Source organism: Dasypus novemcinctus, chromosome 22 (genome assembly GCF_030445035.2).
Source record: "Dasypus novemcinctus isolate mDasNov1 chromosome 22, mDasNov1.1.hap2, whole genome shotgun sequence".
Taxonomy (NCBI): Eukaryota; Metazoa; Chordata; class Mammalia; order Cingulata; family Dasypodidae; genus Dasypus; species Dasypus novemcinctus.
This window is the reverse complement of record NC_080694.1, coordinates 66,063,515-66,207,693: the sequence shown is the minus strand read 5'-3', so window position 1 is coordinate 66,207,693 and position 144,179 is coordinate 66,063,515. Positions and strand designations below refer to the sequence as shown.

At 43.7% G+C, this 144,179-nt stretch overlaps 1 long non-coding RNA gene, 2 other non-coding genes and 2 pseudogenes across 3 annotated transcripts; 1 reads left to right on the top strand and 4 right to left on the bottom strand.

Moving 5' to 3' along the window:
• Positions 1-35,482: 35,482 nt before the first annotated feature.
• LOC101415506 (patr class I histocompatibility antigen, B-1 alpha chain-like) lies at positions 35,483-70,042 on the bottom strand (annotated as a pseudogene).
• A 15,555-nt stretch (positions 70,043-85,597) lies between these two features.
• LOC101443737 (general transcription factor II-I-like) lies at positions 85,598-101,239 on the bottom strand (annotated as a pseudogene).
• A 176-nt stretch (positions 101,240-101,415) lies between these two features.
• On the bottom strand, positions 101,416-102,086 carry LOC101423621 (uncharacterized). The gene is made up of 3 exons (XR_011647141.1): positions 102,059-102,086; positions 101,862-101,894; positions 101,416-101,528 (listed from the first exon to the last, which is right to left on the bottom strand). It is a non-coding gene; the product is annotated as an uncharacterized lncRNA (long non-coding RNA).
• Positions 102,087-106,662: 4,576 nt separating this feature from the next.
• Positions 106,663-106,735, top strand: TRNAK-CUU (transfer RNA lysine (anticodon CUU)). The gene has a single exon. It is a non-coding gene; the product is annotated as a tRNA-Lys (tRNA).
• Positions 106,736-137,697: 30,962 nt separating this feature from the next.
• On the bottom strand, positions 137,698-137,803 carry LOC111762060 (U6 spliceosomal RNA). Its single transcript, XR_002795272.1, has one exon. It is a non-coding gene; the product is annotated as a U6 spliceosomal RNA (small nuclear RNA).
• Between the last annotated feature and the right edge of the window lie 6,376 nt (positions 137,804-144,179).

Below are 144,179 nucleotides of genomic sequence, written 5' to 3'. Positions count from 1 at the left end.
TATAAGTGCCATGCTGTTTTTACCCCTGTAGCTAGATAATATGCTTTAAAGCCTGGATGTGAGTGTCCTCCAACTTTGTTCTTTTTAAAAGTATTTTTGGCTATATGGGGACACTGACTCCTTCAGATAAATTTGATAATTGGCTTTTCAAATTCTACCAAGAAGGTTTTGGAATTTTTATTAGGATTATGTTAAATCTGTAGCTCAGTTTGGGTAGAATTGACATCTTAATGATATTTAGTCTTCCAACCTATGAACATGGAAATATCCTTCCATTTCTTTATTATCATTGGTTTCTTTTAGCATTGTTTTATGGGTTTCTGAATACAGATCCTTTATGACTCAACTAAATTTATTTCTATTTGACCAGGCAGAGTCTCCATACACCTCACCCCTCATGCATCTTTCCATATTAATGTTCTCCAATTGTGTGGTAGTTTGGTGTCACTGATGAACCAGTATCTTTATAATTATATCACTAACTATATTCCATAGTTTATATTAGAGTTCAGTCTTTGTAGTGTACAGATTTGTTTGTTTTTTAATGTTTTTATTCTGGCAACATATACACAGCATAAAATTTTTTATTTTAACCACTCTCAAATCATGACATTTATTACACCACAAGGTTGTGCTGCCATCCCTTCCACCTCTTACTAAAACTCTTCCATCACCCATCACCTTAATCAATATTAAATATATTGTGATCCTCTTGGATCCCAGCTCTGTGAGCCCCTCTAACCATGCCTGTCTTTCTACCCCTCATAGGATCAGATGGATTTCAAGAAACAGCTGTTGAGAGGCTGCAGCTGGAGGCCGGGAGGCAGCAGCATCTCCTGCTGGCCAGGTCGAGGGAGCTGGATCAGGTCCTGCAGGTAGAGGTGGGGGGACAGCAGTGCCCCCTGCTGGCCAGGGCAAGGGAGCTGGAGCAGGTCCTGCAGGAGCTCAAGGACTAAGTCCAGAAGGCCCTCGAGGAAGTCACTGGCTTCATCAAGGAGCTGGAGAAATGTTGGCCCCTAGCACTTGCCAGCACTTGAGCCCCTAAAAGTGAGGGACTCCCTGCCACATGGGATAGAAGAGGGAGGCAGAACACCCTTTAGGGAGATGCTAGAGAGAGAGGAGGGGCTGGGATTATTTTCAGTTGGGGCACTGAGGAGTACCTGACTCCATTGGCCCAGAGAGGAGACGAGGATGATGAGGTGACTTCCCTGGTCACTGGGTCTTGTTAGGGAGCTGGGCTGAGTCTTGGGACTGATATGGCCCTTCTAGCTGTGGGGCCCTGGCAAGTTTCATAGCCTCTGTTCAACAGAGTATTTTTTAAATTGCTTTCTTTTTTTTTTATTTCTCTCTCCTTACCCCCACCCCCCACCCCAGTTCTCTGTTCTCTGTGTCCGTTTGCTGCCTGTTCTTTTTGTCTGCTTCTGTTATTGTCAGCAGCACGGGAATCTGTGTTTCTTTTTTTGTTGCATCATCTTGTTGTGTCAGCTCTCCATGTGTGCAGTGCCGTTCCTGGGCAGGCTGCACTTTCTTTCACACTGGGTGGCTCTCCTTATGGGGCACATTCTTTGCACATGGAGTGCCCCTACACAGGGGACACCCCTGCATGGCACGGCACTCCTTGCGTGCATCAGCACTGTGCATGGGCCAGCTCCACATGGGTCAAGGAGGACTGGGCTTTGAACCACAGACCTCCCATGTGGTAGGCAGATGCCCTATCCACTGGGCCAAGTTCGCTTCCCTCAACAGAGTATTAATTGCACTTCCTCATAGGGCTATTGCTAAGATTATGAGAACTAACCCAGATAAATGCTCAGTGTGTTGCAGAGATTATAAGAACTAATCCAGGAAAGCAGATGTGGTTTAAGTAATTGGGCTCCCGTCTACTATATTAGAGGTCCAGGGTTCAATACTCAGGGTCTCCTGGCCCATGTGGCAAGCTGGCACATGCTGAGTGCTGTCCCACACAAGGAGTGCCACCCCACACAGGAGTGCAGCCCTACCAGGAGTGCCACCCACATGGAGAGCTAATGCAGCAAGATGACACAACAATAAGAGACAGAGAGAAGGACAATAAGAGACAGCAAACTATGGAGCTGAGGTGGTCAAGAGAATGGTTGCCTCTCTCCCACTCTGGAAAGTTCCAGGATCAGTTCCCAGAGCTGCCTAATGAGAATACAAGCAGACACAGAAGAATGCACAGCAAATGGTCACAGAGAACAGACAACCAGGAGAGGTGGGAGAAATAAATAAATAAACCTTTAAATAAAAGAAAAAGAAGACCTAATCCAGGTAAATGCTCAGCATGTTGCAGAATTATAAGACCTAACCCAGGTAAATACTCAGCATGTTGCAGAGACTATAAGAACTAATTCAGGTAAATGTTCAATGTGTTGCAGAGAATATGAGATCTAATCCACATAAAAGCTCAGTGTGTTGCAGAGATTATAAGAACTAATCCAGGTAAACACTCAGCACTGTCCTGGCACCCAGAAAGACTGCGGGAGGTGGTGACTGCTGTGGTATCACCAGCGTCATCCTACACTATTAGCAGAGCTGGTTTACATCCTGAGGTCCAACTGATAACTCAAGGTCCAGTCCCTGATCTCCACACACTTACCTCCTGGAGGCAGAACACTTCCCAGCATGAGGTGGAGACAGAAACCAGCACAAAAGAATGGACAACTCCCAGTTAGTGAGGAAAGTCAAGGTGAAAGAGCTCCAGGAGTAGGTCATCCAGCAGGTGGAGCTCTCTGCAGGAGGAGTCACTGAGCTGGTACTTCAAGGAGAAAAGATGTGCAGGATCCAGGGAAGGACATGTGGAACTAAGTTCAGCTCTCATCTGCTTTTGTAGGATATTGGAGTCACCTGGAGAAGAGGCAGGCTGGTCCTCAGCCCTTTCTCCAGGGAAGGAGGCATTTCCACAGTAGGGGGTTCTCACCATCCCCCACAAGGACGACTCCATAGAAAAGCACAGGTTCTCTGATATACACACAATCTTAATCACTCACACAAACACCCAAGCCCACTAACGGGTTGTGTTCAAAGTTCACATCATTAAAAATTGATTATTTGGTACTGGGGGGACACTTCCCTGCTAGAAATAATTACAAATAATAATCATGTTTTTAAGCTGGTCCTGGAACATCTATTTGATCTATGAAATGATTAGTACTCAAGCCAGTGTCTAGCATCATTTAAAATTTAAAATTCTAAGGGAAAATATCTTCTATAGAATATAATAAATCTGGAACCTGAGAGGACCAGAGATGCCTTCCACTCCTCTTTAAAACCCAATTCCCCCTTTTCCTCCAGAACTTTCAAATGTTATGAGGAAGGGCAGCTTCCAGGCTTTGGTAGGCTCTGGAATACAGGTGTTTTCCTTCATCTGTGCTCAAGCATTGGCCTCTGCCCTGGGAGGGGAAGAGGACGCTTGCCGTGTGCTGTGTGCCCTCCATGACTGGAGGGGCTGAACCAGGTACCACTGAGTCAGGAGGTGCCCCTTGCCTGCTTGTCCAGGAGTTTGGGAGGGCCTTGGGGCTCCTGGGGAAACAATCCCAGAGGATGAAGTGCTTGACAAGGTGACCAGACAGTGGCTAGCAGGGGCCCAACCAGAAGCTTTTTCACTGAAATGTGTATTTCCTTTCATCTCCACTTTCACTTCCACTTCAGTCCCCTTCCCCTTGGAAAACACAGCACACAAGTTAGAAAGTTGGTTGAAGGTTGCTTTCTGCCATGTGCCATACAGCCCTCTGGAGGTGAGCAGAGGTGATGACCATGTCCTCCTCCATCCCTACAGACCCCACTGCCCCTTCCTCTTAGCTCTAACTGAAAGCCTCCTGCCCTGGCAGCTGGGGAGAGGGGTGACACCATCTAATTTTCACCACAAACCCTTTAGTTTCCTTTCTTGTTAGTTTAGCCTCACTCACTAGGAATTTGGACTTAACTGACTACCAACTTGTCTGCAGAGATGAAATGAAGACTTTCATGAGTCCAAAGGCCATTTCTCTGACATTGTCAAAAAGATCTGCACCCTCCACAGGAAAATACTCACCTCCCAGAGATGATGGGAATGTTCTCGGGTACAGAGGAAGGAGCTGCAGCTCCCCCGTTCCCATCAGCTGCCCTTTTGCTCTTCACCATCTCTGAGTTTTCCCACCTCCCAACTGTGGTGAGCTTTCCCTCAGTGACCCCAACTCCTGGGGCATCCCCTCAGCTACCCAAGGGCAGGCCTTGTGTGCTGACACTGGCCCTGGAGCAGGTGCACCTCTCTCCCCAGACCCCAGAAGGCTTCTCCATGTCCTCACCCTGCACCCAGCACCCACTACAATGGGCATGCCCATGAAGAGCACATCACAGCTTTCTCTATTTCACCTTCTCTCACACAACTCGGTCCTCCACCTGCAAACAGATTCAAGTAAAGAGTTGGGTTGCTGGGAGATCCATTCTAGCACATTAGGACCACATCTACACAGGAGCCCCAGACCCCAGCTGCTTGGGTTCTCTGTTCTGGCTCTTGCTAGAGTGAAAGAAGCCACATTATTGAAACTTGGACTCCCCAATATCTTCATATATCAAACGGGAAGAATAATAGCATGTATCCTATTTTGGGGACATTGGAATTGTCCTGAATGACTTTGCAATGATGGATATAGATCACTATATATTTGCTCATAACTTAAAAAATTGTGTGAGACATGGTGTAAACTATAATGTAAACTATAATGATGCTCAGTGGCAATGCTCCAATGAGTGGTCATCAATTGTAACAAGTGTACCACAGTAATGAAGGATGTTGTTACTGTGGGAAAGTGTGGGAGGAGAAGGGAGTGGGACATATGGGAATCTCCTATATAGTTAATGTGCCATTTATGTTATCTAAAATATTTTTTTAAAAATAAAAAGGATTAATAAACTAGAGGCAAGTGTACAGTAAAGTTATCAAAGTCAAGTACCCATATCCTATTTTCTCCCTTCAAACTCCAAGATCTTTCTTTTTTCCCATTAATAGCCTTTATTTATTTTTCAATGTTATATTCAAAAAAATATGAGGTCCCTATATACCCCCTACCCTCCTCTTCCCACTCCTCCCATACAAACAACCTCCTCCTACGTCAATGGACACTCACTGCACTCAGTGAACACATCTCTGAGCACTGCTGCACCACATGTTCAATGATCCACATTTAAGTTTACGCTTTCCCCCAGTTCACCAAATGGGCCATGGGAGGACACACAGTGTCCAGTAACTGTCCCCACAGTACCACCCAGGACAACGCCAAGTCCTGAAAATGTCCCCACGTTACATCTCTTCTTCCCACTCCCCATCCCCAGCAGCCATCATGGCCACTTTCTCCACCTCAATGCCACATTTACTTCCATCACTAATCATGACAATTCCAAAATAGAGCATCAGTAGGTCCACTCCAATCCATACTCCACTCCTCCATTCTGTGGAATCTAGAATGGCTATGTCCACTCCACCTCTGTATCAGGAAGGTGCTTAGATTCCACTTGGATGATGGATGCAGTTCTTCTGTTTGCAGTTGTAGGCACTCTTGGCTCCCTGGTGTGGTGGTTGACCTTCTTCAACTCCCTGTTAGCTGGCTGAGGTAAGTCCAATAAACCAGAGGATAGGAGTTGCAAGTCTGTTGAGGCTCAGGGCCTGACTATCACATGGACAGTCCAGAGATTCAAGTTCTCTGGGTATACACTAAACCCCAGCGCCAACCACAGGTCTGGTAGAAGTGACAGGAGAGGCTTGTGAACAAAGATCACATCTGAGTCCAACTCCATCACACTCAGGAACACAAACTCAAAGTAGGGCCAACTCACATGGCACTGAAGTCCCTCTGCCATGACCATAGAACCTGTGGGTCTCTGTAGCCCTCAGAAGAACCAGTACCTGGGGTTGTATCTACTTTTGCTCTCTCTGGGACTCTGCTGAGGTGTGGGTAAGGGCAAACCCTCTGATGACTCCCCCAGTCATTGTTCCCAACTGTAACCACTATGAAAATATCCAAACATTTTTATGCACCCCACACATATGCCCAGAACTCTCTCCCAAACTTGTGCCACCCACCAATAGCCCCCTACACCAGTATTCCTCCCCTGCTACAATCTAACACTTCTGCAGCCCAAAACCTCTCTGGAAATGAAGCCCAATATATTATCAGGTTCCATTAATAGTAAAATGGAATATAATGATGGGTTTAAAGGTTAGATATAGATTACATAGTAATTTAGAAAAATTAAAGTGAAAATAAATTGGGGTATCAAAAATTAAAAAATGAAAGACCTTTGATTTTTATGTTTTGCCTTCCATCACTGCAATGTGTTGCCCTTATGCACATTGGCAAGACAATTTCTTCCATCTTTTCCTCAGTGTCTATGTCCTTTCTTTTTCTTTTCTTTTCTAATTATTAAGCTTGTCTTCACAAAAGTTTCAGACCACAGTAATTTGTATATACAATATACGGTACTCCAACATATTCAACATCAGACACATTGTCCCTTCCCCAGCAATAATCTTTTTACATGTTCATACTGTATTTACTGCAACTGATGTACTGCTATTGAGACAATAGCTTTTAAACAAGGTTATACTTGGGTTTCCATTATAGTTTATATTTTAGACTATATACTTTTCTAAATTTTTAGTTATCTTATGTTTTACATTATGATTTACATTTTAGCCTATAGGCCCCTATACATTTTTAGTGTAATTTAACATGTCCTATATCCATCCTTGCATGATCTTGTGGAACACTTCCATTGCCCCACAGTTACACTGATTCCAACTATTCAATATCTCTTTCCCCTTCCCCACAGGACCCACAGTGGCAATCACTCTTCATTGCTTGAAGAGCCATGTTCAGAGATACTTGCAAGAATGTTGAGGGCTTGACATGCTCGACTGCCCTAATGCATTGGGAACCACCATTTCTTTTGAGAGATACAATTCCCTTTATTTGAGAACATCAGTCCTCCCCAGGATGTGGTATACCTACAATTTCATTGTATGGGTTTCCTTCCAATGATATAACCCACTATGACACAATGAGCACTCACATACTCCCTTGAAGCCTGTCCTCTGTCAGATTTTCTCCTTTAAGCATCTTAAACAGGTAGCCTTCCTTATATTTTTTTTTTAAAATTTCTCAACATTATACTCTCAATCACACACCTGACAATCTCCTATGTTCATATGTTCCCCCACCCTCCCCCAATTTCTTTGGCAATATTACCCATCCTCCCCCCCTAGCCCCCCTCAAGCCCACAGATATCCCTATGCTTCCATTTTATCCCTTCCCTGTACAAATACCTCCAGTTTATCCTAGATTTTACCCAGGTAGATGTCAGTTTGCAACCTTCCTCTTCCCCCCAAATTCCTTTAAGCCTATCATCTAGTCTCTAGCTCTCTGAGGAAGCTTGGTTTGCTTATTTCATATCATTGAGGTCATGTAGTATTTGTCCTACAATGCCTGGGTTGCTTCACTCAACATAAGGTTCTCAAGATTCATCCATGTTATTACATGTGTTTGTAGTGTATTTCTTCTTGAAGCTGATTATTCCATTGTATGGATATACCACATTTTATTTATCCATTCATCTTGATGGGCATTTGGTTGATTCCAACTTTTGGCAACAGTGAACAATTTTGCTATGAACATTGGTGTGCAGATATTGGTTTCTGTCCTTGTTTTCAGTTCTACTGAGTATATATCCAGCAGTGGAATTGCTGGGTCATATGGCAAATCTATAGCCAGTTTTTTGAGAAACCGCCAAACTGTCTTCAGAATGGCTGGATCTTTCTACATTCCCATCAGCCATGGATGAGGGTTCCAATTCCTCCATATCCTCTCCAGCACTTGTAGTCATCCGTTTTTTTTTCATAGCTGCCAATCTTATGGGAGTAAGATGGTATCTCATTGTAGTTTTGATTTGCATTTCCCTAATAGCTAGAGATTTGGAGCATTTTTTCATGTGCTTTTTAGCCATTTGTATTTCTTCTTTGGAGAAGTGTCTGTTTAAATCTTTTTTCCCATTTTTTAAATGGGTTGTTTGTCTTTTTTATTTTCAATATATAGGAGTTCTTTACATATGCAGAATATAAGGCTCCTATCAGATATATGGTTACCAAATATTTTTTTCCCATTTTGTAGGTTCTTTTTTCACTTTGAGGTACAGAAGGCTTTAACTTTGAGGAAGTCCCATTTATCTATTTGTTCTTTTGTTGCTCGTGCTTTTGGTGTGAAGTTCATGAAGCCATTTCCTATTACAAGGTCCTGTAGATGATTCACAACATTGCTTTCCAAAGTCTTTATGGTCTTAGCTCTTATATTTAGGTCTTTGATTCATCTTGAGTTGATTTTTGTATAAGGTGTGAGTTGGTAATCCTCTTTCATTCTTTTATATAAGGATATCCAGGCACCATTTGCTGAAAAGGCCATTCTCTCCCAGTTGAGATGGTTCGGTGGCCTTATCAAACATTATATGACTGTATATATGAGGACCTATATCAGAAATCTCAATTTGGTTCCATTGGTCAGTGTGTCTCTCCTTGTGCCAATACCATGCTGTTTTTACTATTGTAGCTTTGTAGTATGTTTTGAAGTCAGGTAGTGTGACTCCTCCAATTTCATTTTACTTTTTCAATATGTCTTTAGCTCTACAGGGCCTCTTTCCTTTCCAAGTAAATTTCACAGCTAAATTTTCTAGTTCCTTAAAGAATTCTGTGTTGATTTTTATTGGGATTGCATTGAATGTGTAGATCAGTTTTGGTAGGATAGACATCTTAATAATATTTAGTCTTCCTATCCATGAACAGAGAATATTCTTCTATTTATTTAGGTCTTCTTTGATTTCCTTGAACAGTGTTGTATAGTTTTCTGTGTTTAAGTCTTTTACATCTTTGGTTAAATTTATTCCTAGGTATTTGAATTTTTTATTTACTATTGTAAGTGTTATTTGTTTCTTGATTTCTTCCTGAGCTTGCTCATTATTGATGTACCAAAATGCTACTGATTTTTTCACATTGATATTATAACCTGTGACTGTACTGAACTCATTTATGAGTTCTAGAAGCTTTCTTGTAGATATGTCAGGGTTTTCTATGTATAGAATCATGTCATCTGCAAATAATGAAATTTTAACTCCTTCCTTTCCAATTTGGATGCCTATTATATCTGTTTCTTGCCTCAGTGCTCGAGCAAGTGCTTCTAAGACAATGTTAAATAAAAGAGGTAATAGTGGGCATCCTTGTCTTGTTCCTGATCTTAGAGGGAAAGATTTTAGGATTTCACCATTGTAAATGATGTTGTTTTTTCATATATACTCTTTATCATGTTCAGAAAATTTCCTCGTATTTCGATTTTTTGCAGTGTTTTTATCAAGAAAGGGCACTGTATTTTGTCAAATGCTTTTTCTGCATCAATAGATATGATCATGTGATTTTTTTTCCTTCAATCTGTTTATAAGGTGTATTACATTGATTGATTTTCTTATGTTGAACCATCCTTGCATACCCAAAATGAATCCCACTTGGTCATGGTGTATAATTCATTTAATGTGTTGTTGAATATGGTTAGCAAGTATTTTGTTGAGGATTTTTCCATCTAGGTTCATTAGAAAATCTGGTTTGTAATTTTCTTTCTTGTGGTGTCTTTGTTTGGCTTTGATACTAGGGTAATGTTGGCATTATAGAATGAGTTAGGCAATGTTCCTTCTATTTTGATTTTTTGGAAGAGCATCTGCAAGATTGGCATTCGTTCTTTCAGGAATGTTTGGTAGAATTCACCTGTGAAGCCATCTGGCTTAGTTGGGAAGGTTTTAGTGACTGATTCTCTCTCTTTACTTGTGATTGGTTTGTTGAGATCATTACTTTCTTCTTTCATCAATATAGGCTACTTATGTGTTTCTTGGAATTTGTCCATTTCCTCTAAATTGTCCTTTTTGTTGGAATATAGTTATTCAAAGTATCCTCTTATGATAGTCTTTATTTCTGTGGGGTCAGTGGTGATATCTCCTTTCTCATTTCTTATTTTATGTATTTGCATCTTCTCTCTCTTTTTCTTTGTTATTCTACCTAAGGTTTGTCAATTTTATCGATCTCAAAGAACCAGCTCTTCGTTTTGTTTATCTTTTCAAGTGCTTTCTTATTTTCTATTTCATTTAGTTCTGCTCTGATCTTTGTTCTTTCTTTCTTTCTTCTTCCTGTGGGGTTACTTTGTTGTTTTTTTTACTAATTACTCCAAATGTGCAGGTACTTCTTCAATTTTTGCTCTTCTTTTTTGATGTATGAATTTATGGCTATAATTTTCCCTCTGAGTACTGCTTTTGCTGCATCCCATAAGTTTTGGTATGTTGTGTTATCATTTTCATTAGTTTCAATGTAGTTATTAATTTCTTTTGAGAATTCCTCCTTGACCCATTGTTTTTCTAAGAGTGTGCTCTTTGATTTCCATATCTTGGTGTTAAATCTGGGTCTCTGGCCCTTGCTGATTTCCAGCTTCACTCCAGTGTGGTCAGAGAAATTATTTTGTATGATTTCAATCTTTTTTAATTCATTGAGCCTTTCTTTGTGGCCTAGCATATGGTCTATCTTGGGGAGTGATCCATGTGCACTTGAGAAAAATGTATATCCTGCCATATTTGGGTGTAATGATCTGAATATGTCTATTAGATCCATCTCCTCTAATATAATGTTCAATATTTTTGTTTCTTTATTGATTCTCTTTTGAGATGTTCTTTCCAAAGTTGATAGTGGTGTATTAAAGTCAACCACTATAATTGTAGAGGCATCTATTCTTTCATTTAGTTTTTCCAGTGTTTGCCTCATGTATTTGGAGGCATCCTGGTTAGAAGCATAAATATTTATGATTATTCATTCCTCTTGAAAGATTATCCCTTTCACTAATATTTAGTGTCCATCTTTGTCCCTCACAATTGTTTTGCATTTAAAGTCTATATTTTCTGATATTAATATAGATAGTACTGCCCTTTTTTTATTATTGTTTTCTAGTAAGATTGTTTTCCAGCCATTCCCTTTGAACCTCCTTGAATCCCTGGGTCTAAGGTGTGTTTTCTGCAGATAGCATATAGATGGGTCATATTTCCATATCCAATCTTCCAGTCTGAATCTTTTGACAGGTGAGTTTAATCCATTGACATTCAGTGCTATTACTTTAAAGGAATTATTTATGTTAGCCATATTTTCTTTGGACTTGTGTTTGTCATATTTTGTTTTTTTATTCTCTTTTTGTCTTTTGTTGCTCTCCTGTTCTCCTCCAACTCTGACTCTCCTGTTTTTTTCTTTCTTCCTGCAGAACTCCCTTTAGTATTTCTTGAAGGGCAGGGTTCTTGTTGGCATACTCTTTTAGTTTCTTTTTATCTGTGAATATTTTGAATTCTCCATCATTTTAGCATGCTAGCTTAGCTGGATAGAGTATTCTTCATTGGAAATTTTTTTCTTTTAGTACCTTGACTATATCATAACACTGCCTTCATGCCTCCCTGGTTTCAGATGAGAAATCAGCACTTAATCTTATGGAGCTTCCCTTGTATATAATGGTTCTCTTTTCTCTTGCTGCTTTTTAGAATTTTCTCTTTGTCTTGATCATTGGATAATTTGACAAGTATATGTATTTTGGTAGGCCTGTTTAGATTTATTCTATTTGGGGTGTATTGTGCTTCCTGGACATGTACATCCATCTCCCTCAATAGGTTTGGGAAGTTTTCAGCCATCACTTCCTCCAGCATCCCTTCTGTCCCCTATCCCTTCTCTTCTCCTTTTGGGATACCTATAATGCATATGTATTTGTGTTTTGCATTGTAATTCAGGTCCCTAATCCCAGCTGGATTTTTTTCTATCTTTTTATTGATCAGTTCTACTATCCACTTGATTTCCGATGTACTGTCTTCCATGTCACTAATTCTCTCCTCTGCTTCTTCTAATCTGCTGCTATTTGCTGCGAGTGTATTTTTGATTTCTTGAAATGTGGTGTTCATTCCCATCATATCTGTTATCTTTTTGGGTATGTCTGCAATTTCCTCTTCAAGTATTTTCTTCATATTGTTAAACTCTTCCTTTACTTCATTAAGTTGATCTCTAATATATGTTCTGAGATCTTTAATTACTTGTTCAATGTTCTGCTCCCCTTCCTGGTTTTTAGTTTGTTCATTGGATTCAATCATGTTTTCCTGATTATTGGTTTGGTTTGTAATTTTTTGTTGCTGTCTGATTATCATTTTATCTTGATGGGTTTAATCAGTTCCTAGCTTCTTTGTCTAGTCTTGGGGATTAATTAGTTGTTGTTCTTGCATAAGTGTTGTGTCTTCTCTTTGTCACTTTGTTCTTCTTATTCTAATTTCTTGTTGCTGGCTGAGTTAACTTTGAAGGAAAATATTAGGGCCAGGGAAAGGCAATTGTGTAAGAAAAGAAAATGTATAAAGGAGTATTGGTAATAAATGTTAACAGAGGAAAAATGTGAGATGGGAGAGAATGGATATTAGACTCATATAAGTTGTGTAGAGTTATAGCCATAAGTAGAGTACCTATAATGAGATAGTCACCTGAATATGGGGAGGAATATAGTATGAATTTAAAAACCAGTGTTTTCATGACAGAGGGAAAGAGAAAAGAAAGACAATAATGTCAAGAGTGGATAAAAGACAGAAAACAGAAAAAAGGTATTAAAAACTAAAAGTTAGACAATTTGGGGACCAAAGAAAGGGAGGTGGAATGTAAGAGAGACAGTAGATGATGGAGGATAGCAAGATGTGGGGGAAAGGGGATAGTGTAGGTTGTCAAAATCAATTCACACAGAAACGAGGAAATGGAGGATGAGGAAACACAGCAAATATGAGGTGCTCCCTGGAGCACCTATTGTATAAATAAAATAAAATAAAATAAGAAGAAAAAGAGAGAACAGGAAAAAAAAGAGAAGAAAAAAAGGGGGTGGACAAAGAAAAGGGAGGGGAAACAAGCAAGAAAAAGAAGAAAGACAAAAAGAAACCTAAATAAATGAAAAAGGACCTTGAGGTATACAATGGGAGAAAAGACCAGGAGATAATGCAATATTAGCAACCAAGGCCATAAAAAAAAAAGGAAGAAAAAAGAGAAAAAGGAAAAAACCCACACAAACGCCAAGGGCTAGGACAATCAAGGACCTCAGATGGACCTCAGGGCGTGGTGGATTCAGGAATGGGAAGTCTGTGATATTGCAGACTCAAGAGGTGTGTCTCTGGGGTGTGGGTTACCAGGGTTTAGGGGACACAGACCTGGGAACCACGCATCTAGTTAACAGAGAACCTGGGAGCACCACAGCACAACACAGCCTTCAGGGATCCCCGCAGCTGGGCACCAGCCCTAGGGGAAGGTGTCATGCCTGCAAACTCTGACCTCTGTGTCAGAAACTCAAAATTCCACCTCTCACAAGAGTCTCTTCTGTCACTGTCTCACCAAATCGACTTCAGGACACCTCCCGCTCTGCAATCCCCTGAAACAGCCTGCTGGGGGCGCCGCTGTACTACAAACGATTCAGGAACCACTGCAGATGGGCTGCCAGCCCTAGGGGGAAGGGCTCTAGCCAGAAGCTCTGATCTCTGTGTCAGAAACCCAAAATTCCACATCTCACAAAAATCTCCTCCATCTCTGTCTCACCAAATTGACTTCCAGACACCTCCCAACCTGCAAGCCCCCAAATAGCCCACTCAGGGCTTGGGAACTCCCCAGCACAGCACAGCCTCCAGTAATCACCACCACCAGGCTGCCAGCCCCAGGGGGAAGCATCCCACATGCAGCCCTGATCTCCGTAAAAGAGACCCAAAATTCTACCTTTTACAAGAATCTTCTCTGTCACCATCCCACTAAATCGATGTCCAGACACCTCCTGTCCTGCAAACACCCAAAACAGCCTGGTCCAGCAAAATTCCAACCCTACTCAGCCACTGCTTTGCAGGAGAGATTATAAGGTGCACTCACTCAGATGCCATCTTGCCCTGCCTCCCAATATTCCATCTTTTGACATGTATTTCTCCACATTTATTTAGGTTTTTGTTACTTTCCCTCCACAGCACTTGTAGATTTCCATGTAGAGATCTTGCATACTTTCTTTAAATTGATACTAGTTATTTTATAATTATGATGCTATTGTAAATTGAACTTTTAATTTTAATTTTCCTAATTTTACACTGTGTATAGAAATAAAAATGACTTTTGTATATTGTCCATGAACCCTGAAATCTTGGTATACTCACTTACTAGTCTAGGAATCTTTTTACCATAGGGTTTGCTATGTACATGATCCTGTTCCTTGCAAAATGAGACACTTTCTCTTCTGTTTTATCATCTGTATGTCTGTTATTTCCTTTGCTTGGCAGTATATTGCATAAAAGCAGTGGCAAGATTGCAGAACTTTTCCATGACCTTGATCTTAGAAAGAGTTTAATCTTTTATGATAAAATATTCTGATATCTGTTGATTTATCACAGGTGCCCTTTATAACCTTGGAGAAGTTGCCTTCTATTCCTACTTTACCGAGAAATTTTATTATCAAAGGATATTGAACTTTTCAATGCTTTTTCTATATGTTGTTAGTTTTATTGTTATTCTACTTTATTGTTAAATTAGATAAATTTTCATATATTCATTCCAAATTGCATCAGGTATAAACTTTCTTGGTCATGATATACTATCATTTTAAAATTATTTTGGATTCAATTTGCTAGAATTTTGAAAAGTGTTCCTGAGAGACATTGGTATAATATTTTTGTATTAGTAAGGGTTGTCTAAGGAAATGGATTTTTATGAGTTGTCTCACATAACTGTGGGGATTGGCAAGTTCAAATTCTGAATTGCAAATGGCAGGCTGCAAGCTGGGAACTCCAATGAAGGTTTACAATGAATTCCCAGGAGAAGGTGGCCGAAGTAGTGATGGAAATTCCCTCTTTTATTGCTGAAACCATCACTTCTCCTTTTAAGGCCTTTAACCGATTTGGTGAGTCATCTTTCATTATTTAAGGCAATCTCCTCAGTTGATTGTAGATGTCATCAACCATAGATGCCATTATTGTACTGATGACTTAAATCCATGAAATGTTCTCAAAGTAACAATCAGGCCAGTGCTTGCTTGACCAAACAAGTGGACACCACTGCCTGGCCCAGTTGTCACATGAACATAACCACTACAGTTTCCTCTTGATGCCTTTCTCTGCTTTTGGTAATGCTCCACAAAATGATTTGAAAGTGTGTTTTCATCCTCCTCTATTTTCTCTATGAGTTTCCACAGTAGTGATATTAATTCTTCCTTAAATATATGGTAGAATTCAACATTGAAGCCACTTGAGCCTGGAGTTTCATTTCTGGGATGGTTTCTCATTATGAATTTAATTTCTTTCATTGATACAGGGCTATTCACATTTCCAATTCTTGATTGAGTTTTGATCATTTGTCTCTTTAAAGGAAACTGTCCATTTTGTCTTTTATCAAATATATTGGCATAAGTTGTTTCTATTTGTCCTTTATTATCCATTTCATGCTATAAATTTACATTAAATACGTTTTGCCAATTTTAAGGTCATTTTGAAAAAATATGAAATGTGACATTTCTCAATTCCAAGTGTTTTTGGAACAGATTCCAACACTGCATAATAATGTGCCACCACTCCCCCTAAAACTTGTCACCCCACTCTCACCCCAGCACCTTCCCAAGTCCCTGGCCTGATTCTACACCAAGATAGTACTGGCATGGTGAAGGGGATATTATTTGTTTTTACCCTATCTCTTCCCAGAGGGCCTCTAAGTAGCAACAACAAGAAAAACAACACAGAACAAGATTTTCAGAATTAAATAAGAGACTAAATTGGGCTGAAGTGAAAGTAAAGGCAGAAAAACACACAGTGAAACCAAAAATATGTTTAGAACCAACATATGGTCATAAGCTTTCATCCTCTTACTCCAGGGGGTCCCTGAATTAGACTCTGAGTTTTCTGGAGCCAACTCAAAGAGGAAAGTTAGTGAAAATACCCAAAACATACACATTAGACAGTTATTCACAAGAAATCTGGTAAAGCTTTAATGACAGTGGAGAGAGGATTCTTTCCTGGAGGCCCCCAAGAGAACACTATGGTTGTACTGAAAAGTCTCCTCAACATTATCTTTTCCACAGGTACGAAAATCTCAGAGATAAGGTGAGTTCAATTCCAGACCATGGCAGTAAAGCAAATATCACAATAAAATGAGTCACCCAAGGTAGCAGTTTGATATGGTTATGAATTCCAATAATAGATACTGGATTATGTTTGTAATCCGGTCTGTACCTGGGTGTGATTAAGTTATGATTAGGGCTATGATTGGGTCACATCTTTAGGGCACCCCTTGGTGGGTGGGGACTCACAGATAAAAGGTATGGCAAAGGACAGAGTTGGGGGCTTTTGATGTTGGAGTTTTGATGTTGGAATTTGATACTGAAATCTAAGCTAGAGCCCTGGGACGTAAACTCACAGGGGAAACAGAAGTAAGCCCCAGGAAAAGAGAAAACCTGAGCATAGTAAAAAGAAACCTAAGAAAGGGAGGAACCCAGGAAACCTGAACCCTCGCAGACATTGGCAGCCATCTTGCTCCAACACGTGATATAGACTTTGGTGAGGGAAGTAACTTATGCTTTATGGCCTGGTATCTGTAAGCTCCTACCCCAAATAAATACCCTTTAAAAAAACCAACCAATTTATGGTATATTGCATCAGCACCTATGGCTAACTAATCACCTGAATTTTTTGGTTTCTCCTTGCATATGAAACTTAGGCTTATACTATACTGTAGTTTATTAAGGGTGCAATAAATAGCTTTAAGTCTGAAAAACAATGTACATACCTTAATTAAAAATACTTTTTGCTAAAAAATTCTAACCCTCCCCTGGGTCTTCAGTGAGTCATAATATTTTTCTGGTGGAGGGTCTTTCCTCGATGTTGATGGCTGCTGACTGATCAGGTGGTGGCTGCTGAAGGGTGGGGGCTGTGGCAATTTCTTAAAATAAGATGACAAGAAAATTGGCTGCATCAATTGACTCCTCCTTTCATTAAATGTATCTCTGGAGCATGCGATGCTGCTTGATAGCACTTTACACAGAGTAGAACTTCTTTCAAAATTGGATTCATTTTCTCATACCCTGCCACTGCTTTATCAATTAAATCTTTGTGATATTCTAAATCTTTGGTGCCATTTCAGTAATGTTCACAGCATCTTTTTAAAATTTGTTTATTAACAATTTTACTTCAAATTCACAAAAATAAAAGAACAAAAAAAGGCAGCTCAACAAGTCATGGAAAAATTACCCCTAAAAAGTTCTTTTTCAGGCATTTTTATCTCACCTAATTGCAACTGCTCACTCAGGTGTTCCTGTAGTGTTCAGACACACAGATGAACACAGATTAGTTAAACGACATAGTCAAGGTCTTCTTATTATTCAAAAAAAAAAGAGAAAAAAGTATTTAATCAAATTCATATCTCACAAAACCATATTCCTTTTTTTTACCTTTAATAGAATTAATATGGTACCAGCTTTGCTTTTGTTACAAAAACATTACAATGTTGTTAAGTATAGCCCATAAATTGCATTAATTATATTTTCCCATGTATCCCCACATAATTAACACCCTGTAGAAGAACATTCTTGTATTTCTATTATTAACCACAATCCTCATCTACTTCCAAAATCATTGTTATGTATTACCAATATTGTCTTCCAGCTATCTTCCAACGAACATGAAAATTCCTAGACTACTGATTTCAGCCACAATCACATCCATAAATCAACAGTGTAGCATGAATGTTACCATCAAGTCCAATCATTACCACATATGTATATTCTACATATCCAATATCTTCACCCCTTTTCACCCCACATTCCATCTCCCACCAATCTACACTTCAGAATCCAAGTCCATAATTCCAGTCATTTAGTTAATATCAGTGAGACCATACAATATCCATACTTTTGTGTCTGACTTATTTCACTCAATATAATATCCTCAATGTTTCTCCATGTTCTCCTGTGCTTCCCCAGTTGATTTCTTCTTACAGCTGAGAAATATCCCATTTTATGAATAGACCACTCATTTTTTATCCATTCATCGGTTCAGGATGTTTGGGTTGTTTCCATCTTTTAGCAATTGTGACTAAAGCTACTATGAACATCAGAGTGCACATATCTGTTCACATCCTTGCATTCAGTTATTCTGAATATATTTCTAGTAGTGGTATTGCTGGATCATATGGCGGTTCTTCATTTAATTTCCTGAGGAACTGCCAGATCTTCTTCCACAGAGGTTGTACCATTTTACAGTCCCACCAACAGTGAAGGAGTGTTCCTATTGCTCCACATTCTCTCCAGCACTTGATGTTTTCTGTTCTTTTAAGAGTGGCCATTCTGTATGGTGAGAGATGATTTGATCTGCATTTCCTTAATAGCTAGTTATATGAACTTCTTTGCATGTGCCTTTTGACCTTTTGTATTTCCACTTTGTGAAAATGTTCAAGTCTTTTGCCCATTTTTTAATAGGGTGGTTTGTTATGTTGTCATTAGGATGTATAATTTTTTCTCTTCCTCCCCCTCCCTTTCCCTCCCTCACCCCTCCCCAGCCCTCCCCTCTCCCTACTTTCCCCTACTGTTTTTCCTGTCTGTCCATTCACTGTGTGATCTTCTGTATCTATTTCTCCCTTTTTTTTTTCTCTTATCATTTTTCTCCTTTAAGATTCAACAGGATTTGATCCTGGGGACCTCTAATATGGAGAGAGCTTCCCTGTCAATTGTGCCACCTCAGTTCCTGGCTTCTCTTGCACCTCGCCTTGACTCTCCCCTTTGTCTTTCTTTTGTTGCATTATCATCTTGCTGTGTGACTCACTTGCATGGGCACTGCCTCTCTGTGTAGGCATGCTTTTTTTCCCACCAGAAGGCCCTAGGGATCAAACCCAAGTCTTCCAGTATGGTAGGTGGAAGCCCAATCACTTGAACCACATCCACTTCCCTATAAACTATTTATATAACATGGAGAACAATCCCTTATCAGATATATGGTATTCAAAGGTTTTTTTCCCATTGAGTTAGCTGCCTTTTTACTTTCTTGACAAAGTCTTTTGAAGGGCAGCAGTATTTAATTTTTATGCTGTCCCATTTATCTATTTTTTCTTTTGTTGTTTGTTGGTTCTTGATCCATTTTAAATTAATTTTTTAATAAGCTGTGAGATAAGGGTCCTATTTCTTTCTTTGAGCTATGGATATCCAGTTCTCCCAGCACCATTTTTGAATAGGCTACTGTGACCCAGCTGAATGGGTTTGACAGTCTTGTCAAAGATCACTTGACCATGGATGGGAGGGCCTGTTCTGAACTAGATTTGGTTCCATTGGTCAATCTCTCTATCTTTATGCCAGTGCCTTATTGTTTTTGCTCCTGTAGCTAGACAATATGCTTTAATGTCCGGAAGTGAGTATCCTCAAACTTGGTTTTTAATTTTTTTTTCTATTAGGGGACCCCAACTCTTCCAGAGAAATTTGATTACTGGTTTTTCAAATTCTAGTAAGAAGGATATTTGAAGTTTTATCAGGATTGTATTAAATCTGTAGATCAGTTTGGGTAGAATTGACATCTTAATGTTATTCAATCTTCCAATCTATGAACACAGAAATATCCTTCCAGTTATTTAGATTATCATTGGTTTCCTTTACCATTGTTTTATGGGTTTCTGAATATAGGTCCTTTATGTCCTTGACTAAATTTATTCCTATTTGATCTTTTAGTTGCCACTGTAAATGGAATTTTTTCTAACTTCCTCTTCAGATTGCTCATTAGTAGTGCATAGAAAGGCTATTGATTTTTTGGATATTAATTGTGTATCCCATCACATTGCAGAGACTGTCTATAAGTTCTATTAATTTTGTTGTGGAATTTGAGGGATTTTTTAAGTATAGGATCATATCATCAGTAAATAATGACATTTTTACTTCTTTCCTATTTGGGTGCCTTTTATTTTTTTCCTTGCCTAATTACTCTAGCTAGAGCTTCTATCACAATATTGAATACCAGGGGGAGAGTGGACATCTTTACCTTGTTCCTGATCTCGGTGGGAAAGCTTTCATCTTTCATCATTAAGTATAGTGTTAGCTGGAGGGACCCCAGAGGCCTTGGCTCCACTTGGCTCTGTGGGATTTCACTCTTCAGGGTCTTGAGCTCCAGCCTCAGAGAACTCTCCACATGGATCCAGCCCCATTGCTGCCCTATGGACCGCCCAGTGCAGTGAAGAATTGACATCCTGCCAGCAGAACCCCACCTGAGAAGGAACTCCCCTGCTGGCTATGGGCAGGTGCACCTGGACCCCAGGATCCACCTGAGCCATGGACTGACCAAGACCCTGGACCTCAGGGAGGGAGGGAAGGGAAGGGCATCCAGCAGCTGCACCCCTTCTTGGAATTTTAGGAAGTATGAATAGCAGTTTTTCACAGGGCTCTTGCTAAGATTATGAGAACTAATCGAGATAAATGCTTGGCATGTTGCAGAGATTATCAGAACTAATCCAGGTAAATGCTCAGCATGTTGCTAAATTAATAGAATTAATCCAGGTAAATGCATAGAATGTTGCAAAGATTATGATAACTAATGCAAGTAAATGCTCAGCATAGTCCTGGCACCCAGGAAGACTGCAGGAAGTGATGGCTTCACTTTGATGTGGTGACAACTTCTGCATGGAGACAGTATTGACCTTTCACCAGCTGTTATCACCACACAGCCTCCTAGATGTTTCTTTGACTTTAGGAAAATTGTCTTAATAAATGAAATTCCTGCTTTGTTCTCCAGAATCCATTTCAGGGTTGCAAGATCATAATTCTCAGATCATTTAAACACAGCTCCTGTCAGAGGCCCTGAACTACCATGGCTGACTGGTCTCCTAACATCTTCTGTATGGAATGGGCACCTCTGCTCACTTGCCTAAAGCATTTCCATAGCTAAAGGAGAAACAGTCATCAACTGCTGTTCTCAGAGTCTCGATTTCCATAGCATCCAGACTCACCCATTTGTCTAGGTTATACATTGCATTTTGTGCATCTCTGTAGACTTTTATTCTCCTTCAACAGATATTTTATGGACTCTCTGAAAATCTGTCCTGGTATTGACAGAAGCATGTCTTCTCTCGGTTCCAACAACAAACACGTCTGTGTCATTCTTTGTAAGGCTGACCACACTGACTCCAGAACAGACGTGAGGAAGGCACCACTTCCTGATCTCCCCAGACTCCTCTTCGTCAACAGGCAGGGGAGACCCTGCTGCTCGGGCCAAGATCCCGGAGGGCAGCCATCTCCAGGCAGCGCTGGGGCTGGGGGTGGGGGCCTTGGGGAGCCAAAGGGAAGCGAGAGGGAGTGGGTAGAAGGCGAGGGGGAGAGCAGGTGGACCTGGGCCAGCTCCTCTCACTGCCACATGGTCACGGCAGGGCCTCTCGGCGACCTGACCTGGTCACAGGGATGGAGGCAGCGGCAAGGCGGGGTAACCAATAGCTCCTGATGAGGAGCCGCTACGCGAAGAGGGGCAAGCAGCTGCACCTTTTCTCTGCTTTCCTCTCCCCCACATTTATCATGTAACATTTATGTAATCTAAAGCTTCTTTTTTAAATAAAATTGTTTCTGAGCTTTCTATTTCATTGCATCCTTCTTCATCTCCGTGCATCGTATTTCATGACTGAACATCCAGTAGGCTATTTGCCTTTCTTTGCTCTTCTTTATCAAATTTATCTTAGCTATGTGTAAACCTTTATGCTTCCATGGAAACTTTATAATTAGTTCGTCAAATTCGTTTTTTTGAAGATTTTTTTGCAGATAACCAAAATTATATTGACACTGATTCAAATTTTACTGGAATGAAGAAAAGACATATTATTATTTTATACTATAAGCATATTGTCTCTTTCCATATATTAGATCTAGTTTAATATCTTTGAGTAGGATTTTGAAATATTCTCTATAGAAAAAGTTGGCAATATGGAGCAATACACATATCATACAGTAATTCTCCCATTAGAGAAATAATCATGCATGTGTACAGGGAGATAAATTCAAAATCGTTCAGTACTATAGCACAGTTGAAATTAAGGAATGGATAATAAATTATAGTGTATTCCTATAATATACCAACATGCAGCAGTTTAAATGAATGAACCACAGGTACATGACTCTGCATGGATACATTTCAAAAACACACCACTGAACAACCAAAAAATCAAGTTAGGAATATGAATAGACTTACTGTAAAAGTTTGAAAACATGCAAAAAATGCTACATATTATTTATGGGAAAATATTTAGATGGTAATAGCATAAAAAACAACAACAGAGCTGTTACCTTGGGTGGGGAAGGAGGAGGGAAATGCAACTGGAAAGACATAACTGCAATGCTTTATCTCCTAGGGAAAGACTAAATCCATTTGTCAAAAGATACAGATTGGATGTGCATGGGTGTTGGGTATATAGTTATTCAATAGGCCCCTTAGAGCATTTGTTGTAGGCCTGAAATATTGTACAAGGAAAAGGCCAAAATGAGTTCTTCATAAGTTTTTTGCATTTTTCATTGGCTGAATACTATCTATATGGTTTTTATTACAATTCTGAAATTTCTTTTTTTTTCATAATTTATTTTTGTAAGTCAATCTTGTTTTCAGCAATTTTGTCACGCTCTCTACAGTTGATACTGTAAGGTTGTCTTGTAGAAATTGTCATTATTTCATCTTCTGAAAATAACTGTTTTGACTCTTTGCTTCTAGTCATTATCACTCATCTTTTTTTATTTTTTTAATTATTCATTTTAAAAAAATATATAGTACATTCAAAAAATATGAGGTCCCCATTCACCCACTCTGCCCCCACCCCACCACTCCTGCCACAGTAACACTCTCCCCCATCATCATGACATATCCATTGCATCTGGTGAGTACATCTCTGGGCATCGCTGCACCCCATGGCCTGTGGTCCACACCATAGCCCACACTCTCCCATGTTCCATCCAGTGGGCCATGGGAGGACATACAATGTCCGGCAATTGTCCCTGCAGCACCACCCAGGACAACTCCAAGTCCTGAAAATGCCTCCACATCTTATCTCTTCCTCCGATTCCCCACACACAGCAGCCACCATGGCCACTTTTCCCACACCAATGCCACATTTTCTCGATTATTAACCACAATAGTTCATGAATAGAATATCATTAAGTCCACTCTAATCCTTACTGTATTCCTCCTTCCTGTGGACTTTGGCTTGGTTGTGTCCATTCCACATCTATGTCAAGAGGGGGCTTAGATTCCACATGGATACTGGATGCACTCCTGCTTTCAGTTGTAGGCACTCTAGGCTCCATGGTGTGGTGGTTGACATTCTTCAACTCCATGTTAGCTGAGTGGGGTAAGTCCAATAAATCAGAGTGTAAGAGCTGAAGTCTGTTGAGGCTCAGGTCCTGGCTATCATATTGTCAGTCCAGAGATTCAAATCCCTTAGATATATCTTAAACCCCAGATATATCTTAAACTACAATTCCAGTAAAGTAGCATGAAAGGCTTGTGAAAAGAGATCCCATCTGAGTCCAGCTCCAACATGCGGAAACACCAGCTCCAAAGAAGGGCCAACTGACATGGCAGTGAACCTCATCTGCCATGACCATAGAACCTGTGGGTCTCTTCCCTCAAAAGAACCAATACCTGGGGTTGTATCTACTTTATCTGTCTCTGAGACTCTGCTTACGTGTGCATAAAGGCAATCCTTTTGACAACCTCCAGACTCTTTTTTAGAGACTCATAGCCATATAAACTCATTTGTCCTTTCTATTTCCCCCTTAATTTAGGTCAAACAGCATTTTTAACTCCTGTTTTTATATGTAGACAGGAATATTCTGCTGGTCTGCATTGAACCTTTAATTCAAGGTCATTTTCTAGTTACGCCATCAGCTGGTACTTGGTAGTGATCCCTCCATGCCAGGGATGCTCATCCCTGGGTGTCGTGTCCCATGCTGGGGGGAAGGCATTGCATTTACATGCTGAGTTTGGCTTCGAGACTGGCCACGTTTGAGTAACACGGAGGCTGTCAGGAGGGAACTCTTAGGCACAGTGCTGCTCTAGGCATTGTTCTTATTTCAGGTGTATAGGCTCACAAGCATAGTCATTAGTATTAGGGGGTCACTGTTGGACCCTCATTCCTTCCTGGTCCTTGTCGTTGCACCTGGGGGACTGCCGCTGCTCCCCTAGGGACCTTGACAGAGCACCTCCCCCCACCAGGAACCCAGATCACTCTTCTTTTTCTCACTTTGTTGTGTGGGCTGAGCCTTCCAGAACAGTGTTGTACAGTAGCCATGACAGGAGGCAGCCTACACCTGCTCCTACCATGAAATGAGTTCACTGAGGTCCTATTAAGTAGAAGGAACAGTGTGGCTTTGCGGTACAGCCCAATCAAGTTAAAGAGCCCTTTTTAGTTCTTAGTTTTCTTAGAGTTTTTCAAATAATTCATTTTATTGTCTTTTCAGATGGTCACTATCTTTCCATGGATCTAGTCATCCCATTTTCAGATTTTCTGATATTAAACTATCACGGCCTTTTTGAGATAAACTCTGCATCATTCACTGTTGGACTGCCATGTAATTTTGGATTTCTTTTTACTTCAAATATACCTAGGCTATAATCACAGCATAAGTTCTATGTGATTGCATCAAAGTAGTTTATATTTGGGATAAGAAGCTACACTAATTATGTTTAACAACCCTTTTCTCATCCTGTTATTTATTTTCCTTTCTATTACATTTTTGGGGCAAAATTTTTAGAAATTTACATTTAAATCCATTCTGTTCTTTTTAAAAATATAATCTCCATATCCTAAATAATAAATATATATCTAATATTATTATGTTCACTATTTTTTTCTACAGACTTATCAACTTATAATGTTTAAAATTTAATATCTTGTGTTATGTGAAGGATGATTCCATTTAACATTTCTCTACTTTGATGTCCAGTTTTCCCTAAAACATTTCTATAATCATGAGTCTTTTCACATCTATGTGTTTTTTTCTTATTTGATATAGATTAAATTCTTAAGTAGTAGAATATTTTTTGACTCTCTGGTCCATTTATTATTTTTCTGCTTGAAAATCATTGTTACATAGATTTGATACAGGTTGCTTTAGGTTTTAAATTTTTTTTATTTTTAGAGAAGTTTTAGATTACATAAATGTTACATGAAAAATGCAGGGGGTTTCCTTATACTAGTCCCACACTTTCCCCCATTAGCAACATCTTTAATTAGTGTTTTACATTGTTACAATTGATGAACATATATTGAAGCATTGCTACTAACCATGGTCTATAGTTTACATTACACTTTACACTTTGCCCTGCCCAATTTTATAGGTTTTGACAAAATGCATAATGGGCCTATATCCATCATTGCAATGTCATGCATAAAATTCCAAAGGCCCCAAAATGCTCCGTGTTATGCCTTTTCTTCCTTCTCCCACTCTTCAGAACCTTTGGGGTCCACTGCCTTCATATCAATGATACAAGTTCTAACCCTTTCACCCTTTATGTTTGATCATTCCTCTATCTTGAGGATTTGGGGATGGTGATGCCCACTCTACTTCTGATTGAGAGGGGGCTTAGATCTCATGGGGAGATGGATGGACCTGTCTTATGATGAGTGCAGTAAGTTTGTCACTAAAAACAAATATTGCCTGACCTCACTGATATGAGCTAAGCCTTTTGGGCAGACTTCCAGAGCTGGAGTCTTGAAGACAGGTTTTATCAGGGGACAGAAAGGAGGAGAGTTGGTGAGCTGATGCCTGTGTGGACAAATCTATGGCTTATTTTTATTTTTTTTAAAATTAAATTTAATTTAATTTAATTTTTTAAAAAAATATTACATTCAAAAAATATGAGGTCCCATTCAACCCCACCGCCCCCCCCACTCCCCCCACAGCAACACTCTCTCCCATCATCATGACACATCCATTGCACCTGGTAAGTCGATCTCTGAGCATCGCTGCACCCCATAGTCAATGGTCAACTTCATAGCCCATACTCTCCCACGTTCCATCCAGTGGGCCCTGGGGGGATCTACAATGTCCCATGGTTGTCTGTGAAGCACCACCCAGGACAATTCCATGTCCCGAAAACGCCTCCCCATCTCATCTCTTTCTCCCATTTCCTGCACCCAGCAGCCACCATGGCCACCCTTCACACACCAATGCCACATTTTCTCTGTGGACATTGGATTGGTTGTGTCCATTGCACATCTATGTCAAGTGGGGGCTTAGATTCCACATGGATACTGGATGCACTCCTCCTGCTTTCAGTTGTAGGCACTCTAGGCTCCATGGTGTGGTGGTTGACCTTCTTCAACTCCATGTTAGCTGAGTGGGGTAAGTCCAATAAATCAGAGTGTAAGAGCTGAAGTCTGTTGAGTCTCAGGGCCTGGCTATCATATTGTCAGTCCAGAGATTCAAATCCCCTAAATATATCTTAAACCCCAGCACCAACTACAATTCCAGTAAAGTAGCATAAAAGTCTTGTGGAAAGAGATCCTGTCTGAGTCCAGTTCCATCATGCAGAAACACCAGCTCCAAAGAAGGGCCAACTGATATGGCAGTGAACCCCATCTGCCATGACCATAGAACCCATGGGTCTCTTTATCCCTCAAAAGAACCAATACCTGGGGATTGTATCTACTTTATCTGTCTCTGAGACTCTGCTCAGTTGTGCATAAGGGCAATCCTTCTGACAACCTCCAGACTCTTTTTTAGAGACTCGTAGCCATATAAACTCATTTCTCCTTTCCATTTCCCCCTTACATTAGGTCAAACAGCATTTTGAAGTCATGTTATTATATGTAGACAGGGATATTCTGCTGATCCGCATTGAACCTTTAATTCAAGGTCATTTTCTAGTTGCATCTTCAGCTGGTATTTGGTAGTGATCCCTCCATGCCAGGGAGGCTCATCCCCGGGTGTCATGCCCCACGTTGGGGGGAATGAACTGCACCTACATGCTGAGTTTGGCTTTGAGAGTGGCCACATTTGAGTAACATGAAGGCTGTCAGGAGGAAACTCCCAGGCACAATGCTACTCCAGGCCTTGTTCTTATTGCAGGTGTATAGGCTCACAAGCATAGCCATTAGTATCAGGAGGCCACTGTTGGACCCTCATTCCTTCCTGGTTCTTACCATTGCACCTGGGGGACTGCCTCTGCTCCCCTAGGGACCATGACAGAGCCTCCCCGGCCAGGAACCCAGTACCCCCCCAGCTGTTGTTTTTAATTGTTTCCACTATGAGTATATCTAAACATTACCATGCACCCTGGACATATGCCCTGTATAACTCCCTGTCAACCATATATAGCCTGTCAATAACATCCCATATCAGTATTCCTCTGCTGCCATTGTTGAACCACTCTGTGATCCAAAACTTCCTGTAAAGTGAATCCCAATATAATGCCAGTTTCCCTTACTAGTAAAATGAAATATTGCAATGAGTTTAAAGGTTATATCTAGAGTACATATTGATTTGGAAAAATTTCTACATCCTATCTTTTTCTTTTCTTTTTTTCTAATTATTGAGCTTCTCTTCACAAGAGTCTTAGATCACAGTAATTCATATATACAATATACAGTACTCCCACAGATCCACCATAAAACCTTTTCCCTTCCACAGCGATAATCTTTTAACTTATTCATATCATATTTCCTGAAACTGATGTACAGATTCCGAAACAATAGCTTTCAAACAAGGTGACATCTGTGCTTACAATGTGGTCCATACTTAAGGATATACAATCTAGGATATTTTCTAGATTTTTTAGTTATCCTATGTTTTACATTATGGTTTACATTATTAGTCTGTCATCCCCTATATGTTTTTGGTTAATATTACATGTTTTATATTCATCCTCGTGTACTCTCGCGACACTCCTCTCTTGCCCCCACATTTACCTTGGTTCCATCCATTCAACATCCATTTTCCCCTCCCCTTGGGGCCCACTATCTATGGTTTATTTTTAAATTGAGCAGCATCTTTGCCGTTCAGTAACTTTTTATAACCTGATGGTCTCATCAACTCTCCTTTCAGAGGAATGTTCCTATGCTGTTTTTCTAGGTTTTATAGGTTTCAATTGACATTGCCTTAAATTTGCAGATTCCTTTAAGAATCATGACTTTATGGGTTTCTTAAGTTAACTTGACTAGTAGCAGGATAAATCATTAAGCATTTTCCTTTGGTTTCTGAACCAGATCAGAAGTTGTCTTTAAGCCTCTATTAAGGATAGCTATCTATTTTATAAGGCTGTATTTTTTGGCATTTGTTACTTGTGAATTGAAATGAAAGTGTTTGCTGAGCGTATACATTTACTCGTACATCCTTTCTGTTAATTTCTTGACATTTTCAGGATGCACAATGATGTGGATATTGTCAGGTTTAGTGATCAACCCCTTTTTTTTCCTCATAAACTATAATGGATGACATTTATTCTTTTCTGTGTTTTGGGACACTTTTTGTTTTGTAAGGAGCTTGCTTTTGGAAAGCTGGTTTTTTTTTTCTGTGACTATATCAGGGCAAGTTATCTTTTTTGTCTATTAACCAAGTTTTCTTTTATTTTCATTATTTATCAACATTTTTGATGAGGTGAAATGCCTGTAAGACTAGCCATTTCTAGTGAGCAATTCAGTGGCATAGTCTTGTAAACCAACCCTCTTTTGGGTTCATCTTTTACACATCTGTTTGTAAGCTGTTTGCAAATGAACTTTGACATCTTTTATCACTAGTTAATGCCATTTTATGTCAATTTTTTTACTGTGAAATCACATTTTTTCTTGTGTCTGACAGGATCACAAGCTTTTAAAAATATTAATTAAGACAAAACAGGCTTGGATTATTCCCTATATTTCAAGTTGTCTTTTTCCCCCTAAGGAATAGTTTTAACAGATAAAAGATTACAGAATTTTGCTTTTTGATTCTAATGAGTACTTTATTCACATAATGTGACCCCACAAAACATTATTTCAATGAAAAGGTGTGACTAAATGAACTTTTTAGAAGCAGAGGTCTTTTCCCTGTTCACCTGAATATTATAAATGCTACATCTGTGTTATCTTAGGGGGTTCGTTGCTTTTACCTCAGCAGTTGGGATTCTGCTTTCTGTTCTCATTTACTCGGCATCTGTAGTTGACTGGACATGCTTTATTAACATTGAAACTACCTCAGAAGATAGGATTGTGGCTTTTTGCCCAGGGCTTTACGCTAGCTCTGGTTTTGACAGGCAGGCACAGATGGAGGTCATTCCTGCAGTGAAAAGCAAAGGAGCAGCAAGGCCACGTGGCGGCACGGGTGTCTTCAAGAAACAGCAAGCAACCATATGTAGGTATGCTCAGGAAACAATAAGCAGCCTGCATGGCCTGAGAGCTGGAGGGCAGGGGGAGGGGAAGAGAGTGCTGGAATGTAAGTTAACCTTGGATGCTGGGTTAGGGGTTAATGGAGGAGCCATTTTGAAGAGAAGAGAGGATGATAAAAGATGAAATTATCCTAACATTCAAGCTGGATGGCAGGTGGGATTGTTGGGTCCAGGGACAGAAATGTGGAGATGAGGGGTAGGGGGCTACAGAAGAGGGGGAGGGGTGGTAACCTTTACTTCCTCAGAGTGATTTTGAGCTGCCAGTAGGGCAAGAGGAGCTTCCTTAACTCTAAACTGGAAATGCAGGACTGGCTGCTAGGAAGAGAATTATGATAAACTCTGAAGCCACCTGGGTGGGAAACTAAGGACATGATTTGAAGATAAAAGAGGGTTAAGGAAACAGCCCTGGAAAGGCTTCCACCAGGTGGAAAAGTGAAGATGCAGAAGCAGGATGTGGGGGAGCCAAAGGGGAGAATTCCACCAAAGAAGAGACCCACCACCAGATTTCATTACTAGAGATCATGGATGACCTTGGAGAAAGAGATTTCAAAAGACTGATGAGAAACAAAGCTTAGGTGTGAAAGGGGATGAGGACCAGAGAATGAGAAAGGATGACTCCTTGGAGAAGGTTGAGGGCAGAGACGAGAGAAGGAAGTAGACAGAAAAGGTAGCAGGGGGCTGATGTAGCTCAGTGGTTGAGTACCTGCTTCCCATGTATGAGGTCCCAGCTTTGATCCCTGGTACCTATTAAAAACAAAACAAACACAAAGAAATAAAAAACCAACTCTCATTGGGGAGTGGATGTAGCTCAGGGGTTGAGTGCTTGCTTCCCATGTATGAGGTCCTGGGTTCAATCCCTAGTACATCCTAAAAAAAAAAAAAGTAGCAAGGTGAAGGTGTTCTGTTTCTTGAGCACGGGGAGACCTGGACTTCTGTGTTCACACATACAATTCCACCCAGCCTGCCTCCTTCATTAGGAAGTGCCCACATGAAGTCCCTAACTTCCGGATGACAGCAGGTCTCCTCTGCCAGCCTCAGCTTTTTCTTTGCCTTTGTTGACCTCTCAGGCAGTCCCTTGACTTGATGCATTAACAGAATCTCAGGGCCAGACAGCATTCTTCTCCAACTTCCAACCTCTACCTGTAAATCTCCAGGGGAATCTTCTCTCTCAGAGATATTTGAAGAGTTTCGAGAGGGAATGAGGAAATCACCCAAAATTAAAAGCATTCCCCAAAAGTGCCACAAGAAGTACCACCACCAGCCAAACCTCAAACACTTTGCCTAATTTTTTGCCCCAGGTAGGAAGGATTTAATTAATGAAACACACACTTAAGTTGATAGCACTTCCCTATCTTTGGTCCGGAAATCATTTTCTTTTTTTAATTTTCTTCTTCCATTTTATCACCATCTCCCACTCTATTTTCCTCCTTTGCCCCTTAGACAACAATTTTAAATTTTTTGTTGTATTTTATTTTGATAAAATAAACACTGCTGTCCTGGGTGTATACCTGATGTACAAATGATCTTATATTATATGTCATTCTATTTCTTGCCTTCCCACTTTTTACTACCATTGTAAGTTCAATCCATTTTTGTGTCCTACATCCCACTGTTTCTGATGCTGCACAGCACTCATAGTGGGTGTGCCTCGATTTACTTATCCATTTCCACAAATGGGCCTTGGATGTTGCCATCCCCTGCTCCCACAAGCAATGTTGTGGTGTGCAGCATCCCTGAGAACCTATGGGAACAATTCCCTGGGGTATTTGTGCAGAAACAGGAGCAACAGTTCACAGAGGAAAGGGCACTCAGGGGGCTGGACCTAGAAAGCCTGTGCGAGGGACTTATTACCAGTGCCCACCTGCTCCCCACACACTGGACATCACCAGGGACATCTTACCAGTGCCCACCTGCTCCCCACACACTGGAGGTCATCAGCTTCTGACTCTTAACTACTGGATGGGTGCCACAAAATATTCCATTGCTGTGTAATTTGCATTTTTCTAATCATGAATGGGTTTGGGTATCGACTTGGGTGCTCTTTAGCCTTTTGTGTTTCCTCTTCTCTGAAGTGACTCTCCATGTCCCTTGCAAATATCTCTCTTGGGTTCCTGTCATACTCTTACTGCTTTGTAGGTTTTCCTTTTTACATTCTACATGTCAGTCTCTTGTTGATTTTGGATACTGCTGACATCTCCCGAACTATTATTTCTGTTAATTTTGTAGTTGGTTTATCCCTGAACAGAAATACTTGATTTAGATTCAATCAAATCCAACAATTCCTTCAGGGTTTGTTTAAGATAGCTTTCCCCACACCCAGCTCACAAATTCATTGTCTAATGTTGCTTTCCATTAACTTTATAGTTTTTACTTCATGCCCATGGAATCTCCCCTTGCTTATGGCTCCAGATAGGGATCCAGCTTCATTTTTCTCTATCATTGTTTTCTCATTCCCATCTTCTACAGATTTGGTTTCTTCCCTGGTGACTTATGGGCTACCATTTCTTTTCAAATTCCATTATGTACGTGGTCTGCTCTTGAGCTCTTTTCTCTGTCAATTTCAATTTGTTCTTGCACATGCCATATTGTTTTTATTACTATGGCTTTGCATGACTTTTTCATGGTAGTCAGGTACATTTTATTATGAATCTAACAAGGGATCACAAGAGGTTTCTGGAGTCTTTTGTTGACTCCTTCCCCTTCTTTTATTTTGATTCTGTTGATATCATAACCCGCTTTGTGTATTTTTGCTTCCCTCATGGTTTATTAAAAACCTGCAGCAAATTTTGTAGAAATTAAAATAATTCCACATATCCTTAGCTTCAGGAAGCATGACTCACCCAGATGCTGACCTAAGACTTAGAGAGAACACATGCCTGCCTGGCATGTGGTTGCTATAAGGAAGTTCTCTGTTTGTCCATCCAGCCAGGCCAGGGAGAGGCTGAGCCAGAACCTTGGCACCAGCTCCACATCAGCTCTCTCCAGACTGGCTACTTCTATTCATGTGAAGTGGGGTCTGCCGGGACCTCAGCACATGACTCTTAGGAGCTGGGAGAAAAGTGCCGTAAAATCTTTCTGAAGTGATTGTTACTATCCGTTATTTTGTTAAGGCAGAGCTTAATTTTTTTGGTCATGTGTGTGTAATTAAGCTTTTTAAAAAAAATCACTGATTTCCCCCAACCTGATGGGTGGAAACTTCAAAAGGGAGGAGGCTGGGCCTGGGGCTCAGCTCAGAGTTTGCTAATGACCTTGAGTAAGCAGAGCCTGCTGATCTTCACGCGATTCAGATGTTAAATGAAAACTACCTGCTCTACCTGGCCTGGGTGGAGGTGGTCCTGCATTTGTAAGATGCACCTGGCCTGGGGTCTGCAGCCACTCCCAGAAGGAGAGGGGTTCCTTCATTTGCAAGGTGCACCTGGCCTGGGGCCTGCAGACATTCCCAGAAAGGGAGGGGTCCTGCATTTGTGAGACACACCTGCTTCTGCACTGCCTGTGGCTTGCAGAGGTGACACCATGAGGGAAGGGGACTCAGGAACCAGATTCTCCTTCAGAGCATGCAGACATTGAGAGGCCAGGGGGAATCCCTCCTCTGTGCTTTTAGGGGGAGCATGGGAGCCACAGAGGGGCAGCTGGGCTGGAGAGCCTATGCCAGGCTGGGCACCTGCAGGTCCTGACCTCTCTGCAGCAGCCTGGTCAGCAGGAGGACGTGCCGGCAGAAAGAGTCCAGGTCATCTCCCGGGCCATGTAACAGTGCAGAAGGCAGGTCTCTGATCCAGAGAGAATGGCCAAGGTCCTAGATGCCAGCATACTGAAGGTGTGTGCCCCAGGCACCTCCCAGGAGCGGGGCAGCCTGCAACGCCCCTGGCTCCACCCCTTTGATACATGGCAGTGCCTGTCCAAGGCAGTGCCAGGCTCCTGCAGCAGAGGGGGGTGCACAAGAGGTCTGCTTTCTTCATTCTCTGTGGGGTGCCAGGGAGGGAACGTGGAGGTGACAGGAGCCTGAAAATGGATTGTGAATTTCACTCTTCCTCTCCCAGGAGGCCAGTGACTTGCTCAACAGGTAGGATCCCTTCTCCCTCCCCACGTGTGCAGACACATGCCACCTGTGCTTTAGCAAGGTCAAGGGAATCTGCTGTTCAGCTCTTTTTTTTTTTTTATCTTCGTGGAAGAGTCAACAGAATGTACTGGAGGATTTCTTTATTTCTAGGAGTGCTTGACACAAATTACAGGCCACTGATCCTGAGTTGTAGAAGAAATCCGTGGGTCACTTGCTCTGCCATCCTCAGCTGCTCTGACCAGTCCACCCTCATCTCAGGCTCACCTTGGCCTACTCTCCTTCCTTTAAATTGTCCAGGCCCCCCTGGTCTACCTGGTACATGTCCACCTGCCATCTCATGGACATGTCCACCTCCCTTGTCCTCACAACTGCTGCCTGATGCCTGCCCCTCTGACATGGGACAATGGCCATAGCCTATTGGAACCAGGCTCACATGTGGCTCCCACTGCCGAGGTCAGGGTCCCTGATCTGCACATTTGTGAGATGCTTGTTTGTTTGTGAATTGCTGGGAGCACACACCTCTCACAATCTCCTAAGAAAAAGGGAGCTCCCAGGTATACAGCAGGAGCTCATCAGCAGTGACGCCCTCCCAGCACACATTGGAAGTTCCTTCTGAGCACCCCAGCACCCACTGCCTGTGCCTCTCAGCTGGCAGTTATTTATCACTGTAGGGTGGATGGACTCCAGGTGCCCCAGGTCTTCACCTCCAGGTGCCCATCCCCTACATCACCTTCTCTTTTCAAGTGTGAGAAGGACCTTTGACTTCCTCTAGCCAAGAGAATATGTTAAAGGTGATGGCATGTCATTCCTTTGATTAGGTTATGTTAAATGACAAAGGTGACAGCTCTCACTCTGGTGATTGTGTTGCATTATGTTAGCCACCTTCTTGCTAGCAGACACTCTCAGTGACTTAGCAGTGGCTTAATGAAGGAAGTGACCACATGGCAAGTCCTGGGGGCAGCGAGGAGCTGAGGGGAGTCCCCAGCTGACAGGAGTCATGGCTGTCAGTCTTGCAGGCATAAGGAAATGTGAGCTCAGATGAGATGCTCCAGCTGTACCTCCAGATGAGAACCCCAACAGGCCAGCCTCTTGTCTGCACCAGGGAGAGGACTCAGCTCAGTCCTGCCCAGAGTGACCACTGACACACTGCTAGACCAGTGTCTTGGCTGTGGGTGAGGGGAGGGAACCCGATCCCTGGAGGCATCAGGTATCAGGGGTTACTGTACTTCAGGGGCCACAGGGGCCACCCCATTCTTTTACAAACCCAGGGGGCATGACGTACACCTGCTGGTGAGAAGTAGACTCAACCTGAGGTCTTATTTTCTCGGTGCAGAGTGCTGCCCTAAACCACATTGTCCCCCTGGTGCCTTGTTGGATCCCAAAATCTCTCCCGCCAAGCGAGGAAGCAAATTACACCAGGATGAACTTCCTGGCTGGTGGAGGGGACACTGGGGTTATGGAAGACAGTTTGCATTGGAAATAACACCTGCCAATTGTTTGCACAGTACTTGACAGTTTCCAAAGTGCTACTTTCACTTCTATTATATCGTTGGAGCTTCACAAAATCTCTGCATGGTCATTAAGTAAATTATCATCCATATTTTAGGGATGGTGGGATGGAAAGATAGAGGCCAGAGAGGAAAACAGCAGAGGGCTCTTGGGGAAGCATGGATTGGAATTCAATCCTGCCGGCCCTGTGGTCCCTCTTCCACTTGGGGCACAGAGGTGTTTGAGTAAAGGAAAGATGGCTTAGGAAAGGAAAAAGTGCAGGAGCTCCTAGAGCAAAAGGGCACAGGGAGGGACAAACTTCCAGGCTGACTGTCAGGAGCTCCACTGCTGGGCTCTCCTTCTTCTCCTCCAGCTCTGCAATCAGGGGCTGAACCAGCAGATCTCCCCAGTGGCCAGGAGGTCGACCTCTTCCCAGTGCTGCAGGATGCCCTGGTCCAGCCCCTCCAGCTGGGCTAGGAGCACCCTCTACTGCTTCTCCAGGAACTGGCTCAGATGAGCAAACTCAGAAACCAACCTCTGTCTCCCGATGATCACCTGAGTCTGAGGGCAGGGGCGGAGCCAGAAGTCATCCCTCTGCTTTCTCCCCTCCTTATCCTTCTTCCTTTCTTCACCCCATTCCCTCCTGCTCAGACCCACACCCCAAGGTTCAGTGATAAAACAATACTTGGCAGTGCAGCATGCTTTCCTTCCTACCTACCCCCCATTTCTGGGACACACTTCCAGGTGCTACCTCAGCTCCACCTGCAGGAACTTCCCAAAGGGATGGGGCTTGAGGAGGGGAGGGGAGGTGGGGGAACAGGCTACCAGCCTTTTATAAGTGGATGCCATGGACACAGCACTCAGCTCCTCCAAGACACAGCCTCACTAATCTCTACAGCAGCTGGAGGGCCATGACTATTTTTAATCTCTATTTCACAGATAGGAAAATTGAAGTCAACAAGTTGCTTAAAGTCATCTGGCTCGTTAGGGCTGCAGTCAGGACTCAAGCCCAGAATGGCCTCAAGGCCCAGTGTGCTCTCCCGTCCTGTTTCAGGGAGGCCCTGGGCCCTGATGGAGGGGAGGGCAGGGAAGCTGACCACCAGGAGGACGTGGAGTCTCTGACTCTCTCTTGCCCGGATTCCTTGAATCTCCTCTCTCTTTCCTCAGACTCTCAAGACACTTCTGAATTCATTCCTGGGGAGAAGGAACATGAAATACTTAAGATGGAAACAATTATTTGTTGGAGGCTGTCATCTACCCCACCCTCTCTGTGACACAGGAAGGAACCACGGCCGTAGCTGACCCTGCCTGGACCTCACTCCTCCTGGACGGCATGTGCTCTTTGGTCCTGCTCTTCCTGATCTGTGCCCCAAGAATGTCCATCAAGCCTGCCCTGATGTGGGGCCATCAGAGGCCAGGACTCAGTTTCCACTCGAGCTTTCCTTTCTTCAGTAAGCATCTTAAATTTCTGTCTTTGGTAAGTGACGGCAGGGATCTGTCCTGAGTTTCTGAACCCATTATCTGCCTTCTTCAAAATTATTCCAAGTTTACGCTCATGTCTCAAAGGGAGCAAGTCCAGGTAACAACCCTCCCTTATGAACAAATCAATTATCTTCGTGTGATTCTTGAGTAGAGAAGAACTTATGTAATGCCAAAGCAATCAATGAAATGTTTTATCAACTATTAACTCCAGAAACAGAGTTAGGGACATAAACAGGTACACACCCATTAGCGCCATATGTATGTATGTAATTTCAGAAATACACATGGAACTCACAAAGTGCTACTTAACTATTAACACATGCACACATTCCTAGACAACAGTTTGTCCAAAAGCACAACACAGGAGGGGGTGTATATGGGAATCTCCTTTGTTTTTCATGTAACATTTATGTGCTCTAAAGGTTCTTTAAAAATAAATAAAAAAGGAAAACAAGAGTAAAAACCACACGGCACAACTACAAGCAGCACACACCACTCGATGTGAACCCACAGCACTTCATAGCTGTCAGCGCTCTTCTCTCCCAAGCACTAGCGCTCACACAGCTGCCCTTGCCCTCCACAGACACGCAACCCCAACCCAGACCCCGCAGTCCACCCCCCTGACACGTGCGCAGACACCACACTCACTTTTCCTTCATCCGCTCATTCAACGAGCACGTACTCAGGTCCTACTGTGTGTCGCGCAGAAGGAAGCAGCACAGAACACCCAGGAAAACCCAAAGCAGACACACAGTCCCACCCCGGGGGTGGGGGTGGGGAGAGGGGGCGGCCTCAGAGGCGTGGCCCCCTGTCCTACCGAGTAGGACCCCACCGCGTCGTCCTCACAGAAGTGGAGCTTCTCGCGTGCTCCGGCGCACGGCCTGCTCCTCGGGGCCCGGCGCGGGCAGCAGCCGCAGGCGCTCGAGGCGCCACCACGCCGGGAGCTGCCAGGTGGGCCGGAGGCGCCCGGGGACCGAGGGGGGTCCCTGCAGAGCGGGCGGCTGCGGGGTGCGTCGGGGCCGCCCGCGGGCTCACAGTAGCGGGCAGGGCAGCCGCGGCAGGAGTCGTGGCCGCAGGCGATGGTGACGGGCTCCCTGAGCGCCCTGGCAGATGGGGCAGGGGACCTCCTCGGCCAGGCTGCTCACGGAGGGGCCGCGGCCCTGCGGGCGCCGGGGCGGGGGAGGGGGGCCCCGATTCCAGCCGGGTCCTCGCACTAGCCCTGCACGCTCGGCTGCAGCGCAAGGGCCGGGTGGGCTGAGGAGGGGGCCACGCGGTCACATGCTGGGCCCGCGCAGGCAGGGCACACCGCACACAGGGTCGCCCCGCGCACTCACGAACTCATGCACTCATGCACTCACACGCACATGCTTGCACACACACACTTGAACACTCACACACTCATGCAATCACACTCACACTCGGGCACAGGGGAGGCCTCCACGTGCATCTCTGGGGGCCGCCGTCCCCTGCCCGCGTTCTGAAAGGAGTCACACACCAGCCACCAGTGGAGACAAGAAAGAGCAGAGGAGGGTGAGGACGGGGGACCCGCATCCCAGGGCGTTGTCAGGCCCTCTGCGCCCCCACCCCTGCCGGGTCACCGTGTCCTCCCATCCACCCACAGACACTCACAGAGGAGGAAGTGCTGGTCTCTCGCTGCCCACGGTGGAGGGAAATCATATGAGTCTCATTGATTAATTGTCTCAAATCCTGTGTCTCATCTGGTTTTGAGATATTCCTTTGCTTGGTCCATGTCTTCCATTTTCTTAGTATGGCTTGTCATTTTTTGCTGATGTCTAGGTCTCTGATTAGGGTGGTGTGTTTATACTGATGCTCAAGTTCTCTCCTTTGTAGGAATCAGTGGTGGGAGGCTGTGTGTTAATGCCATTCTTTGATTTTTGGCTCAGCCTATCCTGGATCATTAGAATTGTCCCTGTGAGTTACTCAGATCTGGACCCTGGACCCAGTAATGGGTTGCAGACCCACTTCCTAGGGTCTTGAGGAGGGAGGTTGTAAGGACTGGAAAAAGTCTCTATCACTTATTTACTTTTTTTAAACCCCACCCCCCACGGCTTGCTTGCTGACTGCCCTCTGTCCATTCACTGTGCATTCTTCTGTGTCTGCTTGTCTCCCTTTGTTGGGTCATCTTGCTGTGCTAGCTCTCCATGGGCACAGGCCATCAGCTCTCCATGGGCACAGGCCGTCAGCTCTCCATGGGCACAGGCCGTCAGCTCTCCATGGGCACAGGCCGTCAGCTCTCCATGGGCACAGGCCATCAGCTCTCCATGGGCACAAGCCGTCAGCTCTCCATGGGCACAGGCCGTCAGCTCTCCATGGGCACAGGCCATCAGCTCTCCATGGGCACAGGCCATCAGCTCTCCATGGGCACAGGCCGTCAGCTCTCCATTGGCACAGGCCGTCAGCTCTCCATGGGCACAGGCCGTCAGCTCTCCATGGGCACAGGCCATCAGCTCTCCATGGGCACAGGCCATCAGCTCTCCATGGGCACAGGCCGTCAGCTCTCCATGGGCACAGGCCATCAGCTCTCCATGGGCACAGGCCGTCAGCTCTCCATGGGCACAGGCCATCAGCTCTCCATGGGCACAGGCCATCAGCTCTCCATTGGCACAGGCCATCAGCTCTCCATGGGCACAGGCCGTCAGCTCTCCATGGGCACAGGCCATCAGCTCTCCATGGGCACGGGTTATCAGCTCTCCATGGGCACAGGCCATCAGCTCTCCATGGGCACAGGCCGTCAGCTCTCCATGGGCACAGGCCGTCAGCTCTCCATGGGCACAGGCCGTCAGCTCTCCATGGGCACAGGCCGTCAGCTCTCCATGGGCACAGGCCGTCAGCTCTCCATGGGCACAGGCCGTCAGCTCTCCATGGGCACAGGCCATCAGCTCTCCATGGGCACAGGCCGTCAGCTCTCCATGGGCACAGGCCATCAGCTCTCCATGGGCACAGGCCGTCAGCTCTCCATGGGCACAGGCCATCAGCTCTCCATGGGCACAGGCCATCAGCTCTCCATGGGCACGGGTTATCAGCTCTCCACGGGTGTGGGGTGTGGACCAGCTCCCCTTCACAAGGAGGCCCTGGGATGTGAACCGATGGCCTCACATATGGTAGAGAGGAGCCCAGTCGATTGAGCCACAGCAGCTTCCCTCACTTATTTACTTTTAATTTCCTCATGTTGTAGAATTTTTTATTTCCTCATGTTGTAGAATTCGAGAGAAGTTCCATTATTTGCAGATAGAGAGGCCAGGACTCAGGAATGATTTTGAGAAGGAAAAATGGTTTATTGATGGCCGGCTGGACTCAGGGGCTTCCTTTTGCAAACCCGAGCCCCAAACATGACTTTCAGGTTTCTTTTATACAGAGAGGAAAGGTTAAATGGTCCTTTTGTTTCAGTTCTCAATAGGCTTGAATTAGCATATATATCTTCCACATCTTAGGTCAGCTTTTAGCATGGACTTCGTACATTCAAGATAAGCTTTTAGCACATTTGGTTTGCATTTCCCCTGAATATTTAAAGTTTATAGACCTTGAATTGTTAAACTGTTTTCTGGGACTGGAGTCATTGCCATGGTCACCAAGGGCAGGACTGCAGCCTCTTACCCTCTCACAACCACAAGTCACAGACAGCTTAGATTATCTCTGAGGAGACAAAGAGCCTCCCACCCATAGCCCACATCACTCACATGCACTTCCTTGATCGTCCAGCAGGTGGTGCTCTCTGACAGCTCTCTCAAATCAATGCCTGGTGGAGGGTGTTTGCTGCAACTTGGACCAGACCAATGTGATGGAGGATCCTGCCTGGAGGCCAAGAGCCTCGGGATTCAAACTTTCTCAGAGGCAGTTCCCCAGTCTTCCCTGGCAGCCCCCTCTCTTTTCCTGAGTAGGCAATTTTCCACTCCCCTCTGCATTCTCAACAACCAGTCCTGGTCAATAGAGAGGAAGAGTGAAAGGGTGGGAGCTCCAGCCCCTTGTGGCTCCAAGGCCAGCAGTGGTGCAGCCCCACTCACCTGGAAGGGCTCCTGGACCAGCCGGCCAAATCTGTGGGTCAGGAGCTGCATCAGCCTTAGGCTGTGCCCCTCTCTCTCCCCTTTCTGGGAGGCGGGTCCCTATGGCCCCCTTGGTCTGGAGCTGCTAACCCTGATGTCTGAGAACTCAACATTGTTTGTAGGGGGAAGGGGCAGTGCAGCTGCAGCTTTAACTCCCGAATTTGCTGTAGAAGGTCTTTTCCTTTCCCCTCTCTCTTCTGCGTGGTGTCCAGCCTTCCCTTGGTGTCCTAAAGTCTAGGAGGTTTTTTCTAGGCTGTTTCTGCCTGTCCTCTTGCTACTTTTTCTCAGAGAGGAGAGTCCCATGTCTTTCTAGTCTGCCATCTTCCTGGAAGTCTCCCTTAATGTAGTTTTATTGCATTTCTCTAATGGCTCATGATGTTGAATGTCTTTTCATGTGCTTATTAGGCATTTGGATATCTTCTGTGAAGAAATGTCTATTCAAATATTTTTCCCATTTTAACTGGCTTGTTTGTCTTGTTTTGTTTGTTTTTAGAATTACTGGATTTCATTTGTCCCTTGTACTCTTAAACCTCAGCCCCACCAAAAAAACAGGCCAGATCTCTAGAATAACAACCCTAACTCAGGCTGTAAATCTTTCCAGTGAACAGAATTTATCCAACACCACAGTTCCAGGATGTTTCCAATTCTAAACCAGTCACAGAACTGCATCTTCTTAGTTCTTATTGGAATAAAAATCTGGACACATGTAACAATCAAAATACTGCATTCCATCTCTTTCCTTCCCTTGCTGATGCACTTTCTTCCTTCCCTCAAAGGGGTTGCTAATAAGAGATGTCTGAGTTTTGCCCTTTCGAGAATCCTGTGCACCAGCAGTTCCACAGGTTGGCTCAGAGCATAACACACTTCCTATATAACAAGAAATAATTTAAGAGCTAGCCTCAGCCATGGGTATATTAAATTTGTTTTACTCTACACCTGACCTAGCTTTGCTTTCCTCAACACTTCCTATTTGGAGAACTCAACCCCTAACTTTAAAAGTCCTTACATTTCCATTATTACTTGGGAGGAGGACAGGACTGGGGGAGAAAGTTGGCTTGTTTTGTGGTAAGAGGTTCTGAGGAGGACAGATATTTACTCTTGAAATCATTAAGGGGAAAACCTGCAAATGTTCCTTCTTCTCACTCTGATAATGAAGTCATTCATAGGCCACTACCAGAAACCTTCTGGTCCTGACATAATACAATATTGTTTTAATTACACTCAAAATTTATATTACTCTTTAATGTCTCTTTCTTTTTCCTGAGTTGGGGTTGACAGTTTGGTAGAAATAATACAAAGAGCTCATTTTTATCTCAGTTATCATTTGTCTTTCCTCTCCGAATCTTAACATGTAATGGAGGGAGATGATCATTTTCCTTTTTATTCTGATCTGCTTGGGCCACTCTCTCTTATTACATCCACCTCCTTATTTTTGCACTATGCATAAAAATGAGTAATAGCCCTTTACAAAGATATGCTATGCAAGAAATCCTTCAAAGTAGGGAATTAGGCTTAGAGGAGAAAGGCTCAACTGAGTAAGTTTTATTCATAGTCATTACAGAAAATGAGCAAAACTTCCAGCACCCCCACCCACTGCCTTTTCTCCCTGGGCCTGATGTATTTAAATGATTCCTCCCTACAGTTTCTGGTTGATTCTGAGGACTGTGCTCTTAGGGTATCCTAACACATGGAGATGGGCCCTACCTGAGTCTTGGTCCAGCTCTTGTCTTCCTGCTTCATGATGGGCTGGTGGAATATTGCTTTATCAGAAGCTTGGGGAGGGTCTGCAGACACACTCAGACCTGGTGCTTGAAGGAAAAGGCAGGAGTTTGCTGAGCAAGCCCTACAGATGGTGATGTTGCTTTCTTCTTGGCTAAGCTGACACAACTGCAGTTTCCAGACACCCATGGCTGATCCTGCTCATCCACTGGTGAGACTAGCCTGTGGCTTCTTCAAAGGACATTTTCAATTTAACATGTTCCTCTTGATTTTTTGCCTCTTGATTATTTGGATTCTGGCTCTGTGAGCCCTTTCCTGGAGGTTCCTGTTGTTTCAGAAACTTCTTTCTCTTTCCTCAAGCTGGTTCCACTGCCTGGTGAGCTCCTCCATGTCCAGCTGCAGACTCTTGATCTTGTCTCTGAAGTCCTGCTTGGGAGCTTGTTGTCCAGCACAGCAGATGGGTGGCTTCAACCAGCCTGGGACCATCTTGGTTGGAGTCGTTTAATGGTAGCTGCCACCTGAAGAGTCATCTCTTCCAAGTGACACTTTAGTTCATGTTTCTACTTTACTTCTAAGTCTGAACTCTACAGATTAAAAGTAAGTTCATGTCTGGAGCCCTGAGAGCATCCAGGAGACACCAATGAGACACCAAGGCACCTGCTTCTCAGATATCCTTTTCCAGCATCTTCACAGCCAAGCCTGTCTCTTGTCTCATGTGGATCTGTCTCTCCAGCTCCTTTTCAACATCCAGTCATAATTGTGTATCCTACTTTCAATGCTTTCTTGTTTTACTCAGTGCTTGACCTAATGAAATTTTGTCTTGCTTAGGACTCTTCTGAATGGATTCTGCTATGTAGGAGCTTCCTCTTTAATTGTGCCATTTCTTCTCGCAAGGTAATAACCTTGTTGTTTGCAGCTGCAAGTTCCCCTGTCAGTTTAGTGTTGGGTTTTTCAAAAGCATCCACTTTTGCCTGAAAGTTGTTTATGTAGCATTCAGATGTCCATGGACCTCCTCTACCTTGTTCTGGTCAAGTTGCAGGAATCTGACCATCTCCTTCATTCTTTCACCACTGCTCCCATCCTCTAGATATTTGTAACAACTATAACTCCAACTGGGAGTCCAAACCTTCTCCTTTCACACAGAAATTGGCCTCAATGTCATTAACCTGGGCCAGCAATTATAGCTCCTTCTTCTTCTACCATGAGGTCATTGGTCTCGTAGGATTCATGAGAAGTTCCTTTTTATTGATCACATCTTTCATACACTCAGAATTTCTTTTGCTCTGGTCCAAATGACACTAGGCTCTTCCTCTGACTCCTGGTGTCTTCAGTCCTGAGAGGTCTTTCACACCTGCTGTTAACAAGCTTTCCTACAGATTTAGAGGCCCCAGGAGGGTTTGCTTTGTCCAAGAAAAGTTCTCTTGGCTTTCAAGCCATGTTCCAGGTGGTACTCTATCACCAGGAAGAACTGCTGTAGAGGAGTGTGGTCAAATCAGACCCTCCCCAGGTCCAGGACTGGCTCAGCTGAGCCCTTGCTGCCCAGCTTGGTCCTTTGGTCAGGTGGACATGTTCAGGAGCCATCAGGGAATCAGGACGCTGCTTCCCACCACCCACTATAGCTCTTCTCAGATCTCCCTGCCCACAGGGGCATCAATGATCTCTGCCAGCCTTGGTGCTTCCTTTGCCTCCACAACCTTGGCAGGGGTAGGCAGGAGAGCAGAGGATGTGGGCATTGGCACTGCCACCCACCTCCTGGGCCACAGCCCTCCAGCCACAGCCTCTTTCCCTCCTCCTCCTCTCCAAAGACCCTCCCACTGCAGTCCCCAGCCTGTGACTCTGGCCCCTGGGGCAGCTTGTTTGTCATTTTGTTGTTGAGTTTAGGATTTCTTTATTTTTTCATGACATTAGCCCTATGCAATGTACGATTTCTACATATTTCCTTCCATTCAATAGGTTGTTTTTTGACTGATGCTAACTAAGCCCTTTGATGCACAAAAGCTTTGTATGCGTCTGTTTTTTCTTTTATTGCTCGTGCTTTGACTGCTCGTGCTTTGACTGTAAAGCTTGTGCTTTGAGTGTTAAGAAACCACTGCCTAACACAGCCCTGAAGATGTTTCCTTGTTTTTTTCCAGGAGTTTTATAATTTTTTTCTTATATTTATGTCTTTAATAGGTTTTGGGTTAATAAATATATGCAGTGTGAAGTATGGGTCGACCTTCATTCTTTGACATACAAATATTCAGTTTTCCCAGAACAATTTGAAGAGACTACTCTATCCCAGTTGAGTGGACTTGGCAGCCTTGTCAAAAATTGATTGACATAGATAGGATGGTCTATTTCTGAACTCTCAACTCAATTTTATTTATCTTTGTGTCTGTACTTGTACCAGGACCACATTGATTTGATAACTGTAGCTTTGTAATAAGTTTTGAAATCACGAAATGTGACTCCTCCAAGTTTGTTCTTTTTTGAAGATGTTTTGACTAATTGGGTCCTCTTATCCTTTCCATATAAATCTGGTGATTGACTTTTCCATTTCTGCAAAGAAGCTTGTTGGACTTTTTATTGGGATTGTGTTGAAAATGTAAATTGTTTTGGATAGAATTGTTGTCTTAAGAGCATTTGGTCTTCCAGTCTGTTAGCAGGGAATATCCTTCCATTTATGTATGTCTTCTTTGGTTTCTTTCAGTAATGTTTTGTAAATATCTTTTGGATTTACAATTTCACTACATATTTGGTTAAATTCATTTAAAGATATTTGATTCTTTTACTTGCTATTGTAAATGGAATTTTCTTCTTGATTTTCTCTTTAGATTGCTCAGTACTAGCTTATAGAGACTACAGATATTTTGTGTGTTGATCTTTTGCCCTGACACTTTGCTGAATTCATTTATTAGATCTAATGGCTCTGTTGTAGATTTTCCGGTATTTTCTCTATATACAATCTTGTCATCTGCAAATAGGGCATGTTTTGCATCTTCCCTTACAATTTGGAGGCCTTTCATTGCTTCTTGCCTAGTGGGTCAAGCTAGAACTTCCAGCACAATACTGAGTAAGAGTGGTGGCAGTGACTGTTTTAATTTCCCAATGGGCTGCCAAAGCAAAGTACTGGAAATGTGTTGGCATATATAAATATTTATTTGGGGTAAAATCTTATAATTCCAGGGCCATGAAAAGTCCAACTGAAGGCACCATAAAGGTGCTCTCTCTCCAAAGTCAGCTACTGTTGGTCCTGGCATGTTGCCAGTTGGAGAAGCAAGATGGCGGCCATCTCTAGAGCTCCCTACCTTCCCCTCCAGAATCTCCCCTCTCCTGGAGCTCAGCTATGAGCAACCAGGCACAGGGCTTGTCTATTTCTGGGCCTCCCACACCAGTCTCTGCTGCTCTGCTCTCTTCCCAAGTTCAGCTGTGCTCTCAGGCATCCAGCAGCTCCTCTCCTCCTGAGCTGCCCTCTGGACCAGCCTCTTGGGGGCTTCATGCTTAAGGAATCCTCGCTCTCATGGTGCAGAATCAAATGCCTGCCCCCTTTATCCTCCACACCTCCCTTTATGTCAGATCCAGCAAGAGGGCAGAGACTCAACAGGAATCAAACCCCCCTGATGTAATCCAGTCAAATGGGTCTCACACCCACAGGAATGGGTTAGTTTAAAACACAGTATTTCTCTTTTTGGGATCCATAAAATGATTCCAAACTGCCACAGTGAGCATCCCTATCTTTTACCTAATCTTAAGGGAAAGTTTTCTATATTTTGACATTGAATATGATATTAGCTGTGTGTTTTTCATAGTATGCCCTTTATCATGTTGAAAAAGTTTCCTTCTATTCATACTTCTGGGTGGTTTTATTAAGAAGGGATGCTGGATTTTTTTCAAGTGTCTTTTCTGCATTATTTGTGATGATTGTTCTATTAATGTGACAAAATACATTCAAGAATTGATTCTTATTTTGAACCAGCCTTGCATGGCAAGTAACACTAAGTGGTAACTCAGAATTCCAGAAACGACAGTGAAAAACAGAAATTGTATACAGATAAATAGATAGATGTACACACACATGAATATACTTCCTATCCATCTGAAAGACTTCCTTGAAAATTCCATGTAATTCAGTACTGAAAACAATGAATTCTGTCATTGTTTATCTAAAACAGGCGTTCTTAACCCTTTTTTCTCCTGCAGACCATTTTGCCAGTCAGGGGAACTCCATGGGCCCCTTACTAAGTCCACACTATACTGTGTTTTATTTAATTAATATACCACACCTGCACCAACATGTCCAACAAGAATGTTTTCTTTTTTTTTTTCAATTTAAATTCAAGCTCATATTAAGAACCCCTATCTAAAAGATCCTTTATAGTATAATCTTGACCACATTGATTTTCCAATCCATGAGCAAGGTCTATTCCTCCATATCTTTAGGTCTGCTTTTATTTCCCTTTGCAATGTGGTACAGTTGACAGGGTAAAGGATTTTCATCCTTTTCATTAAATTTATCTCCAAATCATCTTTTTCACTTTTAAATGAAGCTTTTTAAATATTAGAATAATTTTTAGTTTATGAAAACTTGAAGAACTAGTACAGGCAGTTGCAGATTTCCTTCTCCCAGTTTTCCCTACAGGTAGTACTTAAACGAGCATGGTAATTTGTTACCACTAAGAAATAATGGTTAATATATTATAATTGCTGGATCTATATAGACTTTATTTGGATTTCACTACTTTTTCCACTAACGTCCTTTCCTTTTTCTGTTCCAGGGTCCAACCCAAGAAACCACAAGGTGTTAGATAAGTATTTTACAATAGTGTAACAATTGATAAATAATTATATGTGGAGGATTTAAAAAATTTCATTTTCTAGTTGCCATCACTAGTATATAGTAATAGAATTGATGTTTATGTGCTGACTTGTATCCTGTGACCTTGCTAAATTCACTTCTTAATTCTGGTAGTTTTTTGAGATTTTTTGTGGTTTTCTAACATAGACAATCATGCTCATTGCAAATAATGGCAGTTGTACTTCTTACTTTACTATCTATAGGATGAGAAAAGGGGAAGGAAAACCTGCCTCTCACTGACCAGGTAATCCCATGCTCAGGCCAAGGTAAAAAAAGGGACTAGTAATGGAAGAGACTATAACACTGATGTGGAGAAAGTGGCCATGGGAGTTGCTGAGGACAGGGAGAGGGAAGAAGAGATATGATGTGGGGGCATTTTCAGGACTTGGATTTGTTGTAAGTGATACTGCAGAGACAGGTGCTGGACAGGATATATCCTGCCATAACCCACTGAATGGACTGGGGGAGAGTGTAAACTACAATCTAAACTATAATCCATGTGGTGCAACAGTGCTCCAAAATATATTCACCAAATGCAATGAATGTGCCACAATTATGAAAGAGGTTGTCGATGTGGGACAAGTAGGAGGGTGAGGGGTATATGGGAATCTCTTATATTTTTTAATTTAACATTTTTTGTGATCTATGTTTCTTCAAAGAAAACAGTTAATTTTTTTTAAAGGGACTTTTAAGTATTGCCTTGATGGTGGGGAAATTCTGATGAGTCTGGGGTTAAAAGAAGCCCATACAAGATGCAGAATGGGGACTAGAGGCAGTAGGTCAACCAGGGAGAGGTTATCTGTAAGATCCCCCAGGGACATTCCTCCATATAGTCCATTAGGGAGGATGTTGGAATATTGGACTAATAATAGTCAGACTAAGGGAAAGGGAATACCCAAGGTATTCTGACCAAAATACAAGGCAGGTGAGGATTGGCTTCATGACAACCCTGCTTTCATAATTCTTTTTGTGTTTTTCTGTTTGTTCAGTGTATATTTTAATACCTCTGGGAGGTAATATTGTATTAACAATGGAAATTCTTAAAAGAACGCTATTGAAATGGCTAAAAATAAAAAATGAACTTATATTAATAATAAAGTATGCAAATCTTAGAAATGCCTAAATTGAGAATAATAGTTTATTCTTTTTTCACAGAATAGAATGAGGAATATGAGACTTAAGTAGATATAGAAAGGCATAAAATATTTGCACGCGTGCTCACTAAAATTTAATAAGTTTGTTTATTAGAATGTGTTTTTTCCCAAGATAAAATAGCTGGTTTTCTTAAAATCAGTATGTAGGGCAAAACTTAAATGCATATGGCAAGTTGTAGAATGTATTGTAGAAGGTAGCATTAAGTAAGGGAATGTGTTTTGTGAAGATGGAATTTGCCTTGAGATGAAGCAACTATTGTCTATGTGGTTATGGATAGTTATAAGAAGTTTGTAGAAGGAATGTTTAAACCAAAATATTTGAATGGCTAATTCCAGCAAGTCATTATTAAACAGAAACTGAATTGATTTTAATAACAAAAAGTAGAGCTTCATAACAGGAAAACTGTCAGAGGCCACCTCAATTGGCACATTAAAGTGGTGGTAAAGGAAGCTAATCTTGATTCCATTGGGCTGTAGTGCTGAAGTAAAACACTTGTTAATTAATGTTGTCATGGTGAAGTATAGAAGTAAACATCTCCATGGTGCTGAAGGATGCTAAGCACCAGGCCAGTAGAATACTGGAGCCAACATTCTTAGCTTCTCTCTAGGGTCAATGGTGCTGTAGCATGCTGGCTGTGTGAAGGACATGCTAAGTGGAGCAGTGATTCCCAGAATGCTGTAAGTAGAACTTAAACATAATTGGCATTATGGCCTGCTCCTATGTAGAAACAAGTTGTATGGTGTTGCAAATCTGGAGCTTAGATCTATTAATTGCAACTCAAGAAGAAACTTATGCATTCATTTTGCATTGACTGGTATTAAGTACTGTACCTATATAGCTTCTATTCTAGATATATACTTGATGATTATGATGTTATCTTTTCTAGATCATATGCAGAGGGATATTGAACTTGTTAAAAGGTCCTGGTGAACTTCACTTTCTAGGTAGTTAATGAACATGCTTAATCAAGTCTTCCTCCTAGACCTTATTCTAAAACCTGTCCCACTCATATCCTGGGGAGGACTGGCAGACCCACATGCCATCCATCCAGGGCTAAGTGTTTTCCCACCAGGAAGGAAACAGTAAATCAGGCAGCTGGGCTCCACTTCAGTTTAACCCCTTCAAGATAGTCTATGGGTAACCTTTCCTCATCTAGGACATGGAAACCAATTTTGTATGAAAATCTGCAAAATAAAGCCCATCAACTTGGAGAAGATGCAGACTTTAGGCACCTGGCCTTTTCTATTTTTGTGGCCCAGTATCCTTTCAGTGAAACCCTACATCCTCAAAATTCTAATTAAGTTTATTTCTGTCACCTTGTTAGCCATACAGGGATTTCATCCAGTTTCACCCAGTGTTGGAAACTGAGGCATAGTGGTCTCGCAAAGAGAGACATGCAGTTTCCATGACTATGCTTTTAATATAGAAATGCAGCAATTAAGCCTTTCAAGTCAACAGGATGGAGCTGTTGGAGCAGGGAGAAATACACACTTTGTAGTTTGAAAGGAATACTGAGTCTTTGTACTCTGAGATAAGTTCTTTAATTTACAAGTATTGTTAATGTGTAGTTACACTGCTTGTTATCTCGATATTTGAGTATATGTAATGCCACATGTAGAAAATAAAGTTGTCTGAGGATTCATTACTCACAGACCCCCTGATCACAGCTCTCTTTCTTTCTCTCTCTCTCTGTTTTACTCTCTCTTTCTCTCTTTCATTCTCCATACCCTTTGGGTCCAAATCTCCAACATCTGGCACCCAATGTGGGGCCTGAAGAAGTCAGTAAGTTTTCCAAATCATTATCAGGAAGTGCAGAAAAGACTTCATGGAGGGTCATGTGATGTCCAAAGCAGAGTGACTCCAGTCTGCAAAGTTAAGTAAGTAAGTAACATTTCTGCAAAGTCATCAGGATAATGGATAATCAAATGGGACGTGTGGAAGCATATTCCCAAGTGTTAAAAACTTTGTTGAAAGCTAGTGGGGCACCTGTAAAAAGCTGTGAGTTAATACAATTGTTTGCTTAAAACAAAAGTATTGTGGTTGGTTTGAGCCTCCGGAGCATAATGTTTTAAATTTGAAACAGTGGAAATGTGTAACAAAAGCTTTACGAAGAGGATATTGAGAAAGGGAATTCATTCCATTATCAGTATGGGCCTTATGCCATGAGATTGTGGCAGCCTTAGATCCTTTACAGTCTGAAGAAGGAGAGAAAGATGAAATTGCTATATTTTCTAAGCCCATAAGTAAATTTGAAATGAAAGAAAGTAAATTGGAACAAGAACAGGAGCTTGAGGCAAATGGGGAACCATCAGTTTTTTTCCCTCATCCTGATATTAACCCTTTTATCAACAAAAGCTCAGTGAAGTGTCCTAATGAAATATCTTCTGTGTGTCCAGTACAACCCTCTGCACCCACTGAATTGCCTTCTGTTAGTAAGCCTAACTTAGAAATGTTTTCAGATGTTGCCGATGCTTCGCCTTATGTTAAACAATTATTATCTGTTTTCCCAGTAACATTGCATGTGATACCACCAGATACAAACAATCCACAAGGGGGTGTGGAGTTTCATCCTGAGCCAATATCTTTTAAACTATTGAAAGATTTAAAATGGGCAAAAATACTAAATAATGTCCTTGTTAGTGAAATCAGGCTTATAAGAAAACTCTCTGTTAAAGTGTTAACTAAGATAAGGCAGCAACTCTGCAAACCCCCTGCTGTCTACATGACAATGTAGCTGTGGGCTAGTGGGGGTTAATAGAGTTCAGCCACTGGAAAAAGAGAAAAACATGGCAACATTGGTGTTCTGTTTTGTTTCCATGCTAATTCTGATTGGGCCTATTTAACCAAGATAATGAAATTAGTACAAAATTCTTATCCAGGTTTAAAAAGGAATGTTCAGTTTTAAATCAATAGTTTACTCCTGAACTTCAAGTCTCAGTATAGTCTTACAGAGTAGTAATCCAAAAATATGTGTTAACGGTCTATCTAAACTGCTAAATAAGAGCTTAACTACATTTATGCTGCTCAAGTTATCTTAACCGATTGCTGATAACTAATAAAAATGTTTCCAAGTACAAGCTTGCATGTTTCAGGCAACATGGTTTCCAGAAGAAATATTAAATACAGTGAAATCTATGATGTGAAATAATGGAGAACTTGAAAACAGCTTTACCAGAAAAGTAAGAAAGTAAAAATTATGAGTTAATTATAAACTGTATGTTTCTGTTAATGTGTTGTAATTGTTTTGTGTTAGTCTGTTCATTCAATGTCAGTGTATATTTTGATACCTCTGGATGGTAATGTAAATTAATAAAAATTTTTAGAAGAACTCTATTCAAATGGCCAAAAATTAAATAAGTACTTATATTAATTAAGTTTAAATGTTATTAAGATCTCTACAATCATAAAAATTGTAAGTCTTGATTAACAAAATTACTATAAGTCTTTTTATAAAAAGTTCTTCTTGCCTAGACTGAAATTAATAGTTTATTTTTCTTCACAGGATAAAATGAAGGATGTAAAACTTAAATGAATATTAAAGAAGGTTAAAAGTCTGTGAGAATGCTGACTGAAATTTGATAAGTTTTTTTCAAAAAGGTGTGTTTTGTCCTAAAATAGGATGGCTAATTTTCATAAACTCATGGGACTTAAATGCATGTGGCAAATTGTAGAAGATATTGTGGTAATTTTAAGTAAGAGAATGTGTTCTGTGAAAATAAAATTTGTCTTGAAGTAATATAATTATAGTCTACATTGTTATAAATAATTATAAGAGTTTAAAAAAGCATTGTTTAAATTAAAGTATTTAATTGGCTAATTCCAAAAAGTCATTATTAAACAAAACCTGAATTAATAATAAAAATAAAAGGTAATTTTATAACAGGAAAACTTGTCAGCAGCCAGCCTCCCCTGCCAACTTGCTTCTAGTGGACTGTTTCTAGTATTGCATCCTACTAAGTATTTAAAGTGAAGAAAAGTTTATTATTTTAACAAGCTTGTTTAGTGTCGATGGCAATTATATGTTGTAAGAAGTTTGCCTGATAACTTAGTATGTGGGATATAAGGAATGTGTTTTTATTATTAAGGAAACAGGAGATGATTTTGCCCTAAGGTAAAATGATTGATTATTGGGAAAAAGTAGAGTGTGGGACAAAACATAGGTGAATACTGAAAGTGTAGAAGGTTCATGGAAAAGAAATTTTTATGATTAAAGTTTAATAAAATTTGATGGGTTTATCTATAAAATTTTAAAATGTTTAGTAGTATACTAATGCAAAGTTAAAATTTTGTTCTTTCTCAAAGTCTCTCAAATCATTAGTCTGTTTTGGTAAAAGTTTTTATCCTGAATAATCAGTATACAAAGAAACTCTGTTTTATCAAAATAACTTCTTGTGCTTTAGCCTCATCATTTCCTTGGTGTTTCAAGAAGGAAAGGTCTTATCTCTTTTAAAGGAACATAACGTTCAAACCAGCTTTCTCAAAATGAAATCCTGAAAAGTAGCCTTTTATTCCAAACTAATTACAAGAGATTTGTTCTTTTACCTTGAAAGAAAAATTAAAGTAATAGTTAAGTTCATTTAGTATGTTATAAGTCGAATGGAAGGTGTTTAAAAGTGTTATAAAATTAACAGTTTTTCTTTAACCCTCTGTTAATTAAAGTTGTATGAGTAAAAGTTTCCTATGAATGCTTAAGAGTGTATAAAGTTACCAATATTTCAGCTTAATATTAAAGAGAAGTACAATGTGGTTAATTATGGTTTTAATTATTATAAAAGGGTATGTGTCACAGAAACAACCTCTTATCGTAGATTAAAATAACAACACTGTAGTATGCAACAATCCCAAATATCACTAGTTTGTTGCAAGAAGTTAATGTCCAGCTGTGTCGCTATCACTTTGTTTTAAAACTTGCTAAAACTTTCTTTAGTGTTTTCTTAGACAGGTCAAGCCAGCCTGCATTCCCCTATCTGTGGAAAACCCAACAATGGACTTCTGCAGTGCTTTCCAGGGCTTTGTGCATAGCCCAACCATCTCTCTTGGCATGGTGATAATAATCTGGTTGCGTAGAAAAAAAATCTGTGGTTGAAACCCTACTGATGACATTACATTAACCAGTAACCCTTTTTTTCAGAATTAAAAGAAACATCAGAGACAATAGTATCTTATCTTAAGAGCCTGAATTAGGCAAACAATTTGGACAAGCAGCAAAGTCCCTGCTGCTCTATCAATTCTTAAATGTTGTTTGGTTGGATAAGATAAAACTATACTTTCTGCTGCAATTAATAAAGTACAGTGTTTTCTCATGTTAATAGAATTTGTAATATTGTAAAAATACTAAAAATCTTTCATCCCTCATTTATCTCAAATATTAAAACCATTGTATGTATTAATTGAGAAAAGTCCTTCACAGAATTAGGAAAACCTCCTGCAAGCTGCTTTAAATAAAAATAAAATGAAAGTAAATTTTGGACATCAAGTTAGCCTATGAATTTGTTGTGGCAAGCACCAATATTGGCTTTGGGTGGAGTTTGTGGCAAAGGCAAATCTGAACAGGTACCCCTTGGGTCTTAATCACAATTCTGGAAGGAGGCCAAAAGTCCAATATAAAAAAAAAAACAATTTTGTGCAGCATAGGAGGTCCTGCTAAAAGTGAAAGATTTAACCCAATAGTGTCTGGTCACTCTGAAGACTGCCATCCCTATTCAGGGGTGGATTCCAAATACTAAAAGCAAGACAAAAATGATGGGCTATTGTAAATCACCATCAGATCTATGATAAAACATCTGGGATACCTGCTAGTAGTAACAAGTGACTGTCTGTCATGTCCCTACCCACCCCACTAACATCCCTTTCAGGACTGTTGACACAGATGCCTTTGTGAAGATCCAGGGCCCTACTACTTAAACCTGAGAAAAGGCAAAGTGGCTCCACTGAAAAGGCAAACATCATGAGTAGGAAACCTTGTGGTGCTTAGCCCAGCAGTTCCGGCTGCCTGTTACTTGCCCACAGCTCATAGACATCCCCCATAACTTCCTTCATGCTTACTCCAATGACATCAGATCCCTTCTGCTCTTGAGAGGAATGAGCCCCCAGATGAACAATTCAAATCCTCTGGTGAGTAATACAACAAAAATCCACCTGAACTGTATTCATTACTTTACTAAAACAAAAAGTGGGAAAAGTGGAAATATGGCCGGAGGTTAAAATACTTCACTGAGACCTGTGGCAATTGCTGCCATGCATCACATTAACTTTACAAACCCTGGAATTGTGAACTTGCAGCTTGTGTCTGCCTATGGACTTTGGGCCTGTGTGCCCTCTCCTTATGCTATTGTGGCAGGAACTGTTAACATTACAAAGGAAAATGGATGCTGGCCCCTTGGGCTAATGACACTCATAGTCATACTCTACAAAAGAATTTGTGGAAAATATTTCTTGGAATTGCCCCTACTTATGAATGGTTGGGAAATATAAATAAGACAAAACAGTATTTGACCCTTAATCAAACATATCATTTTAAAGCCTGTGTTGGAGATACATTTGTTTTCATAACTGATAAGAAAACTATTAAGAATGACTCATTGTTTCATGAAAATGGTGCCATGTATACATGTCTATCAGAAAGTGTGTTGCAGGATGGAGAAACAATAGCAATGGCCAGAAGAAGAAAAGGCATCTGGATACCTGTGAGAATGATGTGGATTTGGCAGTTATCTCCTGAAAGTCAGTTATTGCTACATATGGCACAAGAATTCTTGAAACAGATTAGACACTTTATTGGATTGCTTATTATTAGCATTTTGGGACTGAATGGAATCATTACAGCTGCTGCTACTACTATGGTAGTTTTACATGGAAGTACAAACACAACAATCTGCACAGAATTGGCATAAAAATGCTAGTGATTTGTGGCATAACCAAGAGCACATTGATGAACAGTAAAATAATTGGATTAATGATTTAGAATTGGCTATTTTGCATATTGGAGTTTAATTGTATAGTTTTAACTTGATAAGAGAATTGAAATGTGATTGGAATGAAAGCAACTTTTGTATTCCTCCTCCTGCCTATAATTCATCTGATATAGCATGGACAAAAATTAAGAATCATTTACTAGGCCATAAAAGTAATATTTCTCTGGAAATAATTGAATTACAAAGGAAAATATTAGAAATGTCTCAAAATCAAATTCATGTAGATAATGATAAGGATATTTTTTCAGACATTACACATATTACAAATTTAATCCAGTTAATTGGTGGAAATTACAGCATTTCCTGTCAGCTTTAGGAATAGGGCTAATCATATTTGTTCTGTTGCTCATGATTTTCAGCTGTGCAGTACAGTGCTTTTGAAGAAAATTGCAAAGCATAACAGCCATGGGACATGTGAATAATCTGGTGCTAGCAAAAGCACTTTAATAACTTCCCTTAGTCGAAGAGCTTGGCCAGTAGTCAATGACGGGTAAGACTCTCAAAAGGAGAGCAACCTAAGACAGGCACGGTCACCTCAACTGAAACAAAAAGGGGGAAATGCTGGAAACTGAGTCATAGTGGTCTCTCAAAGACAGATATGCTGTTTCCATGACTATGCTTTTAACATAGGAATGCAGCAATTAAGCCTTTCAAGTCAACAGGATGGAGCTGTCTGGGGCAGGGAGAAATACAAGCAAACACACTTTGTAGTTTGAAAGGAATACTGAATCTTTGTACTCAGAGATAAGTTCTTTAATTTACAAGTATTGTTAATGTGTAGTTACACTGCTTGTTATCTAGATAGTTTGAGTATATATAATGCCACATGTAGAAAATAAAGTTGTCTGAGGAGTCATTACTCACAGACCCCCTGATCCCAGCTCTCTTTCTTTCTTTCTCTCTTTCTTTCACTCTCTCTTTCTTTCTTTCATTCCCAGTACCCTTCAGGTCCAAATCTCCAAAAACCCAGGGTGTCATAGTCATCTTCCTCCAACCATGAAAGAATAGCAGGAGGGTTTTCACCTTGTCAGGTAAGGTCTACTGCCTCTAACCAGCAGGAAGCAGTTACAAAAGTGTGACCATCATCCTTCAGCACCCATTTAAGAATGAAGGTGTAAGCTCTCAGGGGGAGATAGAGGCTTTAGAGGGGCTCACATGGGCAGAGATGTAGACCCGTGTTCTTGTCCTCCATTTCCTTGAGAAACCTTTTCACCTGTTTCTTACAGTAGATAAAGGGATAGCTTTGGGAGTTCTGAGCCAAATCTGGGGAGGTCAAAGGAGACCTGTAGCCTTCCTTTCCAAGATTTTAGATCCTGTCTCCAGGAGATGACCCAGATGCATTCAAGCAATGGTGGCAATCACTCTCCTGGTAGAAGAGAGCAGGAATCTGACTTTCAGAGAAGCCTTAGTCATTAGCACCCCTCATCAGGTCAGAATTATTCTGTCTCAGAAAGTGGAAAGGTGGTTTACTGATTCCCGAATTCTGAAGTATGAGGCTATCCTAATGGAAAAAATGACTTGGCATTGACAACAGACCATAGCTTAAACCTTGCCTCCTTCCTTTGCAAGGGATCTGAGGAAATGGAGGCTCCTAAGCATGATTGTTTAGACCTGATTGAGTAGCAGAACCAAGTATGATCTGACCTGGGAGAACTTCCCCTGCACTCAGGGGAAAAATTATTCATAAATGGGTTCTCCAGGGTCCTAGAAGGAAGGAGGCACAATGGCTATGCAATTGTGGATGGACTAACTTGTGAGGTGAAAGAAGCTGGCCTATTGCCCAATGACTGGTCAGCTCAAATTGATGAATTGTATGCATTAAATCAAGCCCTGAAATTATTAAAGGAAAAAGATGGTGCAATCTACACTGACTCAAAGTATGCCTTTGGGTAGTCCACATCTTTGGAAAAATTTGGAAAGAGATGGGATTGACTAGAAGCAAAGAAAAAGGGCTAGTCCACAGGTAATTAATAAAACAATTATTGGCCAATCTACTGTTACCCAGGGAAATATCAGTGGTGCATGTAAATGGACATTAGAAAGGTCATACGTTTGAAGCAAAGGGTAATAGGTTAGCAGATGAAGAGGCTAGGGAAGCCTCCCTTAGTTCCCCCTTTGCAGTTGATGATCCTGATACCCTCCATTCCCAAACAGTATGGGGTCCCCATATTCTCTCAAAAAGAGCTGGAGGACTTAGGAGCAAGCCTAGATGATCAAGGGAGGTGGCTCCTCCTGGTTGGTAGGCAAATGTTGAATAAACAAGTGATGAAAGAGTTGTTAGCAGTCTTACACCAAGGAAGTCATTGGGAGGTACAGGCCAAGTGTGATCTGGTTCTTAAGTATTTTGGATGTGTGGGCCTTTATAATGTTGCTAACAAATAAGTAAATGACATATAATTTGCTAGAATGTCAATAGGAAACTCTTAAGAAGACAAGAATAAGGGGAATGGGAGCCAGATCTCAGGTCATTCCAGAACATTCAGGTTGATTACACTGAAATGCCCCCAATGGGTCAGCTAAAGTATGTTCTGGTTATTGTAGATCATCTGACAGGTTGGGTAGAGGCATATCTTCTGGCCTCAGCTACAGCATTGGGAACTTCTAAAATTATCCCTGAACAAATCATTCCTTGTTATGGGTTAGTGGAATATATAGACTCAGACAATGGTAGCCACTTTACCTCCAGTGTACTCCAGACTATTATGCAAAGCCTGGGTGTTACACGAAACTTCCATACACCTTGGCACCCACCATCTTCAGGGAGAGTGGAAAGAATGAATCAACCATTAAAGAAGCAACTTTCTAAGTTGGTCTTTGAAACAAAGTTACCCTGGATTAAGTGCTTACCCATAACCCTATTGAGGATTAGAACTTCCCCTAGGAAAGAGCTGGGAATCTCACCTTATGAAATGCTTTTTGGCTTGCCTTTTCCTAGGAGGACTGGAGACCTCCCTTCCTTAGTGTCAAAGAAAGGCTTCCTTAAGAATTATATACTGGCTTTGTTCTCTACTTTGTCATCCCTCATATATCATGGTTTGCTGGCCTAGATCCACTTCTTGAATTCACTGTCCATCAACACCAACCTGGAATTTGGGTCCTCATCAAGTTGTGCAAGGATTCCAAATTCTAAAAGACCTAGGAAGGAGCCTATCAAGTCTTGCTGACAACTGAAACAGCAGTCCAAATGGCAGAAAAAGACTGGGCTCACTATACTCGAGTAAAAGGACGAAACCTGAACCAGATGATAAGTACCCAACAACTTCATCCAAGTCCTGGAGAAAAATTTCAGCCCTAGATTCCTTAAAGATCACACTGAAAAGACAATAATTGGGGGAGGGAGGTTTGAGCTGGGTACTGTCCGAGTCAACAATTGTCCTGGTACTCTTGGAATACCAAAGGAGGAATTCAGACTTTAAGTTACAGGAGAAAATAATCTTACTAGCCATGATGTTTTGAACCCAAGAAGCTCCATCAAATTAGTTATAAACATGACTGAAGGCCTGGAGTTCCAGACCATGCAGTTTGACACCTGCCAAGTAATAGGCTGTGGGATTTGGGGGCACCAGCAATGGCTGAGTGGGGAAAATAAATACCTATGCCCAGAGCTAGTGTGGAATGGTTACCATCAAGGCTCCCTTTTCCCCTCTTGGGGCGATGTATAGTGGACTACCTGGTAAAAGGGATGGACCATGAATATTGGATGGGTCTCACCAAGTTCCAGGCCATTAAAGGGTAAGATAACCTTTTATAAAGGTAATACCTTTAAAGGTAATACCAGACTACATAAAAGTCTTCAGGGCAATCCAGTAGTAATAACTATCAAGAAATTAGACAAATTAGAAACTTGGAGCAGCACCAGGGACCAAGTAGTTGATAGTGTATATGGAATGGGAACAGATGTTACAGGTAAAGATCCTCTATGGAGGTTCCATATCCGAGTTCTTCCCCTCCATGTAGATATGACATCGACAACACCCTCCAGCTAACTCTTCAGAGGTACCAAGGGAAAACCAATGAAAAGCCAGTTTCCCAATTCAAAATGACCCCAAAGTAGTCAAGATACTTAAGGCAGAAGATTTAAAGCAAACCACAGAAATAGAGACAGGATATGGGAACACAAATGCTTGGGTAGAATGGATCAAATATACAGTCCAGAGTCTGAACAAAAGCAACTGTTATGCTTGTGCAACAAGCCAGCCCATTGCTCACATTGTACCCTTTCCACTAGGTATGGAAGAGCATGAAAGGGAGTTGAAGTGCATGATACTCCTCTTCCAGAGTGCTACTCCTGGAGAAAATTATAGTACAATGTCCTCTCTCTTCCCTCTTGTCAAAAAGGGAAACACCAAAGCCATACCAGCTTCCCTCTTTGGTCCAGGAAGTCCCTCACCTGTCTCTCTAGATGGAGATAAGGGCTCCAGGACCTTGTGTACACAATATGGAATGTGAGTGAGGCTAGTACTGGCAATTTCTCCAGTTTGACCATATCCTGAGCAGACCTTTGGTGGTACAGCAGAAAGGGAATCCTCCAACCAGTGTTAACTGAGAGGTGGGGAAGAACCTGTGCTAAGGTTCAGTTGGCAGTCCCATTTACCCTGGCATTTGAAAAAGAGGAAGAAACACAAAAACAGGGAAAGAGAAAGAAAAAAAGTTTACTTGGTTCCTTTGATGACCGAATTTATCTAGATAGAATAGGAGTTCCCCAGGGAGTCCCTGACAAATTTAAAGATAGAAATCAGGTAGCTGCAGGATTTGAGTCATTCTTGTTCTGGTGAGTCACCGTTAACAAAAATGTGGATTGGATTAAATATATATATACATATGTTATCCACGCCCCCCCATAGGCATTTTTTGTGGACTGTCTGCTCTCTGTGTAAATTTGCTGTGCATTCTTCTGTGTCTGTATTTATTTATTTATTTTTTAAATTTCCCCTCCCCCCTTGCAGCTTTCTTGCTGTCTGCTCTCTGTGTCCATTCACTGCATGCTCTTCTGCATTTTTGCTTGTCTAACTTTTTGTTGCATCACCTTGTTGAGTCAGCACTCTCTAGTGCTTGCAGGCTGGGTGGCACTCTGTGATACCTGGGTGAACCTGCCTTCACAAGGAGGACCCAGGACCTCCCATATTGTACACAGGAGCCCAAGTGATTGAGCCACAGCAGCTTCCCTAACTCTCTCTATATATATTTCTCTCCCCTCCCCTGCCATCCCCCACTCCAATTGTCTGCTCTCTGTATCTTCTTGTGTCTGCCTGTATTCTTGTAAGTGGCACCAGGAATCTGTGTCTCATTCTGTTGCATCATCTTGCTGCATCAGTTATCTGTGTGTGTGGTGCCATTCCTGGGCAGGCTGCAGTTTTTTTTTGTTTTTTGTTTTTGCTCTGGGTGGACTCTCCTTATGGGGCACACTCCTTGTGCATGGGGTTCCCCTACATTGGGGACACCCCTGCATGGCCTGGCACTCCTTGCACTCATCAGCACTGCACATGGGCTAGCTCATCACATGGGTCAGGAGGCCCTGGGTTTGAACCTTGGATCTCCCACCTGGTAGGTGGACACCTTATCCTTTGGGCCAAATCCACTTCCTTATATATATTTTAATCAACAAAGATTTATCAAATACACTAGGGATTTGTTTAAGGGAATAGCAGAACAGCTGGATGCTACTAGCCAAATGGCTCAGAAAAATAAGATAGCCTTAGACCTGATGCTAGCAGGAAAAGGAGGTGTCTGTGTTATGATTGGAGGTAGTTGCTGTACATTCATCCCCAATTATATGGCCCCAGATGGGACTATCGCTAAGACATTGCAAGACTTAACAGCCTTATCTGAAGAGTTGGCAGAAAATTCTGGCATTGAAACCCACTCATGGGATGGTTAGAGAGCTGGCTTGGAACATGGAAAGGAATGGCACTGTCTGTCCTGACCTCCCTTATCATCGTGGCTGGTTGTCCTGTGTGCCTGAGGGTTAGCTCAAAAAACTCATTGAAATGGCCCTAACCAAACAGATGCCCACACAACAAACAACTTGTACCCCCTTAAAGCAAAACAACTGTACCCTCTTAAAGAGGAAGATCTCTATGAAGAATGTGAGTAGGCTCTTAGCAGATTTGAGAAACCAAATTGTGAAAACTAAGAGTCTAAAAGAAAGACAGGAGATTTGTAGGAAAGGGTAAAGATTAATTTTCACAAAGGGGAAGCCAGAGAAGACTGACCTTGGAGGAGGGAGGGAAAGGGCTTCTAGCAGCTTTGGCACACCAGTAATTTGAAAAGTGTGCCAAGGGTGAAAGTGGCACTGAGCTGGCCCAGCCCACCTGAGTGTAGAGAGCATGGGAGTGGCAACTCAGCGGGAACTGGAGAAGTTACTTAGACCTCTTGAATAGATTGTAACCCCTGAAGTACCCAATCATTGGGGAACAGGGGAGGGACCTGTGTGTTAGGCTTAGGTTATAAATATCACTGTTTCCTTGTTGTTGGGCACGCTGCCCATTTTATCCAGGTCATGGACCTGTTCTTGAAAGATTGTTAATAAAATTCTTTTCTCCTTTACAATCGGGTGAGCTTTTGTTCTCTTACAGGTGTGAGCTTTGTTTCTAATAACTAGTTGATCTTAGGAAGAATGGATTTACCTTTCTTGATGACAAAACAACAGCTATGATGTTAGCATAGACGTTCCCTGATGCCTGGAACCTGCTTTCTATTCCTAGTTTACTGAGAGATTTTTTCTTGAAATGTGCTGCATTTTGGCAAAAGCTTTTTCTGGGTCTGCTGTAATGGTGGCATGGTGTTTGTGCTTTATTCTATTTAATTTAGAGAACAGAGAGGAGTTGCAGATATTAGCCCACCTTTGCAGTCCCAGCTAGTCCAATTAGGCATGATCTATAATACTCTTTGTATTCTTGCATTTGATTTGCTGATGTTTTGTGTGGATTTTTTTTTTTAAAGATTTATTTATTTATTTAATTTCCCCCCTTCCCCTGGTTGTCTGTTCTTGGTGTCTATTTGCTGCGTCTTATTTCTTTGTCCGCTTCTGTTGTCGTCAGTGGCATGGGAAGTGTGGGTGGCGCCATTCCTGGGCAGGCTGCTCTTTCTTTTCACGCTGGGCGGCTTTTCCTCATCGGCGCACTCCTTGCGCGTGGGGCTCCCCCACGCGGGGGACACCCTTGCGTGGCACGGCACTCCTTGCGCGCATCAGCACTGCGCATGGCCAGCTCCACACGGGTCAAGGAGGCCCGGGGTTTGAACCGTGGACCTCCCATATGGTAGACAGACGCCCTAACCACTGGGCCAAAGTCCGTTTTGTGTGGATTTTTAAGCCCACAGGATAGTGTTCTGTACTTCTCTTTCCTTGTGATGTCTTTGTCTGATTTGAATGAGGGTAACACTGGACTCATACAGTGTTGGGAATTGTTCCTCCTTTAATATGTAAATACTATTTCTTCATTATGTGTTTGATACAATTCAGCAATGAGACCTTCTGGACATGGACTTTTTTCTATCGGAAGGTTTGCAAATGCTAGTTCAATTTCTACAATTGATAAAGGGATGAACAAAATTTTCTATTTGTTCTTTTGTAATTTGTGTTTTTCAAGGAAACTTTTCATTTCATCAAATTTGGAAAACTTATTGGCATGTTCCATTGTCCTTGTACTTTCTAAGCAGTCTGTACAGATATTGTTTCTTTCATTCTTGGTATTGACAAGTCATGTCTTTTTTTATCTTGTCTAACCACGATTTGTAAAATGTATTGGTATTTTCCTATTAAACAACATTTTAGATTCATTTTTTTCTCTCTGTTCTATCTTATTGATTTTTGGTCTTATCATTATTATTTCCCTCCTGCTGCTTGTTCGGATAGCTGTAAAACACACCTATTTTGTTATCCTCATCACAGACACCATAAATCCTTGTTATATCTGTTGTCCAGTGCCTGAAAAAGGTTGTTTTTATATTTATCTGAATTTGAAGTTGTTTAGGGCACGTTGCTGTTTCTACGTCATGATCCAAAGCACAATTTCAGACCAAGTTTCTAATTCAATTTGTTATATTTTTAACTTCTGAGAAGTGTATTTGTTTCTTTCACAAAGCAGCTAGGTCATTTTAAGTTTCCCATACTCTTCAGTGTAGAGAAATGGCCGGAGGTTAAAATATTTCCAGGATGGGCCAGAGGTTAGAATATTTCATGATGCAAATGAGGGTACACACCTTTCAAGATGGAACACTGTCTTGAACAACCCACAACTGTTTGCAGAAAGGAACATTTGAGCCTTGCAGGGCATGGGATGGGGTTACCCTGGCAAAATGTTACCAAAAGAATACAAACATAACTATTCTTCTGCTCTGAGCTATTCAGTAAATACCATACGGAAGCTTGGTTTGAAGCTCTTAGTCCTTGAGACTTTGAGTCCCCTGTTTCCATCTTTTCCTAATTCTTGTGTGTCTTTCTAAAATTCTGACGCTCCTCCTGTTCGAGTCACTCCTTTGTTGAGCTGGTCTCAACACTGCAGGAATTTTCAAACAAAGCATTTTCTTCTGTATGCAAAATAATTTGGGATATGTTATATTCTACATCTCATAATTCCAATATTGAAGTTTTATGAGGCTTTCTTAATGAGCTATGTTTTCTGATTCTTGATCATGCTGATTTTTTTCTATTTGTATTTATATATTTCTATGAGCTCTACTTCTTGTGAAATTGGATAAAATCTTTGACACATAAGCTAAATATGGAATTCTCAGAGGCTTTTGTTTCCTTTTTCCAATTTTCAAATTACCACCAATGTAGTCTTGAAGTTATTTATGGTTTGAAGTTATTTTGTTCCACAGGTGAGGCACATTTGGACAACAAACCACAGGAGGGCTGGCTGGTGCTTACAATTCCTCAGAAACAGTTGCTTTCTCCTTCCCACCACTCAGCCCCTGCCCAGGGGTAAAAGGCATATTTCCTCAGAACACTCTTCTTTGGGGGATGAGACAGATTTCTTTTGTTCCTCCCTTACTCTGAGGCTACGAGCCTTTGGATTCCTAGATTTCAAGATGGTGAACTGATTCCTACATCACGTGCCATAAGAACAAGGTTTGGTATCAGCTCCTGTCTACTTCAGCACGTGAGCCCGAGAAACCAAAGATCCTATTTCCAGATTAGCCAGATGTCCTAGGGATGAAAGCACCTTTTCTTTCTAGATGCCCTTTCATGTGGGTATTTAGCTTAAATTATTATTCTCTTTTTCTTTAATAGTAACTAATGCTCTTATACTTTACCTATCATTTTTAGTTCTCTTTAGTGAAAGATAAAGTCTTAAAAATGGGCCTACCATATTACTGAAAATGGAATCCCCTTAACTACCCATTAACTCTTTCCTGGCACTGGACACCATGGTAGGTGCTGGAACACGGTCCATCTCCACCAGCACTTTTAAGTATGGTCAGTGGCTAGCACTGCTCTGTGGGCCATTTACCAGGTACAGTGAGATCTAGATGGAAACTGAGCCTGAGAGCAACAAGGGAGCCTCTTCCTTATCGAGTCCCAGACTGGAGACATGCTAGCAAAGGAGGAGCATTTACATGGTGTCCCTGGGTCTACCAAAATGTTTGTTGAGCAGCTGCTTGTGACCAACCTGGAGTAGTGCAGTGTCTAAACCTGGAGGGTGTATTAGATTCCTATGGGGTCACATAGAAACTATAAAGTTTATGTATCCTCTCCACAGAAATATGTTGATGTAGAAGGAAATATACAAGTTCTATGAAATGCCAGTGCTCACAAGATCCTCTGAAGTATTAAGAGACCTGGGCTTTTAATCCTAGTAAGAGAAAAAGACAGGGAGAGATGTTTTCAGAAATCACTTATCCACCCAGCAATGCCTTCTACTTGTGAGTATAAACTGACAGAGAGCAAAGGTGAAATCATAACTAACTATAAGGGAATGAGTCAAAAGATGTCATGTATTAGTCATCCACTTATCCAACCAAACCCGAGTGCCATCAATGTACCAGATAAGTTCCAGGCTGGTCCAGGCTCCAGGAATCAACACCTGTCCTCACTTTCCATCCTCCATGCCTATCCCGCAGCACCCGGACCTCTTCCCACACCAGGGAATTCCACACTTAGGAGCCTTGGTAGAGGCAGAGCCACTGCCTGCCATGAAGAGGGACGCTCACCTTCCCAACATGCTTGAGCTGGACACAGAGGAGCCTTGGCCTCCCTGTCAGATGACCACAGCAGACTCTGGCTCAGGATGTGATGATCCAGTGATGCTGGGACTCAGCAGGGTCCTGTGGGCATGGGCTTGTGACTGGCACAGGGTCATCCAGGCAGGAGCAGTGGGGTCTTACCTATAGGCCCATGTCCAATGTCAGGCCAGTGGGTGGCCAAGCCCCTTGCCCAGCAACAGTGGCCTTGGTTCCCACAGGGGACCCACCTAGGGTGGGTGGTAGATACTGTTCCTTGGTGTATGGCCTCAAGTTCCTGGTTCTGGGGCTTTCCCCAAGTAAAATGAGCCCCAGGATCACATGTACAAACTCTTATGTTGAAAGCAGGAAAATCTAAAATCCATTGTTTGCCGCAAGAAGTGAGCATGAAATCCATTAAGAAATAGAGACACATAGCAAGAATTCAGAGCTTTAATATATGGGGAATCTTGAACCACTTTATAAATTTTCCTCTTAGCTATAACCCATTGTAGAGAAAGCGCCTGCATTTCCCAGCATCACTCTCATAAATCCTTTTCTTTTCTAGGAAGGATGGGGTACTATGCTCATCACTGGCAGAACAAGCTTCACAATCCAGCTGAGCTTGTGATGAAGCACTCAGGCTTCTCCCCAGACTTTCATTTCAGGACATGGGGTGAGAGCCCAGAAGGCACATTCCACCACCCCAGGGCAGCTGGAGCACAGACAAATGGCCTCACTTGTCTGGTTCTTGCTCTAAAGATGGACCTGAAGTCCAGCAGCTCAGCGCCCCCTTGTTATGAACACAGAACCTCATGCTCCACCAGAACTTCTGGATCCTTGTGGGGTGTGAGGAGGTTCCTGTGCACAGAGAAGTTGGGGCTCCCTGGTCTACATGCCTTCCAGATGTGGTGCCAGAGCTGTGCAGCCACTCAAGTGTGGTCCATGGATCACTGAGCTCCACTCTGGCCTCCTGCGCTCCCCAAAATCACAGGCTGCCCCTGCCCACCACAACATGGTGCCCAGTTCCGACTGGGAAGACCTTCCCAGACATCCTCAGGGACATGCCCTTCATGACTTTCAAGCTGTCCTCAAAGGTCACGGCCTCAGTGAGACGTGCACTGACCACCTGAGTTGCAGAGCACCTTCCTGGCAGCAAGGCCAGAGATTTGAGCTGTTTTTAGTTCAAAAATGTTTCCCAGAAGCTGAAAAGGGGCGTCCTGCACAGTCCCCCACAAACAACAGGTGCAGGAGTCATCGGTTAGGACCCCCCCGCCCCAGTGCCTTTCCTAACACAGCTGTGGTCTCCTGGCAGCAATGGCACAACCTCCACTCACTTGACATTGAGGCCACCAGGACTGTCCTCAGAAGTGCTGCTCTCCTCCCCTCCCCTCCACCCCCTGTGACCACAGCACAATTTCAACTCCCTCCAAGACAAGAGCAATCCAGGCTAAGATCCATTGCCCACCTGTGGGTCGACACTAGGGTCTGCTCTACACATCCATGGGCTTGGGCTGCAGCCAGCATTGGGGTCAGTGGAGCTGGGTAAGGGCAGAGAGGGAGGGCAGGCAGCAGAGAAAGATCAAACCACCAGGAGTTAAATAAAGTCCAAACTGTCAATGCTCCTCAGTGTGAAGCTCACATGGATGAAGCCCCAACTGGACACAGGCCTGTCCACCCTCGGCTCCTCACAGCAGCACTCAGCACAGCAGACACATGGGTCCTGGAAGGATCTTGGAGCATTTTACTTATTCTTGTTTAAGAATCTTCCTCTCCCTCAACTGATTCCTCAATCCCACCTAATGGCAAGGATTTATAAAAGCAAAATCATACCAGGTTCTCATTTTCAAGGGAAGTAGGAAGGGGCAGCTCAGGGCACCATGAAGTAAGATGGGGCTGTGGACACTCCACACCCAGCTCTCCTTAGCAGGATGGCCGGTCGGGGCAGGGAACACAGGTCAGTGTGGGGGATGTGGGGGGCAGGGGGTGAGCTACCTCCCCATCCTCCAATACACAACAGGAAAGCAGACACAGACATGCCAGCTGAGGAAGGAAAGTCTTCACACCCAAAGGAAGGGAATCTTGAAGTCACACGAGGGGTGTGAACAGCTCTAGAATCTCTCTGTCCCCCATGAGGCAGCTTTTTCACGCTACAGAAGAAAACAATCAAGAACAAGTTCAGGTCATCTCTGTAAATGCTGATGTCATGGCCCGCCCTCCACAGTCCTCATGTCCACATCCAAGGAACCCCCAAGACCCAGGCATGTCCTCTCAGCCCAGCCCTTCTCCCCTTTCAGGCCCCCCAGGGTCTCACCTCTAGAAGCCTTGAGAGACACGTCAGAGCCCTGGGCACTGTCGCTGGCTGGAGAGGAACAAACACAGGGTTTGGTCAGAGCCACAGGGAGATGTGAGTCAAGGAGTGATGGGGTAAGCTGCCCCGTGGGCTCTGTCTACACTCCCCAAAGCCTCAGGTCAGCCTTGACCTTCCACACCACCTCCCCCTCTGTCCTCCACTGACAAGCAGCCTGAGTGTAGCTCCTTCCTATTCCATCTGTGGAAAAACAACTAGTGAGAGCAGGGCATGAGGACCTGAGAATGAGTCCTGGATCCAGGGAAGTTTCCAGAACCATGACTGCAGACCCAGGGCAGGATCAGGAAACACGAGGTGGGGGATGTGTGGGCTGGACCTTCTGCCCTCCTGGAGGTCTGTCCTCAGCAGCCCCTTCCCTCTGACTGCTGGGAACATGGGCCTCCAAGTCATCACTGGGGACATTGTCCTACTTCTCTCACAGGTTTATAAAGTAAGTGTAGTAACAGGCCCAGACTGGATGGGCACGTGTGTGAGGAGGGGCTTCATGGTACCAGGAAGGGCAAGGGCACACTGCTACCTGGGCTGGAATATCCCATGGGACAAGAAACCTCAGATGTGCCCCTTCCGTACCTGAGCTCTTCCTCCTCCTCTTCCAGATCAGAATTGCAGCCACCACGGACACTCCAAGGATGACCAGGACAGCCAAGATTCCCACGATGAGGATGGGGGTCTGGGAAGGCGGCTCTGAGAAGGGGGAGAGGTCAGGGGCCCTGAACCCAGGCTCAGCCCTGACCCTCCTGGAGGAGCTCAGAAGGGCTCCTGCTTCCCTAGAAAAGGCCCCCACCTTGTCCCACTTACCCCATCTCAGGGTGAGGGGCTCGGGCAGCCCCTCGTGCTGCACGTGGCACGTGTATCTCTCTTCCTCCCCAGCAGGCACCTCCACAGCCTCCCACTGCTGGAAGGTTCCGTCCCCCTCAGGCCTGGTCTCCACAGACTTCATGTCCTGGGTCTGATCATCCCCATCCCGCTGCCAGGTCAGCGTGATCTCCGCGGGGTAGAAGCCCAGGGCCCAGCACCTCAGGGTGACGTGACGGTCAGAGATGGGGTGGCGGGTCACGTGGGTCCTTGGGGGGTCTGCGGGAAGGTCAGAAACTTCAGGAACTTTCCATTTGTCTCCTGGCCATTCTAGCGGTGCTCATGTGACCATGAGGAATGGACAATATATTTGGGGTTGGGGGCGCCTTGCTCCCCCTCTACCTTTGTGCAGCAGCGTCTCCTTCCCTCTCTCCAGGTATCTCTGCAGCCACTCCACGCAGGTGCCCTCCACGTAGGTTCTGTAGCGCTCTGCATAGCGGGCCTCCTCCCACTTGCGCCGGGTGATCTGCGCCGCCGTGTCCGCCGCCGTCCAGGAGCGCAGGTCCTTGTTGAGGGCGAGGTGGTCGGCGCCGTCGTAGGCGTGTTGAAAGTACCCGCGGAGGAGGCGCCCGTCGGGGCCCAGTCGCAGCCATAGAACCTCTGGATGGTGTGAGACCCTGGCCCCGCCCCCGAGGTCAGCCCCGTCCACAGGCCCCTCCCACCACCCGCTGGTCACCACCGTTGACTCTGCCCCGCGCTTTGTTCCACCAACCGGCCCCGCCCAGTTTTACCTCCTCAGGTGGCCTGCCCGCCCACCCCGTGCCCTGGGTGCCAGCCTCGCCCCTGCGCTGACTTCCTGGGGCCCGTCTGGTCTAAACTGAAAAGGACAGAAGAAAAGTCCTTCCCGGGTGGGGATTCCCGGGTCCCGCGGTCTTGGGTTGCACTGGGGACCCGAGACTAGGGGCGACCCCGGCCTGTCCTGGGGATCCCGGTCGTGCACGGACCCCGGGACTCCGTGGCTCACCAGCCTCGCACTTGTTGTAGTAGCCGCGGAGGATACGCAGGTTCTCACGGTAAGCCTGCTCGTAGTTCTTACAGATCCTGGTCTCCCGCTCCCAGTACTCGGGCCCCTCGCGCTGCACCCTCGGCGCCCGCGGCTCCATCCTCGGACTCTCCGCGTCGCTGTCGAGCCGCACGAACTGCGTGTCGTCCGCGTAGCCCACGGCGAGGTAGTGGGGGTCCCCGCGCTCGGGCCGGGACGTGGAAATGTGAAAATACCTGAGGGAGTGGAAGCCTGGGGGAGACAGGAAAGGGGCGGGGGTCGGCGTGGGGGTCAACGTGGGGGGACGCGGCTTCTGGAGTCCTGCCCTCCCCCTGGGAGGTCCCCTCGCCCCCTCCGGGGCAGCGCCCCCCGACCTCGCACTCATCCGCTCGGGTCGGTGTCAGGGCCAGGGCCCCCGAGAACAGCAGGAGGAGGGTCCCCGGCGCCATGGCCGAACCCCGGGTCTGGCGGAACCTGAGTCCGGGCGGGTCGGGGCGGGCTCTGGATGGGCCACGGGGCCGGCGATTGGCTTCTCCAGAACCCGGCCCGCAGTGGGATGCAGTCTGGGCCCGCGTCACGAGGGTCGGGGCAGAAGGACCTCACTCGGGTTGGGAGAAGAAATGAAACTGCGGGGACCGAGGACTCTCCCCTCGGCCTCCCCGCCCCACACGCCAGCCTCGGGGCGGGACTCTGGGAGCCGAGACCGGGTCCTGGACAGGCCCGACCCCTCCCCTGCATACAGCACCCCTGTCGGTGAGGCCTGGTCCTGACTTCACAGCTCACAAATGAGTGAGGACCCCGAAGAGATGTGGGTGACCTCTACTGGTACTGACCATACTAGAAATTAAAACGGAATTTAACATACTGATTCCTATAAATTGTTATTTCTACCAAAACTCATTGCACGCTGATAACTATTTCCATGAGAAAATAATGTAATAAAAGAGTGGATCAATTTACAATTTGGCTAATCTTTCTCAACAGTCTCAATACAGCACCCCTGGACTTTCGTATCACATTCAATCTGTTACTTGGATTTTAACAAATATTCAGCCTCAGATACAAGTGTTGGAAAGAGAGGAGTGGTTTTTGTGTTTTTTTTTGAATTTTCTTTTTTTTTAATTTTTTTATTTTTATTTTTATTTTTTATTGACTTTGTAATAATATTACATTAAAAAAATATATATATATGAGGTCCCATTCAACCCCACCACCCCCACCCCACCTCTTCCCCCCCCAGCAACACTCATTCCCATCATCATGACACATCCATTGCATTTGGTAAGTACATCTTTGGGCACCTCTGCACCTCATGGTCAATGGTCCACATCATGGCCCATACTCTCCCCCATTCCATCCAGTGGGCCCTGTGAGGATTTACAATGTCCAGTGATTGCCCCTGAAGCTCCATCCAGGGCAGCTCCATGTCCCAAAGACGCCTCCACCTCTCATCTCTTCCTGCCTTTCCCCATACCCATCAGCCACCATGTCCACTTTTCCCAATCCAATTGCCACCTTTTCTATGTGGACATTGGATTGGTTGTGTCCATTGCACCTCTATGTCAAGAGGAGGCTCAGATTCCACATGGATGCTGGATGCAATCCTGAGAGGAGTGTTTTTAATAGCCTTTTCAGATGAGCATTGACATTCACCTTCCATGCTACACTAAAAGAATAAGAGTGTACTTTCTAAAGGTGAATTGCAGTCTGAAATCTTATTGTTGAATATTTCATCTTGAGACATTGAAATCTTCAGGTCTGTCTTTGTACATTGAATGGATTTTGTACTAATGCATGAAGATTTTAAAGGAGCACATTGGCCCACTGCATTATTAGAACTTCCAGTGTTGACACAATTCTTTACATATTTCCAAAAGTCATACTTCTAAAATGAACACAGATTCCACCAGAAAATGTGTGTGTATTGGAAAGCTTTCAAACTGAGGGTGATGGATACCAGTTTTCCAAAATTCTAATTTTCTCTTGAGAGTTTACATTTTATAACTGGCTCATATCACATTTCTGATAGATGATTTCTGCCCAGAATACATAAAGAACTCTTAAAACTCAACAGTCCTCCCCTGTGGTAGGCAGGAGCTCAGTTGCTTGAATCACATCTTCTTCCTCTAAGAAGTTCTTTAAATTATTCTTAGCACCTCATCTCAAGTGCACCATGATATTCCCATAGGGACCCACACAGCAAGTGCTGTCAGCCAAGACACTGAAGCAATTTCATTTTTGCCACCAGAAAGCCTGGGTCCAAGTTTAGGTTCCTTCATTGTCATTTTTGTTTTTGTTTGATTCAATCTATACAAAATGTACATACAAATGAATTAGATGGAAACTGAGGGAAGCAGATTTGGCTCAAGTGATTGGGCTTCTGTCTACCATATGGGAGGACCTGGTTCGGCCCTGCGGCCTCCTGGTAAAGGTGTGCCCATGCAGTAAAGCAGGTGAGCCACGCAGAAAGGTGATGGCAGAGGGGAGAGTCAGGGCAAGAAACAGCAGACCAGGAACTGAGGTAGCACAAGTGAGAGGGAACTTCTTTCCACACAAGAGGTCCCCAGGATCAAGTCCTGGTGAATCCTAGAGGAGAAAAAGGAGAAGAGAAGACAAAAAGAGAAATGGATACAGAATATCACACAGCAAATGGACACAGAGAGCAAAACAGCAGGGTCTGGGGCAGGGGAAGAAAAAGAAAACAAAGAAACCAATAGATGCCGTGTCGTGCTTAGAAAGGATAGAGAGATTGTGTGGTGATTATGAAGGGTGAGGTTTTTTGTTTTTCATTTACTATTATTATTGAAGTAATGAAAACATCCTAATATTGACTGAAGTGATGAAAACACAACTCTGTGATTATGCCAAATACCATTGATAGAACACTTTGGAAGGATTGTTTTATTAATATGTATCAATAAAATTGATTTTAACAACTTTGAAAAAAAAATCCACAAATAAGAAAACAACCCAATTTTTAAACTGGGCTGAAGTATGAACAGACACCTCAGAAAAGAAGATACACAAGTGGGGTGTCTGAGGAACCTCATAATCTCACCTGCAAAGAAGCGGCTGAGTAGGGTCAGAGTCCTGTTGGACTGGGCTGTTTTGGGAGTTTGCAGGGCAGAAGGTGTCTGGACGTCAATTTGGTGGGACAGTGACAGAGGAGATTCTTGCAAGAGGTAGAATTTTGGGTCTCTTGCATGGAGGTTGGAGGTTGTGGGCAGGACCCTTCCCCCTGGGGCTGGCGGTGCAGCTGCAGTGATTCCTGAAGGCTTTGCTGTCCTGAGGTGTTCCCAAGCTCTGAGTGGGCTGTTTCAGGGCCTTGCAGGGTGGGAGGTATCTGGATGTCGATTTGGTGAGATAGTGATGGAAGAGATTCTTGCAAGAGGTGGAATTTTGAGTTTCTGACATGGAGGTCAGAAGTTGTAGGTGGAACCCCTCCCGCTAAGGCTGGTGCTCAGCAGTGGGGATCCCTGAAGGCTGTGTTGTGCTGCTGTATTCCCAGGCCCCATGTTAACCGGATATGTGGTTCCCAGGTCTGTGTCCCCTAAACCCTGGTAGCCCATGCTCCAGAGACACACACCTTGAGTCTGCAATATCACAGACTTCCCATCCCCGAATCTACTGCACCCTGAGGTCCGTCTTGATTACCCTAGCCCTCTGCATTTTTTGTTGTTTTGGTTTTTTTATTTTTCTCTCTCTCCTTGAGCTTGGAGGAGTGTACCAGCTGACTTGGGGAGAGTCTGGGAAGAAAGGAGAGGTGAATCTGCTGAGAAAGCCCAATTTACCTAAACGTCCTGGGATAGGAAACTTTGGGAGAAGGTGGAGTCAGAAAATCAATTAGACTTCCCCTAGCACACCTAAGGGGGAGGAACTATAGGATGTGCTATCCAAGCTTCCAATAGCATATTTGGGGTTTCTGGTGAGGTGTAGGTGCTCTCACACTGGAAATAAAGAGTCATAGCCTTCTGTGTTGAGTTGGTTCAACAAGGACCTATTTGAATCTCCTACTGAACCTCTCAGGCAGCTTTGCTGCTGCCCTGGGAGAGAGAGAAGTGAGGAAGGGAGAAAGGGGGAAGGTCAGATCCTAAGCATATTATTTAAATGCAAAGAGGATTCCTAGGTTGAAATGTTGGTTCTTTTTTTTTTTTTTTTTTTTTTTTTGGTCATGGTTGCTAAAATTGCACTGTCTCCTGATCTTCTCTCCTGTTTTATCCCCCAAGGTCCTTTTTCATTTATTTAGGTTTTTTTTTTCTCTTTTTCTTTTTCTTGTTTGCTATGCCCCTCCCCCTTTTCTTTGGCCCCATTTTTCTCTTCTCTTTTTTTCTTTTCTCTCTTTTTCTTCTTTTTTATTTTAATTTCTTTATGTAATAGGTCCTGCAGGGAGTGCTTCACATTTGCTGTGTTTCCTCATCCTTCATTTCCTCTTTTCTGTGTGTATTGATTTTGGCCACCTACACTATCCCCTTTTGCCTACATCTTTCTATCCTCCATCATCTACTGTTTCTCTTACACTCCACCTCCCTTTCTTTGGCCCCCTAATTGTCTGACTTTTTATTTCTAATACCTTTGTTCTGTTTTCTGTCTTTTATCCACTCTTGATATTACTGTCTTTCTTTTCTCTTTCCCTCTCTCATGAAAACACTGGCCTTTAAATTCATACTATATTCCTCCCCATATTCAGTTGACTGTCTCATTATAGGTGCTCTACTTACTGCTATAACTCTACACAACTTACATGAGTCTAATATCCATTCTCCTAGATCTCACATTGTTGCTCTGTTAACATTTATTACCAATACTACTTTATACATTTTCTTTTCTTACTCATTTTGCTTTCACTGGCCCTAATATTTTCCTTCAAAGTGAACTTAGCTAGCAACAAGAAAATAGAGTAAGAAGAACAAAGTGGCAAAGAGAAGAATTAACACTTACATATGAACAACAACTAATTAATCCCCATGACTAGACAAAGAAGCTAAGGAACTGATTAAACCCATCAAGATAAAATGATGACCAGACAGCAACAAAAAAATACAAACCAAACCAATAATCAGGAAAACATGGCTGAATCCAATGAACAAACTAAAAACCAGGAAGAGGAGCAGAACATTGGACAAGTAATTAAAGATCTCAAAACATATAGTAGAGACCAACTTAATGAAGTAAAGGAAGAGATTAACAATATGAAGAAAACACCTGGAGAGGAAATTGCAGACATACACAAAACAGATATGATGGTGATGAATATCACAGTTCAAGAAATCAAAAACACACCCTCAGCAAATAGCCACAGATTAGAAGAGGCAGAGAAGAGAATTAGTGATGTGGAAGACAGTATATCTGAAATCAAACAGATAGTAGAACTGATCCATAAAAAGGCAGAAAAAAATCCAGCTGGGACTTAGGGACCTGAATGACAATGCAAAATGCACAAACATACATATTATAGGCATCCCAGAAGGAGAAGAGAAGGGAAAGGGGACAGAAGAGGTGTTGGATGAAATAAAAATGGCTGAAAACTTCCCAAATCTACTGAGAGAGATGGATGTATATGTCCAGGAAGCACAACACACCCCAAACACCATAAATCCCAACAGGCCTACCCCAAGACATATATTTGTCAAATTATCCAATGCTCAAGACAAAGAGAAATTCTAAAAGCAGCAAGAGAGAAGAGAACCATCACATACAAGGGAGGCTCCATAAAATTAAGTGCTAATTTCTCATCTGAAGCCATGGAGGCAAGAAGGCAGTGGTATGACATAGTCAAGTTACTAAAAGAAAAAAAACTTCCAACCAAGAATACTCTACCCAGCTAAGCTAGTATTCAAAACTGGAGAGTTCAAAATATTCACAGATAAACTGAAATTAAAAGAGTATGCCCTTCATATTTTTTGAATGTAATATTTTTTAAAAATGAATAATAAAAAAATAAATAAAATAAAATAAAAAATGAATGGGGCTTCATATTTTTTGAATGTAATATTTTAAAAAATGAATAATAAAAAAAAAGTAATGGGGTGATGGAAAAAAAAAAGAGTATACCAACAAGAACACTGCCCCTCAAGAAATACTAAAGGGTGTTCTGCAGGAAGAAAGAAAAAAACAGGAGAGGTAGAGTTGGAGGAGAGTTTAAGAGCAACAAAAAAGACAAAAAGCAAAGAAAAACAAACAAAATATGACAAACACAAGTCCAAAGTAAATATGGCTAACATAAATAATTCCTTGAAAGTAATAACACTGAATGTCAATGGATTAAACATACCTGTCAAAAGATTCAGATTGGAAGAGTGGATAAGGAAATATGACCCATCTATATGCCATCTACAAGAAACACATCTTAGACCCAGGGATTCAAGGAGGTTGAAAGTGAATGGCTGGAAAACAATCTTACAAGCAAACAATAACCAAAAAAAAAAAAAAAAAAGGCAGGAGTAGCTATATTAATATCAGACAAAATAGACTTTAAACACAAAACAATAGTAAGAGACAAAGATGGATACTACATATTAGTGAAAGGGATAATCTTTCAAGCAAGAAGAACAAACAATCATAAATATTTATGCTCCTAACAAGGGTGCCTCCAAATATGTGAGGCAAACACTGGAAAAACTAAGTGAAAGAATAGATGCCTCTACAATTATAGTGGGAGACTTTAATACACCACTATCAACTTTGGACAGAACATCTCAAAAGATAATCAATAAAGAAATAAAGACTTTGAATGGTCTTTCTTTTGTTGGTTTGCAGGAATTCATTGTGTATTCTAGATATTAAACCATTTAGACTAGAAATTATCATTAACTTTATGGTGCTGTTCAAGAGACAAAAATTTTGAATGGTGATTAAGTTTTACCAAATTTTTCCCTGATAGTTCGTGTTTTAGGGTCTTTTTAAAGAAGTTTTTTTTTTTTTTTTTTACCGCCCTGAGATCATAAATATATTCACATGTGGGTGTGTGTTTTTCACTAGTTTTATAATTTTACCACTCACAAAGTCTTTAACTCACCTGATGTGCAGAAGAGAACCAACTCTAGTTTTCTCTATACTGTGAGCCCATTTTCCCACTTCCATCTGCTTAGCAGTCCATCATATTCCCACTGATGGGATACAGTCCCATCACTTCTAGGACCAACTTTCCAAGAGCACAGAAGTTGTTTCTGAAGGGTCACAACTGTGTCAGAGGAGGATCACTGTTGTGGGTGTCAGCAGTGGGGGGATGTGAGAGGAGGGGTATATGAATATGTTCAAATGGTCATGGGACATTGTCTCAGTGAGTGGAGACCCACACAATAACCAAAGAGTATTACATTCCCATCTGGGGGATTCCTGCTACCTTCTCTAATGGAGTGGCAAGAATCCCCTGAGTACATGGGCAGTGCTTAGCAAAGGAAGACAGACCATTACACCAGACCATTAATATTGGCACTTATACATATGGAAATTGTTCTTGTGAAATTGAAACTAAGCATAGTATTATGTATTGCCTAGGAGTTACCTCCTGAAAGCCTCCTTGTTGTTCAAATATGGTCTTTCTCAAAGACAAACTCAACATATAAATGCACTACCTTCCATTCAGTGTGGAACATGACTCCCAGGGATGAGCCTCCCTAGCACTGAGGGATTATTACCAACTGCTGACTAGGGATGTATCTGGGAAAAGACCTTGACCAAAAGGGGGAATATTAAATACAAAAGAGTTTTTATGGCTAAGAGTTTTCAAAGTGAGTCAGGAGGTCACTTCAGAGGTTATGCTTATGCATATCTCAGCAGGATCTCATTGACTGCCACAGCAAATAGTGCCTCAAAGAACAGGGCTCCTATGGGCTCTAGAGGCATCTAGACACTATAGGCAGGGCAGACAACCTTAGGAATTTGGCACCCTGTCAGTGGGACTTTGGAATATATGTTCCCCAATGTAACAGTTAGACTCATTTATAATTTCTCTATACATGGCTCTTCTGTCCCTCTTATTTGTACCTATAATTAACACTACATTTAAATTCTCATACTATTCATATGCCGGTTGAACTCTGAATCTCAGCAGAGCTGAAACATCTCTTCTACAGCTAATTGGGTTCATTCAGGACAAGAAACAAAAGGATGATGATGGGCAAATCCCATCCCAGAAAACAGAATATTTACAACTGCAAACAAGACTGATACATCCATCTGTCCCCATGGGATCTAAAGTCCCTGCAATCAGAAACAGAGTGGGCATTACAATCCCCAAATCCTCAAGACTGAGGAGTCATCAAGCATACGGGGCTAAAGTAGACTTGTTATTATTTTAGTAATGGAAGAGCTTGCATCGTTGTTATAAGGGTGGTGGTTATCAGAGGTTCTGAGGGAAGGGAAAGGGAAGAATAGGGTGACAGGTGTGCTAAGACCAGCTCAGCAATAGGTTGGCATGAAGGGAAGGCTTTGTGCCAATGGAAGAAATAAAAGGGCAGAAAGAAAGACACAAAAGAGGAAATAAAGATGGGACCAGGGGACTCACAGCCTCTGAAACTGAGAACCTCAACCCTAGTTTCCACATCATATTTATTTAGGAACTAATAGGCAGCTGTTTGTTATTTACTATAATAAGAGACAGGTGTAACATTTATGATAAGAAGGTACAGGTCATACAAAGCTCAAATGCCTCCTCACACAAACATTTTTTCATGCTGACCAGATGGTGTTCCATTTAGTCAAGGCCTGGTGTTCCTAAGCACACACTTTTTGTCTCTATTATGGATACATTTCAACTTCAAACCATGTTTCTTGCTGTTTTTCCACAATTCCCCCTTTTTGTTTTTGCAAACCAGTGATGACACATTTGGTAATTTCTTGCAGCTTCACACCACAGAGGGTTTGTTGTGTGCATCTGAGGAGGTTGCTGTTATTATGGCTAACATAGCTACCAGCAAATTAGGAGCAGTAACTGGCAATTTCTCCTTTTCCAACTGTTGTTTGTCTTCTTGGCTCAGACATTTAATTTGCCCCCATGTAGGGGGTGAAGCTGTTCTGGTCTTTGGGGTGGGACCCAGCTGTGTAGTTTCCAGTATCAATCTCTACATCAACATGACTGGAGGTTCTGGGCTCCATAGGAACTTTTGTTGCCTTTTGGCATTCATGATATGGTTTTATTCGATGAGCTGGTATCCACACAGGATGTTCTCCATCTCCTGGGGAAACACAAGCATACCCTCATCCCCAAGTTAACAGCTTCCCTGTTGACCACTCATTAGTCAGTGGATCGTTCCACCAAATTAAAGGTTTTACAAACAGAGTTTGGGTTTGAGTTTTTAAATTATTTTGGAAATGCCTTTCAGCTGCTGTCCTTTCCGTGGTGGTTCCACAGCTAAGGAAATTAAGAGTGAATAGTGATTTATGTAACTGCACCTGTGGTGTTTCCTTGTCTCCCCATTTTTGTTTTTGTAATATGAGTTTAAGGGTTTGATTTGCTTGCCTCACAATAGCTTTCCCTTGGGGGTTATACAGAAGTCCTGAAATATGTTAAATACTCCAAGAATCTAGAAATCTTTTAAGGGAGACACAGGTATAAGCAGGAGCATTATCTGTTTTTAGAGACTGGGGGAGTCCAATTACAACAAAGCTAGCTAACAAATCCTGTCTTACGTGTCAAGCAGTTTCACCCATCTGAGCTGTAGCCCAAATGAATCCTGAGCAAGTATCTACAGAGACATGAACATGACATAATTTTTTAAAGGCAGAAATATGTGTTACATCCATTTGCCACAGTGAGTTAGCAGTTAAATCATGGGGATTTACTCCAGGTTCCAGTTGTTTTGGATTATTAAGAATTTGACAGGATGGACAAGTTTGAACAATGTCCCTAGCTCGTGTCCATGTTAAAGGAAAATGAGCTTTGAGGCCAGTTGCATTTATGTGGATTAGATGGTGAAAATGAATAGCTTCTTGTAAAACAGGAGTGGCTAATTTATCAGCAGCATTATTCCCTTGTACTAATGGTCCCAGGTCAATTTGAATGCGATCAAATGTAAGTAATAAAAAATGGACCTTTTCTATTTTCAATTATCTGTTGACATTTGTGAAAAAGTTTATAAAGAAACTGATTTACGTTAATTTTGATAAGAGCTGTTTCAATCGAGTAACCTGGATGACATACACCGAGTCTGAAAGGATGTTTATAGACTCTAGTATATCTTGCAAAGCATTAAGTACTGTTACTAACTCAGCTTTCTGAGCCAAAAATCCAAGAGTAGGAGTTTTTTAGTTTTATATGCAGTACACCCAGATGCACAATTTCCAGACTCATCAGTAAAGATTGTAGGGGCATCAAGTATTGGTTGAAATTTAGTTATGCTAGGTAAAATCCATTGAGTGCTTTTAATGAATGTAATATACAATTTTTAGTGTAATAATTATCTCTCTGTCCAATATAATCAGCAAAGGCTATTTGCCATTTTAAGTGATTTTGTTGGCAAGCCTCAAATTCCTTGCGCAAAAGTGGAAGAATGATATGAGAATGGTTCTGTCCATGAAGGGCATGAGTATGTTCCCAGACTTTGAGTATAATTTGGGCCATAAAATCTACATACAGAGATAAAGCTTTAACAACACTCATAGTAAAAAGATCCATTCTACAATATGATCTTGTTGCATAAGAATTTCCATGGGGAAGTGTAAGGAAGGCAAGATAATCAATTGCAGTGACTGTTCCAGATTAAAGGGCTCAACTTGAGCACTTAGAATTTATTTTTCTCCATGAGTTTTAATTCTTGTTCTGCTTCTCTAATTAGAACCCAGGGACTGTTTAATTGAGGATCTCCTCATAATAGGGAAAAAAGTTTAGACAGTTCATATGTAGAAATGCCCACTTTGGCCCTCAGGCAATTTATAGCTCCTAATAATTTCTGCAGATCATTCAAAGTTTTAATAGAGTCCCTATGAATCTGAACCTTCTGAGGCTTAATTGTAATTATGTCAACAATAGTCCCAATATAAGAAATAGGAGTAACCTTTTGAATTTTCTCAGGGGCAAGTTTTAATCATGCTGCAGTTAAGCTCTTTTCTAAGGCCTGATATGCTAAAACTAGAGTCTGGGAAAAGGGAGCAGCACGCAATATATCATCCATGTAATGCATAATATAATAAGAAGGAAAAGCCAATCTGCCCGGATTTAAGGCTTTAGCTACAAAATATTTACATATGATGGTTCCACTGAAACCATTTCATATATTCTTTGTCATTGAAAGAAGGAACTGAGAATGCGAATTTCTCAGTCTTGAGGAGCCAAAGGTACTGTAAAGAAACAATTCTTAAATCAATAACAACAAGGGGCAACCTATGAGGGACAATAGCTGGTGTGAGCGAATCTGGCTGCAGTGCACACATAGGTTGAATGACTGTGTTTACTGCTCAGAGGTCCATTAAAAACCTCAATTTGCCTGGTTTTTTCTTAATAGGAAACACCAGAGAGCTCCAAGGATTAAAAGATTCATCAATATGCCCCTTATCTAATTGTTCCTTAACTAATTTATGAAGTGCCTCCAATTTTTCTAGGATTAATGGTCACTGTCCAACCCAAATCAGAGAGGTTGTAGTCAATTTAAGAGGAATGGAATGTAGTCAATTTAAGGAGGCTAGAGTGAGCAGTATCCATTATGGAAAAGGTGAATAATGAAATCCTTCACAATTACCATGAGCTGTGGGATCTATTAGTTTATCAATTCCCTGGTGGTGCTTACCCAATCCTAACCCTGGAACATGCCCTTGTTTCCTCATTAATTGTTGACTTTGTTAACTATATTAGCTAACCTGGGGAATATAAATTTCAGCCTGCCATTGTTCTAATAGATCATGTCCCCAGAGATTAATAGGTAAGTCTGCAACATATGGCTGCAGGGTGGCATGTTGCCCATCAGGTCCCAGACAATGAAAAATTTGCATACTCTGTTTTAAACCTCTGGGAATGCCAAGTCTCACAACAGAAATAGATGCATCTTGTAATGACCAAGCAGAGGGCCAATGGTTAGAACTAATGATAGAAATATCAGCTCCAGTATCAATAAGTCCTTTAAACCTTTTGTTCCAGATGGCTACTTCACAAACAGGATGAGATTCTAAAATTTTTTCAGTTAAGAATACTCCTGTTATTCCTGTACTTCTGAATCATTTTTCCTTCAGACTCTCTCACCAGCTCCTACAGGAACATAAGGGAACAACAACAATTGTGCTATGCGATATCCAATATCGGCTTTCCAAGGAACTGAGGTGGACATAATAACTTGATTCTCTCCTTGATAATCATAATCAATTAACTCCTGTATGCCCTCTAACTCACTGGGAGATGAGACTACTCCTCCCAAGGAGAAGTCCAAATGTGCCAATTGGTAAAGGTCCCCTTATTCCCAATTTTACACAGATGGGGGTATCCCCTGGAAGCAAGATAAGAGGTCCTGTCATAGGTTGTCTATGCTGTGCTTCCTGCCATGGTGGGGGATAAGTCAAGGCACTGCAGAGTATTGGGGAGTGCCAGGATTGCTCTGCTGAATTGGGAAAACCCCCTTTTGGAACAGGGCTAAGAGCAGGCCCCACTGGAAGTATCCCAGCAAGGGAGTGCCATTCTTATGATCATTAGACTGACATTGTCTACCCAATGGTTTCCTTTACCAAAAAGAGGGCACGGCTCAAGTGGTTTCTGAGCAGAATTATTCTGTCTGGGCAACATTGTTTTTCCCTCAGAATTTTTCTGACAATCTTTTCTCATATGACCAATTTTTCCACAATTGAAACATTTTCCAGACAACCTCTTATTGATTTTCATTCCTGCCATAGCCTGAGCCATCATTGTAGCACAGTGACCCTCTGTCCCTACATCCTGGCACAATTTAATATATCCAGTTAAATCCACTTCACCTTTCATAATCCCAAAAGCTTTCTGACAATCCTGATTGGTATTTTCATAAGCCATTAGCTGTAAATTGTATCAGCAGCTTCTAAGTCATTGACCTGTTTTTGGATATCCTCTTGTAACCAAGCAATAAAGTCAGGGTAAGGTTCTTTAGGTCTCTGTAATATTTTTTTGAAATGACACTAGATGCTGGCCTTTAACCTAATTTTTTCCCCAGACCCTTAAGCAATAGCGATGGACCTGTGCAATGGCTTGATCATTCATTGTTAATTGCTGATCTACACCTATCCAATTCCTCCCCCCCACTAACTGATCCAAGGAAATGGGGATATTATGGGCTATATTATGAGCAGCCTGAGTCTCTGCATGATCTATCCATTAGATTTTGAATTGTAAAAAGTTTCCAGACCCTAGGGTGATGCATGGTAATGCAGACAGGTCTGCTGGGATCAGCCTAGAGCCTTCAGCAAGCCCCTGCACTATACCATAGGTAAAAGGAGAATTTGGACCATATTGTTGCACTGCTACTTTTAACTCTTTCAAAATTTTAAATGGGAAGGGTTCATGAGTGAATTCATAAACTCCTTTTGGATTTTGAGGATTCACTCCAGGAGCTACTCTTGCTTGTATGGTGACCAGAAAGGCCACTTGGAGTGCCTCCAAGTCACCCTTCCTTCTAGCCTGTAAAATGCCTTGTTGTAGAGCTGACAACTTTGGCTGAGTGTCTCTGGACCTAGGAGGGGGAGAAGGTGTCAGTGGGGGGAAGGGACTCTCAAAAGTCAGTTAATGAAGAAGCTGAAGGCAAAATAACTTTAGTATCATCAAAAAATCCAGTGGGAGGAACTTCCTCACTTTATTTTTGTTTTTCTCTTCCTCATCTTCTGTTTGCAAAAGTTCCAAAACATTTAGTAATCATCCAAGTGGACCAAATAGTAACAGGGAGTGGAACACCTTATACATGCAATTTTTAAAACTCTGTTCCTACTCATTCCCAGTCTTCTAATTCTAAACTTCCTACTGCTGGGAACAATTAGCAATATTTTTCTATAATCTGTAAAAGTTCCAAAATATGAGACTTACTGGCTTGGTTCCTCCTGACTTGAGGAGTTGTTTGAGGAGACAGACATACAGGTGATAGTTTGTTTAACTGTCTCCATTTCCCATCATAACTCTGCCAGAATACCCAATAGTGCCCTTACTCACCAAGGACTTGGAAGGCCTTCTAAACCACTTGGGCTCTATGCCATGACAACAACTTTAATTTCACTTGAAGTGATTCTTCTTCCCTTCATGCCCCACATTGGGTGCCAGTTGCTAAGACTAGCTCAGCAATAGGTTTGTATGAAGGAAAGGTGATGCAAAATTGAAGAAATAAAAAGACAGAATGAAAGACAAAAGAGAAGTACAAAAATGCATCCAGGGGACTGACAGCTTAGGAAACTGAGAGTCTCAACACTAGTTTCCACATGAAGTTATTTAGGAACTAATAAGCACCTCTTTGTTATTTACTATAATAAGGGACAAGTGTAACATTTACAATAATAAAGGTACAGGTCATACAAATTTCAAATGCCTCCTCATGCAAACATTTCTTCATGCTGACCAGATGGTGTTCCATCTAGTCAAGGCCCGGTGTTCCATCTAGTCAAGGCCTGGTGTTCCTAAGCCTACACTTTTTGTCTATATTATGGAAACATTTCAACTCAAACCATGTTCCTTACTGTTTTCCCACAACACAGGGGGGCATTTTCAAGACACTGGGATTGTTCTGCCTGACATTGCAATGACAGATACAAACCATTATACATTTTGTCAAAACCTATAAAATTTCATGGGGCAAAATGTAAAGTATAATGGAAACTATAAACCATGGTTAGTAGCAATGCTTCAGTATGTGTTTGTCAAATGTAAAATGTACCACACTAATGAAAGATGTTGTTAATGTGGGAAAGTGAGGGATGGGGTAGGGTATATAAGAATCCCAGATATTTATATATTAGTGAGAAAGTTGTGGACAGATTTTATATACTACCCTACATCTACAACTTAATTTGTAGTTAAATATAAGCAATACATAAAAGGCCTATTTCTGCTACCATGTAATGTAATTCTCCATTGTAACTATTGTGGTAAGCTAATGAGAGCTCTATGCCATCACATACTCTAGACTTTTCATATAGCTGGTATTTTATAATTCTTGCTGTTTGTGAAATCTCTACACATGTAAGATTCTCCTACAACTGGCAAAGATCTCAGAAGGTGAATAATGAGTCTATTGAACCCTTTCTCCCCACCCTGGAGCCTCAATGGTACAAGGAGTATTATAAAATAATGGAACTCCCTTGAGCCTGATCCAAGTTGACACAGTATTTCCAAGAATTCCACACCACAATAGGTTACACAATATGAGGCCATGGTGTCATTTAGCTTGCCCAAATGCTGATAACTGGTCTTAAACTTCTGCTACTCCATGCATTTTATTTGGACAATATAAAAGTGGAAGAGGTTCTCTGTAATTCACCTGGAGTCCACACACTGATATACTGACCTCTTACTGACTATTTTTTAAATTATGATTAAAAACATAGCCATGATAGATAAGCTTAGGAAATGGTTTAGTCAAATATGCAGATATTAATTGTTCACACAGTCATTAAGGAGAGCTGTGAAAAAAGAATCATTTAAATGATTTTTCAAATAGAAAACCTAAAGAACTGAACTATCACAGGTGTTTACTTCACTGCAGAAGCTGAGATGTTCCAGGAGGAGATGTCTTCACTTGATTGGAAAAAAAAAAAAAAACACTATAGCTGAAGGCTCTGCTGAATATGTAAAAAAATCTGATGAGATCCATTCCTGCCATTTTCACTGTCATTTTCGATCACTATCATAAAATACTTTAATACATTTCAATGTAAACCAGCTATTCCAAATATACAGTCACTCTGATCTTTAATTCAATTCACAGAACTGTTGAAAAAGTAAATGTTTCTAAAAGTAGAAAAAAGGTTTATATAGAAGGTATTTCTCTTATACAAGTACACAGCTTGGGGCAGTAACAGGGCTGAAGAGCTCCTCACAATCACCCATCTGTTAAGCCAAGCAGGGCTGAGGGCTAACACATTGGGGCTGGTTCTTGCTTGCTCTGAGAGCCTCCATCAGCCTCCATCATTTCATGCTGCTGGGACCTCCAGCTGGCTTGGCTCTGCTGGTTCTTGCACCACTGCTGGGCTTCCTGGCTCCCTCCGGCCACCAGTCGGCAATTAACCCCAAGGCCTGGAAAGGGTCTAATGACTGTGAACTTGATAAACCTGCAGAATCTGAGATCCTTCTTGTGGAGCTGATTCCAGATACCTGGGAGCTTTGAATGACACTACTGGGGCATGCCACGGACCCCCACACAGCCAGGTTTAACTGTGAATTTCCATAGGGAAGTTTCTCAGGAAACCCATACTAATTGCTTTCTGAACTTTCAACTATGAGGTCATTCACTTGGTTTTTCAACTTTTGACAGATTTCATCATCATCATCTGGAATTGTCACCTGAAGGATGTTGAGATCGTCAACTCCTGACACAGTACCATTAACATTGTGTGAAGAATTTATTTTTCTTGGTAGACTCTTAGAGGAGGTGCTTTCCTTAACAGCTGACTCAAACACTTCAGGCTTTGTAATGATTAACTTAATCTTGGCTTTGTTTCTAAGTGTGTTCTCCAGCCTTGGACTTTCTAAAGTGGATGGTGGCACGTCTGTCACTCGGCAGCATGCCCATGACCATACCCTGGAACATGTACTTTTCTTGTTTACTTGTTTCTTAATAAACTCTTTACTCCCTTGCCTAAAAAAAAAAAAAAAAAAGAAGGAAAAAAAATGGCACATCCTCAGGTAAGCCTTCAACATAATAATCTTCTAGGAGAGATTTGAATAATGCAAATGGCACTTTCATTTCACTGCATTTTTCATGGAAGACATTCAACTTTCTGTTTTATGTCCATGATTTTGGCATTCCAGACCTCAGTGGAAAACTCCCCTCTTCAAAGCCTGGGGGGCACATTAGAACCATTAGTCTGGGTGGGGGTCTGAACAGCTGACCTTTGAGGACTGCTGTGACTAGGGTCCTCCAAGTGACCTCAGTTTCAGGAATCTTTGAATTGCTCCCAGGGCTTCATGGTCTCTTCAGGAACGGTAATGCTTTAGTATTTATTTTACTAGCCATTCCAGGAGGCAAATTGGACACAACTAGCTCAGATGTTTTAACAGCAAATTTGGTTTTATTACTCCCACACACAATTCTTCCAAGTCGTGGAATTCCAAACAGATAGGGCTTTGAAATGGAATTCCTTCTGGCATGCCTTCTGCACAAAGGAACTTAGGATTTGATTCAAACACAGGGGATGGTACTTTTACTGCCTCTGTGAGTCCAAGAGATTGAGCAGATTTCAAAATAAAAATCTCTTCCACTTGTTTGCATAGCTTGGTAATTCTTACACTTCAATCTTCTTTAACCAGTGAATTTGTTCTTGGCTGAGAAATTGCAGTTGTACTGTGAGTCAGAAGTTCTCATCTTTTAATGACAAATTTACTTTGATTGCCCAATTGAATGACTTTTTACACTCTTGAAATTGCATACCATGAGATACTTCTAAAAGGAATGCTTTCTGGTAGACTTTCCACATAGAAACCATTAAGATGTGCCTCAAATTTCTGGTAAGGGACAGCCTTGGCTTCAGTGCTAATCATGTCTTCAAATTTTTTTATCTTTTTTTTTTTTTTTTTGTAGAAATGCTGATATACCATCTTTCTTAGTTTAGTGATCCTGGCATACTTTCTTCCTTTACTCCTGAGGCTGGTTTACCAAGTTGTAAATCTTCACTTGTTGAATTCAGAAGTTCATGCTTCTTAATAGAATGCTTTTCTTTGCAAGTAATATCCTCTCAAGGCAAGAAACTCTGTAAGTAGATGGCCATTTAAAAGGAATTATTCCAGGAAGTTCTTCTACATAAAGATCTTCAATGTGTGACTAGAAAAGGAGATGTGGGATTGTCACAGGACCTTTGGCTTTTATGGCTTGAGCATATTTTCTTTCAAACAATGCTTCAGCTTGCTTATGTAGGTTAGTAATTTGAGCATTCCATTTCCCAAAGTTGAACTCCCTCACTTTCCATTTTTCCAGCATTGGCAGACTCAGTAACTGGGGACTGTGGTGGCTCATTGGTCTTTGCTTCTTGGTAGGTGGAGAATGATCATCATCTTCAAAAGTCACATCAACCACAGGGTCCTCACTTGTTTCTGAAGGGACATGCTGGGTAGAACCTTCAGCTGCTGCTTCCATATCTGTTCCATCATTGCCTTCTGAAGAGTGGTGTCTTCCTTGAGTGCTGGAGTGAGAGCAATCAGGGTCTTCAAATTCTTCTTTACGGTCACAGCTGCCATTTCTAGGGAAATGCCAGAATCTTCCATGAGTTCAGTCTTCACTTTGATGGGGCCACAACTTCCATGTGAAGACTGTATTGACCTTTCACCAGGTTTATCACCACATGACCACCTAGGTGCTTGTTTGGCTCTGGGAAATGTCTCTTAATGATACATGAAGTCCCAGTTTTCCAGAATCCATTTCAGGGTTGGAAGATCATAAATCACATGCCATTTAAAGGCAACTCCTTCAGGAAGCTCTGAACTACTATGGCCTACTAGTCTCCTGACATCTTCTCCATGGAACCGACACCTCTGCTGATCTACTTAAAGCTTTTCCACAGAAAAGCAGAAACAGCCCACAACTGTTGTTCCCAGAGTCTCCACTTCCATATCATCCACAGTCATCCCATTTGTCTCTTGTAGATTTCATTTTGTGCATCTTTGCAGACTTTTTCTTCTCCTTCTAATTTACAGAATTCTAATTTACAGAAATCTAATTTACAGATTCTAATTTACAGAAACTTTCTGAAATCTCTCTTCATACTGACAGAAGCATGTCCTCTCTTGGTCCTAAAAACAAACACACAGACTCCAGAGGAGACATGAGGAAGGGACCATATCCTGCTCTCCCCTGACTCCTCCAATAGGCAAGGGAGACCCTGATGCTTGGGCCAAGACCCCTGAGAATAGCCTCCTCCAGGCAGCACCAGGGCTGGGGGTGGGGGATGGTGTATCTGAAGGGAAGCAAGGGGGAGCAGGTAGGAGGTGAAGGGAGGACCCGTGCACCTGGGCCAGCTCCTGTAAATGCCACACGGCCACAGCAGGACCTCTGAGCATCTTGACCTGGTCACAGGGATGGGGGCAGTGACTGGATGGGGTATCCAATAGTCCCTGCTAAAGAGTGCCTGTGGGGCGGGGAGGGGTGAGCAGTAGTCCCTTTTCTCAGCTCTTTCCTCCCCCATATATATATTTTTTTAAGATTTATTTATTTCTCTCCCCTCCCCCCACCCCGATTGTTTGTTTTCTGTGTCTATTTGCTACATCTTCTTTGTCTGCTTCTGTTGTTGTCAGTGGCATGGGAATCTGTGTTTCTCTTTGTTGCATCATCTTGTTGTGTCATTTCTCCATGTGGGTAGCACTATTCCTGGGCAGGCTGCACTTTCTTTCATACTGGGTGGCTCTCCTTACAGGGCGCACTCCTTGCACATGGGGCTCCCCTACAAGGGGGACACCCTGTGTGGCACGGCATTCCTTGCGCGCATCAGCATTGTGCATGGACCAGCTCCACAGAGGTCATGGAGGCCCGGGGTTTGAACCGCAGACCTCCCATGTGGTAGACAGATGCCCTAACCTCTGGGCCAAGTCTGTCACCTATTTTTTCATTTTTCATTCTTTTTTTAAGCTACATAGGTCACACAAAATCCCCTGTATTTTTGATGTAACATTTACATAATCTTAAGCTTCCTTTTTTTAAAAAAAAATTTGTTTCTGAGTTTTCTATTCTGTGGCATCCATCTTTTCTCCCTGACCAGGCCAACCTGTTCTGTGGCTGAACATCCTGCAGGCTGTGCACCTCTCTTAGCTCTTCTTTTTCAAATTTATTGTAGCTATTTGTAAACCTTTATGTTTCCATGTAAACTTTAGAATTAGTTTGTCAAATTCTTAAAAAAAAAATCCTGCAGCAGATAACCAAAATTATATTGAAACTGATTCAAATTTTATTGGATTTAGAGAAAATTGATATTATTATTTATTCAGTTAAGCATATGTCTCTCTCTAAGTATTAGATCTAGTATTATATCTTTTAGTAGAATTTTGAAATATTCTCTACAGGAAAAGTTGGCAATATGTAGCAATACACATATTGCACAGTAATTCTCCCACTAGAGAAATACTCATGCATGTGTATAAGGAGATATATTCAAAATTGTTCAGTTCTACAGCACAGTTTAAATTACGGAATGGATGATAAATTACAGTGTATTCCTATAATATGCCAACATACAGCAGTTTAAATGAAGGAACCACAGCTACATGTCTCTGCATGGATACATTTCAAAAACACCATTGAATGACCAAAAAAGCAAGTTAAGCACATGGATAGTTCTTATTGTAAAAGTTTGAGAACATGCAAGACATTGTTGCATAATATTTATGGGAAAATACTTAGGTCATAATAGCGTAAAAACAAGGCATAGCAGTTACCTTGGGTGGGGAAGGAGGAGGGAAATGGGATTGGAAGGATGTAAGTGCAATGCTTTATCTCTGAAGGAAAGACTAAATCCCATTTCCCAAAAGATATGGATTTGATGTGCTTTAATGTTGGGTACATGGTTATTCATTAGATCTCTTAGAACACTTTTTGTAGGCTTGAAATATTTTATAAGGAAAAAAACCCAAATGAGTTATTCCTAAGGTTTGTGCATTTTTCATAGGCTATTATATCTATTTATTACTATTTCTTTTTTTCATAATTAGTTTTTCTAAGTCAATCTTGTTTTCAGCAATTTTGTCACACTCTCTTATTAATTCTAATAGTGTATTGATACTGTAGGGCTGCAAATTATTTAATTTTTTATTATTGTAGTTTTAGTATTTGCTTTTATTTTTTTACTTTGGTTACCTTTTCAAATTGCCATGTCTTTGAAATATTTTTTTGGATAAAATTTGTGTATGTGTATATTTATTTCCTTAAATCATTTTAACTTTACCAAGTGAAACCAAGACATGAAGTTTTTGAGCCAATTAAGAAAGCTGCAATTTTTAAAATGTAGCATTTTGGGGTAGTGAACAAGCATGAAATGACTTGGTATATTCCAGACTACTGAAAGAAAACCACCTTAAGACATTTGTTGAAAGTTTTAGCATCTGGAAAGCAACAAGGAAGGCAAATTGATAAGCATTAAGTTAAAAAAAAAAAGGGGGGGGGGAGGAAATGAGAGTAACTTTGTCTAAAAGTAAAATGTCTGATTTTTCCAGAAGGTGAAAGAAGATGGTAAAAGCTAAACTTGAGGGTTTATAGTAAGCTATAAGAAGCTTGAGAGAAAATGAACTTTATTTGTCTTGGTTTATAATACCTACAAATAATAAACTTGAAAAGAAACAATGAAATATGTTGAAAATTTCACAGTATGAAATCAATTTTGGTGGGTTTATTGATAGATGAAAAAAAGACTGAATCTTACTGTAAAATTTCACATGGGCAATTATAGAAAGTGAATTAGAATTTATTTTCTCTGTTAAACATAACAGCCAGGTTGTCCCCCCATCCTGCCCTCAGCACTGCTGGTCTCCAGGCCTCCTGGAGGAGAACTCCCAGGGCTAGTGCTTCTCTGCTGGAGGCAGGGTTTGCCAGGCTGGGGAACATGGCAAAACCCCAGGCTTTGTGTGATGGGCTGTTGGGGGTCTGTGGCCCCAGAAGGGCATGAAGGGCAGGAAAGGGGGTGGCAGGGTCCATTGCCTGTGGGGAGGGAGCTGTCCTGGGACCGGCCTCAAGGCTCAGCATGTTGGTGATCTTTGAAAATGGTTTACTGTTCCCTTACTCAGGAAACCCCACAATATCACATAAACCAAGAGGTTCGAATCTTCATGTCACTTTAAGAACACCTGAAAAACTGCCCAGGCCATCAAGGTGTGCATATTGGAAAAGCCACAAAGCATCTGAAAGATGTCACCTCACAGAAGCAGTTGCACCATTCTGTTGTCACAGTTGTGGAATTGGGAGGTGCACCAGGCCAAACAGTGGACTGGACACAGGGTCGGTGACCCAAAAAGTGCTGAACATTTGCTGCACATGCTTCAAAATGCAGAGAGTAACGCTGAACTTAAGGGTTTGGATGTAGATTCTCTGGTCACTGAGCACTTCCAGGTGAACAAAGCTGCCAAGATGCGCTGGCTACTTACAGAGCTCATGGTCAGATTAACCCACACGTGAGCTCCCCCGCAGCATGGAGACAATCCTTACTGGGAAAAAAAAATTGTTCCTAAACCAGAAGAGGAGGTTGCACAGAAGAAAAAATATCCCAGAAGAAACTGAAGAAACAGAAACTTATGGCTCAGGAATAACTTCAGCATACAATAAATGCAAAGAAAGTTAAAAAAAAAAAAAAAAGACAGTAATCGCATAGTCTTTAAAAGGCCTGGACAATAAAGCCCTAAGTCATGGCAAGTTTATAATGATGTCAATTCAAGTGAATGCTGACTATTAAGTGAAATACATTCAGTCAGTGGAAATGAAAATTGGAAAAGACTGTAAATAGGTCACTCCAAATGATTTCTCTGTATAAATGAATTATACAATTAAAAAAAAAATTGGGAGCAAACAAATAGAATTCATAACTTCCAAACTAGGAAACAAGAAATATAGAATAAAGAAAGCTCACTCAATTCAACAAAGATATGAAAAAAAGAGAGAAGCTAGAAAAGATGATTTTAAAAATTCACAAAATAATATGATAGAAATTGATATATCAATAGCACTAATAAATATGAGCAGAAAAAAATCACTTGCCAAAAGACAAGCTCCTAGATTAGATTTTTAAAGTTTATTAATTAATTTATTTTTATTTATTTCTCTCCCCTCCCCCTCAGTTGTCTGTTCTCTGTGTGTCCATTTGCTGTGTGTTCTTGTTTTGGTCCACATCTGTTGTTAACAGCACCGGGAATCTGTGTTTCCTTTTGTTGCATCATCTTGCTGCATCGACTTGCTGAGTCAATTCTCCATGTGCACAGCACCATTCCTGGGCAGGCTGCACTTTCTTTCACACTGGGTGACTCTCCTTACGGGTCGCACTCCTTGCGCATGGGTCTCCCCTACATGCAGGAAACCCCTGTGTGGCAGGGCACTCCTTGCACACATCAGCACTGCATGTGGACCAACTCCACACCAGTCAAGGAGGCCCAGGGTTTGAACCACAGACCTCCTATGTGGAAGACAGATGCCCTAACCACTGGGCCAAGCCCACTTCCCCTAGATTAGATTTTTAAATGCACCTATGCTATTTACAAAAGGACTCCAATGATGATACTGAAAGATTTAAAATGAGGGAAGCAGATGTGACTCAAGAAGTTGGGCTCCTGCCTTCCATATATGAGGTAACAAGCATGCTACCATCGTTGGGCAGGCCCAGCACGTTGAGATGAGGCCTCTTCTCCTGATGGGTGAATGCTTGGCGCGGGTAGATTGTCGCCCCCCTGCTACTCTTGCCCGTAACGGCTGCCTCCTCTATCTCCACCCAGCATCCGGTCTCCATACGGGCTGCCCTAGGGTAATCGGCCTGCCTCTCCCGCGCCTCACCAGAACCCAACCCACAACTTCCCCTTATCTTCTGCCCCAGCCCCCATATACCCCCCGCCAGAATGATAACCTCACCTCTGCCCCTTTACCTAGCAACAGCCTCCAACAACCTACCGGAGGTCGCCTTCAGCTTAAGCCAATCCGCACCCCACACGTCGCCCCTTATCCTCGTACCTCACCCCCAACCGTCCCCCAGCCAGTTAGCGGCCTCCCCTCACATACACTGCCTTATTTGGCTTAGCCCTGCTACCGCCAGCACCCTAGCCTATATAAACGCTTGTCTTCCTCAATAAAGCAGACGCGTTGCCACCACTCTCCATCTCCACAGCATTCTTCGCGCCACTGTGCGTCCGCCCTTGACACCGCCCGCTGTCCGCCGAGCGCCCTCACATATAGGAGGCCCAGTGTTCAATTCTGGAGCCTCCTGGTGAAGGTGAGCTGGCACACACAGGCATGCTGGCTTACACAGAGCTGGTGCAGAAAGATGATGCAACTCAAAGAGACATGGAGGACAGACAATAAGAGACACAGCAGGCCAGGGAGCTGAGTTGGTACAGGAGATTGAGCGCCTCTCTCCCACTCCAGAAAGTCCCAGGAGCTGTTCTTGGTGCTGCCCAAAAAGAAGAACACAGACAGAATAGACAGCAAGTGGGGGCAGGGAAATGAGTAAATCTTAGGAAAAAAAAGATTTAAAATGATATTCCAGGCAATGACAACAGAAGGAAAGTTGATGTAACTGTATCAATGTCAAAGAGGGGCATTATATATTGGTAAATGAACAATTTATCTGGAAACTAACAATTCTAAGCTTTCATACATTCATTCGAGAATTACACAGACACTTTCATAAGGCAACATAGTAGCAGATTTTAAACACATCTCTCCCAGTTGTTGATATTTAAAGACAAAAAAAATAAGAATACATACTATTTGAACCACAAAATAAGGTTCTTCTGTGGGAATGTGGAGAAGCATGGGAAAAATGCAGTTAATGTAACCTCTGGACTATAGTTAACAGCAATACTGTAATATTTTTGCATCAATGTCAAAGATATACTGTGTTAATAATAGGAGGGTATGGAAAAAATATGCCTAAAGTACACTATGGGTCATAGCGAGTCTTAACAGTCTGGTGATATCATCTCATAATATCATAATCTCTAACAAATGTGGCTGGGGCAGGTTCCAGTTCTCATGGCTGCTGGACTGAAGCCTCAGAGCCCCTCCAGGCCTACCTCTGCAAAGGATCTGAGGGTCCTCAGACTCAACAGCTGACCCCAGAGCAAGGGGGGAGAGAGGGAGGGGTTGAGGGTGGAGAGGAGGTCCAGGACCTTTTACGACAGGCACACCCCTCACTCCCACCTTATTCCTTTAGGTGCCAGTGAGTTACTAAGGCCAGTCCATACCCAAGGGGTGGGATTAAGCTCCTCCTCTTGATGGGAAGAGGACCAAAGAATTTGCCACTACCGCATTATATGAACAGAAATTTATCAACTTAAATGCATATATCAAGGGGAAATACTGAAATGAATTATCTAAATCAATAAGTTTTAAAAAATCAGGTAATGCTAAAGAAATATGAGCAAAAATTAATGAAGTGCAAATCAAAGAAATAAAAATTTTTAGCAACACTGAAATCTTGTTCTTTGAAAAGAATACTAAAATAGCAAGTCTGTGGGAAGGGTGACCAAGAAAAACAAAAATCACAAATAAAAAAGCTTAAAAATGAAAAACAGAACAAAAGTACACCACAAAGGACCTTATGTCAATGTCTTCTATGCTGATAATGGACACTTTTCTATAAAATATGAATTACCAAAACTGGCTCATGATAACACAGAAAATCTGGATACATCTATATCCACTTTTTAAGTCAAATTATAAATTAATATTCTAAGCCCTTTCCACGCAAAAATAAATACCAGATCCACTTGAATTTTACAGGCATATTCTATCAAAACCTTCGAAAAGCTCAGATGTCCCACACAACAAAGTACTACAGAAAACAGAGAGAATGCTTCTCAAGCTATTTTAGGGGTCCAGCATAAAGTTGATACTAAAATTGGATATAGAGAAGGGAAATCTCCAGGCCAATTTTACTTCTGAACATAGATATAAAAATGCAAACTAAAAAAAATACACAAAATCCAGCAAAAATATTTTTAAATAAAAAAGTTTATTCCAGGAACACAAAAATTTTAAATATCATGAATATCATTCCCAGATTAACAGATTAAAGGACAAAAACATGATTACTTGATATCATGTAATATCCTTTTAAACTAGGAATTGAATTTTCCTGCCCTTTAAAAATATGCTAATCGTACATCAAGCATCATATTTAACATATTTAATTCTGACAAAATAGAGGCAGTCTTAAAAAATTGGGAATAAGACAAATATGCTATCTTTGCTTCTGACAACCCCAAGTAGATGTCCAATAAAAGAAAGAGAAATGATAAGTATGAATACTGAGATGAAAGAGAAAATCTATTGTGTTCTCTGTCAGGGTGGCAGTTTCATGCTGGATGGACCCAGAAAATCACATCCTTAGAGCTAATTCATCCCTGTGGGTTGAGCCTATTGTAGATGGGGACTTTCGATTTGGTCTCTTCAGTTAAGGGAATTTTGATTAGATTACTGCTGTAAGGTGTGGGCCAGGGTGGATCTTAAACTTCTCACTGGAGTCCTTTATAAATGAATATGGATGAATAGAGAGAGACACACAGAGAAATCCCCAGAGGTGAGAGAAAGCCCCGGAAGCCAGAAGCTGAACTCAGTGGACAAAGAAACAGAAAGAAAGCCATGAAGTGTGAAGCTGGCGGCAAGGAAGCCTGGAGGAGCGAGAGCCCAGGAGCCACAGTGCCTCCATCGCTGGTAGCTGGTCTTCAGGGAGAAAACCTCACCTGCTGAAGCCTCAATTTTCATGACCTTGAACTTTAAGTTCAAAGTTAATAGGTCCCTATTCTAAAGCCACCCCATTTCTGCCCTATTGCTTTCAGCAGCCTGTAGCAGACTAAGACAGTCATTGTTTCATCACTCAGCATTCTCTCTCCACTGCACCTGAGCCCTCTAAGATGATTCTTCAGGAACATCCAGTCTTTCCTCTGTCCACATCCCTGAGTTAGGCTGAGCACCACCCATCACTTCCTCAACACAAACTCAGCTGGCTCTCCACTATTTTCTCTTCTCTTCATCCTTCCCCCAAGAATCCCTGAACTATCACCTTGTCATCTCATTATAGTTAGTGTATTATGCTAACCTACAGCTAAGATCAGAAGGGGCAGGGACCACAGAGCCTTAAGAGGAAAGAGGAAGGCTGAACCCTTGGAGACCTCACCCACCATCTTGCATCAATATGTGGCAACAGATTTGGGTGAGAAAGTACCTCCCATGGTACCTTAAGTTGGACTCATTAGTGCCTGGCAATTGTAAGCTTCTACCCCAAATAAATACCCTTTATAAAAGCCAACAGATTTCTGGTGCTTTGCATCAGCACCCCTTTGGCTAGCTAATACACCCTGAGTTAGTGCTATCAATGAAAACTGTAGCCCAAACTTTGGAAAGGCTGGTGATATTTGAGTTATTTTATTATTTACTGTTTTAATTATAATAAAAACATGCAGTGCATTGGTTAACAAGTTTTTATTAAGTACCTCCCTTGCCCAGCACTGCAACTGGTGCTGTGGAGAATACAAGAGAAGTATAAGATACGGCGTCCACCAGTGAGTTGTGGAGCAGGATGTCTGTGTGACTCAGCCAGCAGGTGACATAAATAGAGTGAGTGACTCCAGGCTGGAGGCTCAGAGGCCACTGGGACCTCAGCAGTGTTAAAGCTTTAGAGCAGGGGTGGAGGAATTAAAATGTAGGCAATAGGGAACCGGCAAGCAAAGGGGGCTATCAACAAACAGCAGGTGAGGATGGAGACTTGAGAGCTCTGGTGCATGGAGACAAGGACCCCAAGCTGCTAGTGGTGCCTGGCCTTGGGGTTCGCTGCAGACCTCTCTACCTTTCTTTCCTCCTCCACAGCCCTGCCTTCCTCCCCCTTAGGAAGGTGGAAGCTGGATGTTGAAATCGCAGCTGAGTGCAGCGGGGGACAGCAGCTCACTGGAGCCCACTAGAGGCGCTCCGCTCCCTGGACATTCACCCTGGGGTTCAAATGGGCTGATCCTGGCAGGATGCTCTATTCTCTTAGATGCCCCCTCCAGGGACTGCCATGGGATGATGGATCCATCATGGCCATGATGCCTTCCCAAAGTCAGGTGGGCCTAACTCTGCCCCCGAGGGCCACAGGTTGCTCAAGAACAGCCTCAGTCACAGAAGCAGCACATGCTTGGCCCTGGCCACATTGCACAAACTGTGCTGGACCTCATGATCCTCATGCACAATGACCCCAGATGGCCTCTACTTGGCCTGGAAAGGCTCAGTAGCCTCTGCTCTGGCTTATTTTGGCATTTCCTGCCTGCTGCACTGAGCTGGGTGCCCTGGAGGTGGAGAGCAAATTGCACCTGGGCAGGGGGGACCTGTGCGATTTGAAGAGAGCAAAATAGACTTGAGTGGAGTCAGCCCCCGCCCAAGAGCCAGCTGGGCAGGAAAGAGCAGACTGGGGAGACTCAGAGCAGGGTCACAGGCGGTCCAGAGACAGACAGTGCCTTCATGGACATCAAAAGTTCCCACAGTGGCTGAGAGGAGAGGCAGGGCTGGCAGTATGTGTGTTGAGCCTCAAAGCAGGGCCCTTATGGATAACCAGAGATGGCTTGAAGAATACTTCAACACGAGAGTTAGGCAAACTCACATTTATTACATCTGCAGAGGTAAGAAGCCAAGGCCAGTCCAACATGACTCAGACCCAACTCCCTGTGCTGCAGTTCCACTCTTGTTTAAATACGCAAATTACTACTTAGCATTTGCTTTGATTATGCATTAGTGTTCATCCATATGGATGAACACACATAGTTGGTTATATAATTGTATGATTAGTATGTTCAGGAAATCATGCTTGCACATACATTGCATGATCAAGAAAGGGGTGGATAACTCCACACCTGGGTGGGAATTTTGAGAAGTATGCTACCCGATGATGCTCAACTCCCATTTTCTGGATTAGTACTCCAAGGGCTACAGCTTGTTTTTCATGGACAAATAAATTAAAAGATTTTCTGAGATCTGGTAATTCCAGAGCAGAGACACTCATTAGCTCCCTCTTCAGGTGGAGAAAGGCTTGCTCACAATCAGAGGTCCACTGGAGGGGCTCTGCATCCCCACCAACCATCTGTGTACAGTTTTTATTGGACCTCCTATAATTCAGTGATTGATTTTTGCTTTGGAGCACCTTTCCACAGTCCAGCAAGAATGCAGATTCCAATGAGGATCAGCTTCAGGGACTGCCTCATTTGGGGAGCTGTAAAGAGGGTTTTGAGGTGCCACCTGCTGCAATACCTCAGCTTCTTGTTGTGCTTTTTCAAGGACCATAAGTCTTTCCTCGGGGGTGGGGAGGACATTTATAAGAGGTTGTATATTAGCCACATTTTGTGTGGTGAAAATGGAAACAAACAGCATTGTTACTTTCTCAGGATCTGCACGATAAGCTGGAGTGTTATTTTTCCAATTAAATAAATCAGAGGTGGTGAAAGGAGTGTGGATGAAAGGAAAGCCTCGGGGTCATCCTTGATTATCAATTCCATTTGAAACTTGCTGGAGCAGGAACTGACCTACGGTCTCCTTTGGGTTGGGGGGTACCCTGGCCAAAAACAGCTCCACTCCAAGTATGGAAGGGAGACTGGAGGAAAGGTCCTCGTGGGAGGGAAAGGGGGCCTGATACCTCTAAGGGAAGAGTGGGTTTTGGCAGTGGCCCTTGTGGGGGAGGAGGCAGAGGTGGTCTAGAATAATGAGGGGGTGGGGTACTGAAGTCAAGGAGTTCATCAATGGGTTCTAAGAGAGGGGATCCCGGGACTGCAACTGTTTTGTAATCGGAGCTGAAGGGGGCCCACACAACATTAACCCACAACTCTTTCTGGTTTCTTTATCTTTCTATAACTCAAAGAAGACTTGAACATATGGGATTTCTGCCCATTTCTTTGGCTGTTTACAAAACAAATCCAATTGCAGTATAGTATTAAAATTCAAAGACCCATTTTCTGGCCAAATTTCTCTGTCATCTAATCTATATCTAGGCCAAGCTTCATTACAAAAAGTAATTAATTAATTTTTTGTAACCCATATCCCCCAAATTTAGGCCAATTTTTCAGGATGCATCCTAGTGGGGAGCACTCAGATACCGATGGCTCATTTCCCCTGGTGGCAGAAAGAGAGAGAGAGAGAACAGCCAAAAGTAAAGGCACAAAAGGCAGCAGGCTTCCCCTTAAAGGGAGTGAGGGAGTGGGACTCAAAACCACTAAATCTCTCCCACTACCACCAAACCTTTGCTACCTTAGCAAAGGTAAACCAAATGCTAACTCACAGTTAGCCAAAGCCGAACAGCAGGTTTCCCCTTTATGGGAGTGAGGGAGTGGGACTCAAACCCACCAAGACCTCTCCCACTGTAACCAAACCTCCACTGCCTTAGTGAAGGTGAACCGAATGCTAACTTGCAGTTAGCTAAAAGAAAAAGTGTAATGAATAAAGGAACGTGCTCATCCGCCAGGGGAAGGAGACGACCCGGCCCTCCATCCTAATCTCGTGCCCTTGGTTCCTTTGGCAGCTGGAAAGGGGCTCTGCCCTGGGGAACCCCCGAGTCCTCCGGAAGATCCCAAGTGCCTGCTGGAGTCAGGGGTGCCTCGGTACAAACAACCACCTCCACAGCTCACCTTGGAAGCATTCTCTGGTTATTATTTTTATTTATTTATTTGGTCCTTCCATGGTTGCCAATTTGTTAGGCCTCAGGGCAGGGCCCTTATGGATAACCAGAGATGGCATGAAGAAAACTTCAACACGAGAGGTAGGCAAACTCCCGTTTATCACATCTGCACAGGCAAAGGCCAGTCCGAAGTGACTCAGACCTGACTCCCCAGGCTGCAGTTTCACTCTTGTTTAAATACCCAAGTTACTACTGAGCATTTGCCTTGATTATGCATTAGTGCTCATCCATGGATCAACACACATGGCTGGTTATATAATTGTATGATTAGCATGTTCAGGAAATCACACTTGCACATACATTGCATGGTCAAGAAAGGGGCAGAGAACTCCACCCCTGGGTGGGAATTTTACTATGTTAATTAAGCAAGTTGAAGTGAGGACAGCAAGGGGCTGCTTCTGCGCAGGTCTGGTCAACTGGTTGAAGCTGGTTTTCATACTTCATTGCTTCAACAGGATATTCTTGACCACCAAAAGCAGAATTTGGCCCAAGGAGAGGGTTGCATCTCATTACCTTCTGATTTACATACAATTCTTTTCTTTGTATCCTAGGAACATGGAGAGAAACAAGTTACTTCCAGGTATTCAGTCATCCTACACCCATCACTTGTAGGAGCGACACCTCTGAGTAGGCCATGGAGAGGGATGCAGTGGACGGGGCCTCTCCTGACCCCACCTGGGGAGGTGACAGTGGGCGGGGCCTCTCCTGCCCCTGCCCCAGGCCCAGCGCACTCCCACTCCCAGGTCGCAGGGCCACGGCGTCCTGGAGGACCGAGGCTTGGGTGCGGCCGTCACGGCCACAGCAGCAGGCTCGGCCTGGCCACCTGAGCCACGGGAAGGGGACCAGGCGCTGCGTGAAGGTGGCCGAGAAGGTGTAGAGCAGCTCCTGCGACTCTGCGTTGGTGAACGTCACGTGCCACCCCCGTAGTCCAGCGCCACGCCCACCCTCCGCAGCGGGTAAGAGTTTGGCCTCCGGGCAGGTGCGGGCCCAGACGCCAGCGGCGGACAGGCGCAGCGCCCACACCCCGTCCTCCGGCCACAGGGGGAGCGCCCCCTTCCTCTCCACGGAGTCCCTGGCCACGCCCACCAGGCAGCATCCCACCGCCCCGCCCCCTCCCCGCCCCCCCTCTCCCTCATCCTCCTTCCCCTGGGAGTCCTGGTCCTCTTCCGTTTCCCACCGGTCATACCCATCGCCGTAGCCGTCCTCCTCCTCATCGTTGTGGTAGTCGTCCTCTTCCTAATACCCGTCCTCCCCCTCCTCCTCGCCGTCCCCCTCCTTGTCCTAGGCCCAGCCCTCCCTCTGCACCTCCACCTCCAGTAGCCCCTGCCCCAGGTGACGCCCTTGCTGCCCAGCACCCCGGGCTCGCAGGTGAACTGCTGGGGGTGGGCCCTCGGCGCAGGCTGCTGCACGACACGCGCTTCCAGTCCTGCGACAGCAGCAGGTGGCCGCTGGCCGACTGCGGGTCCAGGGTGACGCTCACTGGGGGACAGGGAATGGCTGTGTCAGCGGGGCGGGCGGGGTCCCCAGCCCTGGGAAGTGCCGCGCAGGCCTGGGGGCCGGGGCGGAGCAGGGCTGGGCGGGGCTGGCCGGGCCCTCGGGGCGCTGCTGGCTGGACGCTGGCGCCAAGGGCCAGGCGCTGAGCTGGGGAAGCCCAGGGAGGTCCGTGAGGCCAGGACAGGCGAACGGGGGGAGCAGAGCCTCGAAGCAGACTCCAGACAGGAGCTGCCGGGCGCGCCAGGGCTCGGGTTTGGGGAGGCTCTGGGGGCGCAGGGGCAGCCGCGGTCCTCACCTGTGCCGACCCTGGGCCCTCACCTGTTGTATACTCCAGGTCCCTCAGCAGCTTCCCTGGGAGAAAAAGGATGCGGTGGACCCCGGACCAGCAGACATGCCACCTTCCCTGCAAAGAGGCGGATATCCTGGAAAGGTCCATCCCGAGATGCCCAGAAGGAGAGAACAGCCAGGTCCAGGAGCCAAGCCTGACTCCGATGCCCACCGGGCCGCCCCGTTACCTTGGAACTCTCTCAGGCCTTGCTGCAGAGAGAGTTTTTTTTTTTTAATTATTTATTTATTTTTTTTAATTACATTATGAAAAATATGAGGTCCCATTCAACCCCACCGCCCCCGCCCCCCAATCCCCCCACAGCAACACTCTCTCCCATCATCATGACACATCCATTGCACCTGGTAAGTTCATCTCTGAGCATCACTGCACCCCATAGTCAATGGTCCACATCATAGCCCAGACTCTCTCACGTTCCATCCAGTGGGCCCTGGGGGGATCTATAATGTCCCGTAATTGTCCATGAAGCACTATCCAGGACTGCAGAGAGAGTTTATCCGAGAATTCACCAGTCCTTTTCTTAACCACCAGCACAACGGGCTTCCCGATCCAGACCTTCTTCTGGGGATACCTGAGGGGACGGCAGCCCAAGAACCCACATCCCTCCTCTTCCTCAGGACAGCTGTGAGGAGCAGGGCGGGCATGACCCCCCACTTCAGAGGGAAAGCGGGGCTTAGAGACCACGTGAAGTGCCCAAAGCAGGACTCAGGAAGCATGAGGTTTGGTGCTGAGAGGACTCAGGGAGCACAGGGCTTAGTGCCAGAGAGCCTAGGGAGCATGGGGCTCAGCACCCAGGGGGCCTAGGGAGCACAGGGCTCACTGCTGAGAGACCTTAGGGATCATGAGGCTCAGCTCCCAGAGGACCCAGGGAGCACAGAGCTCAGCACCCGGAGGACCTAGGGAACATGTGTCTCAGTGCTGAGGGGACTTAGGGAGCACAGGACTCTGCATTGAGAGGACTTAGGGAGCATGGAGCTCAGCCAGAGGATTTGGGGAGCAGGGGACTCAGGACCTAGAGGACTTAGGGAGCATAGAACTCTGAGAGGATTTGGGGACCACGGGGCCTAGTGCTGAGAGGACCTGGCTCCTGTTTAACCCTGGCAGCCAGGCCCAGCTCCTGTCTAGGTTTGAGCCTCAGCACATCCAAATCCACACAGGCAGGTGGCACCAGCTCCACTGACAACAGAGTAATTTAAGTGCTCTGAGTCTCAGTTTATCAACCCATGAGGTGCACAGAGCCTGATAGTTACCTCCAAGAGTTTCTAAGAGGGTTGAATGAAAGAATTACATTGAAAGTACTAAGCAGTACATGGAAGGAAGTTCACCTGGGTATATATATAAGGCATATAAACGTATTCAAATGTTCATGTGGCGTCATCATGGTGGGTGGAGATTCACACAGTAACCAAAAGAATATCAAGTTCCCATCTAGGGGAGCTCTGCCACATTCTCTAATGGAACAACAAGAATGCCCCAAGTACAGGACAATAACATGTGAAGGAGGATGGTCCATTGAAGGACCCTTGTATTAATGACTATGCTTATAAGTCTTTGCTCTTGAAATTGAAACTTAACCTAGTGACATAGGGTGCGGCGGCTTGCTTGGTCGATAGAGGTGGGGTCTGGCTGCGGACGAGGGGTCGGTCCCGCTTGGGACGAGGGGTCGGTCCCACTTGGGACGAGGGGTCGGTCTGGCAGCAGACGAGGGGTCGGTCTCACAGGGGTTGCGTGGTTCGGCTGATGGGGTCGCCCGGCAAAGCCGGCGACGAGGGGGTCGCCTGGAGAAGCAGGCGACGAACTGGGGACAAGGGAGGCCAGGCCCTTGTCGGGGGCTCTCAGGACTGGAGGGCGCACGGCAGAAGAACTACCGCAGAGACAAGGTAAACATGCAAGTCCAACTTTATTGAGGGAGAGGCAACAGTTTTATAGGGGCTGGGGAAGGCTGATTGGTCGAAGCCATGCCCTGTTCTGATTGGTTGCCGGCGAAAGGTCAGTGGGTGGTACTGGACGGGGGAGGGGTGGTGGTTAGGGATTGGCTGTCGCTGTTGCTGGGGGAAGGGGCAGGGTTTAGGGATTGGTGGCTGCTGTTGCTGGGGTGGAGGGCAGACTTGAGGTTCCCGCCCACGCCTGGCTGTTGCTGCTGTCGGGGGAAGGGAAGAGGGCAGACTGGATTTTTCCGCCCACGCCTGGCGGTTGCTGCTGTTGGGGGAGGGAAAAGGGCAGACTGGATTTTTCCGCCCTGCGCCTGTGCAGGGAGAAAGAAGAAGCGTGCCGCCCCACAGGCATCATGCGGTGCTATCTGGGAGGAGGGGCAGCCACGGAAGCATGGCTGCCGAGAAGGGGAGACCCGAGGGCACTCTGCACCCATGTCGAGCTTCCTTCAGGGGTGGCGGTGGGCCTGACCAACCACCCCATTACAGGGGCAGCGGTTTGGAATAGGCCTACCGCGGCTGCCGCCCCCCACCAGGTCAGCAAACCACACTTCAGGACGAGGGGCGACCGCATTTCCCCCTTCTTTTCAAATAAGGGCCAGGATGGCAGCAGTAGCAAGTAGCCGAGGCCCAAGAGGCAGCAAGCAATGAGGGAAGCGGGGCTGAAGAGGGAGGTGGGTAAGACGGGGATACAACTGTACAATTTGGGGGGCGGTATCTGGCCGTTGCAAACAAAGGTGCCAATGTCCAATTCTCGTTGATCTCAGCGGCTATAAGGTCCATCTGCTGTTAAAAGTCCAGAGTGACAGCGCGCTACAGGTAGTTGATCTCTCCTTGGCAGCGAAGAGTGGCAGAGGCAGATTGTGTGATGGTCTGGAGGATCGCAGCTGTGAGGACAAGTCGTGTCAGGGTACCAGCAGCGGTGGTGGCAGCAGCGTCGGGAGTGGTGGAGACGTAGGCGAGGACAACAAGAAGGCCAAGGTCTCCACAGGCATGAGAGAGGCTGATGTCAACAGAGCGGGCCGACATGGGGTGGCCCAATCTGCAATGCAATGGGGGTTCAAGCAAAAAAAGGGAGGGGGGCGGGGGACTAGAAAGGCTGAGAAGAGGAGTGAGGTCGAGACAGGAGGAAGCTCCGCAGAAGTATGGGGAGGCAAAAGCAGAAATGTTATTAGATGCTAGAAAGCAGGCCGCGGGCCAGGGAAAGCGGGTTGCGGGCCGTTTAGCGGGGCTGGAGCTGCTTGAGAGCGATGGCGGCATGGGGGGCCATGGTTACAGAAGACTTGGGGCACCTGCGGGAAGAGTGAGCAGGAAGAGGTCAGGCAGGAGGAGGCCATGAAGATGAGGTGTCCTCAGCAGTGGCGAGTCGCTGATAGCTGACCTGCACGTATGTGCTAAAAATTGCATTAGCCTGATCCTTGGCGAGTTGGATGATCCTTCTAATAGCCCATGGTCCGACTGCTAGTGCAAAGAGGACAATAATTAGGGGGCCTACGAAGGGGAGGATGTAGGGGAGGATGCCATTGAATCCCCAAGAGAAGCCTCCTTGGGATTCTCTCTCCCTTTTTCGCTTTTCCAGGCCGGCTCTGACTTGGGCCAGATTGTCCTGAATGAGGCCAGAGTAGTTAGCATAAAAACAGCATTCCTCGCTGAGCGCGGCACAGAGGCCTCCCTCTCTGAGGAGGAGGAGGTCTAATCCCCTATGATTTTGAAGAACCACTTCGGATAGGGAGTTTAGCGATTTTTCTAGGTGTCAGACGGATGTTTCGAGGCGGGCGACATCCTCGTCGACGGCTGCCCTGAGAGATGAGAAAGCGGTGCTGTGAGTGGTTAAGGCTGCGATTCCAGTGCCAGCTCCTACAAGACCTAGAAGAGAGGAGACAGTAATGGTGGTAATGATTTCTCTTCTCTGCATATGGTCTGGAAGGAGATAGTGCTGCCAGGAATCAAAGAATTGGACATTGGTATGATAAAAAACCCGGGGGAGTATGATTGCGAGCACGCAGGTTTCGTTGGTGGAGTTGAGGGTGCCGACATTAAGACACGGGGTGTGACCTGTGGAGGAACACAGCCATCTTGTATTATTGGGGGGTAAAAGAAATTTTGAGGTTACGTTAGGGGTGACTGTAAGGTTGCACAGAGTCTTCATGGAGGGGTGAAAAGTGCCTCCGATTCTGGTGACACAAAGTCCGCTTTGAGAGACAGATTGGATTGTCAGTCCTGCCTTCGTTTGGTTCCAAATACAAAAGGCGGGATTGCTGTTATCAGAAGGTTGGTAAGGGGCATTAGTGGCTATGGCCTCGTAGAGAGGAAGTGAGGGGGAGAGGCATAGCCAACAGCTAACGGTAAGGTTAGAATTGGAGGAGTTAAGTGTACGAAAGGTAGCTTGGACTAGAGACAGAAGCGGGTTATGGATCTGTAGTGGGGGTAGAGGGGTAGGAGGGGTACGGACGGGATTAGAGGATTGACTGCTGGAGGTTATGTAGGAGGGAATGGTAGATGGTGGAGGAGGAGAAGGAGGATTAATGATTGGCCTCGGTGTAGCAGAAGGAGGAGAGGGAGGGTTGATGATTGCATTGGGACCCACTGCAACTGAAGGGGTGAGAGTAGGCAATTTCTTTTTTATTATGAAGAAGGCACCATAATCATAGCTCGACATGTAAAGCCGGATGCCATATGTACGGCCCTGCAGCCAGGCAGTGCTAGTAGGGTCTTTAACAGTGAGGATGATTTTGTTCCACTGGGAAGTATTTGCAATGCGGAAGGAGAGATAGGGGTCCCGGTTTGGAGCGCCTCTCCAGCCGTATGCCATGGTTACACAGCCCCACGTTGGGCTCCAGCTGCCCGGCTAGCTCAGTCGGTAGAGCATGAGACTCTTAATCTCAGGGTCGTGGGTTCGAGCCCCACGTTGGGCGCCAGCTGCGGCAGCTTGCTCGGTCGGTAGAGGTGGGGTCTGGCTGCGGACGAGGGGTCGGTCCAGCTTTGGACGAGGGGTCAGTCCCACTTGGGATGAGGGGTCTGTCCCACTTGGGACGAGCGGTCGGTCTGGCAGCAGACGAGGGGTCGGTCTCACAGGGGTTGCGCGGTTCGGCTGATGGGGTCGCCCGGCGAAGCTAGCGATGAAGGGGTTGCCTGGAGAAGCAGGCGATGAACTGGGGACAAGGGAGGCCAGGCCCTTGTCGGGGGCTCTCAGGACTGGAGGGCGCACGGCAGAAGAACTACCACGGAGACAAGGTAAACACGCAAGTCCAACTTTATTGAGGGAGAGGCAACAGTTTTATAGGGGCTGGGGAAGGCTGATTGGTCGAAGCCACGCCCTGCTCTGATTGGTTGCCGGAGAAAGGTCAGTGGGAGGTGCTGGATGGGGGAGGGGTGATGGTTAGGGATTGGCTGTCGCTGTTGCTGGGGGAAGGGGCAGGGTTTAGGGATTGGTGGCTGCTGTTGCTGGGGTGGAGGGCAGACTTGAGTTTCCCACCCATGCCTGGCTGTTGCTGCTGTCGGGGGAAGGGAAGAGGGCAGACTGGATTTTTCCGCCCTGCACCTGTGCAGGGAGAAAGAAGGCATCGTGCGGCGCTATCTGGGAGGAGGGGCGGCCACGGAAGCATGACTGCTGAGAAGGGGAGACCCGAGGACACTCTGCGCCCATGCCGAGCTTCCTTCAGGGGTGGCGGTGGGCCCGACCAACCACCCCATTACAGGGGCAGTGGTTTGGAATAGGCCTACCGCGGCTGCCGCCCCCCGCCAGGTCAGCAAACCACACTTCAGCCCGAGGGGCGACTGCAGTAGGGGGCCTAAGAGTTACCTACTGGGAGCCACCTTGTTGCTCAAATGTGGCCTCTCTCTAAGCCAAATTCAGTATATAAAAGTAATAACTTCCCCACAGCATGGGACATGACTACTGGGAATGATCCTCCCTAGCACAGAGGGATTGCTACCAAGTACCAACCAGAAATGCATCTGGGAAAAAAAAAAAGAAGGCCTTGATCAAAAGGAGGAAATGCTGAAGACAAATATTTGAGTTAGTGAGTCAGAGGTAACACTTATGCGCATCTCAATAGGATCTCATTGACAGCCAAAGTAGATAGTACCCCAAATGAAAAGCTCCTCAGAGATATGGAGACATCCAGACATTATAGTCAGGGCACATAGCTCAGGAAGTTGGCCCCTTACCAATGGGCCCTAATCTGGTATTTATGCTCCCCTGCGTGGCAGTTAGACTCTGCAGTGGTTTCCCTATGTATGACTCTTCTGTCATTCTGTTTGAACCTATAATTAGGACTAGAGTTGGTTGGTATACATCCAAGAAACTTAAATATTTGGACTGTCCATGTGCCAGCTGAGCCCTGAATCTCAAGAGAGTTGCAACACCTATTCTCCAGTTCAATGAACTCACCCAGGACAACTAATGGGGAGGAGATGGACAAACAACATACCAAGGAACCGAGAGTGCAAGCAAGAGTTCCATCCATCCATCGGATGTATGGGGTTGAATCCCTCCTCAATTAATGGTGGATTGGACTTTACCATCCCAGAGTTCTCAGGATTCAGAAACAAACTATGGACTAAAATAAACTTACTAGTATTCTACTTTAGACTTATTGAGAGTCTAGCAAAAGAAGAAATACCATTGTTGTAGAGGGAGTGACCTTTGGATGTTCTGGGGTTATGGAGAGGGAAAAAACAGGTGTAAGGGGGGATTGCATTTTCGGGACTTGAGTTCAATGGGAGAGAGTGTAAACTACAGTGTAAACTATAACCCATGCTTAGTGGCAATGCTCCAGAAAGTGTTTATCAATTTCAGTGAATGTACCACACTGATGGAAGATGTTGCTAATGTGGGAAAATGTGGGAGGGATGAGAGGTGGGGCATATGGGAATCCATTATATGTTCTCTGTAACATTTACGTAATTGAAGTATCTTTTGAAAAATAAGAAAAATGGGGAAAATATCTTATAGAAAATAAAAAGATCATAGATTTTAAAAATGCAGTTACTTTGTTTAGATAATACATTTTATCCACCTTAGACATTACAGCATTATTGTTTAAAACATCTCAGTGAGGGGGAAGCAGACTTGGCCCAGTGGATAGGGCATCGTCTACCACATGGGAGGTCCGTGGTTCAAACCCCAGGCCTTCTTGACCTGTGTGGAGCTGGCCCATGTGCAGTGCTGATGCGTGCAAGGAGTGTTGTGCCACACAGGGGTGCCCCCCACGTAGGGAAGCCCCACACACAAGGAGTACACCCTGAAAGGAGAGCCGCCTAGCACAAAAGAAAGTGCAGCCTGCCCAGGAATGGCGCTGCACACACGGAGAGCTGACACAGCAAGATGACACAACAAAAAGAAACAGAGATTCCCATGCCGCTGACAACAACAAAAGCGGACAAAAACAAGAACACGCAGCAAATGGACACAGAGAACAGACAACCAGAGTGGGAGGGGAAGGGGAGAGAAATTTTTAAAAAAATCTCAGTGATATTTCTATTTTTTTAGCACCTCAAGCATTTAGATTTTAAGTTGTCATACAAGTTTATGCTGTATGTTCAAACATCTAAACCACATACCAACACACACATACCCCACAATGACACATGTGCTCATGTGAAAAACTACATAATAATAACACACATAGCACACATATTCCTGTATATTCTAAATATTTTATTCATTTGAATTTGTTTGTGGTATATAGCAGTAAAAATTATTTTATTCTGTGTGCATGCCTGTCTATACCAACCCAAATTAAATATATTCACATACATGCATATGTGTGACTGAATATGAATGCTTTTCATCCTCAATATGATTGTAAAGTGGTGTTCATTTTTTGGCTTTGTGTTCATTTTTCTCCTACTTGTGCCAATATTATGCATTCTATTAATACTATTGGTGACATTAATAAATTTCATAAATAATGAGACAATATTATTTAATTTTGTAAATATTTATATGCATGAATTTTCTGTTTTGTAATTACTGGTATGAGCTTTGGATTAAAGTTAACAAATTTATTTTCCAGGTAGAGAAAAAAAGAAAAGAAAGTAAAGTACTAAGCACACACCTGGAGCAGAGGGGAATCTGGAGGGAACCCAGAACCCGTTTGCCAAATCCAGGAGTGTTCAGACCTGAGAGAGAGCAGGGGTGGAGGCTGCAGGGGCAGAGGCGGGGGCAGCCCCGGGCTAAGGCGGAGCAGCCCACCAGGCGTGGATGGAGCTGCTGTGCGGAGAGCCCCGGAGGCAGCCGGAGCAGGCGAGAGGGCAGCGACAGCGCGCAGGGCGTCCAGAGGCCGGGTGAAGCCACGGGGCCACAGCAGCACCGGGTCCTTTAGTGACGATATTGCTTTTGAACGGGCAGTGTCCTTACCCGCACAGCTCAATGGCCTCCGCGTTATTTTAACACAGTGTAATTAATGAGCCAAATATAAACCCAGTTTTTTTTTTAAAGGAGGTATCGAGAATTGAACACAGGACCCCCTGCAGGGCAAGTGCTCAACCGCTGAGCTACACCCGCTCCACTCCTCCAGTCTTTTTTTTTTTTCCTTCAAGTTTTGGAAAAAGGAGCAGAGGGAGGAAAAAGGGGGAAAAAACCTCAACAAACCAAACGAAAAGACAAAAACAACATTGTAGAAAAAATGAAATAAACGAGGTTAACCACAGCCACGGCCCTCCAAGGAGAAAACAGAGATGAGAGTTCACACGCGGGCCGTGGCTCGCACAGCTCAGAGGGCGCCGGCCAGCAGCAGCCCACGGGGCCCCCAGCGCACGCAGCCCACGCCCCCCCACGCCCACGCGCAGACCCCCTGCCCACCCGGGCTCCGCTGCCACCAGCCCGCGTCCTCCTCTAGTGCTAACAGGGGCACCAGGAGGCCTGGTCCAGCCTTCTGCCTCCTCGTCACAGAGTGGAGGTGGAGGGAGTCCGTCTTCCCTTTTCCTCTTTGGTCTCCAGGATCCTCTGGTGACTGGACAATGGGGGCAGGTTCCTCTGAGCCCGCCGGGACCATCGCGGTGGCATACAGAGAGTGTCGGATGTCAACACGAGTGAGGCCACTCGTGGACGGCCAGTCACCTTCGATGGGAGGAACAGCAGGTGACCAAGGGCTGCCGGGGTGCAGGGGCTCACGCTGCCCGTTGGCGGGTTGGGGAGGGGCCGAGTGGCAGGTCTGCTGGCTCTGCCGGATGGCGGCGGTCAGCGGGAGGTCGGCCTGCACCCCCGCTCCTGGAGGCCGCTGAGCTCCGTCCTGCCCTTGGACACACCAGCTGGGCCTCGGCTCCTTCACGGGGTCCTCCTGGAGGTCCGGCTGGGCCTCGGCTCCTTCACGGGGTCCTCCTGGAGGTCCGGCTGGGCCTCGGCTCCTTCACAGGGTCCTCCTGGAGGTCCAGCTGGGCCTCGGCTCCTTCACGGGGTCCTCCTGGAGGTCCAGCTGGGCCTCGGCTCCTTCACGGGGTCCTCCTGGAGGTCCAGCTGGGAGCGCAGCCGTGGTGAGGCCCGTGGCCTCCTTGGCTGACACTGCAGCGCCCACTTCTCCCACTCTAGCAGGTCCTCAGCCAGCGCCTTGGCCTCGGCCTCACTCTCCCGGGGCTGCTCTAGTTGCGGATGGATCCGGAGCTGCCCCGCGCTCTCCAGGTGCGCACAGCTGCTGGCCGGGCTCACCAGGTCTGTCCTCCGGCCTTCGAGCCTTCCCGGTGTTCCTGGCCTGCAAAGCTTCTTGGGCCCTGGCTGGCTTCTCTCCCTCGGGGCGGCGGGACCCTGAGCTCACGGGCCGAGAGCGCCTCGGAGGACTTGCCGCCCGCGACTGCTCCGGTCTTTCTTTAACCTCCTTCACCTGCCGAGAAGGTGGATTCCTGCTGGGCCAGGACTCTTCTGCAGCAGCGCCCGCTGGCTGCAGTCACCTTCAGCTGGCATGGGGTCCCGCCGCCTCCTCCCACAGCCCGTAGGCGGCGGCTCGGCCTGCGCTGCCAGGCGGCGGAGGCGCTCCCGGGAGTCCGAGTTGGCGGCCCGCTTGCCGCGTGCCGTGGGCGCTGCCCGCGCGGACTCGGATGGGGGCGGTCACTGTTCCGGCCGCCACCGCCTCAAGGCGCAGAGGAGCTCAGGGCGGAACCAGGGCTCTCAGCGCCGCAGGACCCCGGCAGTCTGCGGTCGCGCACACCAGGTATTTGGCCGCGGAGCCTGCCACGCAGGAAGGAACCCCAATATTTTTCTGTTCTTGTTCTTTTTCTCTTATTTTTGTTTTTGTTTTTTATTTGTTTCTTATGATTTTCAACTCTTTTTTCCCCCAGTCTTGATAAGACTCAAAGAGAGAACAAAACAGGACTGTAATAGCTCTTTGAGGAGCTAAGGGGATAATATGTAAAAGAGCTTTATCACGTTAGTGAAAGTATGGTACCAGCTAAGGGCTTATTATACTGCTGAGAATGAAGTCCGGCTGGGAGCAGCAATGTATTCAAAGAGGTGACTGCAAGAGGCATAAAGGGTGTGAAAAGAACATGCAGGGACAAAGTTAAAATGATAGGATAAAGGGCTTTAACTGCAAATGACAAAAAATACTGGTGGAAACCCTGGAATTGCCTGGTCCAACTCCCTGCTTTTACTGTGGAGGAAATGAACACAGCCCAGGCTTCTGCCAGCTGGAGCAGCGTGTGTGGAGAGAGGACAGGGAGGTGCTGGGCGAGCCTGTGGGCTGGGCATCCCCCCACCACCTGGCCCTGCTGAGGTTGGAGCTTTAATTCCACAGCAATTGACAGGAAGAATAAGAGGTCTATGAGAGACGCAGCTAGAGCTCTCCTTCCACACGACGCCTGCCACCCCAGGAGCCTCTGCACTTAGAGACGTCCACGTCCCAGGCTCCCTGTCAAAGGGCCTTTAAACCTGCCACCTCAGCCACCTCTGCACTTAGAGCAGATGTCCATATCCCAGGCTCCATGCTGGGCTTCAAAGGATCTTTAAAACCCCTGAAACTGGATAAAAATGAGTGGATATGGACTAAATGACAAAAACTGGGGAATAAAGAACATCAGTTAGGTGTAGAAGGGACAACAGGATTAGCATCACCATTATATTAAGACAAGGACCCCAGTGGATGTTAACCATTAGGTGAAAGTGCTGGGACGGCCAGCCCCATGATGCCAGAGCACCCTGCTCCCCCCAGACCACCTCCTGAGCTCTCTGTGGAGGGTGAGAGCTGGTGGACTTCAGCTTACAAGGAGCCAAACCCAGCCCCGCCAACAGAGGGGCAAAGCAGCACAAGCCTTCAGTGTGATGCCATATGAATCATACGCCCTCATCTTTTAGATATTCTTGCCAAAATGTTTGACCTGTTGAATCTACTCAAACCTCTAGACCTGAGTTCCAGTTTACAGCAAATATGAAGCATAAAGAATGACCTAAAGCACACTCTGAAGAAAAGTCATATAAATCCAGAATTTGGGACACTCCACAAGACAACTACTATTCTTTTGAAAAATCAGTGTCATGGAAAAAAAAGACCTTTTTTGATTTAAAGACTAAACGGAAATAATAACCAACCATGTGTGTGAACTTTGGATCCTGGTTTTAAAAAATAAAAGCCATAAAAATAGTTTTGGAATAATTAAGTGAAATTTGGAAATAGACTGGCTATTGGGCATATGAAGAAAGATTGATTTTCTTAGGTTTGATAATGGCATTAGGGTTATATATGAGAGTGCTATGGACTTTAGGGATGAAGTACCATGACTATAACTTACTGTCAAGTGGTTCAGCAAAATAAAATAAAAAGTTACAAAGCTTTTCTGGGGAGAGGGGTTGTAGTTTTCGATGACAATCTTAAAGTTTGTGACCACTGAAGGTGGTTAAAAATCACTAAATGGAAACTGTCATGCTTGATGCCTTGTTGAAGCTCAATACGTATGTGCTGAACAATGAAGAGGCAACAAGGATCTGAAGACAAGGTTGCCTGTCCCGCACAGTTTGCTTTTAGCCAGACAAAGAATCATTTCCAAGTCCAAACCCACATCCTGTCTGTACAGATTCCATCTGGACCCTATTTCAGCTCATGTCAGTGTGGCATTGCCACAAATGTCCGTGGCCTACCATGCACATCCACAGGTGGAACAGCTGACTTCAAGACTGGTCTCTCTGACCAGCAACAGGTGATTCTGGGCAATCAAGAGCTGCTCAGGGAGAGGCAAAGGCAAGCCTGGTAGCGCCCACACCTGCCACCACCCACACCTGCCCGTGTCCACACCTGCCAGTAGCCACACCTGCCAGTGGCCACACCTGCTGGTGCCAACTTCCCACGCCTGCTGGATGCCCACGCCTGTCAGGTGCCTCCATGCATGCCAAGGACACTCACTGCTTAAGGGCACCTGGTGAGAAGTGGAAGTCTGAGGCCGCACCTGAGCCCTCCACCACACCTTCTCCTCCACCAGGTGGACTGTAAAGAAGCACAAGCTCGGGCGAGGCCATGGCATGGCAGGTCTGGTAAGGGGTGAGCACAGCCCAGAGGAAAGGGGCACCCGTCTCAAGTGACGCTGACTGACGGTGCCACCCTCTGACGGCGACGTGGCCTTCTGGACAGCGGTTTTTCTTTTCTGTGATGGAGGATCTCAAGGTCTCAGAGTCAGAAGAAACAGGTGAGCGCTGCTCCTTCCCATGAACGGTTTTCTGCCCGCCGACAAATCCGCCCGAGCTGGAATCCCCTCCAGCTACCCAGGCCCTCCCGTGACTGCTGACCTTTATGCCTCCAGCGGGTCGCATTATCAACAGTTCTCACCATCTCTCTTCTCGGTTATTCCTGCGTTTCAGGTCTTTCCTCCCTCTTCCTCACCCGGGTGAGAATCCCGAATTCCTCTGAGGCTGGGAGTTTCCTGGGTCAGGGGTCTCGCCTCGCTCCAGCGCAGGGTCTTCTGTCCTCCCGTAACGCGGAGCCGCCTGCGATCCCGCAGACCAGGAGCTCTCCAGGGTCCTGGCGCCTCCACCAGCAGAACCGCGGCCGCCCCTGAACTGCGCGTTTCCTCACCCCCGTCTGCCCCGACAGGGCGCTGACGAGGAGCACCTCATGGGCGCAGCCCACAGCGCGGCGAGCGACACTCACTGGCCTCAGGAGTGGGCGCCGGGCGCGGTCCTTGGCTGCGGGAATCGCGGTGCGCGGCCAACGCGGGCCAGGAAGGCGCCGCGGTGAGGCTACGTGGACCCCGCCCAGCTCCAGAGCAGCGCCGGGCCCTGCCGCTCCCTCGGTGCTCTGTCCCCCAGGACAGGCCCCCCTGCCTCCTGCGGTCTCGGGCCCCTGGGGGCCGCAGAGAAAGGGGCCCTAGAGAGCCAGCTCCACGACTGGCCTCTGTAGCCCCGGGCGTGAGCTGGGCTGCCCAGGCTCTCCTGCTGCCCCCAAAGCGCTCAGCCCAGCGCTGAGCGAGCCCAGGAAATGTGAGTTTTCTTCATCTGAAACAGGCGGTACTCCTGGGGAGTCACCCTAAAGCCTGGGGAAGCCAGAACTCAGGGCACAAGCAGGTGGTCTGGAGATGTCCTGTCCTGATGGGCAGCCAGGCCTTAGGACCCTGGGTGAAGCTGTGGTGATGGGCAGCAGGCAGGAAGCTGGGACCCCAGGGCTGCTGCAGCTCATTCCTGCAGGGCCCTTTCCCGCAAGGCTGGCCTCCTGGAGCTCTACAGAGCAACACGGACCATGCAAACCCCCCGTGGAGTGGCCACTCTGGCGACGCTTCAACAGCAGCAAGTCCCCAGGTGTTCAGGCGGGCCTGGACTCAGCAGCTGACCCCATCCTGGCGCCAGCCCTCTGGATGCCACACTTGGGAAGCCAATGGCCCTGTCTTGAGTCTGGGTCTCTGTCTGCTGTGGACCATGGACCTGGCCCTCCTGCCCCTAAGGGGTCCCTGGAGTCATCCGGCGCTCAGCACAGAGGTGGAAGGAGCCTTGTCACAACTGACCACATGGTCACCTATGGTCACCGGGAGTTTGTGTCACAGCCAGACCGATGGAGGAGATGTCGGGAGGGGGATGGGCTTGTGCACTCTTAGAACGCTCCAGCTATGGGCAGAGTAGACTTACTTGTCCAGTAATGGAAGATTGTGTACCATTGACATGTGGGCAGGGGACCCCAGAGGGAAGAAGAGGGGTAATGGGGCATTTGGGGGCACTGGCCTTGTCCTGCAGGACACTGCAATGGGGGATACAGGCTGTTACTTGTTTTTTCAAACCTATAAAAAGCTCCCCAGGGCATTCTAGTATAAATCTACAACTGTTCTAAAAAATAACCTCTATTGGGAAGCGGACTTGGCCCAATGAATAGGGCATCTGCCTACCACATTGGAGTTGGCAGTTCAAACCCCAGGCCTCCTTGACCCATGTGGAGCTGGCCCACACGCAGTGCTGTTGTGTGCAAGGAGTGCTGTGCCATTCAGGAGTGACCCCACCTAGGGGAGCCCCAAGAGCACGGAGTGCACTCCCTAAGGAAAGCAGCCCTGCCTGAAAGAAAGTGCAGCCTGTCTAAGAATGGTGCTGCCCACACGGAGAGCTGACACAACAAGATGATGCAACAAAAAGAAACACAGATTCCTTTGCCACTGACAACAACAGAAGCGGACGACGAAGATGCAGCAAATAGATACAGAGAACAGACAACCCGGGCAGGGGGGAGGGGGAAGGGAGGAGAAATAAATAAATAAGTAAATAAATCTTTAAAAAAAAAGAAAATCTGTTTTTATTTTCATCCCCATTTCATGAAACCAAATAAGGAATCAGCCATGTGCCTAAAATCCAAAAATCAGAGAAGCCAGCCCCTTTCCTCATGTGCAGAAACCCTGACAGCAGGAGGCTTTCCATAATGGAGGGCCCCTCTTTCTCCCTCTCCAAATCTCTAGCTATCACCTTCTACCACTGCTCACAGGCTGTCCCTAAAGCCCATCTGGAAGCCGCACACTTGACTTGTGAGGGGTCTACCTCCCCTGATTGCACTTTTACTGGATGGAGGAGCAGTTGCTCTATGCGCCATCACTGTGTGGCAACCACGCTGTCCACAGCCACAGCCCAGCTTCAGACTCCTCTGAGCCTAGAGGAAGGAGAGCAGAGTGTGCAGGAACCCACTGTAAAGGTCAGGAAGAGTTTCTTCAGGAGAAATTTGGGTTTCAGCAGACCTTAGAGAGAGATAAATACGAGGATCAGAGAAGCTGAGCTACCTGGCATTTCAAAACACCTACGAGGACTGCCCTTCCCGCAGCGCTCAAGCACAGACCTGCTGAAGGATCCTGCTTCCTCTCTCAGCGCAACTTCCCCCACCATGTCCACGTGTAGAAATCGGGAAACACTCTCAGCTCCCTTGGAAGCCACCAAGGCCAGCAGGTCCTAAGCCTGAAACAAAAACTCACCCTCGCTGCGTCCCCAAAGTGCCCCGCAATGTGTCTAGCCGCGAGGGGAACAGCGAGGCTCTCTGGTGCCAAGACTGTCTTGGGCAAAACGTGCTGGACCTTTTCTGGGCAGTCCTTCCCTTAGGAGGAAGCGCCCACTTAAACCCTAACCTTCCTGAGTACGCTTTCCTGCCCTCCTCCTTGTTCACTTTCTCTCCTTTTCTTCTGTTCTCTCCACCCACCTCTCTCCTCCTGTGTTGGCGGGCCTTTCTCCTTTCACCTCCCTCCTGTTTCTGAGAGAAGTTCAGCGCACTCCAGGTCCAGCTTCCCCTCGTTTGACTCTGTATGTTGAGATTCTCCTGCAGCTGATATTTTTATTTTCCATGTCACTTTCTAATTTCCTTCTGCCCTGAACCCCGCGCAGCATTTCTCCAGCAGAGGCTGAAGCACGGTCAAGTGGAGTCGAGCTGCGCATCTGGGGGATAGAAAGAAGATGAATGCTCAGACCTGGCTCGGGGCTGAGAGCATTTGCGAGGATCTCAAGAGTTTTTGGAGGAAATCATCCAAAAACGTAAATCTGAGTTCATAGTCGCACCAAATTTTGGGTAAAGGAAGAAAGCCATGTCTTTCATGTACCCAGGGACTTCTGAGGGGAACTGATTAAGCATCACAGGTAAGATCACCTCGTTACTTTCTTCTGGTAAGTTGAGGAATAAAATATAGTTTGGATGGTCAGGTACCCGAGGATATGGTGAGTATTTCCTTGGGTGTTACTTGAATTTGTTGTTCCCTGACCAGGCTTCTGTTTGCAGTTGTTGCAGGCTGTTCCACAGTTTTGACTTTTTCTTTTCTTTTTTCTTCTCTTTTTTACCAAACATGCCATGCATTTGAGATACTACATAGAATCTGTTTTTGCATACTGCATTGGCATTGGTTTCCCATAAAATGGAAATCCTTGCCACTTCTCAAGACATTTGTGTACCAGCCCAGCTCCTTAAATATACCCAAAACCTGCCCCTCCTCTTCACAGTCTTCAAAGCTGCAATAGCTACCACAGCCAAGCTGAGAAAGCAGGGCACACAGAGACCTCAACAATTCCTTTTTAATTTTGCCATTCCTATTGATATAAACTGTATGGTTAGGTCTGATATCCATGCTTTGGTTTTAATTTTCTAAATAGCCCGCAGCTTTTGCCATCTCTCCTGTGGGCTGAAAGCCAGAAAGGGGTGGGTATCCTCTTTTGTGAAGTGCATGTTTGCTCTTTGCTCTTTTTGATTGAATTTTCAGCCTTTTTCACTCTTTTCTATAAGTGTTCCTCACATATACCATTTAAGGATCCATTGTCAAATGGAAGTATTGAAACATCTTGTCCTAGACCATAACTAGTCTTGTTTTCTAAGTGTGGGGCTCAAAATATTTTATAAGGAGAGGGAAGAAAAAAGGGGGAGAGGAAAAGATTGAAGACACAAGAAAAGCTGCATCTGGAGATCCTTCCAGGTACTTGTGGAAAATGCCCCAGGTAATGTGCTGAGAGCAAACCTTGGAGCAGGCTAATGGGGTGGAATATTTTAGGAGCAGAGGGGTTGTTGTCTCGTCTATGATCCATTTACAGGGCAGCATGTCAAGAGGATATGGTTCACAGGTTTAAGAAATCGTGGATGCATGAGGGTGGACTTTCTATCTGGCCAAATATGACATTTTCAAAGCCCCCCCTCAGAAAAAAGGCTGATACTTCCAGGAGGGTCTTCATGACATTTCCTCTTGAGAGAAGTGTGGCTCAGTGGTCGTGTGACTTTTCCTGCTGAGAGGGTTTGAATCCATACATGTTCGTCTGCTTTTCACAATCACCAAGAATTCTCTCCTCCTCCCTTTTACATGCTGATATGGAGGTAAACACATTCCCTGATGATTTTCTGTTTCTACTCCATGGGTCTCTGTTCCACCCAATGTGGTCATATCAGACAAGGAAGAGAAAGAATTAGAGAAAAATGTTGGCCAGCTCAGGATTTCTTCAGTCATGGTGGGGGTGGGGAGCAGGGAAGAGGCTCCATAATTCATTTTATTCCCTAGTTTTCTGAGCAGTGTTTAGGTCGTGCAACTGCTGGAGGTGACCCCAAGTAAAAGCCTCTTCCTGCTTTGTGTCTTCCACTCCTTTTCCACCCCATCGTCTGACAACTCATGTATTCTCTGGAAAATCAGATTGTATTTTCAAACTTGGATGGTACTGGAGCCCATATGGTTGGGGGTGAGTTAGTGATGTTAGACAAAATATGATTAAATATGAAAGAATCCAAGAACTTTCTTAAGGAAAACTTTAAGCAATGTTTAGAAAGATCATCTGAAGAAACTATGAATTTTGTTGAAAAAGTTCAGTTGAAGCTGCTCGACTGAAGCCCTGAAGGTGCTTCCTTTGATTCTGGGCTTCGGCAGCATCATTTCCTTATTTGCACAATTGTCCCTACCTTTGCTGTTGCATTCCAATCCCAGAGTGGCTATTTTATTCAAAAATTCAAAACCTAAGAAATGTGGGGTAAGAAATTCCAGTACACTACTGCAGTTGGACTTATTCACATCTGCTTTGATGAAATGGATGTGTCTGGTGGCGTGTTTTTAATCACAAGAAATGTGGAAGGACCTGTGCTGAAAGAACCACTGTATTGTCCAAGGAATTTCATCTCCTGTGGAAACCGGCAACTGTCCACACATCCAGCAGTCTGGTTATGAGCTGCAGCCACTCCAGTTGCCCATTTCAGGTGTTCAATTTCCTTCTGCTTGTTCTGACGTTGCTTCTATTCTTTTATATATATATATATATATATAAATGCCTTGGATAATAATATTTTTTAGCGTAACAGTGGGGATTGGGGATCTGCTTTACTAATTTTCCTCTTGACATTAGCAGGCATAGGTATTTGTGTATGTATTTTATATTGTTGTGGATTCTGTCTATGAATATGCCTGCCCCTCATTTACTGATCAGGAATATTCTCAGAAGAGGGGCATGTGGAATGTAAGAGTGGGTTTCTTGAGGGATGGAGTGTGAGGCCATAAACTAGAGAAGCCATAAACTCCTAGTCAAGGCAAACTCACCCTGCCCCCACCCCATCGGTGCATCTTTTTTTTTTTCAATTAAATAATTTTATTCTGAAATTCACATGGAGAAATAAACATGCTAGAAGAACCAAGAAAATTTTTGAAATGAGCAAAGAAATGTGGGGAAACTATTCTTATCAGATTATAAATTGTAAAAAATTATAAATGTATTTTAAAGTTATAATAATTAAAACAGTTTGAGACTTGCATAGAATTACTGACAAATGATGGAAAAGAACAGAGAATTCGGAAGGAGAATTTGGTACATATAAGAATTTATTTTATTTTATTTTATTGCATCTTAAACACACTGTGCATATTCTGAAGCACAATAGCTATCTCTACTAGAACCATTCCTGCTACCTATCAGTAACTTCAAAGAAACAGGTTTAGCATCTCGCAAATCCTGACTTGGCTTTGTGCCTTCCTTGTTCTTGCCCTGCATAACCCCCTGTGGCCCACCAGGTGGTGTGGACTGCTACTGGGAACGTCCTGCAGCCACTCAGAAACAGCTTCCAGGTTTGTAAGCTCCTTAATAAAGTGTTACTATTTTGCTAAAAAAAAAAAAATAGAACCACTTTGCTGTACAAGTGTTGGTGCAGTGTATGCAAGGAACATCAAATTTTATAAGTTCAAACACCAAGTTTCTATTTGAATCCACTCCATTATTAAACTTTTGGATAAGGAATTTATTGTAAAATATCACTGAGCTGTTAAACAATTGCAAGAACGCTCTAAGCTTCATGTTATCAAAATATCTCTCCAACCTTATGTTCCTGTATGAAATATCCACATTTTAAGTTATTTATGCTTTGGGAATTAGGAAAGGACAAAAATAATCATTTCTGCATGAATGAGTTCCTCAAACATTTACAGGAGGGCCTAGAATACTGAAAATGAAAGCAAGTAGACAAGAAGTCATCAAGACACTGGTATGAATACCCGTTTCCCCCCCCTCTAATCAACTTCCTTTTTGAAAATCTTCTGAGGGGAAAATAGGCCATTTTTGTTGTTATTGTGGTTTGAACTATTCTTTCTTTTCTAAAAACAATACTTTCACTTTCACAGTATCTACTTTCCAGTAACAATTCCTGAACACTGTGTCAGGGGAAAATATTCTACAATACTCCCACATCAGAACTGCATTAAGTTGTAAAACGAAAATTGATATAAAGTGAGAATCAACATCAGAGTAGGGACATTGGCTGTAGGTAAACTTAAATCACACACTTTATCCATTAGACCACAAAGACCTTCTCAACTCCAAAGCTTGTATTTTCTTTGATTTGACAAACAGGATCACTGGGTGTTTTATTGCCTAATTCAGCAGCGATTTTTTACCTTGTACTGAGGTGGGAAGTATAGCATAATTCCTAAAACATGATTAGTCTTCTATTCAACATCTAAAAAAGGAGGCTAATGTCATCATGTAAAAGGGATTTTTTTGGTCTTTATTCATTTTTTTAATATTACATTAAAAAAATATGAGGTCCTTGTATACCCCCCAGCTCCTCACCCCACTACTCCCTCCATAGCAACAATCTCCTCCATCATCATGAGACATTCATTGCATTTGGTGAATACATCTCTGAGCACCGCTGCACCTCATGGTCAATGGTCCACACCATAGCCCACACTCTCCCACGTTCCATCCAGTGGGCCATGGGAGGATCTACAATGTCTGGTAATTGTCCCTGCAGCACCACCCAGGACAACTCCAATTCACCAAAATGACTCCACATCTCTTCTCTTCCTCCCATTCCCCATACCCAGCAGCCACCATGACCACTTTCTTCACACCAATGCCACATTTTCTTCGATTACTAATCACAATAGTTCATGAATAGAATATCAGTAAGTCCACTCTAATCCATATTCTATTCCTCCATCCTGTGGACCTTGGATTGGTTGTGTCCATTCCACATCTATGTCAAGAGGGAGCTTAGATTCCACATGGATGCTGGATGCAATCCTCCTGCTTTCAGTTGTAGGAACCCTTGGCTCCATGGTGCGGTGGTTGACCTTCTTCAACTCCATGTTAGCTGAGTGGGGTAAGTCCAATAAACCAGAGTGTAGGAGCTGAAGTCTGTTGAGGCTCAGGGCCTGGCTATCATATGGTCAGTCCAGATATTTGGATCCCCTGGGTATATATTAAACCCCAGCACCAACTACAATTCTGGTAAAGTAACAGGAAAGGCTTGTGAAAAGAGATTGCATCTGAGTCCAGCTCCATCACACAGAAACACCAACTCCAAAGAAAGGCCAACTGACATGGCAGTGAACTCCATTTGCCATGACCATAGAACCTGTGGGTCTCTCTAGCCCTCAGAAGAACCAATTCCTGGGGTTGTATCTACTTTATCTGTCTCTGGAACTCTGCTCAGGTGTGCATAAGGGCAACCCCTCTGATAACCTTCCAGCTCTTTTTCAGAGACTCATAGCCATATAAACTCACTTGTCCTTTCCATTTCACCCTTGATTCAGGTCAAAAAACATTTTTAACTCCTGGTGTTATATGTAGACAGAGATATTCTGCTGGTCAGAGTTGAAACTTTTATTCAAGGTCATTTTCTAGTTACATCATCAGCTGGTACTTGGTAGTGATCCCTCAGTGCCAGGGAGGCTCATCCCCGGGAGTCATGTCCCACGCTGGGGGGAAGGCAATGAATTTACATGCTGAGTTTGGCTTCGAGACTGGCCACATTTGAGCAACATGGAGCCTCTCAGGAGGTAACTCTTAGGCATACTGCTGCTCTAGGCCTTGTTCTTATTTCAGGTGCACAGGCTCACAAGCATAGTCATTAGTATCAGGGGCTCATTGTTGAACCTTCATTCTTTTTTGGTCTTTGCCGTTGCACTTGGGGGATTGTTGCTGTTCCTTTAGGGACTGTGATAGAGCTATTTTTATAAACTGATTTATATTTACATTTTATGTAAATGGAATCATGCAATATGTTACATAATATACTTAGTTCATAGTAATGCAATCATGCAGTATTTGTCCTTTTGTTTCTCACTTGCTTCACTCAACATAATGTCCTCCAAGTTCATCCATGTTGTCATATGCTTTACAACTTCATTTCTTCCTACAGCTGCATAATAATCCATCATGTGAATACACCACTGTTTGTTTAGCCATTCATTGGTTGAGGGACGCCTGGGTTGTTTCCACCTTTGGCAATCATGGATAATGCCACCTTGAACATTGGTGTGCGGATGTCTATTCACGACACTGCTCTCAGTTCTGTGTATATACCCAGTAGTGGTATTGTAGGGTCACAGAGCAAATCTACATTCAGCTTCTTTAGGAGATGTCAAACAGTCCCCCATAGTGGCTGTACCATTCTGCCTTCCCACCAACAGTGAATAAGTGTTCCTATCTCTCCACATCCTATCCAACACTTGTAGTTCTCTGTCTTTTTAACAGTGGCCATTTGGATAGGTGTGAAATGATATCTCATTATGGTTGTGATTTGCATTTCCCTAATCATTAGTGATATTGAACATTTTTTTCTTTTTTTTTTTTTGCCATTTGTATTCTTCTTTGGACAAATATCTATTCAAATCTTTTACCTTTTTTGTTTTAGGGTAGACAAGGGAATAAAGAGTTCATTAAGAAAGAAGCAAATGAGAAAATATGAAGTATGGACCATGGGTGTACTTCAGGATAAGTGGTGCCTTGTCCATTTTCTAATGGGGTCTTTTGTCTTTTTATTGTTGTGTTGTAATATATCTTTAAATATCATGGATTTTTAAAAAATTATTGATTTATTCCCCACTCCCCTCATTGTTTTTGCACTCACTGGGGGTTCTTCTGTGTCTGTTTGTCTTCTCTTTAGGTGGCACTGGAAACTGATCCTGGCACCTTCTGGAGGGCTTTTCTTTTTTAGAATGCTTTTGGCTATTTGGGTGCACTTTCCTTTCTAAAGGAATTTGGTAATTGCTTTTTCTATATCTGTAAAGTAGGCTTTGAAATATTCATTGGTATTACATTGAATCTAAAAATCAGTTTGGGTAGGATTGGCCTCTTCACAATATTTATTCTTCCAATCCATGAACATGGCATGTCTTTCCATTTGTTTAGGTCTTCTTTGATTTCTTTTAGCCCTGTTTTGTATTTTTCTGAATATAGATCCTTTATAGTCCTGGTTAAATTAATTCCTAGATATTCAAGTCTTTTTGTTGCTATTGTAAATGGAATATTTTCTTGATTTCCTCCTCAGCTTGCTCATTACTAATGTTTGGAATTGCTACTGATTTTTGCATGTTGATTTTGCATCCCGCCACTTTCTTGAACACATTTAATAGCACAAGTAGCTTTGTTGTAGACATATTTTGGGATTTTCTAAATATAGAATCATGTCATTTGCAAATAGTGAGTTTTACTTCCTCTTTTCCAATTTAGATGCCATTTATTTCTTTTTCTTGTCTAATTGCTCTAGCTAGAACTTTTAGAACAATGTTGAAAAACAATGGTGACAGTGGACAGCCTTGTGTTGTTCACAGTCTTAGAGGGAATGCTTTCAACCTTTCCCCATTGAGTATGATGTTGGCAGTGGGATTTTCATTGATGCCCTTTATTATATTGAGGAAATTTCCTTGTATACCTGTTGCAATCCAAGTCCTAAGAAGTATGGGTCAGGTTTGTGGCCAAACCAAAGACACAACTGGTATAGTATTAGACATTAGCTTTATTGGGACTTACGGATAAGAGATGGTCTCGAAAGGTAGTGGTTCAGAGAATGAAGTTAGCCCTCTGCAAAGAGGCAGGGAAAATAAGGGGTAATATATAGGGTCTCCAAAGACATTTAATAATAGTTACATAAATGGGGTCTGGTGATGTTATTATAGGAAATAATTGTACAGCCTGGAGAAAATTAGTCTACAATACCATCTGTACATTGTTCCTTTGTGAGGAGTTTTCTTACATTTAAATTGTGTCCTGGGGCATGCAGGAGACTGTGTACTGTGTACTGTTTCCCTTAGGGAGGTGCAGCCAGGACCGGGGACCCACTGGACCCCACAATACCTATCTTTTGTGTTTTTTTTTTGTTTTTTGTTTTAATTTTTTTATTTTTTATTGACTTTGTAATAATATTACATTAAAAATATATATGTGAGGTCCCATTCAACCCCATCCCCCCACCCCCCTCTCCCCCCCCCCAACAACACTCGTTCCCATCATCATGACACATCCATTGGATTTTGTAAGTACATCTTTGGGCACCTCTGCACCTCATACACATTGGTTCACATCATAGCCCATACTCTCCTCCATTCCATCCAGTGGGCCCTGTGAGGATTTACAATGTCCGGTGATTGCCTCTGAAGTACCATCCAGGGCAGAGGTGCAATGGACACAACCAATCCAATGTCCACAATACCTATCTTTTGAAGCGTTTTTATCAAGAAAAGATGTTGGGGTTTGTCAAATGCCTTTTCTGCAATTGAGATGATCATGTATTTTTTTTCCCTTTGATTTGTTAATGTAGTATATTACATTAATTGATTTTCTTACACTGAACCACCCTGGCTTGGAATTTTTGCATCTATGTTTATTAGAGATTGATCTGTCACATTCTTTTCTTGTAGTATATTTCGGGGTTTTGGAATTAGGGTGATGTTGACTTCATAAAATGTGCTGGGTAATTTTCCCTCTTGTTCAATTTTTTGGAAGAGTTTAAACAAGATTAGTGTGAATTCTTCTCAAAATACTTGGTAGAGTTCATCTATGAAGCCATCTGGTCCTGGAATTTTCTTTGCTGGGAGGTTTTGATGACTGGTTCACCCTCTTTAAATGTCATTGGATTTTTTAGTTCTTATATTTCTTGTAGTGTCAGGGTAGGTTATTTGTGTGTTTCTAGGAATTTGTCCATTTCATCTAGGTTGTCTAGTTTGTTGGCATACAATTTCTAATAATATCCTCATATGATCCTTTTTATTTCTGTGGAGTCAGTAGTAACGTCCCTCTATTTATTTCTGATTTTATTTATTTGCTGCTTATCTCTTTTTCCTTTGTTAGTCTAGCCAACAATTTGTCAATTTTATTGATCTTCTCAAAGAACAATTTTTTTTGTTTTGTTGATTTTCTCTATGTTTTTTTTTTTTTTTTTTTTTTGCTCTTGCATTTGTTTCTGCTAGATCTTTATTATGTCTTTCCTTCTGCTTGCTTTGGGATTAGTTTGCTGTTGTTTTTTAAGTTTCTCCATTAATTTAGTTAAGCTTTGATTTTAGCTCTGTCTTCTTTTATACTACAGCCCTATAGGGTTGTAAATTTCCCTCTCTACTCTGCCTTCACTGTATCCCCATAAGTTTTGGGATATTGTGCTCTCCTTTTCATTTGTCTCAATATATTTACTTTCACCTACAATTTCTTCTTTGTCCCACTAATTGTTTATGGGTCTGTTGCTTAGCCTCCACATTTGCAAATTTTCTCCTTTTCCATCTATTACTGATTTCAGTTTCATTTCATGATGATCTGAGAAGGCGCTTTGTGTAATTTTAATCATTTTATATTTTTTTGAGACCTGCCTTGTAGCCTAACATGTGGTCTATCCTGGAGAAAGGTCCACGAACACTTGAGAAGATTTTATAACCCACTGATTTGGGATGCAATGTTCTGTATTTTTTGGGTCTCTGTATCATATCGTTGAAATTCTCTGCTTCCTTCTTAGTCTCTGTCTAGTTGTTCCATCTAATGATGTGAGTGGTGTGCTGAACTCTCCAACTAGTATTGTAGAGATGTCCATTTCTCCGTTCCGTTTTGCCAGAGTTTGTCTCAGGAGAGTTGGTCGTCCAGTTCAGCAGACTCCTGGCCTCATCCAGCCTGATGACTCTTCCTATGAGTCACTTAATAGTAGCAGCCACCTGATTAGTCATCTCTTCCAAACAATTGTTCAGTTCACATGTCTGCTTTACTCCTAAGTCTGAACTCTGAAGTTTAAAAGCAAGTTCATGCTCGAGAGCCCTGAGAGCATCCAGCTGCTGCCGTGGAGACACCAAGGCACCTGCTTCTCAGACATCCTTCTCCAGCATCTTCACAGCCAAGTCTGTCTCTTGTCTCATGTGGATATGTCTCTCCCATTCCTTTTGAACATCCAGTTGTAAAATGTGTCTCCTCCTTTCAATGCTGTTACAGAAATGTCGCTCACTGGGACAGAGGCTGACATTTGCAGACAGGAAGTTTATTAGGAAGCTCTCCCAATGGAGGGGTCTGAAGAATAGACTTCAGCCTGTCCCCACCAACATGGGGGGGGGGGGCGGTCTGAAGAGAGACTTCAGCCCACCATGGAGGGTGATAGGTATGATTTTATATAGTACATCAATAGGCGGGAAACTGAGTACAGCCTGGGGCCAAATGACTAGGGGGTAGTGTGCTAGGAGGTAGGGTATTCTTGGAATGGGAAGGGGTGGGTGGTGTCTGGGCCTGGAGTGGGTAAAGGCTCTTATCTGCTCCACTTTGCTTATTCTTGGCAGGGAATTGACTGCCTCAAAGCATGTAGGCTATGGCTCAATCAGTTAGGGCTGGAGGCTGCCTTTCCCCAATTAAAGTCATGGGAGAGTCAGTCAGGGTCTTATGACCTGTTAATCCTTGCAAAGCTCATAAGGGGAAACTCTAACCTTCCTAACTCTTTAATTATATCTATATAGGATGAAGGACCTTAGTAATGGGAGTCCTAGGCAGAATGGGAGGGTGAGGGATTCGAGACCTCAACTCTGGCTACTTCCTGCTGTCAGGGGTGGAGAGGGGTTCCCTTCCATCCTGCCCAGTGGCTTTTGGCTTCTGATCCCACAGAGGTTGGTATTGTTCTCGCAGCAAAAAGATGCCGTTCACATGTTCCTGAGCTGTTGACTGCATGATTCGGTGTAGGAATCAGAGGTGACGCTGTAAGAGACAAGGACCAAAAAGCAGTAGGAGCAGTGCTGTCAGTGATGGTAAAATAATGGGTGGAAGGTTGGATTTTATGGTTGAGAAATAAGAGAGAAGTGAGGATAACCATGACTGATTTCTGTAGCTGTGGTCACAGTCACTCTGAATTTTGATGTCCTCCTTTAAAATTCTTAGGTTTTCTTCTACCTGCCCCATTCTATAATACAGAAACAACAAATTTCATTTATGACTTTTTGCAGGAGCCTCCTGCCACAGTGGTGAGGACTCCATGCTCTTCTATTTTGTATGAAAACTGATGCCAGACTCTTAATTTCCAGTTGTTGATTGTGGCCTGATGGTTGTATTCCAGGACAGCTGTAATGTCAGGGAGATACTTAGGACTGCTCATTCTAACACTGGAATTCCTACAAACAAGAACAGACTGTGGAAGACGGTGTACCCGATGCCAGGCCTTTCTAGGACTGGGTTATCATGGGCATGATATCCAGTTTCTGGGTCCCCTAACAAGTGCCTCTTTTTCCATTCTCTCAGTTGTTGAGGCTGAAGTGAGGTTTCAAGAAAAGAACCAAGACTGGGTATTTGTCTGGAGGAGGCCCTATCTTGGGGTTTTAGGATGGTGGTGTTAGGAGTAATAGATTCTATAGCGCACGTTCCCCTCCACACTGTGGGGAGTATTAGGTGTGCAGCGTTCCCAACAGAAAATAGAAACCTGTGCTCACAGAGTTAGTGCTGTCAAGGGGCTTGAGGGAGTGAAATAAGTTGCAGGTAGTGGAGAATGTTGAGTATTCAGGTCCCGCCATATACTACATAACACATAAAGGATAGTAGTGGGGTTCAGAAGTATTGTTTGTTAGTTTAGTCTGAGAGAGGAGATTTCAGAAAAGAGAAGTGAAGAAATTCTTTGTTTTTTTCCTAGGTTCTAAGCTGGTTAAATTGTATAATTGTCCCTATTGTGTTCCTACTCCAAATAACTCAGTCTATAAGAGCTATTGAAGCACAGTGCATTTTCAGTATAATTTTTATTGCTTACTTGTGTAGTTGTGTTTGATTGATGCCTGAGTCATTGCAAAATAGGGTTGAATTAAGATGTTTGTTTGGCACTTTGAAATCTGCCTGCCAGTGCAGTGTGGTCATGTTAAAGAGTAGAGCATGATTACAAGCTGTAGTCAGTACATGTCCTAAATTAGTTGCATAAGGTCATGTGTGGATAGGTATTTAAAGCATAAAAAGTGTTTTTCCATTAGGACTCTGACTACACCAATAGGATTTGAATTCCCCGAATGAGATTTAAGGACTGATGGAGAATAAGTAAATCTTCATATTCTGGTCAACTTGGGTGGTTCTGTAACCCATCAGCTTCCAAGCCAGTGTGCTGTGGATGGACACACAGGAGAGTTCCTGGGCTTAGAGGAAAGGTGAATAAGGATGGAGTTTTGGTGTGGGCATGCTCGGGGCAGATCCAGCAGTTAGAATGGTTAATTGTGGTTGCTGAGGTTTGGGTGGTGTCTGTAAGGGGATGGGGTGGGGTCTTTTGAGAGGTTAATACAAAGATCACTGGAGGGTAAAATAAAGGATGTTCATCGCAGAGAGACTTTACTCAGTAAAGAAAAGGAAGAGGGTGGCAAAGGAGAAGAAGAAGATTTCTTCAGGGTAGAAATCAGAAAGCTCTCCTTGTAACCACAGGTCCTGAGTGATGTCGAGGTATTGCGCCAGTGAAAGGGAAAAGGGTGACAAAGCCGGTCAAGTGTGAGGAGAGAATGATGCAAAACCTGGTGACCTTGAGTAACAATTTACGAATTGGTGCCTCCAGAGTTTAGTGTAGTTACGACTGAATGGGAGGAAGGAAAGGGAGAGAGATTAGGGAGAAACAGGGTCAATGATAATTGTAACATTGTCACCTCAGTTTCTTGTGAATTTTTTTTCCCATTGTTTATAATGAAATTTATTTTATTGCAAGCTTATATAATTTAATTTAATTTAATTTTTTAATTTTCTTCATTTTTATTTTTATTTTTTCATTTTTTAATTTTCTTTTAAATGTGATATTCAAAAAAAATGAGATCCCCATATAACCCCACCCCTCCACCCACAGCACCCCTCCCACATCAACAAACTCTTCCATCATTGTGGCACATCCACTGCACCCAGCAAATACATTCTGGAGAACCACTGTAGCACATGGGCAGTGGTTCACATTGTAGTCCACACTCTCCCCCAGTCCAGCCAGTGGATAATGACAGGACACACAACGTCCAGCATCCGTCCCTGCAGCACCACCTAGAGTAACTCCAAGTCCTGAAAATGCCCCCACACCATATCTCTTCTTTCCTCTCCTGAACATCAGCAGCCACCGTGGCCCCCCTCTCCACATCACTACTAAAATTTCTTCCCTTACTAATCATAATATTTCCCCAGCAGAACACCTATAAGTCCACTCTAATCCGTACTCTATTCCTCCATCTTGTGGACCTGGGATGGCTATGTCCAGTCCTCCTCTACATCAAGAGGGGGTTTAGATTCCACATGGATGATGGATGCAATTCTCCTGCTTGTAGCTGTAGGCTCTCTTGGCTCCTTGGTGTGGTGGTTGACCCCCTTCACCTCCCTGTCAGCTGGCCAGTGTAAGTCCAAGAAATCAGAGTGTAGGAGCTGCAAGTCTGCTGAGGCACAGGGCCTGGTTGCCACATGGAAGTTCAGAGATTCAGGTCTCCTGAGTGTACACCAACCCAAATGCCAACCACAAGTCTGGTAAAAGTAACAGAAGAGGCGTGTGTAGAAAGGTTATATCTGAGTCCAACTCCATCACACTCAGGAACACAATCTCCAAAGTAGGGCCGACTGACATGGCCCTGAACTCCATTGCCATCTGCCTTGACCATAGAACCTGTGGGTCGCTGCAGCCTGAGGAGAACCAGCACCTGGGTTTTCATACACCGTGGCTGTCTCTGGTACCCTGCTGAGGCATGCATAATCATCACCCCCTGATGACCTCCTGGCTCTTTTTTGGAGACTCATAGCCATATAAATTCATTTGTCCTTTCCATTTCCCCTTTTATCGAAGGTCAAAATGAAGTTTTTAAAACCTGATATCACATTTTGGCTAAGATATTCTGCTGGTCTGAGTTGACCTCTTTGTTCATGGTCTTTTTGTAGTTACATCATCAGCTGGTGCTTGGTAGTAATCCCTCGGTGCCCGGGAGGCTCATCCCCAGGAAGTATGTCCCACGCTGGGGGGATGGCAATGCATCTACATGCTGAGTTTGGCTTAGAGAGTGGCCACATTTGAGCAACATGGAGGCTCTCAGGAGGTAACTCTTAGGCACCCCACACCTATAGGCCTAGTTCATATTTCAGGCACTCAGGCTCATAATTGGAACCATCAGTATCAAGGGCTCATTGTTGGACTATCTATCTTTATTAGTCTTTGCCATTGCACTTGGGGGACTGTTGTTGTTCTATTGGGAAATGTGATAGAGCTCCCCTGGTCAGGAATCCAGCACTCTCTCATCTGTCATTTCCAACTGAAACCAGTATGAAAATATCTGAACCTTTCTATGTACCATGTATACATGCCCTGGAGATCTCCCTCCCAACCATGTGTCCCCCACTAATGACACCCCACACAAGTGCTCCTTCCCCACCATAGTTGAACCTCTCTGTAGTCCAAAACTTCTTGAAAAAGGAAACCCAGGTTTCCATTAATAGAAAAATGGAATATAGTGATAGGTTTAAAAATTAGATACAGAATACATAGAAATTTAGAAAAATTAAATAAAGGAAAAATAAATTGGGATATCAAAGAAATGAAAAAATGAAAAACTACAGGTGTTGCCCTGTATGTACAGTGGCAAGGCAATTTCTTCCATTTCTTCCTTAGTGTCTACCTCCTTTCTTTCTTTTTTTTTTTCCCCTGATTATTAAGTTTCTTTTGACATAAGTTTAGGTCACAGTAATTCACATATACAATATATGGTACTCCCACATATCCAACATCAAACCCTTTGTCCCTTCCCCAACACTGATCTTTTTACATGTTCATATTATATTTGCTGCAGCTAATATACAGACATTGAAACAATAGTTTTCAAACATGGTTCCATTTGGGTTTACATCAGGTTTATATTTTAGACTATACAATTTTCTAAATTTTTAGTTATCTCATGTTTTACATTATGGTTTACATTTTAGCCTACAGACTTTGAATCATTTTTGGTGTAATTTAACATGACCTATATCCATCATGGCATGATCCTGCGGAACTCTTCCATTGCCCCACAGTTACCCTGATTCCATGTATTCAACACCTCTTTCCCCCTCCCCTCAGGGCCCACCATAACAATCAATCTTCATTACTTGAGGGACCATATTCAGAGATACTTGCAAAAATGTTGAGGGCTTGACACACTTGACTGCCCTAACCCATTGGGAGCCACCAATTCTCTCAGGAGATACAATTCCCTCTGTTTGAGAACATCAGTCCTCCCCAGGATGTGGGTATCCCTTCACTCTCATTGTATGGGTCTTCACCCAATGATATAATCCACTATGACAAAATGAACACTCACACACTCCCCTTAAGCATCCCAAACATGCAACCTTCCATATTACATTTTCTAAAGAGTTTTCTCTGTCCCACAATTTCAACCACATATCTGGCAATCTCCCATGATCAAATATTCCCCTAACTCTCTCCCCAATTTCTTGGGCAATCTGACCCATCCTCCCATCCGTAGCACCCCTAAAGCCCACTCAGCTCCACCCAAGTTAGCCCTATGCCCCCAATTTATCCCTTCCCTGTACAAATACTTACCTCCAGCTTCCCATACATTTCACCCATGTAGCTGTCAGCTCACAACCTTCCTCTACCCTCCAACTACCTTAAAGTTTATCACCCAGTCTGTAGCTCTCTGAGACAGCTTGGTTTACTTATTTCATATCAGAGAGGTCGTGTAGTATTTGTCCTTCAATGTCTGGGTTGCTTCACTCAACATAAGATTCTCAAGATTCATCCATGTTATCACATATGTTTGTACTCTATTTGTTCTTATAGCTGAGTAGTATTCCATTGTATGTATATACCACATTTTATTTATCCATTCATCTATTGATGGGCATTTGGGTTGATTCTAAATTTTGGAAATAGTGAATAGTGCTGCCCTGAACATTGTTGTGCATATATCAGTTTGTGCCCTTGTTTTCAGATCTTCTGGGTATATACCCAGCAGTGGAATCGCTGATTCATATGGCAAATCTATAGGTAGTTTTTTGAGAAACCACCAAACTGTCCTCCAGAATGGCTGGATCCTTGTGCATTCCCACCAGCAGTGGACATCCCATTTGTCCACATCCTCTCCAACAATTGTAGTCTGCTGATTTTTTGATAGCTGCCAGTCTTATGGGAGTAAGATGGTATCTCATTGTTATTTTGATTTGCATTTCCCTAATAGCTAGGGATTTTGAGCATTTTTTCATGTGTTTTTTAGCCATTTGTATATCATCTTTGGAGAAGTGTCTATTCAAATCTTTTTCCAGTTTTTAAAATGGGCTGTTGGTCTTTTTATTTTCAAGATATAGGAGTTCTTTATATATGCAAGATATATGGTTACCAAATATTTTCTCCTATTATTTAGGCTCTCTTTTCACCTTCCTGACAAACTCCTTTGAGGTGCAGAAGGCTTTAATTTTGAGGCAGTCCCATTTATCTATTTGTTCTTTTGCTGCTTGTGCTTTTGGTGTGAAGTCCATGAAGCTCTTTCCTCTTACAAGGTCCTATAGATGCTTCCCTACTTTGCTTTGCAAGGTCTTTATGGTTTTGGGTCTTATATTTTGGTCTTTGATCCATCTTGAGTTGACTTTTGTATAAGGTGTAAGTTGGTAATCCTCTTGCATTCTTTTACATATGGATATCCAGTTCTCCAGGCACCATTTGCTGAAGAGGCCATTCTCTCCCAGAGGATTTGGTGGCTTTGTCAAATACCATATGGCTGTATATATGAGGATATATATCAGAACACTCGATTGGTCACTTTGTCTATCCTTGTGCCAATATCATGCTGTTTGCACTACTGTAGCTTTGTAGTATGTTTTGAAGTCAGGTAGTGTGATTCCTCCAAATTTCATTTTTCTTTTCCATATGTCTTTGGCGATTTGGGGCCTCTTTCCTTTTGGGATAAATTTCATAGTTTCCCTAGTCCATTAAAGAATGCTGTGTTGATTTTTATTGGGATTGAATTCAATGCGTAGATCAGGTTTGGTAGGATAAACATCTTAATAATATTTAGTCTTTCTACCCATGAACAGGGAATAGTCTTCCATTTATTTAGGTCTTCTTGTATTTCCTTGAACAGTGTTGTGTAGTTCTCTGTGTATAAGTCTTTTACCTCTTTAGTTAAATTTATTCCTAGGTATTTGATTTTTTTATTTACTACTGTGAATGGTACTTGATTCTTGATTTCCTCCTGAGCTTTCTCATTATTGGTGTACAGAAATGCTACTGATTTTTGTGCATCGATCTTATAATCTGCAACTTTACTGAATTCATTTATAAGTTCTAAAAGCTTTGTTGTAGACCTCTCAGGGTTTTCTATGTATAGGATCATATCTGCAAATAGGGAAATTTTGACTTCTTCCTTTCCAATTTGGATGACTTTTATGTCTGGTTCTTGCCTCAGTGCTCAAGCAAGTACTTCTAAGACTATGTTAAATAGGAGGGGCGAAACTGGGCATCCTTGTCTTGTTCCTGATCTTAGAGGGAAAGATTTTAGGATTTTGCCATTGTAAATGATGTTAGCTGTGGGTTTTTCATATATACTCTTTATCATGTTCATAAAGTTTCCTTCTATTCTGATCTTTTGCAGTGTTTTTATCAAGAAAGTGTGCTGTACTTTGTCAAATGCTTTTTCTGCATCTATAGATATGATCATGTGATTTTTTTCCCTTCAATCTGTTTATGTGGTATATTACATTAATTGATTTTCTTATGTTGAACAATCCTTGCATACCAGGAATGAACTCCATTTGGTCATGATGTATAATTTGTGTAATGTGTTGTTGAATATGATTAGCAAGTATTTTGTTGATGATTTTTGCATTAAAGGTCATTAGAGAGATTGGTCTGTAATGTTCCTTTCTTGTGGTGTCTTTGTTTGGCTTTGGTATTAGAGTAATGTTGGCATCATAGAATGAGTTAGGTAATGTTCCTTCTGTCTCCATTTTTCAGAAGAGTTTAAGCAAGTTTCGTGTTAGGTCTTTCCGGAATGTTTTGTAGAATTCACCTTTGAAGCTGTCTGGTCTAGGGCTCTTTTTAGTTGGGAGGTTTTTAATGACTGATTCTATCTCTTTTTTTAAAAAAGGTTTATTTATTTATTTCCCTCCCCTTCTCCTACCCCCACCCTGGTTGTCTGTTCTTTGTGTGTATGTTCTTCCTCTTTGTCCACTTCTGTTGTTGTCAGCGCCATGGAAATCTTTGTTTCTTTTTGTTGTGTCATCTTGTTCGGTTGGCTTTCTGTGTGGGTGGAGCCATTCTTAGGCAGGCTGCATTTTCTTTCACACTGGATGGCTTTACTTCCAGGGCATACTCCTTGTGCCTGGGGCCCCACTATGTGGGGGACACCCCTGCATGGCACAGCACTCCTTGCGCACATTAGTACTGCACATGGGCCAGCTCCACACGTGTCAAGGAGGCCTGGAGTTTGAACCGTGGACCTCCCATGTGGTATATGGATGCTCTAACCATTGGACCAAGTCTGCTTCCCTGATTCTATCTCTTCACTTGTGACTGGTTTGTTGAGATCATCAACTTCTTCTTTTGTCAATGTAGGCTGCTTATGTGTTTCTAGGAATTCGTCCATTTCCTCTAAATTGTTGTTTTGTTGGAATATTGTTTTTCAAAGTATCCTCTCATGATAGTCTTTATTCTGTGGGATCAGCAGTGATATCTCCTTTCCCATTTCTTATTTTGTGTATTTGCATCTTCTCTCTTGTTTTTCCTTATTAATCTAGGTAAGGGTTTGTCAATTTTATTGATTTTCTCAAAGAACCAGCTCTTGGTTTTGTTTATTTTTTCAAGTGCTTTCTTAATTTCTATTTCATTTAGTTCTGTTCTTTTCTTTCTTTCTTTCTTTCTTTCTTTCTTTCTTTCTTTCTTTCTTTCTTTCTTTCTTTCTTTCTTTCTTTCTTTCTTTCTTTCTTCCTTTCTTCCTTTCTTCCTTTCTTCCTTTCTTCCTTTGGAGTTAGTTTGTTGTTTTTTAACTAATTCCTCCAAGTGTGCATTTAGTTCTTCAACTTTAGCTCTTTCTTCTTTTTTGATACATGATTTTATGGCTATAAATTTCCGTCCCAATACTGTTTTTGCTGCATTCTATAAGTTTGGATATGTTGTGTTATCATTTTCATTAGTTTCAAGGTAGTTATTAGTTTCTTTTGAGATTTCCTCCTTGACCCACTGTTTTTCTAAGAGTGTGTTGTTTAACTTCCAAATCTTGGTGCCAAATCTGGGTCTCTGGTCATTGCAGATTTCCAGTTTCATTCCACTTTGGTCAGAGAAATTATTTTGTATGATTTCTATCTTTCTGAATTCATTGAGACTTTTTATGTGGCCTAGCATGTGGTCTATCTTGGAGAATGACCCATGTGCACTTGAGAAGAATGTATATCCTGCTGTATTTGGGAGTAATGTTCTGTATATGTCGATTAGGTCCAGCTTCTCTAATGTATTGTTCAGTCTTTGTTTCTTTATTGATTCTCTTTTGAGATGTTCTGTCCAAAGTTGATAGTGGTGTATTAAAATCCCCCACTATAATTGTAGGGGCATCTATTCCTTCACTTAGTTTTTCCAGCGTTCGCCTCACATATTTTGAGGCACACTTGTTAGGAGCATAAATATTTATGATTGTTCATTCTTCTTGAAAGATTATCCCTTTCACTAATATGTAGTGCCCATCTTTGTCTCTCACAGTTGTTTTGAATTTAAAGTCTATTTTGTCTGATATTAATATAGCTACTCCTGCCCTTTATTGGTTATTGTTTGCTTGTAAGATTGCTTTGCAGACATTCACTTTCAACCTCCTTAAATCCCTGGGTCTAAGATGTGTTTCTTGCAGACAACATATAGATGGGTCATATTTCCTTACCCAATCTTCCAGTCTGAGTCTCTTGACAGGTGAGGTTAATCCATTGACATTCAATGTTATTAATTTCAAGGAATTACTTATATTAGCCATATTTTCTTTGGATTTGTGTTTGTCATATTCTTTTTTTTTGTCTTTATTCATTTTTTTAATATCACATTAAAAAAATATGAGGTCCCCATATACTCCCCACCCCCTCACCCCACTTCTCCCCTCATAGCACCATTCTCCTCCATCATCATGAGACATTCATTGCATTTGGTGAATACATCTCTGAGCATTGCTGCACCTCATGGTCAATGGTCCACATCATAGTCCACACTCTCCCATGTTCCATACAGTAGGCCATGGGAGGACATACAATGTCCAGTAATTGTCCCTGCAGCACCACCCAGGACAACTCCAAGTCCTGAAAACGCCTCCACATCTCAAAAATATGGAATGCTTCACAAATTTGTGTGTCATCCTTGCGCAGGGGCATGCTAATCTTCTCTGTATTGTTCCAATTTTAGTATGTGTGCTGCCAAAGCGAGCACTGTTTGTCATATTCTGTTTGATTTTCTTTTCCTGTTTTTGTCTTTTTAGTTGCTTTTACACTCTCCCTAACTTGGTCTCTTTTGTTTTTTTCTTTCTTCCTGCAGAACTCCCTTTAGTATTTCTTGAAGGGCAGCATTCTTGTTGGCATAGTCTCTTAGTTTTTGTTTATCTGTGACTATTTTGAACTCTCCATCGTTTTTGAATGCTAAATTTGCTTGATAGAGTATTCTTGGTTGGAATTTTTTCTTTCAGTATCTTGACTATGTCATACCACTGTGTTCTTGCCTCCGTGGTTTCAGATGAGAAATCAGCACTTAATCTTATGCAGCCTCCTTTGTATGTGATGGTTCTCTTTTCTCTTGCTGCTTTTAGTATTTTCTCTTTTTCTTGAGCATTGGATAACTTGACAAGTATATGTCTTGGGGTAGGCCTGTTGGGATTTATGCTATTTGGTGTGCGTTGTGCTTCCTGGGCATGTACTTCCATCTCCCTCAATAAGTTTGGGAAGTTTTCAGCCATTATTTCCTCCAACACACCTTCTGTCCCCTTTCCCTTCTCTTTTCCTTCTGGGAAGCCTATAATACATATGTTTGCATGTTTTGCATTCTTATTCAGGTCCCTAAGCCCCTTACTTGAATTTTTTCTATGTTTTTATTGACCAGTTCTACTCTCTGTTTGATTTCAGATGTACTGTCTTCCACATCACTTAATCTCTCCTCTGTCTCTTTGAGTCTGCTGTTATTTGCTGAGAGTGTATTTTTGATTTCTTGAATTGTGCTGTTCATCACCATCATATCTGTTATATTTGTGTGTATGATTGCAATTTCTTCTGTATTCTCTCCAATTGTTTTCTTCATTTTCTTAATCTCTTCCTTAACCTCATCAAATTGGTCCCTAATATATGTTTTGAGATCTTTAATTACTTGTTCAATGTTCTGTTCCTCTTCCTGGTTTTCAGTTTGTTCATTGGATTGGGGCATATTTTCCTGATTATTGGTTTGGTTTGTAGTTTTTTGTTGTTGTCTGGTCATCATTTTATCTTGGCAGGTTTAGTCAGTTGCTTAGCTTCTTTGTCTATTTTGGAGTTTAATCAGTTGTTGTTTTTGCGTGCGTGTTAAGTCTTCTCTTTGTCACTTTGGTCTCCTTATTCTATTTCCTTGTTGTTGGCTAAGTTCATTTGAAGGAAAATATTAGGGCCAGAGAAAGCAAAAGGAGTAAGAAAAGAAAATGAATAATAGTAGTATTAACAGTAAATATTAACAGAGTAACCATGTGAGAGACAGGAGAATGGATATTAGACTCATGTAAGGTATGTAGAGTTTTAACAGTAAGAAAAGTAGAGTAGATAAAAATCTGAATATGGGGAGGAATACAGTGTGAATTAAAAGACCTGTGTGTTCAGGAGAGAGGGAAAGAGAAAAGAGAGGACAATAATATAAAGAGTGAATATAAGGCAGAAAACAGAACAAAGGTATTAGTAATAAAAAGTAAAAAAAAAAAATAGGGGGGCTAAACAAAGAGAGGTGTAATGTAAGAGAAACAATCAAAGATGGAGGAAAGAAAGATGTAGAGGAAAGGAATAGTGTTGGTGGCCAAAATCAGTACACACAGAAAAGAGTAAATGGAGGATGAGGAAACACAGCAAATGTGAAACTCTCCCTGCAGCACGCAATGTAAGAAGAATAAGAAAGCAGAGAAAGAAAGAAAGATGATAAAAAAGGGACAAAATGGAGTGGGGAAGTAAGGAGGAAAAAGAAAAAGAGCAAGAAAGAAAAAGAAAAAAGGGCCTTGGGGGAATAAAGATGAAGGAAAAACAAGGAAAGACCAACCAAATACTAGGGAAAGTTTCAAGCAAGGAATCCTGTTTGTAGTTAAATAAAATGCTTAGGGATCTGACGTTCCCCCTTTTCTCCCTTCCTCACTTCCCTCTTTCCCAAGCAGCAGGAAAGCTGTCTGAGAGGTCCGGTAGGAGATTCAAGTGGGTCCTTATTGAATCAGCTCCACATAGAAAACAATGACTCTTAATTTCCAGAGAGAGCACCCACACCTCTCCAGGAACCCCAAGTATGCTATTGGAGGCTTGGAAAGCACCTCCTACAGTCTCTCTCCTTTAGGTGTGCTACAAGAGGGTTTGTTGATTTTCTGACTCCACCTTTTCCCAGGCCAAGTTTCCTATCCCAAGATATTTAGGTGAATCGGGCTTTCTCAGCAGATTTGCCAAGCCAGCCGGTATGCACCTCCAAGCACAAGAAAATAGAAAAAGAAAAGAAAAAAAAGGGGGGGAAACACCAGAAAATTGAACCCACACTAGCCAGGCCCCCCTACGGCACCCCCACCGAATCCCTCCCACCCATGGAGTCAGTCCAAAACTGGAGGGCTGAGGCAATCCTGGGACTCCGGAGCTCTGGACTTGGGAAAGGGAGGTCTGGGACTGCAGACCCAGGGCATGGAGGTCCATGGAACACAAGGTATGGGGGCTCAAGGGACACTGACCTGGGGACCACATAGCTGGGGACCACAGGGCCCAGGAATGCCACCACACAACTGATAGATCTCAGGAAACACCGTGGCCACCAGCCCCAGAGGGAAGGGTCCCACTAGCCCACAGCTTCTGACCTCTGTACTTGTAACCCACAATTTTACCTTTAGCAAGCACCACCTCTGCCACTCTCTCTCCAAATCGATGTCCACACACCCTCTGTCCTGCAAGCCCCCAAGAGAGCCTGCTCCAGGAAGACTCCAACCCCACTCCTCTTGTGACTTTCAAGCATAGTTGTCCGAGAGGTTCACAGGTGTATTTATCTTGAACCTCAGGATCTCGTAATTTGCTTTCTACAGAAGATGGAAGAGAAAGCTTTAATCTGGAGAAGTGTATCCAGGAAAGAAAGTTTAAAAGTTTTGCTGCAGGGAGAGTGGTTAGGAGAACAAGAAAAGGACCTATCCACTTTGGGGTTAAAGGCTGGAGTGTAAGGCCTTTAGGTCACCCAGGGACCTGGATGAATAGGCAGCGAGGGGCAGAAGGTTCCTGCACAGGAAGAGTGGAGTCAGCTGGTGCAGGAATGAGCACATGTGTGTGAGGCCAACTATATTGTTTTCGAAATATGATGATTGGGGGGTATATTGGCAAGGGTGAAAGGGCATCCATACAGGATTTCAAAGGGGCTTGGGGAGTGTGGTTTTCAAGGAAGGGTTGGAATTCCATGAGAGCTAAAGACAGTTCATTCCCTGGAGTCTGAACCTCATTGTGAATTTGGTTAAGTGCTGTCTTAGAATCCAGTTCATCTGCTCAACTTTTCCAGAGGACTGAGGTCTGTACAGAATATGTAACTTCCAGGTAACTTCTAAGGCACTGCAAACCCCTTTTATGATGTGAGGTGAAGGCTGTCCCATTATCTGACTGCAAAGAGCAGGGAAGGCCAAGTCTGAGTATTATTTCTGTTAACAGGATGTTAATTACAATTCAGCCTGCTCAGAGGCAATGGAAATGTTTCAACCCATCTGGAGAAGGTGTTCACAAAGGCCAGGAGGTATTTAACCTCCTCACAGGTGGCAGGTGGTAAAGTCTAGTTGCCAGTCTTGTCTTGGCTCAGAGCCTCTAAATTGGTGGGCTGTGAAAGAAAGAGTTATAGCGCCTCCATGGATATTAGTTTGTTGACAAATAGAGCAGCTTTTCTAATTTCTTTTAAATGTTTTAGAGTTCAAGGCAGTGTAGAGTTCGATAAGAGTTGTGAAAGCAGCTTGTCCTATGTGGTACTGTTTGTGCAGGGTGGTGGGAATGTTTTTAAATCAGGTAAAACAATCTTCCCATTTTTCATGAACCACCCCTCAATTTTCATTGCTCCAATAAGGGGGATCTTTGAGGTTTCCTCAGGTGTATAAGGGGGGAGGATATGGAAGTGCTGGAGAATGGGTGTGATGGTGGAGTGGGAATCTGAGTGGGGCTGGGTAGCCTGCACTCTGGCTTCAGTGTCAGCTCAGTTATTGCCAACAGATATGGGGGAATTCGATTCTTGGTGTCCTTTGCAGTGAATTAGAGCAGCTTGGGTTGGAAGTGATGACTGATTGGCAGAATCTTGGGGAGGGTCTTCCAGCAGTATCTTGGGGTTTTGGATGACCTTGCCAGGTTCCAGATCTATTGGTCCCTGTCTCACTAGCCTGCTTCACTGGTGCATGTCCATGCTGGGTATCAACAGGGAGGTGGTGGTGTGCTGTGACCGAAGGAGAATTAGTTCCAGACCTGGGGCTCACTCCTGCCCACAGTACAGGAGGAATGTCAGGAGTGTTAGAGGGATGAGGGTGGTAAGAGGAGAAGGAAGTTGGTTGGGGAGTACAGGAGAGTGAATGAAATGGAGGAGTGGAGTTTGGATAATATGTCATGGCCTAGGAGGGGGCAGACCAGGTAGGAACTATGAGGAATTGATGATAGACATCTTCTGTTGAGCACATGAGAGGTTTGGTAATTAAAGGGAAGAAGGAATGCTGCCAACCCCACAATAGAGGTTGAGGAAGAGTGCAAAGGTCCTGAGTGTTCTCGGAGGACTGAGTATGTGGCACCGTGTCGGTTAAAAAGGAGTTTGGCCTACTCCAGCCTTGATGCTCACCCTCGGCTTGGACTGACTGATGGAGATGTGGGACCGTTCTGAACCCAGGACCCATCAGTCATCTTTCTTCAGTCCAAGAAGTTCTGGAAAGGAAGGTCCCAGCTCTGGGGCTGTGGAGTGCACTGGAGGAGCTTGCCTGGAAATGGCTTTTCAGGACAGTCTGACTCCCATTGACCTTTATGAGGACACACTGGGCAAGGCCCCAGGGGCCAGGGTTCAGGGCAGGAGTGTTCCCAGTGCCCATCCTGTCCACGCTTGAAACAGGGTCCCAGGTGGCTGGAGGGAAGAAGAAACAGGTTTCCTGGAATCAACCCTGACAGCAGCAGCTGGGGGGAGGCTCTAGCTGATCACACTTACACTTTTCCTGTTTGGCTTCCTCTTCTCTATTGTTAAAGACATGAAGTCTGCTTTAGTCAGACGTTTCTGAGGGGTTCAAGGCATCTCTAACAGAAGCAGGCTAGTAAGATGGGAATAGACAGATCCGCAACCTGGCAGAGTCCACGTGGGCATCTGGAAACCCCATGATGGCTACTGCAGGAGCCCCACCCATGGCATTCTGCCACCCAGAACAAAGACTTCTTCCTGGGAACAAGGAAAAGTCCTGGATGTTCTCTAAAAACTTTATCATTGGGTCTTCACTAAGGAATTGACAGGTGGGGTAATCAATCCAAACAGCCAACAGCTGGAGCCCCCTCCCCTTCCATTAGCAAGGGGCTGGAATCATTAGCAATTTAAAAGCAAACCACAGGCTTGAGTGCTCTCTCTTTCCCTGCTCTTTTGCCTGTGCACCTGTCCTGCCTTCTGTGCACCGCTGTTGCCATTTTCCCTCTGCCATGTGGCCACAAGTAAACCTGGAGACTTATAATCTATAATGGGGAATTGTAGCTTGTAAATCAGCCCTCTTCATCCCTTTACATCCCCTTCCTCACTACCTGGGACCCCTGCTCTGCTATTTTCTGTTATTTTCTCCCATTTCCCTTCCCTCTCTACCTGAATAAATTACTGGCCTAACTTACCCCCCATGCTCTTGAAATTCATTTCTCCAGCATAGCTAAGAACCTAGACAAAATCCGGTAACACTAACCTCTGTAGTTTCTTTCTAATATCAGGGTAAGATTAAGGGATGAAGTGAGTGTGTAAGCACAGCTGACCGCAATGAATCAGGATCTAAATTAGTATATTTGAGGAGAGATTCGGTTAATTTATTCCTGAAGGCAGCTGGATTTTCATCAGGTTCCTGGAGATCTCAAATTTTATCCTAATTAACTGCCTCAAGGGCAGCCTTCTTCATCCTTCCACTGTGGGGGTTAAGAAATGGGTCATGGAGCAAGGTTGGTGCAGCCTGCTTGGTCACCCCAGAGGTTAGTGGTGGTAGCTGCAGTGGGGCCCGCCGGTGTCTATTGGGATCTGGGGTGTGCATGGAATCTGCAAAAGTGGTAGCTGCAGCCCAAATGCGTTTTTCCCCTCTAGAGTAGCTGAGGAAGTAATGATAACATAAGGGTCCTGATAGATGAGGCCACAGGAGTGAGTGAGGTGTTAATTACTTAACATCTGTGGCAGGTTCTCAGAAAAGATCCTAATCTGCTTCCTATTTGACTCAAACTTGAGAGTGAGAAAGGAGAACGTACCTTGGCTGTTCCTCCAGCTCCTGTTACCTCTCAAGGGTAAGAGGGGTTGAGTCTGTAGAGCTAAGAGAGGGGAAGGGCAGGCTTTGCTTGGATAGAGGCGGGGTAGCAGTGGGGAGGGGAGGGGCGTGGTCCTCGTGATGGAGTGT